This window comes from Maylandia zebra, linkage group LG15 (genome assembly GCF_041146795.1).
Source record: "Maylandia zebra isolate NMK-2024a linkage group LG15, Mzebra_GT3a, whole genome shotgun sequence".
In the NCBI taxonomy this organism is placed as follows: Eukaryota; Metazoa; Chordata; class Actinopteri; order Cichliformes; family Cichlidae; genus Maylandia; species Maylandia zebra.
Window position 1 is genome coordinate 28,962,909 of NC_135181.1, and position 140,799 is coordinate 29,103,707.

Genomic DNA, 140,799 nt, shown 5'->3' on the forward strand with positions numbered 1-140,799 from the left:
GACCTGCCCTCTAACAACAGTGCTGTTACATTGTGACAAGTCACAGCAAATTTAAATACAACAGACATTAACAAAGTGCTACACTACAAGTAAATCTACCAGCAAACAGTGCTAAACAGAGCAGATAATTAGAGAATAAAAAATAATATAACAAGAAAAGATACAACCTGTTGAAATAAAGTAATAAAAGAGGCCTATTGGGGAAAAATGACACTGTCAGAACCTGAAAATGTTGGGACTTACATACTGTTAGTGAGGGAGATGATCTTTTCTGAAGAGGGAAGAGGTTTGGAGCTGAAAATGAGAATACCCGGTACAGGCAGTGTCAGGAATCTGCATTACTAAAAAATGCTGATCACCAGCAAATGTATGCAAGACTGGTTGAAAGTGGTCTCCAGCTGCTGCTTGTGAAGTTGACTTTGTGATTTCGTTGCCCTTGTTAAAGCATCTGACACAATATTGACGATGAGCCACAGCAGAGTGAGTGATTGAGTTCTTTTATTCTGTTACAGCTTGAGTCCTCGAAGAGTGTCAGAGACCGTGACTCTGTGAATATTATTACTATTCTTAATTTCTGTCAAACACTTTCTCTTGTGTATGGTATCAGAGATGAGTGTAATTAAATGTGTGCACTGTGCAGTCATCTTTATTTAAAAAAACAACAACAAAAAAACACCCCTTTATTGCCAGCACTATTGAGACAGCTGAAAACTGTACTGGGTTGTTTAACATTATGTCAACACCGAGTTTCAGCTAAATTAAACAGGAAATGCTACATGTCTTTGTGGCACCTTGCAAACCAATGCACACATACTATAGGGAGACACTATCACAATATTTCACTTTGGTACTTCATTCTGTTCACATAATCTACTAAGTCTCCCAGAATTATACTCAGATCAGACGCGTTTGGGTCTACCAGTGCTACTTTTTGCACTTATTGCTAAGTTATGGCACTGGAAGGTCTGCTATCGTTCAAACGGCCCAAAAATTATGGGCCTGACATTCATAACAGCGTATGTTGTGTAGGTTAGATGTGGTCCCAAATGTCACAAGACATCTGAAATCACAAAGTTAACAGGAGGAGGTGGTGGTTGGGGTGTCAACATTCCATTAACCATTCCTCTCGCGGGAATGAAACATCGCGAAGTTTCCTGCTATGTAGTGTTTTGGTAGCAGCAAGGATCAGGCAATCGGAGTAGCAGCGAGCCGTGGAGGCAAGTCCAAGAAAGGTGGAGACTCCTGGGTAACGTCCTGCACTCAACTCTAGAAGCACTACCGAGAGACACAACCAGGGAGGCTGCTGCCGCTGCTGAAGCGAAGACGAATGGATATACCCCTCATCTGGCTTCTTTTTCATCAGTAACTCGACTAGAAAACTCTTGGCGGTTGGCCGTGCTCATCTACCTGGTTAGTAGTTAGCTAGCAGCGAGGCTGCTGGACGACAGAATCCCAGCATTTGATCGCGAGGCGCCGAGAAGGACAGGAATGGGTGAGTTTCCATGATGTGGCGCTTGTGTGTGTCTGTTTGTGTTCATACGTTAACGGCTTTTTATTTCCCCACCCAGCCCGCAATCGTAACCCAGACTGAGCTTCAAATTAAGGGTCTTAAGTCACGCTGTCAGCGTCCCCCCTTTTTTATACCAGCAGGGAGTTAAAGTTAGCCAGCCTTGGAAGCTAGCCTAGCCAGCTAGCTGACTGCCTGGCTGGATAACGCCACCTCCATCCCACCAACGGATTTGGCTGTGGTTGTAGCTAATGTTACCAGGAGCTTCGAGTGAGCTCAAGTCCACACGGCCTCCGCGAAAACACTCACTGTGCTGAAAATAGCGTAGCAGCTCGGAATTCCCATTTTATTCCCACCCGGCAGAGGTAATTATCCAAACTGAGGATAGAAGTACGCAGACTGGAAACTTGTGACGTGAACCTGGCGTCTTTGGCTCTGAAAGGGTATTAATAACTTCCTTTTCTGACGTTTGCTCTAAGCCTGATGTGATTTGGAAGTTTTCCGTGGCATACTCTCCTTGACTTCCCACACCCTAATGCATGCCATCCTCCAGTTTCCTCTGCTTCGTCTTGCGTGATCGTACACCAGGGTCTTTTTTTTTAAGGTGGACTCAATATGATAGAAAAAATGAAGTGGATTCTTCCAGACTTAAACAACTGTGTAACTGCAGCTTTTGATGTTGCACACATCTCTGTCAAGGAGAGTGTGGTGCTGCTGTTGTGACCGTCATGCTGCTTTTGCTGTCAGCATGCAAAGCAAACCTCTGATGTGTGTGTGTGTGTATGTGTATGTGTATGTGTACAGTGCAGACCTCCCCTGTTGTATCATCAGACTGCAGCTCTCTGTAGGCTGTGGTTAGTGTAGCGGTGTGCACTTGTTATCTCTGCGTGAAATTTTACTTATTTACTGTATGCTGTAAAACCGGTTTTAAGCTCAGGCTTTTGCAGCTTTGGGTGTCTGGGACTTTTTGGGATTTTCAAGTGACAGAGATGCTTAAAAAGACCCACAGCCACAGGGCTTTTAACTAGCTTAGAGTTACTGTGTCTGACTTTGCTATGCCTTTGATCAGGTAGCTCATTCATAGCTGCGTTTGAACATGTCCCAGCTATGTGAGTGAGCCCCCTCACTCACACTGTTTGCTTTCCCTTCTCTTAGTTTAGGCTACAAGCAGTCAGCCTCAAGGTGACAGATCTCCTGGTCTTTAACTTTTAGCTTTTTTATGACAAGAAAGAAAGGAAGATGGGTTGCCTGAGATGACAAAGAAAAAGCAGTCCCCAGATATCAGCATAGAACTTTTCATTACACACATAACTGGAGCAGCAGGATGTGAATACCACAGCAGAGCCTAAATCAGTCTGGACATGGGCCAAACTGTTTGATTTAATATTAAACCCAATCTCTGCTGGCCTCAGCCAGTATTTAACAGTCTGTCGTCAGTGTTGACCTCCCACCCTGGCGTTGGTGGCGTTGGGAACGATCATTTCTCTAGAGCCGTGTCTAGATATGTTGCTGTTTTTGTCAGCCTTTGAAAACATCTAAAGACAGATGTAAATGCTGTCACCTGTCAGCTGATATCTGTCACAAGTAAGGGATTAAGGTAGACTGGATCATTCATGGCCATATGGAGAGCATTGACTATCAGTGCTCTTTAACAACCAGCTTCTAATCCAGTGTTGGGGGTTTCTGATAGAACAAGCTCTCCTACATTGTGTTTAAATAGTCCTTTTTCAGTATGTGTCACTTTAACATCAGTAGTTAGCATTGATGTAAGTAGGGCTGGGTATCGTCACTGATTTCTAGAATCGATTCAATTCCGATTCACAAGGTCCCGAATCGATTCGATCCACGATTCGATTTAATTCGATTCGATTCGATTTAAATCTGGGAAATTTTGACAGTCAGAGATATAATTCAGATCAGGACATTTACATATTTTTGTATCTATAAAAAGGAAGCTGACACTCTCAAGACTTTATCCAAGGTGTGAGCATCACAGCAGATGCCTTTGTGTCAAAGTAGCTGAAGATAAAACACAGAAAAACATGTAGGTGATTTTCCTGGCCTGGGATTTTATAAAAATATTCTGCAGTACATCAAAAACGAAAGAAAACCATTAATTAATGAACATTACCTCTGACGTTACAGCGGTTTTATTAGAGACATGGCTAAGCATTTTGCATTTTGAATAATTTTAAAAAGTTTCAATTTGTTCAGTATTGAACAGCAGAAATGAGGTTTTCTTTTCGGAAGAATGTAAAAGGGGAAAAAACAGCGGCCGACAGCGCTGTAAGCAACAGTAGACTTGTGTAACAAGCAAGCGAATAATGAAGAAAGCGAAACTGTTCGAGAGAGAGAGGGGGGGGAGAGGGGGAGAGGGGGAGGGAGAGAGGGAGAGAGAGAGAGCTGCGCATCGCAATGGAAGCAAAACAGTAAAAGAGTGAATTCATGACGATGTTTATGTGAAGCGTTTGGATCTTCTTTTGCTGCTGATTCGGTCAATATTGTTTGGAGAGAGATCAAACTAACAGCTTTAGAATCAGCGCATAAAGGGCGTGAACACAAAGCGCGGACCCGGATCAGCGAGCTGTCGGCTTTCAGCCCCGACTGTGAGAAAGGCGACATCTAACTGATTCTGATCCGCGGGTCGCGCTGTGTGTTTGAGTCTATGTGCAGAATCCCTGTACCTGCTCTCATTTACTGTTTGGTGGTTCTTGAAATTTTGTGAGATGTCACCAGAGATTCTGGCATTTCGGACAAAATAAATTTATATTAAAAAATCGATTCAGGATTTTAATGAATCGATTTTACGTTATCCAAGCCAGAATCGATTTTAATCGATGAATCGATTATAAAAACCCACCCCTAGATGTAAGCCATCTCAGACTGCCGGGACCTGTTTGACACGCATACCTGCTGTTTGCTTATAAAGCTACTGGTTAAGTCCCTAGTAGAGCAGGACCTGTTTAAATATTAGCTTAAAATAGGGGTCCCACTGAAGGCGAGTTTGACTAGTTGACTGAAACTTAAACTCCATTTGTGTTTAATGTGTGTTAAGGCGTCAGTAAAACAACCTGTTAAGCTGTTAAATGGGGAGAGAATCCAGGCAGTGAGTGTCTTTTCTCCTAGCAGCACACTGCTCTTTGTATCAGCCACCTCTCAGATCAGGGGGGAAGGAATGCAGTTATGAGTTTCCTCCTTACTGATCGTGTGTGAGTGACTGAGTGAAGCACGCAGCCTGCCTGGCAGTCGGCTCGCTTGCGTGGCCTTGTGTACCCCCCAACACCCTTCGCTCCTTCCTTCCTTTCCCCCCTTTTCTCTCTCCCCTGTAACATCCTCCTCTCTGTCATCAGCTTATATAAGATCCCAAAGTCTTCACCTGCGCCGTGCAAGGCGAGTCAAACCAGTATAGCTCGTCTATTGATTGTGAGCTCACAGACAGGACATATGGTGGGAATTTGCTGCTCTTTGCATTTACGAATTTGATAGCTATGAGTGTAGTTGGGATATGTATATTTAGATTGAATAATATTTTTTCCCCAGCTGAGTTGAATCAGAATGCGCAATGACTAACCAGAGTTGCAGCAGAGGTGGACAGACACTTCACCTGGTCTGGGTTCTTTCCTCTTTTTTTTTTTTTTTTTTTTTTTTTTTTTTTTTTTTAAATTGTTCTCTTGGCACAAAGACAATAATCATTCTGACACATGCACATGTGAAAACTATTCAGTCTGTTTTGGCTTCTCTAAAATATACAGGTAACAGTTATCACCTATGTTAAGTTTGGAGGGTTAAGGGATGATTTTCCTTATGTATGTTTTAAAACCTTGTAATGAATGCTTGAAAAAGTATAATGAAGTCGTGTGGTTTAATTTCAGTTAATTAATTTAGTTCAACTTCAAAAATTTTTTTTATCCTGCAAGTCAGTACTTTTACTTGGTAAGCAAAAGGTCACTGGTTCTATTCCAGCCGGAGATGGAAATCCCCTTTGGGGTTGCGTAAGGAAGAACATCCGCCATAAAAACTCTGTCAAACAAAACATGCAGACAATACCTGCTGTGGCCAGTAGCTGCTCCTTCTTCTATAACTGGGAAGAGGTAAAGCAAAATGGACAGCTTCCTGATTGAATAGAAAACAAATATCCTATCTGTGTTAGCTCATGCCATCTGCAGTGTGTCATGGTACAGTTAAATGCAGTTTATCCTACAGCGCTAGACTGGATTTATGGAAGTATTATTGTCATGTGGAGCTTGCAGCAGATCTTCAGAGTAGAATTGTTACTGTTGCCATAGACTTGAGTTGGAATTCATTTGACTGTCTTGATTATGATATTTTCGGGCATTTGCTGATCTGTTCGTCCAATGAACACCACTTTGTTTACCTAATAAAATATTGGTGATGGTAATACAGCCAATCACAAGTCTTCAAACATAGGGAAGATGGTTAAATATAGGCCTAAATGACAGTTGGATGTATCAGTGTCTGGTTCTATAGGCAACCACTTTACAACCAGTAGTAATTGCTTCAGTCATTTTCCTGTGTTGAAGAACTTGAGCTCTGAACCCACCTACTGTGCTTTGCTGCATTTCATTGATATTGCACGGCTCCTGGTTGCTAAATCTGCATTGGTCTGTTCCTGTGTGAACACTCCTTGATAACTTCAGAACACTTCACTGGGGTATCTGGACGTTTAAAGAGCAACACTGGACTAGCTTACAGGACTACTAGTTACTCAGAGCTGACTTGCTGGGACTAAATACTTTAAATGATCAGGCCAGTAACAAAGCAGCCATTCAGTTAGTCCATCAAGAAGTGTTGCTCTTGTCTCTTGATATGAGAAGATTTAAATAGAAGATAGAAACTTAGACATTTTAAAAATTTCTTGTTAACTGCAGTAAAATTCAAGGCCTTTAGATCATCATTGGATTCAGTTTTAAGGTGTCAATATTAGGGCTGCACGATTAATCGTTAGAAAATCGCGATCTCGATTCATACTTATGTGTGATCTCATTTCCAAATGACAACGATTTAAAAAAAAAAAAAAAAAAAAGAAAGGGAAAAAAAGACGACGATTGTACCGCATTTTGATCCGGGACGTAATCTGCAAGAAAACAAGCGCTCACTCTTCCTGCTCAACAAATGACAAGGGCGGAGCCTTATACCACGTGATACAGAAGCTGTGCCGTGTGATGCTAAAATTAGCAGGGAAAAAACAACGGAGAACACGTCAGGGATGACGAGAAAGTGACAGGAGAAAATCCGTCCCGGTCAACCACCCAAACATCAATAACGGGAACCTTATACAGCGCTTCCCTATACCCGTCGAACTCCCGCAGGCACAAAGACATTACGGAGGCTATCACTTATCACCTGACCAAAGATATGGCTCCTATCAACACTGTGCAAAACGAGGGATTTAGGAAAATGATCAACACCCTAGACAAACGCTACACAGTGCCGTCCCACAACTATTTTTCTATTGTTGCACTACCTGCTCTATACACGCAGCGTCGAGCAACGGTGGAGACGGAATTTCAAGCAGTACAACATTTGGCAATGACAAAATGTGAGACATTTGTTGTTTTTATGTTTATTTATTGTTTTTATGTTCAGTTTCAACTGTTACGAAGTTGATGTGCAGTTAATAAGCGCAATAAATATTTATACTGGAAAAGAAAATCGTGAGAGAATCGGGATCTCAATTCTAAGCAAAAAAATCGTGATTCCCATTTTATGCAAAATCGTGCAGCCCTAGTCAATATCCATTAATGCCATTATGGTTGTCCTAAATTTGATCCTCTACATGGGACTGGAACTGAGCTTGGCATCTAGTGGCTATTGGCTCTGTAAACCCTGACCCACTTCAACACTTTGCTGTGCAGATGTACAATTTTTGCATTCCAGTATAACCTCTGAATACACATGACACACAAACAAGAAGCAGCTGTTTGAGTTAATATTCAGATTTTAAAAGAATACATGTTTGTTAATGCAAGTCTAGTTTTAGTGTCCAGCTGGATCAGTTGTTGTAGCAAATGACCCAAATACAGCGGAGCTACATTTGAATGAAGTGGAGTCGTTTCACGTATTAGTGAATATTTAAAGACCCAGATCAGAGCTGAATGCAGTGAATTATAAAGGGGACCTGCTGAGTCAGCGTTTCTTTTATATCGCAGTCCCAAACTCTGCCGTGTGCGTGTTTCCAAAGTGGATCAAGTCCTCAAACATAAGCCGTCTCCCTCTCTCACTAATGTCACAGCAGCAGCAAATATGTCAAGAATCCTTAAGTACCGCTCCACCACGCCTAGGTGTCATCACACTGTTACCGTCACTGTTACTGTTTTGTTTTTTTTTTGTTTTTTTTAAATTTCTTTCCTAACATTATTTTTGCTAGTTTTTTCACACCCACATCAGAGACGGCTGACTTTGCTTTCCCTGTGTGGCCGTGCTCAGTAGTCAGTAGGGCAGCAGCATGGATGTGTGCATTGTATCCACTCAGAGATGTGGTTGCATCTCCATAGAAATGCCGTCTGTTGGCTGTGAGAGTGAGGCTCCGTGGGTCTGTTGTACAGCCAAGCAGCGTTAAGTGGTTTGTAAATGTTAATGTTTCCAGGCATTCCGTATCATGATCCATATCTATCAGAGACAAGAAAAGGCCTGAGGGAAAGGGGTTTATCACACATGTCCGTAAGCGCGGTGAGTCAGCAGCAGCTGGACCTGCTGTTTTGTCTTGGATTTACACCTGGCTTACCAAGTGCAGTCTGGCTCATTCAGACACATCCTGCTGCATTTACACACTTTGTTTTCACCCACCCAGATAACATACAGAATGCTGAGAGGTGGTGTGACAGTGTGCAGTTGCCCATATCAGTACACACATACAGTTTCCCACACGTAGACTATGCTCGTTGGTTGTCTGTTTTGGAGATGAAATGGATTTGTTTCTTATGGATTTTGATGTGCAGAATCCAAATACGACACTGGTATTGTGGTCACTTTGCAGGGCGTTTGGGATGGACACCCAATTAATGGAAACAGGTTAGGGTTATGGAAATGGTGGTTAAGAGGAGATGAACACTGTTATGAGCTGTGGCACCAAACAGGAGGTGCTCTCTGTCATCAGCTGGAGCTCCTCTGTTTTGACTATTCCTACCATTTAATTGCTGTGCTTCTGGGAGCTCTTGTCTCTCCGTTCCAGTTGTGCATTTAGAGCAAGACAGTAGAAGCACTCCTGCAGCAGGGATGTGGCTGCCGCTGGCCACATTATTGATGTATTCTAAAAACTTGAGGTGCTTTTACCCCCACCACTAGAGCAGGGCGATATGGCCAAAAATATTTATCACGATATATATTTGAAAATTTGCGATAACGATATAACTGACGATATAATTGATGCGAGACAAAATACAACTCCACAACATTACTAGCGCAAAAAGGCAACCTTCCATTTATTTTCACTTAAACAAGAAGCTGGTTTTTATGTACATTAAAGCTTTATAAAAATTTAACAGTGCAAATGCAAATTCCTTGCTGAAAGTTTAACCAAAAGGCATTTCCAGTAGAAATGGGCTGACATATCCTGAGCATAACCATGTATAATATCCACTGAAGTTAAAAAGAGGTGCTTTGCAACATTAAACTGCAGTGTGCAGTACGTATTTTTCGGACCATAAAGTGCACGGGATTATAAGGCACATTAAGCGAAACAAAGCAGTCAGATAAATCAAACTTTATTAAACGAATTCTTCTTGCTTCCTCCACTTCTGTACCATTGATTCATTAATGCTGTATTCTATCACAGCTGCTCTATTCCCATGTTGTTGCAGTATATTAATGACTAACCTCGTATTGTGGATGGATTATCTCAGTTGTTCTCCTGACTGAAGTTTGGTCCGTTTACAGCATCCTGCCATGCGATTGCATTTGTCTCTAACCATGAAGAACCTTCACGTTAACTTTTATCGAGTGGAAAAGTGTTAGTGTTCGTCCTCCAGCTTCACTGTTTATGTTATGCTAACATAGCTGTGTCGCTACCGATCAGGTAGCACATCATTATATACCAGCTAGCCCAACTTCAGTAACCCTATAAACGTCACTGCTGTTTAGTTTCCTGTCTTCATTTATGTTGGAAGTGATAGCAGAGCTGTACGTTTGATTTTTTTTCAGAAATCTCTATATCATGCTTAGGTAACTAGCGAAACTAGCGAGCTAACTTCCGCTAGCTTCCTGCTAACTTCTAACTCCGTTAAATGTAATACATTTTGTTTTCATGGATGCCTGGAAGTTAAACTTCATAGTTACACCTGGTAAAGCAGCAATGCTGATCGTTTTAATAAAGATGAAAGAATTTAGACAGTTTTTAACTCTCAGTGATGCTGCAGTGTTCATTTGACCTGAAGAATACGGAGTTTAGGACCCAGATTACTCCCAGATTTAAGAGCATCTTAGTCCGACAAATACGACAATAACGACGGCCGCTTGCATGTTCTGCAAAAAAAATGTGCTTTGCCGTGTATCTGACGGACAAACACCAAACCAGTTCCACATCACTGAAGTTGCACCATTTTTACAAACCAATTCTGGTTCATCTGTTTCACTCAACAATCGGCCATGTGCGTATGAAAACAAAGGCACTGCGCATGCGAGTTTTACTCATATTCTATCGCGATATTTCATTTTCCTATTGTTGCCTAACAGTATTACCGTGAACAGTATAATATGGCCCAGCCCTACCCACCACCACCACCATCGATACTGTGTTCACATTAGTTTGGTAAATGATTCAAACTAAGGTCCAGTTAATTTCACATCATTGATGCAGTAGGATAGCTGTGCACCAGTAACGGAGCCAATCTATTGTAGTCTGGTGTCACCTGGCCATGAAGGACTAGCAGACCTGCTGACCTACATCTACACAGCAATACAAAGATGGCGAGGCACCTGTAGGCCCGTCAGCTTCCTGCTTCGGTGCTGAAAGTTGTTTGTCAACGCCTAGCAAACAGTGAGTGTATGTTCAGATGTGCTGTATGGCAGAGCCCAGTTATGAGGTGTTATGAATATAAACTGTAAAGCAGTGTAGCTGTTTCTGGGGCAGAGGCCAGGACTAGAGAACTTGAGGATATGCCTTGTCTGTAGGGCTGCCATGATTAGTTGACTAGTCACGATTACGTCGACTATTAAAATCGTCGACGACCAATTTAATAGTTGATGCGCCGTTTGAAGCTTTGTAAGATCCTGAAAGACGCAGGAATAAGTAGTAGGATTTAAGAGTATAATAACGGACTGAAACAGAAGATGGCAGCACTGCATGTCCAGGGATGCCATCTGCCGTTAAACCCTGAAGAAGAAGAAGCAGTGTCCGGTTTCATAGCTGTGACCAGATTTAGCAGCCACATCCTTCGGAGGCTGCATTTGTAGGCGAATTACGTTACAGTGACACGGCGAAGCCTGTCCAAATTCAAAGACTCCCCCAAATGCGGCCGAAAAATGCGTCCTTCATTTCCCCAGATTTGAAGGATGGGTCGGGTGTATCCGTTGTGGCCCAACCTGTCTCAGAGTTCATAGCGCGGCCCAGCCAATTCCAGTTTTCAACAATGGCGGCAGCTACTTAGTTTTAATATTACTCTTATTTCTCTTTCTGGGTCACAAAATAAACTTGTAACATATTTTCAGGCGAGAATGTAGCTGTGTAAACCTCAAATATCTGCTCGGTTTAGCAAGACATCACATATTTGCAAAAGTGCTCCGACGTTTTCGGAGAACCACCAGCTCGATAGCTAGAGGGTTCAAGGCCCACTAGAGCTGGCGAGAACAGCGAACTCCCGGGGCACATCATTTTCAAACCCCCCGCGGTCTTTCACTACTCAGGTTAAACATGATATATAAGTCACTCAGATAATTTAAAAATGTCAAAGGAGCTTGCAAAGAAAAGCGTCTGGACTTCTTTAAGTTGCTTGAAGACGTTTCACCTCTCATCCGAGAAGCTTCTTCAGTTCTAAGGTCAAATGGTGGAGAGTCCCAGATATAAACCTAGTGGGAGTGACCCCCCACGGAGGGACAAAAGGACCCCCTGATGATCCTCTAATCGCCTGAGCCAAGGTGGGGAAACTGGGCGTGGGTCCCAATCAGCCAGAGTTTCGGGTGTGTTCATTGTGAAACCTGGCCCCACCTTATCATGCGAATTCCTGAGGTCAGATGGCCCAGGATGTGAGTGGGCGTTAAGGCGTCTGGGAAGGGATCTCAAAACTGGATTATAGATGGCAGAGAGTTGGTGTCGTAAACCCCCGCCTCTGTTCAAAGATGGTCGCTCACAGTGGACATAGATGGCTTCTTTCACTCCTCTTTCAAACCATCTGTCCTCTCTGTCCAAAATGTGAACATTGGCATCCTCGAAAGAGTGTCCTTTATCCTTAAGATGCAGATGGACTGCTGAGTCTGGCTCAGGCGATTAGAGGATCATCAGGGGGTCCTTTTGTCCCCCCGTGGGGGGTCACTCCCATTTAGGGTGTCCGGTGCCATGATGGCACCGGTTCTGACATAAACGGTAGTAACCAGACCGAAAAGCAGCGCACATTTCGGTGCTTTATTTCGGTGCTTTTTTTTCCTGAGCTGTGATACACTTTAGATTCTAGCCAATCATTTTACGTTTCCGAGGATAGTAGGCGGGGCCAGGTACGTACGTTCTGTTAGAGCAGAGCTACAGATTAAAAATGTCCAAGGCAAAGCGGTCAAAAGTCTGGCTGTACTTCACAGCAAAGTATGCAAACTCAGCAGCCTGCAACAAGTGCTTTAAGCTGATACTGTGATACTGTCAAAGGAGGTAACACCTTAAATCCGACGAAACACCTGGCGACGCATAGCGTTTTTTTTAAAAGCCCAGAAATGCGCCGTATTTGATAGCTTGCTGCGAGACCTCACACCGAGCACATCTACTGCGGGTGGGTTGCCTGTTATGCAACATCCCCCAAAAACACGAAGAGGAGAGTCCTGGCCCCTAGCCCTGCCAGTGTAGCAGAAATGATGACGGATGATGGTGGCAGCAGCAGCCGTTCTTCTCTGCGTGAATAGCTAATTTACGTTGAGTAGGCTAACCACGTTATTACATTAATGCATGTAAGGTGAACTAGCAAACTTCATCATAGCTACATGCGGCTGTCCTCTTGTTTGATGGCAGATACTCCCTTCACCCTGGCTAAAAAGGCTAAAATGACCAAAGAAAAAGTGGAAAACAGTTAAACATGAGAGGTTTAGGACAAAGTTTGTGTTTTTTCCATTGTTTAAGCACTGCTTCCAGCCAAGAGTGATACCATATATGCCCCATAGCTGCAGAAAAGGCTAACATTGTTATATTTTTACAAAAAACAGCTGAACATGAGAGGTTTTTGGACCAATTTTGTGTTCTCCATTCTTTAAGCACCGGTTTGAGCACCGTTTGAGCACCGGCACCGTTTCAAAAGTACCGATTTGGCACCGGTATCGGATAAAACCTAAACGATACCCATCCCTACTCCCATTAGGTTTATATCTGGGACTCTCCACCATTTGACCTTAGAACTGAAGAAGCTTCTCGGATGAGAGGTGAAACGTCTTCAAGCAACTTAAAGAAGTCCAGACGCTTTTCTTTGCAAGCTCCTTTGACTACGATGACCTGGATGACTGAGAACCTTCACAGACATAATTTAAAAATGTTATTGTTTGGCTTTTTTCAATGTTTTATTTGTTCCTCAGTAAATTGGTTTGGCTGAGATTAAAGTTACAGTTTTTACACAGCTGAATAAATGTCAAACAGAGAACTGATTAAACAGAAGTGTGAAATGGTAGAGAATTTACTCCAGTATCCTGTTGTTATATTTTACATTTGCATTTACAATCTGCAAATTTCATTAAAAGTTTAATAAACTATCATCTTGTCTTTATTTTTAGTTAGCACATACCTTAAACACTTCAAGCTGTAAGCTAATGATAGTTATATAAGAGCAGGCGCACGCTGGTGCGCTTTACGTCCAATGGATGCATGATCCGATTAGTCGACTAATCGCAAAAATAATCGGTGACTAGTCGACTATCAAAATATCGTTTGTGGCAGCCGTACTTGTCTGAAAGTTGCTGCTTGATCTGAGCTTGTCCAGCTTAGGCTATTAGGAGACTTTTCTTCACTTTCAGTTTTCAGGAAACTCTAACTTTCACCCTCAACGTTACTTCATAGGTTGCAGCTGTTTCAGCCTCAGTCTTGCTGCCCCGTGGCGTGACTCTAGTGACTAGGCAGGAAGTTTGCTGATGCCACGCACACACAGTACCTGTACGCCGTCTTTTAATGCGCCCATGCTTAACATATTTGGAAAGGCATTTCCTCCAAGGAACAAACCAAGAGGACTTTGTCCACTGCTACACCAACAACTAAACAAAAACGCATTCTAAAACAAAGAACCCCCCCCCCCCCCCCCTCCCCCAGTCCCACACAGATCAACACAACCATCAAACATATTACAGGAATATATAGGGCTGTGCGATATGACCAAAATCTCATATCCCGATATTAAGACATCTATCGTCCGATAACGATATAAATCACAATGATGCAACATTTTCTGTAAATTCTGTGAATCTCAGGCAGTTCGACTTCTGTGAAGTGTTTCCAGCTGGGCGTCATAGACCTAGAGTCGAGTGTTTTAACTGATGCATGAAACTATACATTTTTAGACATAGGTTGTGACGGCTGCCGTTTTCTTTGTGAGTATTTATTATCATTATTATTATTATGTTTTAAGAAAAACATGACATCTTTAAGCCACCGGGAAATAGTAGGATATTTAACAGACTTCCAATGCAACAATATTAGACGTCTCGCTAATAGGGATGTGAAGGCTATAATATCCTTTTGTGTGGAATCAAGTGTAAGTGAGCGATCAGGAATCCCGACTACAGCAATCAGAGGACAAGGATGAAGAGTTACCCCAAGAACAGTTGACATAATAGCAAAATACCCTGTCCAGAAACCTTCTAGCTCAGGACACAGAAAAAAACATGTGGCTAAGGTGACAAGGAGAGCCATGGCATTTATCACATTTATTTTCCACTTCTGGATACAATTCAGAAAGTCTAGACTTAGAGAAATGCACCCTGTGTATGACCTTAAATTGAATAAGTCCAAGATGAGCACAGGAGGTGGAAGATCGTACCCTCGCTATAGCCTGTTCCCAAGACTCCTCATGTATTCGAATTCCTAGTTCTCCTTCCCATGTACACTTAAGCTTAACATTAGAGTCCTTACTAAAAGACAAGATAGCATCATAGAGTTTCGAAATGGTTCCTCTGTGATGAGGAATAAATGATAACGTCGTTTCTCACTGCTGTTCTGGAGGTAAAGAGGGGAAATTTGGGAAACACTTGGCAACAAAATTTCGAATTTGAAAATGGCGAAACAAATGGGTAATAGGGAGATTGTAACGAGAAGACAAATTGGGAAAACTATTGAAAACACCATCCACATATAAATGTTTGAACTGTTTTATACCCTTGTCACACCACACGTCTAAACTGAAACCAGATTTTGAGTGTGTTAAGAACCACCTAATTATCCAGAATACTTAAAACAGCAAGGATGGAGCGTACAGGGTCAGTCATATATAATAACAAGTCATCCGCATACAATGATACTTTATGTGCAATTTCATTACGGATGATTCCCCTGAATACAGAAGGAGGTCTCAATGTAATAGACAGAGGCTCGATGGCAATGGCAAAGAGTAAAGCTGACAGAGGGCAACCTTGACGACAACCACGACCCAGCGCAAAATAATCAGAGTAAACATCATTAGTTTGAACACTGGCTTTAGGGGACGAATAAAGAAGCCGAATCCAGGAAATAAATTTATCGCCAAAACCAAATTTCTCTAAAACTGCAAACAAGTACTCCCACTCCACCCTATCGAAAGCCTTTTCAGCATCTAAAGAAATCACAAGTTCAGGAAATTCAGATAGATGCTTTGAGTAAATAGCATTAAAGAGTGTACGGGTATTAAAAAACAATTGTCGTCTCTTTATAAAGCCATTCTGCTCTTCAGATATAATTCGAGGAAGCACATCCTCTAGGTGAGATGCAATTACTTTAGCCAATACCTTTGCATCGGCATTAAGCAGAGATAATGGCCTGTAGGAACCACAGGAGGTTGGGTCCTTGTCATTTTTGAGAAGGAGCGCTATGGTGGCTTGTGTGAAAGTAGGTGGTAATGAACCCGTTTCCAAGGATTCATTAAACACAGACAAAAGCAATGGTGCAAATTTACCAATAAATGTTTTATAAAATTCAATTGGAAACCCATCTGGGCCTGGAGCTTTATTAGGCTGCATAGATGTAATAGCTTTTAATACTTCTTCAACAGATAATGGGGAGTCCAATTGCCCGGCAATATTAGTACCAATAACAGGGTTTGAAAGATTATGAAAAAATTCATTCATTTTAGCTTTATCCGTGGGAAATTCGGACTTGCACAACAAAGAGTAAAATGTTTTAAAGGTAGAATTAATTTCCAAGGGATCTGTAGTGATATTGTCATAAGAGATTTTAATACTGGGTATCACACGTGAGGAGGCATGACGTCGTAACTGATGTGCCAACAAGCGACTAGCCTTGTCACCGTATTCATAATATGAACCACGACTGCGTAGTAATAAGTGCTCAGCCTCTTTGGTTGACATAAGATCAAATTCTGCTTGCAAATCAAGCCGCTGCTTCAGTAATTCTGGAGAAGGGTTCAGTGTATAACTTTGATCAAGGTTACTAATTGCAGCTATAAGTTCTTTAAGCCTGGCATTAATCTTTTTATTAGCACGAACAGAGTAAGAAATAATTTGACCTCTCAGGTAGCATTTAAGAGTCTCCCATAGCAGAGAATATCAAACAGAATCATTTTGATTTAAGGACAAGAACTCCTCAATAGAGCTTGAAATAAATTCACAACATTCTTTATCCGCCAGAAGGAGGGAGTTAAATCTCCAAAGTGGAGGACTACGTTTATAGGTAGAAAGTTGAATATCCAATAGCAGAGGTGAATGATCAGATATTATAATACCAGAATAGTCGGAAGAATTAACACACGAATTAAGAGTTCTGTCGATGAAAAAATAATCAATCCTGGAATAAGACTGGTGGACCTGGGAGAAAAACGAAAATTTTTTGATTGAAGGGTTGCGAAATCTCCATGGATCAACAAGATCATTCTGTTTCATAAAATCTGAGAATGTTTTAGACATAGATGATGGAGTCAAATTACCAGGAAGAGATCGATCCAAGATTGGATCAAAAACACAATTCAGATCACCACCAAGGATAAGCAAATGAGTATTCAGAAAGGGGATGTTACTCAACAAACTATTAGCGAATTCAGCACCATCAAAATTCGGGGCATAAACATTTACCAACAAAACCTTTTTCTGCATTAGGGTATCAGCAACAATGATAAATCTACCATTCCTATCAGCGATAACATTGGTCGAAGAGAATTGAACTTTCTTATTAATGAGAATGACCACTCCTCTAGCTTTCGAATTAAAATTTGAATGAAAGACCTGACCTACCCAAGGGCAATATGACCTATAATGATCCTTAATGTGAAGATGAGTCTCCTGTAAAAATGCTGTCAGAATTTAGACGTTTCAAGATCTCTTAATGGGGTTACCCATACATATTCCAACTAATGAATCTAAGAGGCATGCCTGACCCAGCAATGCTGGGGTCTATATTGCCATTAACCATTCATAAAAAGGAAGAAGAAAAGAACCAAACCAAAATGCCAGTGGCCATGAAGAGCTGAAATGGGACAGCCTCCCTCCCCAACCCTAAACACAAATACACCCCAAGTCTCCACAGAGCAGAACAAAGGAGACAGCAGTGTACCCCAAAGTAGCAAAAATGATTCACCAATGTGACTGGACTAATTGGAGTCCGAATAAAAATAAAAGCGAGAGAGGGGAAAAAAAAAAAAACAACCTCTCGCCAACTTCTCTACAGTATAACAGTGTGCGCGTAACATTAAACATGTTTTTTTTTTTTGTTTATTTTTTTAAAAAAGGGAAAAAAGAAAAAGACACCCCCCCCCCCCCCCCCCCCCCCACCCAAACAAACAAAAAAAAATCTCACAGTACAAAATATGATTTCCTCAGATGGAGAACTTTACAACACATCAAAAGTGCATAAAATTAAAAAAAAAAATTAATTAATTAAAAAAAAAAAACAACCAAAAAAAGGTGACAGAAACAAAAAACAACCCAGTCCTGTGCAAATCAATGCAGCAAGCTTGGAGAAGATTGTGCTGGACTGGTCCGAAGTTCAAGAGTATATTATATGATTCAGTTTCATTATATAACAATGAAAATAAAAGGAACCAGCACACCAACAGTACAATAACTAGCACAACGGCCTAAGAAAACAATGCACAGATGGCGTTAAACCTAACGAGAGTGTGAACCCTTATTAGCATTACAGCATCAAACTGAGGGGCTATCGAGGCTCACCCAGAGATCAAAGTTTTGACATAATCACTGGCCTCCTCTGCTGAAACAAAGTCCTTCTCGACACCCTTGTATGTGATGCGGAGTTGCGCTAGATGAAGCAGGCCATACCGAACACCTTCAATGCCACGGAGTTGCTGCCTGACAGTGTTGAATGCAGCACAAGCCCGTGCCACCCTGGCGGTATAGTCGGGGCAGACTGAGATGGTCCGGTCTCTAACTTTAATCTGTCGGCGTTCTCTAGCACGTTGTAAAATGTCAACACAGTCAGTGTGGTAATGAAACCTGCATACAATGGCTCGTGGACGGTCGCCAGGCTTCGGTGCGGGTTGGAGGGTCCTTTGCGAACGATCCAAAAGCGGCTCCTTCCCCAGATCAAATGCTTCTTTTAGCAAGGAGGCTACGGCAGCAGTGGTGCACGTGTCAGGGCCCTCCGGTACTCCCACTATCCTAACATTGTTGCGCCGCGACCTGGACTCCAAGTCTTCACACTTATTTTCCAGCTTGGCTACATGAGCTGTGAGGCCCTTGATAGTGTTTTTCATCTCAGCTATATCATCAGAGTAGACAGTAAGTGCGTGCTCCATCTCCTTGACCGTACCTTTTAGCTCGGACACGGTAGAGTCATTGGCAGCTTTATCGATCGCGTCTTCACCGCCTGCAGGTCGAACTTAATGGTAGACAAAGCATCACCCAGAGTGTCCTGAAGTTCCTTTTTAAAGATGTCGGCGATATCTTTCCTCAGCGAAGCCAACAGCTTGACCTTGAGAGCCTCAATATCAGGATTAGCTTGGCACGAGGGTCCATGGTAGTCCATGGTAATATTATGTTGAAGCACAGTACACAGTACGACGGCTCACTCGAGGTATTCAACATACCTCGAGTGAGCCGAGGTATGTTGAATACCTCAACATGGTCGCGGTTTGCAAACTAGGCCTCAGTTGTGTTTGAATCCGGTTGTTCAGTCTGACGTCACTAGCCGTGTCTGGGTCTAAACTCCGCTGCAGGTCCATATATCAAACGATCACTATGGCATTACTGAGAGTTGAAAAACTGTCTTTAGTCTTTCATCTTTAATAAAATGATCAGCGTTCTGCTCTACCAGGTGTAACAACTGAGTTTAACATCCAGGCATCCATGAAAATGGAATTTATGACATTTAACAGAGTTAGAAGTTAGCAGGAAGTTAGCTCGCTAGCTTCCATGTAAATACAATATAGCATGTCCTGACTGCGGGGTTTTGGAAACAAATTAAAACGTACAGCTCTGTTATCACTTCCAGCATAAATGAAGACAGAAAACTAAACAGCAGTGACGTTTGTAGGGTTACTGAAGTTGGGCTAGCTGGTATATAATGATGTGCTACGTGACCGCTAGCGACACAGCTATGTTAGCATAATATAAACAAGCTAACTTTTTTTCCACTCGATAAAAGTTACCGTGAGTGTTCTCGGTGGTCAGGAACAAATGTAATCGCATGGCAGGATGCTGTAAAAGGACCAAACTTCAGCCAGGAGAACAACTGAGATAATCCATCCATAATACGAGGTTAGTCATTCATATACTGCTGCATGGGCTGGGCTGTAGCTACATCCTAAGGTTTTAAAAACTGAGCTTAAATAAATGATTAGCGGTAATAAAAGCCGAGGGAGGTCAACGGTGATCACTGACTGTTTTAGGAGCTTTTTGAGATCAAATAGAAGAAAATACATAACATTAAACATGTTAACAACACAAAAGCCATATTAAACGCAGACTACTTTAGACCCGGAAGTAGGATTCGTCGCGTCATCACTGAACAACCGGATAGAAGTAGTTTTAACATTTTTTGCTGCCATTTTACGCAGGCCCGAGTAAAACTTCTCAACAAAACAATCAACAAACCAAAACAGGACTGGAAATATAGCCGAAAAGCGCGAATGAATAACAATTTAATCGAAATCGGCGGCAGCTCCCAGACTCGCGTCCTACTCCATCAAAGCTCTTCCGGAAGTCCATGGTAATATTATGTTGAAGCACAGTACATATTACTGCTCGAGGCTCTTGACTACGGTAGCCGTAATGCTCCGACAATCGTGGCTATCTGACGGACAAAAACCATACAAGTTCCACATCACTGAAGTTGCACCATTTTTACAAACCAATTCTGGTTCATCTGTTTCATTCGACGATCTGCTTTTGTCCTTCTCATTCTCTGTTGCCGCCATGCTTTTTCCGCCATGTGCCTAATAAAAACAAAGGCACTGCGCATGAGCGTTTTACCCATATTCTATCGCGATGTTTCATTTTTTTATCATTGCCTAACACTGTATTACTGTGAACGGTATAATATGGCCCAACCCTAGACGGTATATTTTAGAAATAGCTGTAATCTTGACTGCAGCGATAGTCCTCCACTATCCTATACTATAGCATTTATATAGATGATATCATTGCCATTTATATGTTGAATACTGCCCTACTTCTCCATCACACCATGTGCATTAGCTCTGAATTCACAGGCTTTAGCTCTAGTTTGTGATGACAGTCATCATTCTGCTGTGTAGTATGATCAACACCTGCTGCAGGGGGTGATCAGAACAAGAGCTAGTATCAGCTGTAGTCAGAGGTGGTGAAGATGGAGGCAGTCTGATTGTAGGATGGCGTCTTCGCTGTACGAGCAGTTGAATGATGGTGGACTGTGAGAAATGGGCTTTGTATTGAAATTTATTGTATTTATTTTATCTGTATTGAAATACAAGGTGGGCAGGGCTGCAGCTAGTTGGACATTAATGGATTAAATGGAATGGATTAAACCTTAGAAATAAAAGCAAGCAAACTGTAGACTAGTAAAACAGTCACACATGGACATTCTTAGACAGTTGGAGTAAATTCCTGTATATACTGACTTCAAATGCTGTTTGTGTGTGACTGTTTTGTTGTGTTACAGTTGTCTGACGACAAAAGGAGTCGGTCTTCTGCGCAGGAAAAACCCTTTAAATTGGGACTCCTGCTGATATTTCCATACTGAGAGGATTCTCAGTGTTTTAGCAGTGCACAGGAATAGCTTGGAAGTGAGTGGTCATTGGTCATCACAGGCTAAATTTATGTTGTACGTGTTTGGTCATCTGACAGAAAAACTTGTATTCTGGGCTTAACTCACAACCTGATAGCCCTGTGTTTTGTTGATCTCACCCTACAGTAACACACATTTTAAAAGAAGATGCAAAATAAAACAGTTTCTTGGTTGCCTTCTCTCCACTGAAGACTATGAAAGCAATAATTATCTTAAGCTGACTTCCGTTGGCATATAAGTGGTGTTCAGAAGAGATTTGAGTCAGACTGATTGAGGAGCTGTGCTGCTCTAAGCCAGGGTCTATTTGTGTGATCTCTGAGGGGCTGTTTTAAAGTCCCTTTGCTCCACATCCAGTCTTGTGCCCTGTGTATTGAATTAACTGAGGGTAGGTTTCTGCCTATCGGAGCTCTCCATTGTTTGTTTACTACCGGAGTTCGTATCTCTTCCTGTGGTTACACAGACAGATATTCCTAAATTATGGTCTGGGGCCTCGGCTAAGCTGTTTATTTTTCTGTTGCTCGGCTTGTGCTTCTTTTATGCATTTAATGTGTTTAGACTGTCGTTTACAGTGTAAATGCAGACTAGATTTCTTATAGGCTTTTGTAAAATTACAAATGTTGATAAAAGCCAACACTGTGTGGTTTATTGTCTAGTTCCATGAAGAGGAAGGAATGTAATTAGCTAACATGTGTGGAAGGATATCAGTTGAATAGCCAACAGTAAACTGCATAAAGTCACAGTTGTGCCAGGGCTCTAGACTAACTTTTTGCCATGGTTGCACTGGTGCACCTAACGTTTTTTTTCTTAGGCACACCAGCACAAAAGTTAGGTGCACCCAAATTTTTCAGCCGCATCGCTTAACACCACAGTTTTATATGTTCACTTTTTTCGTTGTTTTTTTGGGGAGTAATTGCTGACCATACAGACAATATTGATTTGTAAATGATTAACAACACTAAGTTCTTTATTTGGAACCAGAGATGGGCTGTAATCTGATTACTTTTTTCAAGTAACAAGTAAAGTAAGGGATTACTATTGCAAAAACTGTAATTAGATTACCGTTACTTTCCCGTAGGAACGCTGCGTTACTGCGTTACTAAAACCGTGATTTTTTTTTTTTTTTTTTTTTTGCGAGAATGTCTCACGACAGTGACGTAAGCAAGTGCGACGTTTGTGACAACAGCTGTGTGCAGATCAACAATGGATAATATATCGAGTGCGGGAGAGAGTATGAGCATGCAGCGTTTAAAGCGTGGAAGTACTGACCTTCCTTTAAGTTTGATTCCATAAAACGTGACAAAAACATTAGCATCCATTGTGCGTGGGAAGAAAACTTCTTTTTACAGCGAACCCCCCCCCCCCCTAAACTTCCAAGCAAGCACCGAGTGCGCAACGACGTAATGGGAAATTCACGCGGTCAGTTCTTCAACTGACCGCGGCATACCTGCACCAGGGTAAACCTCCGCCTACCCTACTCCTGCTTTACAGGTGAAAATAGAGCAAAAGGACCGCTGAGTCTTTGATTTTATTTATTTTCTGCTGTGTTTTACTTGCATCTATTTGAAAGAGTGAGTGTAAACACACACACAAAAAAAATTATGTGCTGGAATATGCAGAAAATAGGTTTAAATATTAAACAAATTTCTTCCAGTCAGAGAATGTTGCATATAATTAAATTTTTGCTTGATGCATAAAGTTAAAAGATTAAAACTAATAAAACAAGTTTTAAAAAGGGACCTTTCCATTTGATTATGATGGATTATGTAGAAAAAGTAGAATTGGGCTGAAAGATCTATCGCTTTATCACCTATTCAGGTTGTAAATCGTGTTTTTAAAAAGTAACTAAGTAATTAATTACTTTTGAAAATAAGTAATCAGTAAAGTAACGGGATTACTTTTTTGGGGAATTAATCAGTAATTAGTTACTGATTACTTTTTCAAGTAACTTGACCAAAACTGTTTGGAACACAGTTCTACAAGAAAGATAAGATCGGGCCTTAACATAAAAGTTATCAATCGTTCTTTTCATCTTTTCTCATTACACACAGCTACATCCACTTCTGCAGTTTTGCACAGTAAAATTTTTAAATAGCTTTAATGCACATAAGTATTTTGTCTCGCGCCAATTATATCGTCAGTTATATTGTTATCGCACATTTTCAAATATATGTCGTGATAAATATTTTTGGCCATATTGCCCTGCCCTAGTAGTTACCATTAACTTAGCTTGCAACACGCTGACAGAAACTCTATTCAGTGTAACTGCAATTACACTGAGTCATTATTGTATTTATAAGTAAACAGATTATTCAGTAAAGGTGGTATTTACTTTTAGCTATAGTGAGATGGATGAATATTTTCAAAAAGAATGATCGGTGCCATATTGTTGCTTTTACGGGCAGTCTAAGGCTTTAGATTGTATTTTCTATTATAGCAGGATATGAAGCAGTAATTTTTCTGGTGTAGATTCTGGTTAGAGTAAACCAGTGCAGGCAGAGACAGTGCAGCTGGAGTATGGCAACCACAGTGAGAGATCCTACGTGTAACAGCTGAGTGACTTGAAAGCAATTTGGCCAATGAGCTGGCTAGAGGAAAGAACCCACAGAACATCTGAAATATCAAATTAAAAGGACAGGGATGGTCCCCTAGTAAGTCGTGGATGACGTCGTCGTCCTGAGTAGATTAAAAGATGCTAAAGTTAAAGATGCACATCAGTGTTTCCTGCTCAAGTAAGTTCTATGTGTGGAAAACGCTGATGTGACTCTGGTGTGAGGGTTGATGTTAATCACTCTGACATTTCGGAATGTGGCTCAAAAACTGTGCTGCCATGTAATACAGTGAGAGGTCAGCAGGCAATTGGGGCACTCTAAATGTACAGTAGAAGAATTGTAATGTCAGAAACTTATGATAACAATCCACATGGTTAATGCTGGTAGACACACTTTTGTTAGCCAGCCAATAGGAATGCAGCATGAAGTGATGTGGAAAAAGCAAAACAGACCCACAAGGGGTGCATGGTAGTAAACTATTTGGGTTTTAACAAAGCAGAAAATGCAGTGAGGTAACTGCAGCAGAAATTAGTTTGGGTGGTGTGGCCTACAGCTGTTCTTGTGACTAAATAAGATGTAGCATGGAGAGATACTGCAGTCTCATGAAACAAATCTCATCAGCCTTTCTAGTGTCATTCTAGCAGTGTCAGCAGAGCAGGCCTAACAGGAAATAAACTTCTTCTAACTGGGGATAGTGAACATAAATCTACCAGTATGGTCCCTGCTGTTTTTAGTCAAATCAGTAGGAGGCTGATGTGAATCTGGTATTTGTCTGACCATTTTCCATAACAGTAAATGGACAACCGAATCATATATGTTGGTGATCAGCCTTAAAAATTCCTGGTTAGGTTTCTGTGGTGCAATGTAAGTGTTTCCATCAGTGAGGCTGTCCAGCAGGCGTTTAAGGAGATCGTACCTACCTCATTGGTCCTCCTTTTCTCCTTGGTGTTTGATGCTGAGGGGAAAAGCTGCTGTGAGATCATTGGTCAGGAAACTCTACTTATTCTGCATGTTTTTGTTTCTGCTTGGTGCGAACTCAGCCATGTCAGCGGAGCCTTTCCGCTATGAGTCATGAGTTAAAAGGCCACCCTGTGTGGCTGGAATACCTCACAACCTGTCACTCCTCCTAAGACTGTTTATTGTCGGAAGCAGTTCAACCTGCTGTGCTGGATTCAGTCAGGCAGCCTCTCAGTATCTGTTTTTCTGACCTCCTTTTACTTATTGTGCATTTTCGTGTCAGTTTGTTGCTAAATACTGCAATTGGAGGGACCAGTCATAGCATGTACTTAAAAGATAAAAAAAATGTCTGTAACCACTGTGATATCCATCATTGGTTTCTGCAAGGAAACTTGGTATGTTAGTATTAGTGTTTTGGTTGCTGCCATATTGGCATTTTGGGGCCAGAGGTGACTGTATCTTGACAAAAGTTAAATTAGTGACAAGCTATGTCCAAAACTAATACAAAAGTATTGCATACAAACTGTAGAAGTGCTATACACAGACCCACATATCTGCTATTAAGGGCAGTGTAACCTCTTGTACAGTCTGTGCTGCACAGCAAGCCATAGTGTCTGCCATTAAGAGGTCTACTTCAGAGGCTGAAACTAACAGCAGCGTCAGAGTGGCCACACGTCTACCTTTAAACCTTACTGTACACTCATATTTTAATAGAACTTCATTAAAATTCAGTTGCTAGCCCTGGACCTGTTTTTGCCCCCTGGTTGGGTCACTGGCTGTGGTTTTTGTGTACCTGCGTCACTGACGATGTCCTCCTGTGTTCTGATGGACTTGGAGTGGCCCTTCAGCTTGTAGCAGATATCCAGAGGACTAATGTCTCCATCTAACTACTTTCATCACCATCTTTAGCAGATGATTGTGAAGTTGGAGTTAATCAAAGAAACTGAGCTAATTATTTTACTCAGATATTAAATGTTATATAGCCAATAAAATATTTGCGGAGGAGAAACATTAACTGTAACGGTTATGTATGACGTTTTGAACTGACTAGACTGTATATAAAAGATGGGCAAATCTGCATTCTTTCTGTGTGGTAAGAAAGGAGGAGATCCCCCCTGGTTATATAAAGAAGCCTGGTTACATATGAGTGATGGCCTTTGGCTGAGTTATAAATGGCAGGGATAGCTCAGTAGGTAGAGTGGTGGCCCCATGATTGGAAGGTCGGGGGTTCGATTCCCCTGAACAGCTACCCTGAGGTACCCCTGAGCAAGGTACTGTCCTTTCACACTGCTCCCCGGGCGCCCAATGGCTGCCCAATGCTTCACTGAGTGAATGGGTTAAAGGCAGAGAGGAATTTCCCCACGGGGATCAATAAAGTACACTTTCTTTCTTTCTTCTTCTTTCAATCCTGGGTAAATGTTCCTGATGAGTTCATGGGCTCAGTTGCTAGTTTCTGTTCTTAGTGGAAACATTGTGGTGTTTATTTAGTAAAACACAATCCTGTGAGAGTCAATAAGGGGGATGAAGCATTGTATGCTATAGTGGACATACAAGTTACTAAACTATGAGTGTAAAGTATGTCAGATCCACCCCATGAGTGTTGCATCTGCTCTGCTCAAGGCTTCACAACAAGACCTCACTAACCAAAGGGTGACAATGATTGTCTATTTAATCATCTGCCACAACTAGAATATACATCTGTGAAAAACTCTGTTAGCTTAGCTGTGCACAGATGTTGGAAGCTCAGTTGTCAGCACCATATTTTCCATATTTTTATTCCATATTATACAAAGTAATTGCTTTGTAAGGCAAGTTGTTAAAGGTCTTGGTTTTGACTATGAAAGAGCACTCTTTTCACTCAGTCAGTATAATCAAACATGTATTCATGTGTCAGCATGAGTGTGGTTTTTTTTAATTTATTTTTTAAATTTTTTTTATTTCAGTAAATACGCTTCAGTATACGGTAGAAGTCTGTACAGTCTGTGGCTATTGTTTTTTTTTTTCCTTTGTCTTTTTTGTGGTGTGTGGAGCATATTTCATATATTTCAGTTTGGTCTCAGACTAAACTTTTTAATGTGTAGTATTTTTCTGTTGAAAAATCTTGCTTATCCTGCAATTACAGATGTAGATAGAAACATTGAAGTTGCATAAATCATTTAGTTTGCCAATTACACTGATTGTTGGTAGGACCAGACATTCATAGAATCACATTCTTTCTGAATTATTATGGAAGCCCATTTGTGCCAGTGTGGGTGTTTTGCTTTGTTTTTTCTTTTTTTGTTTGTTTGTTTGTCGCCCCCCCCGCCCCCCCCCAATTGATGTAAAATCATGAACTTTGGACTCTTTTTTTTTTTTTTTTTTCCCTTTTCAAGTGAGAACATTTAGCTAATAATTGTGACTTTTACCATTTTATTTAAACGTTTAAAGAAAAAAAAAACAAGACTAGACTGTTAGCCATCGTTATTTTCGCCACATTTCTCAAAATAAGAATTTTAACTTTTGAGATTAAACGTTTTAGTGTGTGTGTGTGTGTGTGTGTGTGTGTGTGTGTGTGTGTGTTTTATGGGATAGTAGTGATATTTTCCTTTAAATCCTTTAAATGTATCAGTTAAATATTTCACTCAAGGGTGTTTAAGAGATTTATGTGTAATAAACAATTTTACAAAAGTATCGAATTTTCAATTTTTCATTAAATTTGGACTTCATCTTGGCTCATCCATTCCCCCCCTGCCTTTCCCCCCTCTTTATCATTTCATCATCCTTGTCTGGAGTAGAGGTTGTGGTGGAGTATGATTATGACGCGCTCCATGATGACGAGCTGACCCTGCGACCTGGCGACATCATCAAAAATGTGCGCTACGTAGAGGAGGATGGTTGGATGGAGGGGGACCTCAATGGGAAAAGGGGCCTCTTTCCCGACAACTTTGTCAAGGTGAGAGATAGATTAGTGTTCATCTATCAACTGGCTTATATCAAATTGCAGCTTGTTTGTTGGAGTAGAGCTAACCGTGTTGTCTATCACACTGTTAGTGATAATCCTATTGAAACTGGGAGCATTATCAGAGTATAGCAGTCTGCTACACAGAAGAATTTTTGTGCTTTATATTTGTGTGGATGCTTTAAGCATCCACACTATTGAGTTCCTCTTGGGACTTCCGTACACTTTTTGGCACTTAACTACTTCCACAATTTTCAGTCGATTTTCACCGTTCAAATTTTAAACTATTCTGCTATTTCTGCTAATGTGTGCTATGTCTTTTGGTATTTTTCACTATTATACTTTTTAAAATATTAAGCTTAATTTGTCCCATTGAAATGAATGGGAAACTTCTGCAATTCTGCTAAAATTTGCTTGTTTTCGAAACTTAACTACTTCCTCATATTTTCACGTAGAACAAGCATTCAAACTTTAAAATGTTCTCAAATTATTGGGCTATTCAGGTATAAATCAGCTTTTTCAAATCTTTTACCGTTTTACTTTTATGCCTCTTAAAGTTTTCAGTTGCAAAATTGTGATTTTTCACAAAATACATGCGTTGTTATGGTTGCTATGCACTTGGCTTCCAGTGTGCCACTGAAGGTTTTGCAGTCTTCTCTTCATGTCCGAACAACTTCTTGCTACTTGCTCAATTTTCACTCAACTTCCACAAATTATACATCAAAACGTAGGTATTTTTGCTGGCTTTCCGAAAATGTCACTATCATTGTTGTGGGATTTATAGAATTTTGGCAAATCTCCTCAGACCAACACAAAGTCGCAAAACTCTCCATAGAAAGTCAATGGAGAGCTTGTTCAAAATCACCGCTTGATTTCTGTAATGAGAGGCATATTCCAATCGTCATATCTCCTTAACGAAGCAAAGTTAAGACATAAGGCTTGTCCCAGTATATCTTCAGACACTCCTGACGCTCACAATTCAAGAATTTTTTTCTCACCTATTGCCGTTCTGAAATGAGTTAGACTTGTTTGAGAGTAGGAAATTTGTCCTTCGCTCAGATTTCTTCAGATTTCAAACTCTGGAAATGAACCACTTTTTTCTCTCGTCATATCTTTTTAATGGATTTCCACAGAGACCTGAAAATTTCCATGATTGTTCACCAAAGCCTGCTGTCTCTTACGGTGAAAGAATGATATCGATACTCCAAATAGATTTAGAGTTAGAAAGCGTTGTTTGAGGGCAAGTCAAGGCAGTTTTTGCTTTGCTCTACTCAGTTATGGTGCATTAGAAGTCAAATATCTTTAATAATTCATATTTTAATGATAAATTGTCAACACTTTAAGATTCCCCCATCTCTTCTGAACAAAACGGTGTAAGAATGACCGTTCTAGCCCCTACGGTTAGGAAATTATGGTCATTTGTTTGAGGGGAGTCGTCATTACGAGAAATAGACTGCAAAAATCCTGTGTCTCTTTGTGCTGCGTGCACCTGTTTTGGCGGGAAAAAGTGCACAGGCTCTCTGATTGGTGGATTCAAATTGAGCAGCTCCCAGGCTGCTTGACTGAGCATGAAACTTGCTTCTCTCTCCCTGTGTGTGTGTGTGTGTGTGTGTGTGTGTGTGTGTGTGTGTGTGTGACAGAGAGAGAGAGAAAGCCTTTTTATGGGATGATCTCATTGTAAGATTCAAATTCAATATATTTAGACTGGTTGACTGAATTGGATCTTGTGTGTGTGTGTGAGAGAGAGAGAGAGAGAGAGAGACCCTCTTTAGGGCAGCATCTCATTGTTGGAAAAAATATAATATATTCAGACTGGTTGACTGGCATAGACCCTCTGTGTGTGTCTCTCTGTCTGTGCATTTGTGTATACATATTTGATTTTGTGTGTATCTGTTGGCTGTTCCTTCTTGTTTTTTAAATTTATTTTTATTTCTTTATTTTTTTTTCACAGGTGAATAACAATTAGTTTTGAGGGAACTTAACCATGTTCCGTTTTTTTTTTCAGCTTGTCATCTTACATTTTCCAGTATTTTCACTTAAGTTATTACTATTCTGTTCAATCATAGTATTTGTTCTAAATCATTGTTATTATGCTATATTGTAGTATTTCTGCTAAATCATACTATTTCTACTATACTATATTTTTCTTTCTAAATATAGCATTTCTGCTATATAATTGTATTTCTGCTATGTTATAATATTTGTGCTAAACCAGAGTATTTGTGCTGAAACATGGTATTTCTGCCAAATTATAGTATTTCTGTCAAATTATAGTATTTGTGCTGAAACATAGTATTGATTTAAAATTACAATATTCATAGTTCAACACAGTGTCTCTGGTAAATCACAGTATTTCTGCTCTGTTGTACTATTTTTCTAAATCATAGTGTTTCTGTAATGCTTAAGTATTTTTGGCTAAATACATTCTTTCTGTTATCTTATATTATTTCTCCTAAATTCTTGTATTTTTGAGAAGTTATCATGTTTCTGGTAAGTTACAATATTTCTGCTAAGTTCTGGTATGCTATTGTATTTCTGCCAAGTATTATGTTTCCTCTAAGATATTGCAGTTCTGCTAAGTTATTCCATTTTAGCAAAGTTCCTTTGCTTCTGCAAAGTTTTTACAATTTCTGCAACTTTTCAGCCTTTTCAGCTAGTTTTTGCATACAGCTTCAGCTTTAAAGCATCCACACTGCATTTTCGCAGGAAATGCTAATTTTTCTAGTTAATATTACTTTGATGAATGATGTAAACATTTTAGAATAGAAAGGATAGAACTAAAGATCAGAAAGTGTTTACAGAATTCCTTTTGCGAAGTTAGATTTGTGTTTTGGAAAAGCAGAACCTTTTTATTGGAATAAAGGTTTAAAGGGGTAACTTGACCTGGTATCATTTTGATGGATTATTTTAGAGACATGAGCAATGTTCCCTCTAATTTTTCATGTGTCTGAGCGAACACACAAACTCCCTGAGCGGTCCCTTGGACCACTGTGAGCAACAGCAGACATGTGCACTGTGGTCACGCCAGCATTGAATCCATCCAAGTTACGTGGTTTATTAAAATAATCAAATTACAGCATTTATGATAGACTACTTTTAATTAACTGCTTTAGCCCACTTACAATGAAAATTAAAAAAAAATCTTGTTCATGACCTGTGTAGTATGTTAACTAGTGGTGCAACGGATCAAAAATCTCTCGGTTCAGATCGGATCACGGTTTTAAGTCACGGATCGGATACATTTTTGGATCAGCGAAAAAAGACAAAAATTTAACATTTACTTATTTACTTATTGAAGTATTTTTTGCCTGTTAAAAACATTCAACTCAAGACTCATTCCACGCACTTATAAAAAAAAATAAATTATGATACAATATAGGGCAGTACAGGTCTTTGTATCTACCACTCAATTCAATTCAATTTTATTTATAAAGCGCCAAATCACAACAACAGTCGCCTCTAGGCACTTTATATTGTAAGGTAGACCCTATAATAATACATACCGCTCATTATATCGCACTCTGCTGTGATATAATGAGTTGTCACGGTCACGTAGCTTTCCGTTGCCCTGGAGGTCCACCCATTTGTAGTAGTTGGGGCAACAGTAGATGCCTGGGACAGTTCAGCCACGACTTAAATCTTTTCTAGCTCATACATGCTTGGATCTTGCCACTAAAGTGGACGCGAACACAAACGCATGGCATAAGCACGTTCATCATAGCTTAAGCCCCTTGTTTTGCACAACGGAATACAGCCTTCCATCTGCAGCTAAACACCCCAATAGCTTTTGTAATAGCTTTAGCCCGGTCGGATTGGGCAGCAAAGGGCTGCTTAAATACCGCAAACGCCTCTGCTCCTCCACTTAGACCGCTAGCGCTGGCCATAACTATCGCTTGACAGACCCACCACACGCACCATACACATACTTTTTTTTCTTCTTTTTCGAATCTTCGGATCACGTGCGTACCGAACCGTGGAGTGGGATCGGTTCGGATTACGGATCAACCGTGATCCATTGCACCACTAATGTTAACACTATTGGAAGTTTAAAAAAAACAAAAAAAACAAAAAAAAAAACACTTCAACTCCAATTTTGAAAACACAACTTTCTTTCTTTTTTTTTCTTTTTTATAAAGCCCTGACTTGTATTATGAGTATGAGTCTGTGGTCTGGGAGAGCGTCATGTAACTCTGTAATAACCAATGTTGGGCAATTAATTATATAGTTACTTCTTCAACAAAGTAACTGAGTTATGCAAATTACGAAGTTTTTTTGCAGCTGTTTATCTAAAAATGCAGCCAAGGCGGTTTTTTAAATAAACTTTTAAAACTATTTACAGAACAATCAGGTGTTCTGCATCAAATTTGATGCCACACAAATTATTTGTGCCACTTCAAAAATAATTTCTGTCCACTATGAGATAAAGGAGAACAACCTGATACCTGCAGGCCTGACAACAGGAGATGTATCACTCCTGTAACACCTGTAATATTCAGTAGTCGCCTCATTGTTCTGACACACACAACAAAACTATTGACCACACTACACACTAACAACACAAGATTTGCGCTAAACGTCGTAAATCGCTCACATCTCAAAACACCGCCGTCACTCCTAAAACTCCCCCCCTTTCCTAAACAACTAAATGCCATGTTGGCATATCATTTTTTGATTGGGCGACATGATACATTTTTCGACCAATAGGAAAGGGTGGGGGTTTTTTGGTTTTGTTTTTGCTCACAGGCGGCGAGTGCTTTCAAGCGCTTTCAAGCGCTTTCCTTATAAAACGCTGTTTTTACTGTTTCTTCCCGCAAATATAAACAACGATAGTATTCAGGAAGCAAACCAAACATTGCATATATTTTTATCATAACTCTGGTTTTACGTAGCCTATCAACACAATTTAAAAACTGGTATAAAGTCCACACTTTTTCCGTCAGTTGTTCCGTCTGTCCTGCTCACATATCTAATGGTTGTACACATTGTCATTAACGTGGCTTCACTTCACATCAGCCACACTGCTTTGCTAGCTAAAACACTGGTGTCGGCACATAAGGACGCTGTCATAGCTTGTCAACGACGTTGATTAGCTGCATATATACGAATGTGAATCGCATTATTGCCTGGACTATGGGATAAGTTGGCATCGTTGTTATCCCATACGGGAGCAGCCAGTCACTTACTGACTAACACTGCAAAACAGAATTGTTTAAGTTTTAATTTCAATTCAGGTTAAAAAAAATTTTTTTCTTTTTTTTTTGTGCGCAATGCAGATTTTCTGTGCGCAGAGACCGTGCCAGCAGTGTGCAATTGCGCACGTGCACAGCTTAGAGGGAACATTGGATGTGAGGTATCTTGTATTTAAAAGCACCTCTGTCCTCTCGTGTTACTTCTCTGTCTCTTATGTTAAGCACTTTGGTATACCGCTGGTTTTTAAATGTGCTCTATAAAAAAGTTTGTTGTTGTTGTACCTTATGTGTCTGGCCTTAGCCTCTAAGGAACAGATACCACTGAGCTGAAAGCATTGGTATCGACACTGCAATACTAATTTAAAGATTTGTAACCCTTACAAAGGTTCCTTTTTAGATGAAAAGATAAAAATAAGACTGAGTAGTACTTCAGTCTGTCACCAAACAATCTGATATAGAAACAAATGCAGAGGAGCAGTATCGGGATTGGGGTGTTGACTTTTTTTTTCCTTTTCTGGAGTGAAACTGGTTATTAAACTGTCGTCTGCAGAGCTGTGTCCGGTCTATGATGACCTTTCTTTGAGAGATAATTTTGTGCTGCTTTAACAGTGAAATGTAGGAACTGCCAATTGCAAAGTCATTCTTAAAGCGTAAACACTACTTCAAATCTAAAGCACACACTGATAACACAGTATAACCTGTATATAAAAGATACAATGTAACCAGTTTTTTCAGCCTCAACCATTTTCCAAACCGTTTCTGTAACACAACAATACTTGTCTGTTAATTAGTGGTGTTTATCAGATAGTTGTAATACTGCAATATAAAATAGTATGTAGCCATAATATTTCTAAGATATTGCCAATGGGTCGAACACAGTTAAGTTGTCTAGTGAACAGCTAACTGTTATCTGGGCCTCCACTAGCAATCCTGTAACTCTAAACGGCTCTCCCTTGCCTTTAAGCCTTTTGACAGGATCAAAATTATCTTAAGGTAAATAATAAATTACAAAATGTACCCATCATACAACTGCTAATGGGGCCAGGGACTCTCCATGGAGGCTAAAACTTGGCTATAAAGATGCTTCGTAATGCAGTAAAACTAGACATTTTAATATAGAAATAAAGCAAAAGTGCTACATAGATAGCTTAAACAAATTGCCACATAATGATCTTACATTTTTTTTGACTTGGGTTTTCACAGTGTAGTGTCTGGAAAGTTCCACTAATGTTAATTTATTACATTAATGTCGCATGATAATAGTAAAGCTCACTGAGTATTTCTCCAGTGGTCGGGTAAATCATTCCCACAGTTTGAATGAGCCAATGAATTTACAGCCACCAATAAACAAGTGCTGCTTAGTGCATTTGATAGCACAGCAACTTTCTGGCATTTTGGCAAAGATAAACTCAGAGGCGTTTAAAGAATGGTTGGAGAGCCAAGAGTATTGTTTTCTGCCCACCCACTATGTATTGGGATAACTTGCTTTTTGAGCCAATTTTTGGCACACTTTACATTGCTGAATCAAATTAGGGTGATCAGCCCGGATACAGTTGGTTTCCAATAGAGAATTTCCTATTGTGGCTTGTCATTATGAATGAGCTTGGACTGTGAACGATGAAAGTGGCCTCTGATTTAGCGAGGGCTTAAATTGGTTGATTAATGCTAGTGGTCAACCTTTTGCTGTTGGATTTGGGTGATGCTGCTACTAGTAGTAAATGGCCTGTATTTGTATAGCACTTTACTTAGTCCCTATGGACCCCAAAGCGCTTTACACTACATTCAGTCATTCACACATTCACACACAGCTAATTCACAGCTGTGGATTAGCCGTCAGTCAGCTCTGTGGTTTTAATGTAGCTCACTCACCTTTTATTACTTATTCGTGCTGTCTGCATCTGACTGCTTCTCCTTCTGCACAGCTAATGCACTGAAAATGAGTCCCTGAACTGCTGCCCTCTTCTCTCCTCTCCCCACCATCACACAATCCTATGTAGTGTAGAGCTGGGCGATATGAGATTTTTTTCATATCACGATATGTTTTTTTCATTTCAGGCGATAACAATATATACCACGATATAAGCCAAATAACTATATTTGTAAGATTTAAATGTGCCATTGCTCACAAGTAAAATGTGAAATAATCAGCAGCTTGTTTTTATTTAAATATTTATTTCCCATAATAAGTTCAACAGGGTAGATGTACTTAAGGAACATGAGACTTTTTCAGATAAATAAAGGCAAATATTGCAAACTACACAAAAGGCAGCCGCTAAAGCGTTTAAGTTTCAAAATAGAACAAACGAAACAGACTAAACTGTCAATTCCACTTAGAAACAAAATATTAATTCTAAAAATAAATCTTAGTTTGTTTTACAGAAGAACAGACAAAACTGACTTTTGTCAATATCAAATAAACTGAGAACTAAAAGCAAATTCTCAATCTCTCCTTGCTGTATAGCTTAGCTTTTCAAACTGTTTTAACAGTTACTTCAGTCTGACAAAAGCCGAATGACGAATTAGCGCTTCCAGTCAGAGACTGAGGCTACGTACACGGGTATTTTTGAAAACGGAGATTTTTTGTTTTCGTTTTAAAAAATAATCCCGTCCACACATAAAGGCAGAAATGAAGGAAAACGCTGCTATGAACATGCCAAAGCAGCAGGTGGAGCTGGATTCCTAACCGTGCAGAAATGTTGGCCAATCAGAAGTCTAGAAGCCTCGGTGGGAAAAAGCAAACAAAGCTGGGGCATAGAAGCAGAACAGAGTCGTATGTGTGGAGGGACAGTAACTGTGTGTATATGTAAGCATTTAAACACTGCAGAGAGTAGAATTAACAGTAACAGTATTGTAGAAATTCATTTCACCGAAACAATAACGTGGCGCACAGTGTGACGCATGCACCAGTTTATTGTATTTCCAGACTTGCTTTCGGCACAATTTACAGTGCACGCTACTCTGTTTTTTGTCAGACATGAAATAGCCGAAATACCTTCACACTACGGAACTTCTTTGGCTCTTCCGTTCGACAATCTCTCCGGCATTGGAACCATCATCTGTTTTCTCTTCGGTCACGCTCGGTTGATTTTTCTAGTCGGCACACTCATTTCCTCCATTACGCGCTGGCTCCATTACCCGCTGGCTGCTTCCCAAACAAACACACGTGCGGCTTGGCACTTGTGCTGTACGTAACAAGTCACGCGACGTGACGCTGCGGCTGTGATTGTTTCGGCTCTGCGCTACTTAATTTGGATTGGCTGACCTTTTTTAATTTTTTAATTTTATTTTTTTAAGAGGACAAGAGCAGCGAGGTCTATCGCGATACATATCGTTATCGTTCTATCGCCCAGCTCTAATGTAGTGATAGGTAATCTGCTAATCAGCCTGGTCTAGTCACTGTGCTCAGGTATTTAATCCTCTATGGAGCCTGCTGGCTGTTGAACTTTGCTCCTTATGACATAACAGTGGTATGACTTATTGCATTTCTTCTTCCTCCTCCCTTTAATTGGAGTCATACTTGTGTGATCGGAGGGATGTGAAACTGAGGCATGGTAAGGAAGTTGGCTAAATGAAAGACTCTCACAATAATGGGAATGCTTTAAGGAATTTTGTAATTGATCATTTTTTGTGTATGGGAAGTGAAGGGTTTGGAAGCTTCTCTCTTCCAGTTATTCACTTTCTCCTGGTTTTACTGGTTTAAATGTTTCAGGCTCTGAAAGTGTTTGTGTTTTTGTAAATGGAATACAACTGTATGGTCTCAGACTTTTAGGTTACATTGTACTAGCTAGCTGATACCTATCTGTTGGCAGCTTCTCGCAGTATTAACTTTTTTGAAACTCATTGTCTTCATTGGGAAGGACTTATTGACAGTCAATTATGGTCACAAGTGTCTGTAACATTTACTGATAGCAATGGTTTCATTTTGGATAAATGCGTTAAGACTGTCTGATAATGAGCTGAAAGTCATTTAAATTCAGCTCATAGATTAAAAACACTGTTTTCCTGACACAAAAACGATTACTTACAACAAATAGACTCATTGATTCCTTTTTTTTCTTTTTAAAATGTTACCATAATCTATGAATTTCACAATCAGGAAATTCTTTTCTAGTTAAAATCAATCTATGCATTATTTTTGTTTTTAAATCAATTGTATAAGGAAATGTAAAATATTTGTTGACAGTCTACAGCTGAGAATTAAAGTTCAAAATTCTATGTACACTCATCACAGGCATGAATGCCATGGAAATTTTGGGCTTTCAATGACCTTCGCAGTGGGTTCACAGCTTAGAATTTATTTATTGCAGAGGGTCAAATATATACTTAAATCCCAGTAATATTTGGTTTAATGTCCCTTTGCAAGTTGCAACTTGATCAGATGCCATCGACAAGCTTTTGACACAATGCTGGTTGGATATTTGACTACACGTTTTGGGAAAAATTAACGCAGTTCATTTAAATTGGTTGGTTTGGTGGCATAGGAATATTCAATAGGATTGAGGTTGGGGCTTTTGGACAGCCATTTCAAAGGCATTTTCTAACAACTGCAAGATTATCCGTTGGACACAACTGGACATAAGTAAATGTTTGTTTGGGTCTTCTTGTTGACTTTGGAAAACTGTCATCCTCAGATGAGAGGAAATTGGTTTGCATATTGAGTAAGCTTTTCATAGCCATGGGCTGAGGGTTGCCATCCAGGAAGGAAGACTCTACTCCAAAATCAACAATTTGCAATTTCCCACATAGACAGACAAATGCCTTCTCGAGAAATGTTTTATATTCAGACAGGACAAAGATTGAGCTATTTGGAAACAATGATAGGAGGGTTTCAGACCTAAGAACACTGTACTTACTGTCAAGCATGGAGGTGGTAGGATTATGCTCTCGGACTGTTTTGCTTTGCACAGAGTGGATGGAATAATGGAGGACTACCTTCCAATTCTTCAACTTTGCTTGAAATTAACAGAGGGGTGGTTGAAACTTGTACATAACTGGGACATTCCAACACATCAATGATTCCAAACGCATGTCAAAACTGGTTTCTGGAATCATCTTCCCAAGGCCCCGACCTCAACCTTTTTCAACATTTGCGTCCTATACTTACAAATTGGGGTCCAGGCCTCCAATTTAATTGAGTGCAGCCAAGGAGAGTGCTCAGATATCCAGCCAGAATTGTGTCAGAAACTTGATGCTTAGCAAAAGCCTTTGGTCAAACTAAATATTTGTGTGGATGTATGCATATTACCAAATCTATGTATAATGTTGAATGGACTGTACTTTTATAGCACTTTTCTACTCTCTACTCGATTTCTGCTACATGCTTCATTCACCCATTCACACATTTATACCAGCACTTCCTTTTAAGCCCGGATGTGTCCTTGAATTGACACATGCACTCACACAATGATTGATTGGGACAACCTAGGGTTTAGTATTTTGAAGTATACTTGGCCATGCAAGACTATGGGAGCCGGAGATCAAACCATCGACCTTCTGATTTGATTGTCTACCTCCTGAGCCACAGCCACCCAATAATTGTGACCCTTTGTGGATTAGAAAAAATCCTAAATAAATTCAAACTTGTGCACTCAGTGCAGGATCTGTAAGAGTTGTTGAGTAGACGAAAGTGCACAGAGACGGCTGCTTGGATGGCTGATTTTGCTGGAGGAAGATGTTTGTTCATACAGTGAATGTAAAAAAAAAAAAAAAAACCCCTCAAATTAATACTCTGGCTGTGTGAGGTCAAATATTTTAAGTTCTCAGCAGAGGTCAGAGGAGAGGTGTTGTTGAAGCGGCGTACATCGTGTTCATTTCTTCCATTTGTCATATCTCAGCTTGCTGGAGCTGAAACTTTTTTAAAAATGTATATATATTTTGAGGCAGACACACAGCTGGGCTTCCTCTTCTGCAGAATAGTAAAGTGAGTGTCTGTGCACCAGGAAGCATGTGGTGAACTGTTCACTCTTTAACCAGCACAGCTTTAAAGTCCTGTGGGGTGGCGGTCTCCAGATCAGTCCCACCAAGGACAGTCCAAACTCCTCCGAACAGTTAAGTTGCTTTCATTTATGTTAAATGTGGGAAGTTGGTGCATTGAAGCTTTGATGAACTTTAAAAGTGTGATCACACTTAAGCTTCTGTTGCGGGGGTTTTTCTGTGAAAGACTCATTGGTTCAAATTTAAGCACCAAGAGAGAAGAGGAAAAACAGAATTGTTTTCATCAACCGCAGCGCAGAGTCAAATTTTGCAATAATTTAGTCCTCTGTTTGTATTTGCTGCACAATCAACTGGCCTGACATACTTCATGCACAGACTCGATTATATAGAGAAGCTGTGACTGGTGCCCTGCTTTTTAATGCTTTAAAGTTTTAACTTTACTAAGTGTTTGGGAATTGAGCTGCTTTTGGATCCGCTACCTCCTCTCTGCGTTTCTATGCTGGCTTCAGTTTTAAGGCCCAGATGCTGTCATTTGAAATAATGCCACCTGTACACACACTAAGAGGTGGATCAGAGATTCAGTATGCTTTAGTAAAACAAAAGTCTTTGTTGGTGCATTTGTTGTTGGTGTAGTAGTAGTTGTTTGGTGATGATCTGCAGTTGTTGTTAAAACGTTCTGACTCGTTACCAGTTTACACCTCAGTACTTCTTGCGATAAATGGTACAATACATTGAAAACTCTAAGCAATGTTACTCAGCATGCTGGCTAGTGTCCCTTCATCTGTGCACTCGTGACAGTATTTAGTGAAGGTGTGACCGGGACTTCGTGCTGTTGTCAGGGAATTTCCCAGGCAGGCAGAATGTGGCAGCTGTTTTATAGCCCGACTGTGTGGCGTGGTTGGGATCATTAGCAATTGCTACATTCAGCTGTAAGTAGTACAGTCTTACTTTGCAGGCTGATACTGGTTTCCATACTTATGGTTTCACGTTGAACATTTTAGATTACGTTTCAGTTCCCCTTATGTTGTGTGAAACTGACACACTGTTTTTTGTTTGTTTTTTTTCTTCTTTTATTTCCACCTAATGGAACCTAATGTCTTATTGTCCCTTTCGGTGACACTGGAACTGTCTCAGCCGCTTTCATCCTGCGTGGCTCACATCCATGGGTTCTGTATGTTGAGAGTTTTTCAGAACACATTCAGAAGCTGTTTAAATGGCCAAACTGTGATATTTTTTTTTTTTTTTTTTTTTTTTTTTGCTGCAGTAAGAAGGAGAAGAAAAGAAATTAAGAGAATTCCATTGAGTTCAGATTTTAAACTTCTATTTTAGTAAATAAAATCTTGGCCATGAGTACATTTCCATTTGATTCTCTCTCTCTCTCTCTCTCTCTCTCTTTCTCTCTCTCTCTCTCTCTCTCTCTCTTTCTCTCTCTCTCTCTCTCTCTCTCTCTCAAAATCGTTTGAAGCTTTGTAAAATCACATAAGATGCAGGAATAAGTAGTAGGATTTAAGAGTGTAATAATGGACTGAAACAGAAGATGGCAGCATATATTACTGCATAATATTTATGCATACAAATAACCAAACATCAAGGCAAGCTGTGTAGCCACACAATGCACAATTGCATCAAACTGACATTGAGGTATGTCAATTTGTAGTGTTGCTCCATGGTGCAGCCACGACACCGTAGCAAAGTTTACACACTATGTCTACTTAATCCACGTCTGACTCTGAAAACCCATAATGTTTCCACACCACTGAAGTCGTTTTATCTCTCTTTTCAACCAACGGCATTCTTTCTTTAGCAGCCATTATCCTATTCTCTCTAAATAACTTCTACTTAGCTTTCCGAGCTTCCCTCGAGTCCTCTTTATTGTTGTGATGTGAGTTCGAAACGCAGAGAGGCGCGCTTGATTTGCCACACGGAGCAGCGCGAGAGTAAAGCACGAGGGAGGTGCTAATAATCGGCTCAGTCATTTTTAATGATCGTTGAAAGCCGAGATCGTAATTTAGATTAAAATTTGATTAATTGAGCAGCCCTACTTCCTTCATATTTTTTTTTCCTGATGGCTGCTCCTTGTAAAGTTGTAAACTGATTTGAATAGAACATGGGTGGCACATCTGTGAGGAGATCATATTAGCAATGCCTGCTTCCAATAGCAGGAAAAAAAACTGTGTGAAACTATGTGTTTGACCTGAGGTCTTGTCTCACAGGATTTACTTGTTCATATGCGGACCTCATTATTTGAAACTTTGGCCATCTACAACAACAATGTCTACCAACGTAACAACATTTATGTAACAGGAAATGAAGAAAAGCTCAAGAAGTTCCGTTTAATAAACAGTGGATTGTTGTAAAATTCATAAGCAGACACCTACAAAATGGCTTCAGTTTGTTGATCTCTAAGTAGTGAAGTACTAGATTATTGCTTAAACTTGGTGTGAAGAAATGCTTCCCACTTACTACCAGCTGCCTGGTGTGTGATTGTTACTCATTTATGTATATATGTATGTATGTATGTGTTTGTATATGTATTCATAGGAACTGAAAAAGGACCCTAAAGAGGGCAGTCAAACAGCAGATGAGCCAAAGGAAGAGCAGCCTCAGAAGAGAGAGAAGGTGGGGAACGTGGCCGGCCTGGTCCAGAGAATAAGCACTCTTGGCATCCCGACCGGTGCCTTCCAGCCACCAGTGCCCGCAGCTTCAAAGAGTAAGGAGCCCGAGTTTGGTGTTTGAATGTTTGGAGGGAATGAGACTTTAAAGTGCTTGGTGTCCAGGACGTGGACTTCTGGTAAAACTTGTTCATGTAGCATCTGGCAGGTTAAGAGAAGTTGATGCTTCCTTTTATTATTTCAGCTGTACGTTCCACATCTTCACCGTGTCTCGTTTCGCTCAGAGGTCTTTAACTGAATACAGATCTTTGTCTTCTGCATGTATCTATCTATTCTTCTGAGTGGAGAGCTCAAAGTGTCCATGTTACAGTAGAGCTGGGCGATATGAGATTTTTTCATATCACGATATGTTTTTTTCATTTCAGGCGATAACGATATCTATCACGATATAAGCCAAATAACTATATTTGTAAGATTTAAATGTGCCGTTGCTCACAAGTAAAATGTGAAATAATCAGCAGCTTGTTTTTATTTAAATATTTATTTCCCATAATAAGTTCAACAGGGTAGATGTACTTAAGGAACATGAGACTTTTTCAGATAAATAAAGGCAAATATTGCAAACTACACAAAAGGCAGCCGCTAAAGCGTTTAAGTTTCAAAATAGAACAAATGAAACAGACTACTAAATTGTCAATTCCACTTAGAAACAAAGTATTAATTCTAAAAATAAATCTTAGTTTGTTTTGCAGAAGAACAGACAAAACTGACTAACTTTTGTCAGTATCAAATAAACTGAGAACTAAAAGGAAATTCTCAATCTCTCCTTGTTGTATAGCTTAGTTTTTCAAACAGTTTTAACTGTTACTTTAGTCTGACAAAAGCCGAATGACGAATTAGCGCTTCCAGTCAGAGACTGAGGCTACGTCCACACGTACACGGGTATTTTTGAAAACGGAGATTTTCCGTTTTTGTTTTAAAAAATAATCCCGTCCACACATAAAGGCAGAAATGAAGGAAAACGCTGCTATGAACATGCCAAAGCAGCAGGTGGCGCTAGGTTCCTAACCGTGCAGAAATGTTGGCCAATCAGAAGTCTAGAAGCCTCGGTGGGAAAAAGTAAACAAAGCTGGGGCATAGAAGCAGAACAGAGTCGTATGTGTGGACGGACAGTAACTGTGTGTATATGTAAGCATTTAAACACTGCAGAGAGTAGAATTAACAGTAACAGTATTGTAGAAATTCATTTCACCGAAACAATAACGTGGCGCACAGTGTGACGCATGCACCAGTTTATTGTATTTCCAGACTTGCTTTCGGCACAATTTACAGTGCACGCTACTCTGTTTTTTGTCAGACATGAAATAGCCGAAATACCTTCACACTACGGAACTTCTTTGGCTCTTCCATTCGACAATCTCTCCGGCATTGGAACCATCATCTGTTTTCTCTTCGGTCACGCTCGGTTGATTTTTCTAGTCGGCACACTCATTTCCTCCATTACGCGCTGGCTCCATTACCCGCTGGCTGCTTCCCAAACAAACACACGTGCGGCTTGGCACTTGTGCTGTACGTAACAAGTCAGGCGACGTGACGCTGATGGTTCGGCTCTGCGCTACTTAATTTGGATCGGCTGACCTTTTTTTTAAGAGGACAAGAGCGGCGAGGTCTATCGCGATAGCTTAATTTCTCTATCGAGTAAAAGTCATATCGCGATACATATCGTTATCGTTCTATCGCCCAGCTCTATGTTACAGGCAGGTAAAGGCAGCCTCAGAGCACTAAGAAGAGACTGCGTCGATGCATCCACCTGTTTAGGTCATTCTTTCAAAAAGGCCCTGAGACACTGATATTGAAAACCTTGAAGTAGTTTAAGTAAAGCTGAAATGCTTGTGCCAGCTGACCCATCAAGGTTTCATTTACTGAGTGGTGAATTAAAATGAATTAGAAACAAGCGTAGAGCTCAATCTATTTCCACTTTTTTGTTCTTATTCCGATTTTGATTTATTATAAATTGAAAAACTGTAATAGAAAATAAATCTGTATTCTTTGGGTTCTTTTTGTGACAGAGGGTTGTTTATGTTGTTGGAGTTTATATTGTGCTGCTTGTAGTCCTTGTCCTGCTCTGCAACCACAGTGAACTCAGTGTAACGACATATGAGCCAGAGGGAGATGGCATGCATGGCCTAACTGAATTCATGATATTATTCAGTGTCCAACCACATCGAGCTACACAGAGCAGGCAGGGAGAGCACGAGGTCAGAAAGTAATGTGGTAGAGAATAGGATAGACCCACCTTCTGATTGAGTTGACTAGCTGAGTGTGCCATATCCTTTGGGTTCTCAGTTCTCAGTATGATCCTCCCCTTGTCACGCCTGGAGAAGATGGAGAAGGCTCCAGCTTTAAAAAATAAAACCCAGTGTGTGAGGTCACAGTTGCTACATTGTCTTTGATATACAGTCTTTGGGCTTTATAGTTTTGATACTTTTTGTGATGCCAAGAACACAAATTCATATGAGCTTGACTGATTTCTTTATCCATGGTTGGTTGTTATTAGCCAATATTGGCTGTTTGCTGAGCCGCATTTATAACATATAAATGATGTCACAAACACAGAAGACAGTTGGGCAAGAGTGTAAACAAGTAAATAAAAGCAGAACAAACAAATACAACCGTTATGAGGATAGTCTCATATAAAATATTGGCCAATGTACTGGACTATTTGAATCAATGATTACTTGGTATCTTAAAAGACAGTTAAATGTGTAATCATAAACGGTAATTTAAACTCTAAAATGTTGCATACTGTCAGTAAGTTGGTTAAACCATTCGTTTATTAAATAAAGGCTAATGCTACTAGCAGCACCTTTCTATTAGAAGTGATATTTTCTAGGAAAAAAATGAGAATTCTAAGGTTGATTAAAAACATTTCACTAAATGACCTATGTGAATATCCATATTCTTTGAATATTCTGCACAGCTCTGCTTGATCAATAGGGCGGGGCTACTTCATGCTGTATGATCACCTTGTAGAAGAGTTTCTTATGAGCGAGCTTTTCATTAAAGGCCATCCCACTGGCTGGATCCATGCCTTTGTTGCTTTCCTGCATCGCTTACTTTTACGTTGCAGACATGCAGGTTTACAAACAGCAAACGCAGGTCTGCTTTTTTTCTTCTTCTTCTCAGAGCCTAAGAAGAGACAGTGCAAGGTGCTATTTGAGTATCAACCGCAGAACGAAGACGAGCTGGAGCTGAAAGTTGGAAACATCGTAGAGATCACTGAAGAGGTACTGTGAAAAACCAGGCCCCATTGTCAAAGGAGCTTGCAAAGAAAAGCGTCTGGACTTCTTTAAGTTACTTGAAGACGTTTCACCTCTCATCCGAGAAGCTTCTTCAGTTCTAAGGTCAAATGATGGAGAGTCCCAGATATAAACCTAGTGGGAGTATCCCCCCACAGAGGGACAAAAGGACCCCCTGATGATCCTCTAATCGCCTGAGCCAAGGTGTGAAACTGGGTGTGGGTCCCAATCAGCCAGAGTTTCGGGTGAGTTCATTGTGAAACCTGGCCCCACCTTATCATGCGAATTCCTGGGATCAGATGGCCCAGGATGTGAGTGGGCGTTAAGGCGTCTGGGAAGGGATCTCAAAACTGGATTATAGATGGCAGAGAGTTGGTGTCGTAAACCACCGCCTCTGTTCAAAGATGGTTGCTCACAGTGGACATAGATGGCTTGAAGCCATCTATGTCCAATGAGAGGTGAAACGTCTTCAAGTAACTTAAAGAAGTCCAGACGCTTTTCTTTGCAAGCTCCTTTGACTACGAGGACCTGGATGACTGAGAACCTTCACAGACACCAGGCCCCATTGAAGATATTTTTTAGTCTAACTGCTTCCTTGTGTATAGGTGTAGTGTTACATGAATGTTATGGTTTTGCAGTGCAGACACGTTTTGGCAAGTGAGAGATGTCAGTGGTTGTGCTGTGGGAAAAGTTTTTCACTTTTCCTTTGGACCTTTCTTGTTGCCCTCATGGCATCAGAATGTTCTGACTGAACCTCTCAATCTCTCTACACAATCAGGACTGATTGCTTTATTTGACATGTGCACAGGTAGAAGAGGGCTGGTGGAGCGGCACCTTGAACGGTAAATCAGGCATTTTTCCCTCCAACTTTGTCAAAGAGCTGGAGCCCATGGGAGACATCGGAGAGTCCAATGACACCAGCAGAGCAGATGACACTGGTAAAAATTTTAAAAAAGGGTGCAGCTGAATTTAAAAACATTTGGATTTGAATTTACTAACTTTGTGTAATTTGTCTTTAGTCAGTGTGCTAATCATTTAATAAACCATAAATACCACTTATACAATAGTGTTTATGGAGAAATACCTCAGAGCTGTGGAGGTAGGAGTGTGATATGATTTTAACCACAATAAAATGATCAGAGAAAGTTGGAAGCAACAGGAGATCACTCGGTTTTCACTGTTTTGCACACTGCTACACAGCAAAACACACCGAAGTGTAATGATCCCAGCAGTGAATGAAGGGGCCGTAAAGAAACCAACCAAACAGCTGGCCATCAGCAAACATTCATCAGACACAGTGAACACTGCTAGTTATTTTCTAAATCTAGAGCTTGTTAGTTAAGCTGTGTTGTTTCTGTATTTAAAGGTCATTACTCCATTGTTAGTAGAATTAAGTGCAGTTAATGAAGCCGTTCAGTTTAGAATGCAGTCCGTCTGAAACAAGCCTCAACAAGCCAGTAGGCTAAGTTGTTTAGTCTACAGCTGCATGTTTTTAAGCCTTCTGCCCGGTTCTTCTATGACTGAGAGATACAGAAGCTCTTTAAAAAAAAGTCAATTTAGGATCCACAGATTGATGGCAGTCAGTAGTAAACAAGTATTTCATATGAGAGCGTATTGGAGGAAAGTTCTATCAGTCAGAGTGTGTGTGTGTGTGTGTGTGTGTGTGTGTGTACTGTAGGACAATGAGAGCAGAGTCAACACGTTTTTTATGAAACTATAAAAGCCAGATATGTTGTGTAGCTAAACCACAGCTAGCTGGGTGACTACCTTTTATGTTGATTGTCACTGTGAAAGGTAAATCTTTGCATTACTGACAGAGCTGCTTAGCTCAACTATCAACACCATTTCATATTGTACAGAATTTAGTAACATGGATCATGTTAGCTGCTGAAGTAATTTGGCAAGCTGATAAACTAGCATTTCTACCGGGATATGACTTTGCTAGTGATAACGTTAGCAATGAAGCCGAACAAATGACTATCCAGCTAGCTATGACTGATCTACACTGCATGCAATTGTTAGATTTGTGACCAGAGAACAGAGAAGAGGTCAGGACCAGTTTTAATCTGAACACTTCCTAAATGAATCATGCTCAGCTGAGACTGATTTTAATCTTCCCTGGCTTTGGATTAGACCATTGATGGATATTTTTGTTTTTATGGTACCGCTTGTCATAGGTGCTTAATTCACTATGAAAGTTGAATGAAAACAGCATTTCCTTGACTTTGTAACTAAGAATTTCACTTTAAAAGTATTATTATTGTGATGGTCAAGCAGAAGCCCCACTATGATTTGAGATGGAATACCCTGTTTAAGAAGTAAATCACAGTTGCAGCACTGACTGTCGGCTGAAAACAGACTCTTCTGGTGTCTTATAAAGTACTACAGTAATAGTAAAATGAACCCCTGTTAACTCAAACTCTGTCTCAATCAGATGGAAATGGAGCGGAAAGCATTGGCACACCCACCTCACCATTGCCCACTCCGGGGAACGGAGGCATTGCCCAGCCCAAGAAGATCAAAGGAGTCGGCTTCGGAGATATTTTCAAAGATGCTTCTTACAAAAAACGGCACTCAGTGCAAACCCCTGACAAAGAGGAGAAGAACGAAAACGTAAGTGCGATTTACACCACAGTAATGGCAGACATCAGGCAAAAGCTCCTTGCCATAAATCGAGCTGCCACACGTTTCTCCCCCCCATTTTTCCTGCAGTTATAGAAATCACGATATTGTGGATTTCCTTGTATCAAGCATCACAGAATGAGTGTTTGATTAATACCATGCATTACTGAGGGCAGTGTGTCATAATATTATTGTGACATGACAGGATTGTATCTAAGTGGTTTAGTTTTGTATCCTTATGTTATTTGACTTCGTTCTGGTAACCATATCGTAACAACATCAAATCCTTATATTACTGCGATAATATCACATCTTGATATTGTGACAGTATTGTACTGTAATAGTATCATGTCTTATTGTGATAGTATCATGTTGTCACAATATTCTATCCTAAAAGTATCACATTGCGAAAATATTGTGTCATATCTTGACAACATCAGGCCATGATAGGATTATATTAGGACAGTATTATTACATGATCTTAGTGTGCTGTATGTTTCTGTTGGTTGACACCCCATGTGTGATTCAAGTCATATCTGTAATGATTATTTTTATGTTAGCTTGTCAGCTCTTCTGTTCAGTCTGACACTCATGAGGCTCATATATTACTGTGGACACTGAAGGACCATACCTACATTAATGTTTATTTTAATGAACACACTTGTTGCTATCATCACAGTAAGTCCAAGCCGGAACTTTCACCTTCACCTGTCAAGTATAATTTTCTCAAATATGGAAAGAGTAAATCCCAGCCTGCTCCTGATAAACAACTCGATGCATAAGCTCAGTGAATAATTAGTATAGCGTTTATTGTTTTTCTGAAACTTTGCCTCTCTCTCTCTCTTCTTCACAACAGCTTTCACACTCTGTCTTTATCACTAGCTCAGCTTCCCCCACTCTCCTCCACTCCTTACATACCACCACATTTCACATGTTCTCCCACAGTCTTCTTCACAGCTTCAGGTATCTTCATGTGACCCTCATCATCCCTCAAACACTACTGTCTGACTTTGACTTATTGCACCTTTTAGGGACCCCCCCCCCCCCCCCCCCCCCCCCCGACCCGACCCGACCCGACTCAAATAAACCCCCAAAACCTTAAAAACTGATTCATACCTATTCCTTTTAGCACCTCATTGTTGCTGGCATTCAAACATTTCTCAGGATTCTTTATCCTCATGCTCTGTTTTTCTTGCCTGTGACTGAAGCACTTGTCATTCTTCTTTCCTGCTGCGTCCTATGATCCGTAACTATTAATCTCATAATTAGCAACACAGTCCATCCGATGTCCTTTAAAAAAAAAAAAGAAAAAAAAAGAAAGAAAGCTGTTTGGATTATTCCACTCATTTCAGTTCAGACACACTGTTCAACAGACAACGCGCCTCCAAACACTGTCCACTCATGTCTGATAAATCATTCCCATCTGTATGGTTTGCTTCATTTTAGCCAATCCCATCAATACCCCTTGCTGCAAAGCCCGCCCCTCCCAACACGACAGATTCACAGAAAGCAGATGGAGACAGCAAAGCCAAAGGTAACACACTACAAACATACTTCAGGTGCATTAGTGTAATTTCTGTCACCAGTCTATAGATCTGTATGAGAGTGATGTTTGTCTTTTTGTTTATCTTTTTGTGAGATTTATTGATTTTAAATACTGAAAACCTTGGTTCAAAACAGTCTACAGAGTGGAATTGCAAGCCTTAAAATGTACTGTAAAATCTGAAGTGTGATCTACATGCATCCCTTTTCTGCTAAGGGGTATTGATTATGGAGGAGTATGGAGCAGCACTGACCAATTAGCTGCCACCATGCAAAAAAGAGTCACCTGTGCGTGTTTATATTAATGAACCTAAATGAAGCATTAGTGCATTACTGGTGATGTTGTTAAAGCGTTCAGCATATCGGTGAGCTACTGATATTTTGGTGGATCTGATGCAGCTTTGCATTTGTTGACAAGATGTAGTTGGAACTATTTCCCACATGCAGTAACCCTCTGTAGATTATTTCAGAAAATTAACAAGCAGCAAACCTGCAACAAATCTGGTAGAGGTGAGTTTTTCTCGGTGGCAGTGGGTTCTTAACTTTCTACAAAAAGGACTATGTGAAATGAATCTAAGTGTACATCATTAAGCCCAGAGTAAACCTGGCCACGTGCAGTACCTGATAGATGTATTAGTCTGCCCCCCAGTGTAGTATTTAGGCCACAGCTGTCCCACATTAACAGTATTGGTAAGAAATCCCTTTTATGCTTCTGTCATGGTCAATCCACCAGTATGCACAGGTGCTTTCATCTGAATTTTTTTAATGCTAAAATATAATAATAAGTATTAGTATTATTATTATCCATGAATTTACAGAGTAAATAATGAAGCACATGATTATTTTTTGATTCAGATGCCAAATTAGCTATTTGCTTGCATTCTTGGACAGAAAGTATAGCCTTTTTGTTTGAATATTCTGTTTGATTAAATGTACTGAAGCTTTAAGTACTAGACACAGAAGGATCAGATCAGTTGTCGGTTCATATAACAATAAGACAATGACCCAAGCAGGCTTCAAAGCTGTGCAGAGACCCAGAAGAAGGAATCTGGAGTGCTGGAACTGATGGGCCAACCAGGTCAAAGTCCGGACTATTAAACAAATCTGGAATTTAGTGGATTCAAAGATAATCAGACAGCTAACCTATGGGATCTAATAAAAGAAACTGTCAAAGTGCATAAAAACAATGCCAGAATACCAGATGTTATCAAGGCCAGAGGAGGTTGCATGAAAATATTTCTATGGTCACACTGTGTGAATAAGGACCATGTTAATTGCCCAAAAATGTCAAAATAGTGTCTATAGTTTTAAACACGTTTTTGGCATTTTTCTAAAATATTTGTGTGTCTAATAAACGTGTTAAATGGTAAATAGTCATGTTGTTTTACAACACTCAAAGCACATTCTATAACATTCATAAGCACTTTTTCTACATGTCAGTGCTTTCTGTCCAATGTTCACACATTTACACTTGGTAGTTTAAGAATATAATCCACCCACTGTTATCATCTTCAATGCCCTGTACCAACATAGAGCAGAGCAGCTATCTGAATACTACTCCAACAGAGGTCGATGATTTTGTTAATAATTTTACCTCCTCACTACGTACGACTAACTCCTAAGCTGAAGAGGAAATGGCGTATCACAAATTTAGAGGATCATCATTTAGCCTGGAGAAATAGTTTGTTGCTTTATAAGAAAGCCCTCCGCAAAGCCAGAACATCTTACTATTTGTCACTGATTGAAGAAAATAAGAACAACCCCAGGTTTCTCTTCAGCACTGTAGCCAGGCTGACAAAAAGTCAGAGCTCTTTTGAGCCAACCATCCCTTTAACGTTAACTAGTAATGACTTCATGAACTTCTTCACAAATAAAATTTTTATCATTAGAGAAAAAAAATTACCAATAATCATCCCACAGATGTAATATTATCTACAGCTACTCTTAGTACCATTGATGTTAAGTTAGACACTTTTTCTCCAATTGATCTTTCTGAGTTAACTTCAATAATTACTTCCTCCAAACCATCGTGTCTTTTAGACCCCATTCCTACAAAACTGCTCAAAGAAGTCCTGCCATTAATTAATTCTTCGATCTTAAATATGATCAACCTATCTCTAATAATCGGCTATGTACCACAGGCCTTCAAGCTAGCTGTAGTTAAACCTTTACTCAAAAAGCCATCTCTAGACCCAGCAGTCTTAGCTAATTATAGGCCAATCTCCAACCTTCCTTTCATATCAAAAATCCTTGAAAGAGTAGTTGTCAAACAGCTAACTGATCATCTGGCTTATTTGAAGAGTTTCAGTCAGGTTTCAGAGTTCATCACAGCACAGAAACAGCTTTAGTGAAGGTTACAAATGATCTTCTTATGGCCTCTGACAGTGGACTCGTCTAGCAGGACAAGCACAGAGATCTTAGTGCAGCATTCGATACTGTCGACCATAATATCCTATTAGAGAGATTAGAACATGCTGTAGGTATTACAGGTACTGTGCTGCAGTGGTTTGTATCATATCTATCTAATAGACTCCAATTTGTGCATGTAAATGGAGAGTCCTCTTCACACACTGAGGTTAATTATGGAGTTCCACAGGGTTCAGTGCTAGGACCAATTCTGTTTACACTATACAGTGGGGCAAAAAAGTATTTAGTCAGCCACCGATTGTGCAAGTTCCCCCACCTAAAATGATGACAGAGGTCAGTAATTTGCACCAGAGGTACACTTCAATTGTGAGAGACAAAATGTGAACAAAAATCCATGAATCCACATGGTAGGATTTGTAAAGAATTTATTCGTAAATCAGGGTGGAAAATAAGTATTTGGTCAATAACAAAAATACAACTCAATACTTTGTAACATAACCTTTGTTGGCAATAACAGAGGTCAAACGTTTACTATAGGTCTTTACCAGGTTTGCACACACAGTAGCTGGTATTTTGGCCCATTCCTCCATGCAGATCTTCTCGAGAGCAGTGATGTTTTGGGGCTGTCGCCGAGCAACACGGACTTTCAACTCCCGCCACAGATTTTCTATGGGGTTGAGGTCTGGAGACTGGCTAGGCCACTCCAGGACTTTCAAATGCTTCTTACGGAGCCACTCCTTTGTTGCCCGGGCGGTGTGTTTTGGATCATTGTCATGTTGGAAGACCCAGCCTCGTTTCATCTTCAAAGTTCTCACTGATGGAAGGAGGTTTTGGCTCAAAATCTCACGATACATGGCCCCATTCATTCTGTCCTTAACAAGGATCAGTCGTTCTGTCCCCTTGGCAGAAAAACAGCCCCATAGCATGATGTTTCCACCCCCATGCTTCACAGTAGGTATGGTGTTCTTGGGATGCAACTCAGTATTCTTCTTCCTCCAAACACGACGAGTTGAGTTTATACCAAAAAGTTCTACTTTGGTTTCATCTGACCACATGACATTCTCCCAATCCTCTGCTGTATCATCCATGTGCTCTCTGGCAAACTTCAGACGGGCCTGGACATGCACTGGCTTCAGCAGCGGAACACGTCTGGCACTGCGGGATTTGATTCCCTGCCGTTGTAGTGTGTTACTGATGGTGACCTTTGTTACTTTGGTCCCAGCTCTCTGCAGGTCATTCACCAGGTCCCCCCGTGTGGTTCTGGGATCTTTGCTCACCGTTCTCATGATCATTTTGACCCCACGGGATGAGATCTTGCTTGGAGCCCCAGATCGAGGGAGATTATCAGTGGTCTTGTATGTCTTCCATTTTCTGATGATTGCTCCCACAGTTGATTTTTTCACACCAAGCTGCTTGCCTATTGTAGATTCACTCTTCCCAGTCTGGTGCAGGTCTACAATACTTTTCCTGGTGTCCTTCGAAAGCTCTTTGGTCTTGGCCATGGCGGAGTTTGGAGTCTGACTGTTTGAGGCTGTGGACAGGTGTCTTTTATACAGATGATGAGTTCAAACAGGTGCCATTCATACAGGTAACGAGTGGGGGACAGAAAAGCTTCTTACAGAAGACGTTACAGGTCTGTGAGAGCCAGAGATTTTCCTTGTTTGAGGTGACCAAATACTTATTTTCCACCCTAATTTACGAATAAATTCTTTACAAATCCTACCATATGAATTCATGGATTTTTTTTCACATTCTGTCTCTCACAGTTGAAGTGTACCTCTGGTGCAAATTACTGACCTCTGTCATCATTTTAAGTGGGGGAACTTGCACAATCGGTGGCTGACTAAATACTTTTTTGCCCCACTGTACATGCTTCCCCTAGGCAGCATCATTAGAAGACATAAAGCATAAATTTTCACTGCTATGCAGATGACACCCAGCTCTATCTGTCCATGAAGCCAGATAAAACACAACAATTAGTTAAACTGCAGGAATGTCTTAAAAACATAAAGACCTGGATGGCCGCTAACTTTCTGCTTCTTAATTCAGATAAAACTGAGGTTATTGTACTCGGCCTTGAAAATCTTAGAAATATGGTATCTAACCAGATTCTTACTCTGGATGGCATTACCTTGGCCTCCAGTAATACTGTGAGGAACCTTGGAGTCATTTTTGACCAGGATATGTCCTTCAACGCACATATTAAACAAATATGTAAGACTGCGTTCTTCCATTTGCGCAACATCTCTAAAGTTAGAAATATCCTGTCTCAGAGTGACGCTGAAAAACTAGTTCATGCATTTATTACTTCCAGGCTGGACTACTGTAATTCATTATTATCAGGATGTCCAAAAAACTCGCTGAAAAGTCTTCAGCTAATCCAAAATGCTGCAGCAAGAGTCCTGACAGGGACTAGAAAGAGAGCATATTTCTCCTGTTTTGGCTTCCCTTCACTGGCTTCCTGTTAAATCCAGAATTGAATTCAAAATCCTGCTCCTCACATACAAGATCTTAAATAATCAGGCCCCGTCATATCGTAATGACCTTGTAGTACCATATCACCCTATTAGAGCACTTCGCTCTCGCACTGCAGGCCTACTTGTTGTTCCTAGAGTATTTAAAAGTAGAATGGGAGGGAGAGCCTTCAGTTTTCAGGCCCCTCTTCTGTAGAACCAGCTTCCAGTTTGGATTCGGGAGACAGGCACTATCTCTACTTTTAAGATTAGGCTTAAAACTTTCCTTTTTGCTAAAGCATATAGTTAGGGCTGGACCAGGTGACCCTGAATCCTCCCTTAGTTATGCTGCAATAGACGTAGGCTGCCGGGGATTCCCATGATGCATTGAGTTTTTCCTTTCCAGTCACCTTTTTCACTCACTATGTGTTAATAGACCTCTTTGCATTGAATCATATCTGTTATTAACCTCTGTCTCTCTTCCACAGCATGTCTTTTATCCTGTCTTCCTTCTCTCACCCCAACCGGTCGCAGCAGATGGCCGCCCCTCCCTGAGCCTGGTTCTGCCGGAGGTTTCTTCCTGTTAAAAGGGAGTTTTTCCTTCCCACTGTCGCCAAAGTGCTTGCTCATAGGGGGTCATATGATTGTTGGGTTTTTCTCTGTATCTATGAAGCACCTTGACGCAACTTTTGTTGTGATTTGGCGCTATATAAATAAAATTGAATTGAATTGAATAGTACTCGGCCTTGTCATACACTGCTTTGAAAGTAACAGTAACAGTATTGCTAGTAGCTGCTTGGCCCATTCAGCATTCTAGTCACTTAGCAATCCTACCAGGTATTCCCCCTGTCATTCAAGTACAAGTTACTGAGTTTCATTGAGGTTCTGTGCTCTCTGCTGTTTTTGTTTTTGTTTTTTCTCTTATTTTGAATGATCTTTAATAGGCTTAAAAGGTGAGCAGGACAGTGACCCTAAATATCTAAGTAAGAGCACTGAATGACATCACCGACAACCTTCGCCGATCGAGGCGATTCAGTTGGAGCCCAAACCCTGTAGAGATCCTCTGGATTGATCTCAGTAGCTGTTTACACTTGATATCCTGAGAATGTGACTGAGCTGAAACAGTTCTTCCAAGAATGGGCTAAACTTCCTTTTCGAGGTTTCTGCTTGCCTGATCTGTAGATCAGGCAAGCAGAAAGCAAATTCCCAGGCAAGCTGCTGGGAATTTGTTTGTGCTACAGAAAATGGTTGACAGCTCATTAAAGCCGAGCATCCTTTTACCGTCGGCACTGGGAATGTTTAACGAGTGTGTCCAATAAATGCAGGAATGATTAGAATCCCATTGTTGAAGAAATAAAGGTAAAAAGAGACTTGCACAAAACCTGAGAAAAGTCCTGCCAAAGGTGATGAATCTCAAATTCAGCTGTTTGTCTTGGCCTGGTCATTCATATACAGCAGACAGGTGCTGGCTTGAGGTCATGGATAAAAGAAGCAGAAATGAGCTTTTTCTGAATTGTGGCTAGGCTCTGCTTTCCTGATGGGCGGCGATCTTGGTCTTTCAGGAGGGGCTTGGAGTGGAGCTGCTACTCCTCCACGTCAAAAAAGAGTGGGATGGGATGGAATGGGATGGGATGGGATGGACGCCTCCAGGCCGAGGTGTTATCCTGCAGGGAGGAGGTCCTAGGACAAACTACAGAGGTTGTAACTGTCAGCTGGCCTGTTAATGTCTGAAAGTTGGAGGAAGCAGGTGGAGAAAGGGAGGTCACTGCTCATCCTTCTGCCCCTGCAGACCTGCCCCAGATATTGTCATAGATTGATTGATGAATGATTAAAAGTCGATTGCCTTTTGGGTGAAGGGTTAGCATATTTGTTGGTCTGAATAAGTGTAAATGAGATTATTGAAAGTTTTTATGTGCTCCTTTTTTACCTTTACGTATTCAACATGTATTCAACATGATGTTTGCTTAGCACCTCACTTTGAATAATATATGAACAAAAATTGACAGTTATTGTTTGCTACTAGCCAATGCATGTTGCTTTTGTTTATAGGTTTATATTTTTTTGTTTTATATGTAACTCACTAGGAGTTAGAAATTGAGTGAGAAATTGATGTAGAACACTGGGCAGGCTCCCCATGCTTCTCACATCACACTATCTGGCTGAGAAACATGAAAACATCCCCGAGGTTGCTCTTTAAATATAGATACTGTTTAATATTTTTCGTCTTTTAGTAAAGAGACAAATGTGGTGACAAGTTGAATAAAGTAGTGTATTGGTGATTTTTATTTGTGTCTTCAATCTATAATAGAAGCCAATGTTTTGGTTTCCACAGCTAAAGAGTACTGTAAGGTGGCGTACGCTTACAAAGCCACAAACGAGGACGAGCTCACCCTGAATGAAGGCGATATTGTACACGTGCTGAGCAAGGTAAGCCTCCAGGTGACTCATGCTGTAAACTTGTGTAATGAAATACCTTTTCGTCAGTGTCACAACCCAACATGTGAAGCAGAAGAACAGGTGAAGAACAAGGGAACTTTAGCAAAAAGGAAATGTGCAATCCTGTTATATGTCTGTGTGCACCAACTCTTCTCACATGATCAGGAGTTGAGCAGCTAAATGTGTATCATCTGATATCATAATGTTGCCTAGCAGCAATTTAGCAACAGGCTAAAATAGCTTGTGCTTAGCACTTAGGCACATATAACACTATATAAAAGCATTATATCACTGTAATTTAGCAATAATAACATTTCATTTCTGCTTGTTGTATGATGATACTGTTATGTTGCCTGGCAAAAAACAAACTGTTCTTTGCTTTTGTTTTCAGCACCTCATACAAGTTATTGCTTCACAGCAACATTATAAAATCATCATGCTGCCTGAAATCACCCATTTTTACCATTTATGCATCTACAACATGAACATTGCTGCTTTCATTTTGCAGCCAACCGCACAAACAATACTGTAGCATGGACTTGTACCAAACCAGTTACACTCTTATAACCTAGCTCTCAGAACTGGATGTAATTATTTATGTGTGGGGAGTTCATAGCAGCCCTATAGCTGCATTGCAAGAGGGAAAAGTGGAAGCAACACGTGGTTTCTTGTAATTCTTGGGAAGCTGCCTCCATCTAGTGGTGAAACGAGAAAAGTGCATTCAAATGAAAACAAGTTTTGACATATTAGTAGAGGGAGTTAAGTTTTGTTTTGTTTTTTAAGCTGGTCTTTTTGTTTTTCCCTGTCCTGTTTTACATATTTTCTTTGACTCCTTTATTGCCAAGACCCCTGATAGCGTAGGGTCAGGGTTCAGGCTATGTAGTTTTCAAAGTAATAAAAAACTTTCTTTCTTTTTTTTTTTTTTTCAAAAAGGAGATTACATTAGTTTTAAATAAAGAAAAAACAACAGCCTTATTGGACATACGTGTGATGTCATGCTAGCCTCCGCTCATTGTTTTCTGTTGCCTCTGTCACAGGACACAGGAGAGCCGGGCTGGTGGCGAGGCGAAGTCGGAGGCAAAGAAGGCGTCTTCCCTGACAACTTCGTTGTCATGATTTCTGAAGCAGAGAAAGAGGTGGGATTGGAAAAAGAACAGAATGAACTCATTATGGTCTACAGTCAACGTTCCCAGTCATTCGTTACTAGATCATCTGTTATAGGTTCTTTAAGTTAACCGAGGGATTCGTGAGACTCAGGAGGGTGTGGCGGGTGGTGTTCATGGTGTAAAATATGAGAGTAAATAGATACAAGGATATGTTCTTTATATTTGCAGTGATGCAAAATTTAGAAACATCCAGAGTGATCCTTAGAGGCTTACTTCCTTCACTTCATGCTGGAGCAGTTAACACTTAGCTATCCCTTAGTAATGCTGCTATTGGCTTAGACTGCTGGGGGACTTCCCATGATGCACTCAGTCCTTTTGCTGAGCTTCCCCATGTGTTTATATACTACTATAAAATCATCTTTCCATTCCCCTCATCCATTAACCAGTCACAGTGGATATACTGTGCGTATAAATTAAAACCAAACGTCAATAAATTAATTCAGTTTTTTAACCTGAACTCAATTTGATTTGGACCAATGAAAAAGAAATTATGCAGTACTATGTTTTAGTCCTGATTTGTTTTCTGTTCACACGGACCAATCAGGAGGAGTAAATATGATGTCATTCAAACTCTCATCTCTTCATCAGCTTATCAGGACACTTAGGAAAATCACATTCTGGTGACTGACAGCACGTTAATGCTGCGCATGAGAATGAGCCCCACAGGGATGTAGCACTGTGGTGGTCTCCGTATCATTTGAGGTAATCTCCATGTGCAACTCTAAAACTGTTTTTAGCTCTTGTGTCCTGAAGTCTTGTTCAGTTCCTTTGCAAAGTCACTATGATGGTTAGATGTATAGATTAAGTCATCTAAACTCCTCTTAAGGAAAACATTGCAGTTTGGTTTCATCCTTTGGATGCTTTCAGTGGACTCCAGGAGACTTTCCAAAGTGAATTGTTTAATCCACACACATTCTTTTTTTTCTTTTTCTTTTTTATAAATTTCCTGGCTTCTAGTTCCTGTTGCTGTGTTTTAATTCTTGCCCTCATCTGCTCAGTTCAGCTTGATGTAGCCTGGGGTAAAACAAAAACTTTGCACTATTTATGCTTCGATTCCTGTACAAACCTACCTTTCAGGCAATCACCACTCCACCTATGCGTAACATCACCACTCTGGCGTTCCACATTGTGTTTCCCACATCTGTCTCTGCATGTCAAAAAATCTCCTGAATGTGCAGTTCAGGATTTGCTCTTTCTACACAGTTTGATCCCCAGCTGTGTAGTAAACTCTGCAGCGTTCTTACATTTTATTTAGTTTTTAGTGTGAAAATCTTTTGGTCTTTCCTACCCATGAAATTAAACGCAGAGGTTTAGATAAGGACTCCCTGCTTCACACTGCTCACTCAATCCCAGTTTTGACATATGGCGTACTGTATCTTACATCTACCAATTAGTTTTATGGAGCTCGAAGTCGGATTAAATTTCCCATGTCTCAAATGCAGCAAGTAACTGTTGGTGTCGTCCAAATGCTTTTTACAGTACAAAGGAGCCTTTTGAGATCAGTGGAGCAGTTTTTAAACAGTCCGTCAGGTTGTGTAAAATAGTGTGAAAGTCTGACTGATTGATCTCATCAGAGAAAGCTGTTGGAGTGACTTTCTAGCAGATTTCTGTTCTTGTTCAGGCTCCCACATCAATAGGGTCCATCAAATCATCACCAAAGCCAGAGGCAGAAGAGGTAAGCATCCAGAGTACCCGAACTATTCACAAGCACTTCTTTTCATCCTTAGCTGCCTGTATGTAAAGGATGGGTGCAGCTATCATAGTTCCTGTGATGGAAAACAGGATTATGTTCCTCCTTTTCTCTTAACTTTCCTCTCACCGTCCCAAACAGTGGCAGCAGGTGACTACTACTGGTCTCTTCTTGTTGAAAGGGTGGTCTTCCTCCCCACTGTTGACAGTCCTTGCTGATGAGAGATTTTTAGATCTGTGTTTCTGTCAAATACTGCAGGGATCAACATTCTGAGATACACTTTCTTGAGGAATTCACATCAAATTTTCTGTTGTTGTGAAAGGATGCTATTTAAGTTACACTACAGGGAGTGCAGAATTATTAGGCAAGTTGTATTTTTGAGGAATAATTTTATTACTGAACAATAACCATGTTCTCAATGAATCCAAAAAACTCATTAATATCAAAGCTGAATGTTTTTGGAAGTAGTTTTTAGTTTGTTTTTAGTTTTAGCTATTTTAGGGGGATATCTGTGTGTGCAGGTGACTATTACTGTGCATAATTATTAGGCAACTTAACAAAAAACAAATATATACCCATTTCAATTATTTATTTTTACCAGTGAAACCAATATAACATCTCCACATTCACAAATATACATTTCTGACATTCAAAAACAAAACAAAAACAAATCAGCGACCAATATAGCCACCTTTCTTTGCAAGGACACTCAAAAGCCTGCCATCCATGGATTCTGTCAGTGTTTTGATCTGTTCACCATCAACATTGCGTGCAGCAGCAACCACAGCCTCCCAGACACTGTTCAGAGAGGTGTACTGTTTTCCCTCCTTGTAAATCTCACATTTGATGATGGACCACAGGTTCTCAATGGGGTTCAGATCAGGTGAACAAGGAGGCCATGTCATTAGTTTTTCTTCTTTTATACCCTTTCTTGCCAGCCATGCTGTGGAGTACTTGGACGAGTGTGATGGAGCATTGTCCTGCATGAAAATCATGTTCATCTTGAAGGATGCAGACTTCTTCCTGTACCACTGCTTGAAGAAGGTGTCTTCTAGAAACTGGCAGTAGGACTGGGAGTTGAGCTTGACTCCATCCTCAACCCGAAAAGGCCCCACAAGCTCATCTTTGATGATACCAGCCCAAACCAGTACTCCACCTCACCTTGCTGGCGTCTGAGTCGGACTGGAGCTCTCTGCCCTTTACCAATCCAGCCACGGGCCCATCCATCTGGCCCATCAAGACTCACTCTCATTTCATCAGTCCATAAAACCTTAGAAAAATCAGTCTTGAGATATTTCTTGGCCCAGTCTTGACGTTTCAGCTTGTGTGTCTTGTTCAGTGGTGGTCGTCTTTCAGCCTTTCTTACCTTGGCCATGAGTATTGCACACCTTGTGCTTTTGGGCACTCCAGTGATGTTGCAGCTCTGAAATATGGCCAAACTGGTGGCAAGTGGCATCTTGCGGCCCTGTTGACTATTTTGAATGAAATGCTTGATTGTTCGATGATCACGCTTCAGAAGCTTTGCAATTTTGAGACTGCTGCATCCCTCTGCAAGATATCTCACTATTTTTGACTTTTCTGAGCCTGTCAAGTCCTTCTTTTGACCCATTTTGCCAAAGGAAAGGACGTTGCCTAATAATTATGCACACCTGATATAGGGTGTTGATGTCATTAGACCACACCCCTTCTCATTACAGAGATGCACATCACCTAATATGCTTAATTGGTAGTAGGCTTTCGAGCCTTTACAGCTTGGAGTAAGACAACATGCATGAAGAGGATGATGTGGACAAAATACTAATTTGCCTAATAATTCTGTACCCCCTGTATGCTTATCATCCATGGCCACATTCAGTGATTACTATAGGAGATCAATCGGTGCAAATTTGATTTGTTTTGAGTCATTTGATTTAATTTTTGCTTTCAGTTTTGGTGTTTTCTCGCTCACAGGTCTGCTGCTCACCTTTATTATTTAATTTTAATTCCTTGTTATTTACGGGTTTCAACTTTTGGCTTTTATTATTCTTTACTGTTTTATTCTTGTATTTTGGTGCTCATTGGTGTTTTGTTGATTTACATTATGCCCTTACATTTTGTGGCCCCACCTTCTGGCTCCTGCTTTGTGGAGCACATTTTAAATTCAAAGTCCCCGCACAACTATTCAAATCTTGAATCGCAGAAACAGAGGAAAGCAGAAGTGAAATAGCAGAACTGCACTGATATATTTAAAACTATTTCTGTTTTACATTTCAAACTGTTGCTGTGTGCTGCTTGTTGCTGCATGATCTGTACCACAAAGCCTGTTTGCTCGGTACAAGTGAAAATGCATATATGCACAGGAAAAAGTCATTGCTATGCGTTGTTGCATTAAAATGACATCTTTACCTTTTTTGTTCACATGAACAACGTTGATCTATAAAAAGATAGACTAGGTTTGTTTGCTTGTTCTTGCAGTCCGGATTTTTTCCCCCACTTAATAGATTATTTTATTGCACTTATGACTCGTGTTTTGTTTTTTGTTTTATTTTTATTTTTTTTAATGACATCAGAAACAGCAGTATGCGACATTACGTGATGGCAGAGCTTCAGTTCATCCTTTGTCATTTTTTTTTTTTTTTTTTTTTTTTAATAAATAGGACAGGGGGAATGAATGAGAGAAAGAGGGGGAGAGAAAGAAAGAAAACCAAAGGGGAGAAGAGACGGTGAGAAGAGGGGGGAAGAGAGAGAGGAAAAAAAAAAAAGAACTCCTGGGTCACCTGTATGGAGAGAAAAAACAAACAAACAAACAAAAAAAAACAAACAGAGGAGACAGCAAACAACAAAGAGCAACATAATAATAGAGAAAACAAAGCACCATCACAATAAACTAGCTAGTCATAGATATCAATATTTACTAAATAATAAACGATATTGTGCAGCACGCAAGATAGACAGCGCACAGTGTGCTTTGAGGCAGCAGCCAAGAAAGCTTTAGTCCGCGTCTGTGAATACCCATGTGTGCATACCTGTGTGGATCAGCATGCTTGCATTCCAAAGGTTTCTCCATGTAATGATCTGCTAGGGAGTGTGGGGGGGCCACAGCCCCGTCCTCCAGGGTGTGAAGCGGGTATGGAGGAGATCAAAACTCTAGACATCCAGAGGCCCCCAGAACACAAGAGACCATGGAAGACCAACAGAGGGGCAGCCGCGCCACTGTTCCAGTAAGAGCTGAGGAGAGTCCCAGATGAGGGCTCGCCCAGCAGCCGCGGAGCAGAAGTCAGGGGGAGTTGCAGTGACGCGCCCGTGAGCTCCGCCGGCCCCCAGCTGTGCCTGAGTGACCGAGCCCCAGGCCGAGAGGCCGGGGGCACCCCACCTCCAAAGGGGCCCGAGCGAGCCCCAGGCCCCGACAAGCGGCCGCCAAGGAGTGAGCCGGTGTGTACCCGGACGCCCACCCCCAGACACAAAGAACCACCAACACACCGACACCTGAGGGAGTCCGCCACCGGCAGGGGAAGTGGTGGTGGGTGGAGATAGGCCTCCAAACCTTGGAGGGCCTGAGGTGTCCCCAGAGAGGTGGCGTCTGATACCCAACCTGACATATAGACACAGACATACAGGCACACACAGACACAAACATCCATTCCCACCCTCATGCTCTCATATGCACTCACTCCACACTCAACCAACGTGGAGACAGACATAAAGAGACGCTGTACACACAATCACACTCCCCAAGCGTACTCTATAAACCGGGTCTAGGTACCCTTGCCCCTGGAGGGGGGAATTGCACCCAGACCCAGGTGGTGTTACCCTTTTCCCTGCGGTGGGGAGAGGCAGACCACCCCGACTCCGCAGCAGCAGGGAGGCCCCACACCCCAGACCGCAGTCGGACGGCCAACTCCTCCTACTAGCCCTCCCGCTCCAGCAGGCCGCAGAGAATGGGGGTGGGAGAAGACTCCAAACCTCCCTCCACCCGCTCATTGTAGTGTTGATGCATATGTGTTCTAAGGTGCAATTAAAACCCAGGAGGGCATGGAGCTACCTGCCAAGGAGCAGCAGGTAAGCGCATAGTCCCTCCTGCTAGCCCTCAATGACTAAGTGTATTTAAAATTGAGAGGTGGGCAACGACGTCAGGGGTGAGGTATACACCCTGATGGTAATTTGGACTCCGTGATTGTGCCCACCCCCAAGATCCTATATGTATGTGTAATGAGAGTGTGAATAATGTGAATGTCTAAGTTGTGGGATAAAATTGAGGCAGAGGCAGCCAGGTGACATACCCCCACTCCAAGGCCCTGCATGTGTGGGTGGTTGTGGAGGAGCGGGAAGAGGGAGGCAGCTGGAGATGGGGAGGGAAGGAAGGGAGGGGCAGGTAACCCCTCCCTGGGGCCAGCTCCCCCGCTGACCCCAGTAGGCACTCCCACCCTTCGCGACCCGCCAGGGAAGGGGGGCCCAGGCCCATCAGACCGGGGCCCAGTGCAGTAGCGCCCTCCGGCTCCACAGAGCCCTGGACAGTCCACCCAACCCCACCACAGAGAAAACTGCACCCACCCCACCATCCACACATCTTCCAGACTACATAAGACGGTAAACGCCCAGGCTGAGATCTTCCTCCACCTCTCCTGTATCTCCCCCTCCTGCAGAGAGTTCCTGAAGAGAAGAAAGCTCCTGCAAGATGTGACCATCCCCCCCACCAGTTGAAGAGCCCCCCAGGCGGCTCGACGCACCGGCGGCACCCTGCTCCAGGGCCGGGCCCCCATGCACCCACCCGCCCACAACCCCGGCAACACACCAACCAGGACCCAAGCCCCCGAGGCCCGGCCCGGGCCCCAGCCCAGAGACGGAGCGCCCCCAGAACCTCATGCCCATCCCGGACCCACCCAGGGGCAGCCAGGTTGCCAGGTCAGTAACCCACGTCCGTCAGCACAGACCCTCCCCTAGCCCCGCTGCACGCAGCCGCGAGGAAACAGTCACCTGAGAGCCAACAGAGCCCCCAACCGGACGTGACCGCTACCCCGGGTTGAGCCCCCCAAGGAAGATGCCTCCGGGGAACCCCCCGACGCCCTAAGCCTGTCCCTACCCCCTCACCAATCACAACAGTGAAGGCGGGACCAAACTATGACCCCCCACCCCCACTAGGTGATGGAGCTGATAAAAGGGGCCCAGAGCAATTGATCTAATGTGGTGGCAGAGGCTGTGTCAAGACTAATGTAATCTAATAGATAATTTCTGTATTGGTTAGAATTAAGATTATTTTTATTTTTCCAGTTCATGAGGACTGTTTTCTTGGCTATGCATAGGGCAGTGAAGATCATATGGGCTATATTCTTTTCTGAAGTGACATTATCTAAGCTGCCCAGTAGACACACTAAGGGGGAAGTTGGAATGTTACATTTCAGACACTTTGATAAGTATTCACATATCTCGCGCCAAAACTTTTGCACTGGTGGACAGAACCAAAGAGCGTGGATGTAATTGTCTGGTGTATTGCCTTGACAGTGTGAGCAGTTGTTGGAAGATGTAAAGCCCATCTTGAACATCCGATGACCTGTATAGTGCACTCTATGAAGTATTTTGTATTGTATTAATTGCAGACTGGGATTTTTAATTAATTTAAAAGTTTTTAAGCAAATCTGAGACCAGAAGTTTTGGTCTAGGTTGACTGATAAATCTGCTTCCCACTTTGCATTAGGAAGGGATATTGATTCATCTAATTTAGAGAGTGTTCTGTATATTTTAGATAATAATTTGGGGGATTTAAGAGTAAGAAAATGTGCCGCACTTAGTGGTGTTTGTAATTCAACTTGACTGAGGTTAAATTTCTTTTTTACTATGGATTTAATTTGTTGATATTCTAAAAACCTTGTCTTGTTGATCCCATATTGTGCAACTAGTCTGTCAAATGGAATAAATTCTGTTCCCTCTAATATATGTTCTAAGTATTTAATTCCTTTACAACTCCATTCTGGGAAATTAATCATATTATTGTTTTGTAATATGTCAGGGTTATTCCAGATAGGTGTACGTTTGCATGGGATTAATGAAGACTCCGTTATTTTTAGAAACTCCCACCATGCTGTTAGAGAAAAGCTGATGTTGATACTTTTAAAGCATTCATGTCTTTTGATGTTTGAGCTAATAAATGGTAGGTCTGAAATCTCTAGATCCTTGCATAGTGCCTGTTCAACATCTAGCCAGGGCTCAACTAAGAAGGTATGTTTTAACCATTCTGAGATGAACTGAAGCCTGTTGGCTAAGAAGTATTGGTGAAAATTAGGCAGATCTAATCCTCCTCTATCCTTGGTTCTTTGTAGCGTTTTTAAGCTAATACGCGGGGGTTTATCTTTCCAAAGGAATTTGGAAATATATGAATCCAGAGATCTGAACCAATCTTGTGATGGTTTGTTAGGGATCATCAAAAATAAGTAATTTATTTTTGGCAAGATCATCATTTTTATAGTGGCGACCCTTCCCATGAGTGATATGGGTAAAGATTTCCATCTAGTCAGATCGCCTTCTACTTTCTTTAGAAGTGGGATGTGGTTTAGTTTAGTTAAGTCTGAAAGCTTAGGAGAGACATTAATACCTAAATATTTAATATTTCCGGATTGCAGTAGGGCAGAGGAAGAATTATGGAAGGAGCAGTTAATGGGGAGAACTGTAGATTTTGGCCAGTTAATTGAATAATCTGAAACTCTTGAAAACCAGTTTATTAAAGTAATTACCTCAGAGAGGTTGGTTTGTGTGTTTTGCAGAAAAAGCAACACATCATCCGCATAGAGACTGATTTTATGTTCTATGTTCTTACATTTTATGCCCTTAATTGTTGTAGCCTGTCTAAATGCTGCTGCTAGAGGTTCGATAAAAATTGCAAAAAGTGAAGGGGAGAGTGGGCATCCCTGTCTGGTGCCCCTCAGGAGACAGAAGCTGGAGGATGTCTGGTCATTTGTTCTGATACGAGCCGTTGGGGAATTGTATAATATTCTTATCCAGTTTATGAAAGAGTTTCCAAAACCAAATTTGTGTAAAGTTGCGAATAAAAATTTCCAATTAACTCTGTCAAATGCTTTTTCTGCATCTAGAGATAATATTATGGTTTCGATGTTTTTATCGTATGAGTAGTCTATTAAATTAAGTAATCTACGAGTGTTTGTTGAGGAGTGCCGACCTTTTATGAAACCAGTTTGGTCAGGATGAATTAAGAGGGGGGTCATTTTCTCTAATCTCTTTGAGAGAGCTTTGCAGATTATTTTAAGGTCTACATTTAAAAGAGAAATTGGACGATAGCTTGAGGGAAATAAAGGGTCTTTGCCTGGTTTTAGCAGGAGACTAATGTTGGCAGAATTCATATTTGGTGGTAGTCTGCCCTTTTCCTCGATTTCCTGCAACATGCTGTGGAATACTGGTGCCAAAATTGTCCAGAATTCTTTGTAGAATTCTGCAGGGAAGCCGTCTGGACCTGGAGCCTTATTATTGGGCATACTTATCAGGGCTTCCTGGAGTTCACTTGGCGTCAGTGGCGAATCCAGTTCCATTGCTTGACTGTCTAGTAATTTTGGAAGAGTTACGTTGTCAAGAAACAGATCAATTTCATTTTTAGATGGGTTTATTTGTGGTGAGTATAAAGTTTCATAGAAATCCCTAAAAATGTTGTTTATTCTTCCAGGATCATATATTGTGTTCCCCGATAAATCTTTAGCAGCACATATAGTTGTTTTTTCTTTATTTATTTTTAGCTGGTTAGCTAGAAATCGACCTGATTTGTTACTGTGTTCAAAATTCTGCAAGCGAAGTCTTTGTATAAGGAATTGTGTTTTTTTATTAATAGTTTCATTTAATTCTAGTTTTGTTTTTCTTAAATACACATAAAGGTGAGTTATAATCATGGATCATGCTGATGATTGAACCATATCTTTAGATATACAGTCATGTGAAACAAGAGTGACCAAGAATTACAGCTCAGACTCTACAGGCCTCTGTTACACCTGATTTATGCTTCAGCAGCAAACCTATGACACACACACCAAGAAATGTAATTACATATCGGGTCAACGCAGCCTGCAACAATTAAAAAGATTCCCTAAATCTAAATCAGGCCTTAATGTGTTAAATATTCATGAATGAGTGAGTGAAGTCATCTGACAATTAAAGCTTTGCTATGCACAGGAACAATAATCCCAAGCACAGCAGCAAATCTATAATGGAAAGGAAAGACTCCAGGTGTTGCAGTGGCCCAAAGTCCAGACCTCAATCTGACTGAAATGCTCAGGGTGAGGTTGTGGGTGTGTGTGTCTTCTTTCTTTTTTTTAACATGACTGTATTATAAATCAGACACACACATAAAAGCCTGTTACGTTCACTGAATCTATAAAAATCTTGGGAAAAGAGCCACTGTGTGACTTTTATCATTGACATGTAACATGCGTGCCCTCAAATCCCTCCATAATCCCTTCTCCGCTTCCATATTTGACTCTTACTTTAGATGTGAATTGCTGGGATGAAATCAGTTTTTATTTAATTTGTGGGAGGTAGAATCGTCTTTAACTGCACATGTTGAAATAACACAACAAGAGAAGTCCTGAACATATTTCAGCCACCCGCTCTCACACTTTAATGTCAACTGGAACAATACAATACATATATACACCTTTGTATATAAGATTTACTGTAATGCTGATGAGTAATTAAAAGTGTTTTCCAGAGATGTTGGTGTGTATTTGCAAAAAAAAAAGAAAGCGGGGAAAAAAAGATATATACCCCATTCATTTTGAGAACTGCTTTTGTGTTTGTCATGTTAGGGTTATATAACATGACTGGACAGTAAATAACTCACTCAATGAATGCTGTAAGCCCATCACTGCTGACCATAATATTTTTATGGAAATAGATTTTATTAATGGGTATTAGGGTACCAGTGCCTAAGCTATTAAATGTCACAAAGCGGCAGTCTAACTAATGCAGCACAAGTCAGCTGGCGAATCTTGTACTGAAATATTGCCCGTACAGGCATTATTGTCATAATTATGCCAAAGTTTATTGTTGGGAACAGTTAGATGAGAGACACAGTATTAATATAAAGAGAAACCTTTTTAAGTCTGTGTCTGTAAACACCAATAACCTTTAGCATTTTGAAAGTAGCAGCCAACACCTACATGTCTGAGCAAGTAAACCTGCTAAGTGCTAAATGCGTCCAGTGTGATACTCCAGTGCCCGGGTTGGTTTCGGGTGACACTCGCTGTACTTTGCCTCTCCTCCCACCCTATTTCACCCCGTTTCATAGCAGATGGAACCTCGTCATTTTTTTTTATTTTATTTTTTTTTAATTAGTGAAATACTTTGTGTACGTCTGTTAATAATGGTTGAAACCAGCATTGTAAGGCCTTTAAAATGTAGGTCTTATATATTGACTTGTGTTGGCGTTAATCATGTTAGACAGTCAGACTCGTGGTTAATCTTCATTGAATTAATATATTGAGTTGTAATCGAAGAGGGCTGTGCTGTAAAATGACAAAATATTTAAACTGCCTGTGTTGCTCTCCTAATATAAGAAGACAATCACAACATTTCACTGCAGGACTGAATCTAGTGCAACAAATTTAATCTTTGTTTAGACCAAACCGAATTTGTACCTTTCTCCTTAACTCCTGCTTTTTTTTTTTTTTGCTTTTTTTTTTTTAAATAAAGTTAATCACTTTGTTGTGTCATCCTCACACTAACATTTATTAACTCTCTACTTTTGTCTTCCTGTCAGAAACCGAAGAAACCGCCTCCACCATCTAAAAGCACGGGTAAGGAGCAGTTTAACCTCTTTGTCTTATTATCTGCTCTCAAGTCAGTGGGAAGTGTGAAAACGGGCTTCTTACTTTAAATGTCTTGCTATTGAGCAGCTCATTTCTTAAGTAGAATTAGTAGGTGTTTACATTTATTCTACACCGCCTCAAAAATATGAAGTGCATTAATATTACTGTTTGGAAAAAATATATAGATTATTGTTAGAATAATCTGTTAATTCTTTGGTTTCAATCCTTCTTTATAGCCAGCGTCTGTGCTGTTTCATTGCTGAAATATCATCAAGGACGCAAAAGAAACAGCTGTGTACTCAGGATATTTCCATCATCATGTCCCATTGAGTGCACCTGTGTACATGCTGGGATCCTGTAACTGTAGCAACTCATAAAAAAAAGAAGTATATATACACATGGTAGAAAGTAGATTAAAATCCAAAAAGGATTGGCTCCTCTGCCATGTACTCTTTGTTTACGTTTAACTGATTGAGGAAACATTCATCAAAGCCCAAAGTGTGTGATCTACTTCTACTTCAAGTAGAAGGCTGTGTGGTGACTGAGTTTGGGTATAGAGACAGCAGTCCCTGGTATCAGCAGCAACATCTACAGTTTGCAAAATGCACATTTGCATAATTTTTTTTACCACAGGGTTTGCATTCATATCCTGCTAGGACTGCGTGTGTGTGTGTGTGTGTGTGTGTGTGTGTGTGTGTGCGCGCGCATGAGTTCCTGTCAGTGTAGAGATTTTTTTTTTCTTAATGTGTAGATGTTAAACATAACCAAACCACACTGGTGTGCACCCACCAATACATACACAGTGTAATAGTCATCTGGCAATTCTGTGCTAATTTCATACCCGCCTGGAAGTGTCTGGTAGAGGATAGTGTATTTGTGTCAGTGCTTTGTTGTGTTTACTTGAGAAAGTGTCTTCCTATCTGTTGTGTGAGTCTCAAGTCAGTCGCGTCAGACAGACGAGGTGACTCTTGTGCGGACCATGTTTCGTTTTTCAGCTCTTAAGCCGGAGATCCCGAGTGCTGACAAGAAGCCTCATCTGGTCAGGCCAGAGGACAGAGGTACGGTTGCACTCCGTCTTTGCTCGCATCCTTCTTTATGTTCCCATTTCTCCACATTGCTCACAGCTTTGCTCCACATATCAAAATACTTTTTTTTTTTTTTGGACATTTCCCTCCAAATTTGGCACTGAACACAGATCTCCATCCGATATTACTTTCCTGTTATGGCCTTTTCACTCGGTGCATAAATCCATCCTACTTCTGCCACATGGCATTTTACTCAGCATACTGTTGGATAAGCAGCCTTCCTCTCTGCTTGGTTTAAATTGAAGAAAACACAAGTTAACAGAGGATTTATGAAGTAAGAAGCTAATGTTACTAGGTATGCCTGAGACAGCACCTCACTGTCACCAGCTCCTTCTAGCTCACTTCACTTTGCTGAAAATGTTGGGTAGACTGGAACACAGTCAATAAAAGCTTTAACCACAGGTTTAACTTTAGTGTTCAAAAGTTTAGAAGACATTGATTCATATTCTGATGGCTTTTATGGAAAATTCTAAAAGACAAAAGTCTGAGTTTGTGTCTACCTGAAGCGCCTCTTGTGGTTCCTTCGTCTGTTTTGTTGTTGCTGTTTTTGTCTCGAGTCTTCACTTTCTTCAAAGCCTTTGTTCTCTGACTTAGTGGGGTCTTCTATATTGTGTCTCCCTTCTACGTTTCGCTTACTTTTTTGTTCATTTGAATGTTTTTCCTTCATCGATGGAAATTAGGTTTCAAAATACACTGGTTCTTTTTGTTTTTGTTTTCCCTTCCAAAAAGTACTGCTTCTAGAAAAGGCTAAAACACTTGCACTATTTGAAGATAAACAGAAAGCACTGATTTGCATTTAATATAAATAAAAACTGCCATACACAAAAAAAACCCAATATGGGTCCAGATTCATTAGGATGTGTATGTAGGTGGAAAACTGTCCCACAGGCTAAAAAAACAACAACAACAAAACAACACTTTCTCGGTTTAATGTCTCTTTTAAATAATATTCAGGTAAGGTTTATAAGATTTTCAAACTTAAATACGTTTATAGTAAAAAATTAGCCAGCTTCACAACTTGTGGGGGAGATGGATGCATTTAATGAGTTTACTTGTGTGGTGGCTGCTGTACACCTGAGGTCAGTTTATTTTTATGGTATAATCACAGCACATGTTGAAGCAAGCTCTAGTGCTGTCAACGCAGTTTCTCTTGCTGAGCCGAATGCAAGGGGTGTGTGTGTGTGTGTGCGTGTGTGTGTGTGTGTGTGTGTGTGTGTGCGTGCGTGTGTGTGTGTGTGTGCGTCCCTGCTAGAAGCTGCCCGTACTGCTGAGTTGGTGTCTGTCTTATGTAATCATTTTAGATGTAATTAATTCGGTGTTCAGGATTAAAGCTTTATGGATAGAAGATAATCTTCATTGTGATTGTGTAGAGATTCCAAAATCTGTAATAAAAACCCCAAAGCAAATGCAGTTGGATCTGGAAATGTCTGGATACACATATTAGCTCATTTGGCCTCAGGCATGTTGGTACATTCTCTAAATAAAGAGTGGAATAGTAGAGGACAATAGTGGTAGATGATCACTGGATCCTTTCCATAATAAAGGGAAAAATAGCCTCTAAGGTCCATAGTACATCATCAGTTCAACATGGTAAGGCTTCTTTGGCTTTGTAGCATGCCTCTCAGGAGGTAGACGTCAAAGACAAGTGATACCAAAAGTTAATAATTAATGAATTGTTATGCAATTCTGTTTATATAGACTTGAAGGGCTTTATCTGCAGTACAAGCGGTAAAATGATGCCGACTGAAGTTTCAGCTTCATGTGTGCTAGAAGTATTTATACGATTTTTATCAGTGTGTGACTGAATAACAGCAACAATGATATAAGGGGGTCAGCAGGATCAGCAGTACCTCCTGCTGTCATTTTTTTCAAACTTCTGCATATTTAAATTTCTTCCTCAAATCTTCACTTCACAAAGTATGTGTCTGCTCACTCTAGGTTACTTTCTATGTCTCAAATCCCCCCCTCCCCACACACACACACACACACACACACACACACACACACACACACACACACACACAAGTTGTAACACTAATCTCTTTTTCCCTCGACATTATTGTCTTTCATCCTAGTGCTTCTTCGTATTTGTTTCTTTTTGTTTTCTTCTCTCCATTTGTGTCCTAGGAGGTCCTTCATGGGAGGTAAAGGAAAAATCTAAGAATCACACAGGGTTATTTATGTTCATAGTAAAGGAACCAGCAGACAAACAGGAAAAGAATGAATCACAGTAGCTGTTGTGGAAGTAAAGCTAATTGGTCTTCCAGAAAACATTGCCGCTTGACAATACAGCTGATACTTTCAATTATGTTGCATTGTCACAGATGATTGCTCACGCAATAAATGCTTTTCCTGGTTAATAGGTAGGTAACATGACACACAATCACATCACTGTTTTCTAATCAGTATGACAACAGATCTGTGGAAAGCAATAACGACAGATCAGGACACATGTCGTGCTATGTGTATTACATTATTTGCCCATCTTTCTATCTGTTATCTATCTGTGTATGTAATCTAGTCTGGTCTATCTTGTGCTTCCCATGTTAGGGTGTTGGGTATGGGCAGAAATCTGTGCCATCAGAAACTGAATTTGAATAAGTTCAATTTGAATTTGAATTGCTCAGATTGAATCTGAATTGTAACTTGAATAAATGCTTTTGAAAACTGAATTTGAATTAGTCTAATTTGAAGTTGAATTTATGGTTTGAAAATGATCATCACTAAATTGAAATTGCATTTTATATTTTGAAAATGAATTCATTTGCTTTGAAACTGCATTTTATCCTTTAAAAATTCAGCTCTCGAATAATTTCAGTTTCACTTCTCACCATTCAGTTTCAGTTCTACAATTCAATTTCAGTTCCAAAATTCAGTTTTTTGGAACTTACATCCGGTTCCGGTTCAAGCGCAGATTAATAGAACTACGTTTTACTAGCGGACCAAAAGTGTTACTGACGGGAATCTACAGCGTCTTGAGCTGAATTAAGACTTCAGAAGTCATTCGTCATGTCGAATGACCAGCGGATAAACTCTCAGGTTGGTAATAAATGTACTACATGTATAAGAACAAGCGTCATGTTAACAAATGATAGCCGTACAGTAGCTGTTATGCTTATTGTAGCTGCTAGCTAAAAACGCTAATTTAGCGTAGTTTGCCCTGAATTCAGCTTTGACAAACAAATATGATCGACTGTTTCTAGTAGAATTCCAAAGTTGTGTTCTTGGACCCTCTCAGAGTACCCCCTCTGTATGCTTGCAGAGACCCCTACAGTAGCGAAACATGCAAAACGGTGCCCAAACCTTTGTATTTTAGCTTTATTTATGTCTTACACAGCATCCCAACTCTTTAGGTAACTTAATAACTTTAGCTAAAGTGAATAGTTAGTCTAATTCATTAGTGCAGCATTACTGGATCACCTCTGTTTGAAATGATATAATGTGATATACAACTATCACTGTGTTTAACTACCATAATAATTCTTAGGGTACTGAGTGCATGCTTAATTGGGTTTTTTTTTTGTTGTTTTTTTTTGTTTTTTTAAAGCATACTGCTCCATTACTATGTTTGACAGGCTGAAGTTGTCGGGTCACCTCCTAAATCGACCATCTTTTACAGGTGTTTTGTGCCAGAAATGGAGTGTCCACTGAAGACTGAAGATACTGAATCTCTACGCCTTGCCTTTGATCCCTCTTGTGCCTTCATCTAGACAAGAGACATTAACTTAACCACTCTCATATGCTCTGTACCTACATCACCTTCCCTGACAGTTGTAGCTTGGCTCATCTTGGTGTTCATCTGAACAATAGACTGGACTGGACTCATAACTCAGACGCCCTCTACAGGAAAGGGCAGAGCAGGCTGTACCTGCTGCGGAGACTCAGGTCGTTTGGAGTGGAGGGCCCACTCCTGAAGAAATTCTATGACTCTGTTGTGGCTTCTGCTATCTTTTATGGCGTGGTCTGCTGGGGCGGCAGCATCTCTGCTGGGGACAGGAAGAGACTGAACAGGGTGATCCGAAGGGCCAGCTCTGTTCTAGGATGCCCTCTGGACCCAGTGGAGGTGGTGAGTGACAGGAGAACGGCGGCTAAGCTGTCATCCCTGATGGACAACATCTCCCACCCCATGCAGCAGACTGTGACAGCACTGAGCAGCTCCTTCAGTGGGAGACTGCGGCACCCACGGTGTGGGACGGAGAGATTTCGCAGGTCTTTCCTCCCCACTGCTGTCAGACTCCATAATAAAGACTTTAACTGATCAAGCACACACATCCATACATATGCAATAATACTAAGTGCAATAATCCTTTCTGTCATCGTTGTATTTTTACTCAGTTGTATATAGTATTTGTATTCTATTTTTATCTTATTGTATATTTATTTTATTTTATTCTACTGTATATAGTATTTTATTTTATTCTATTCTGTACAGTTGTGTACTGTATTTATTCTTATTGTATTCTAATTTTTGCCTCATAACTTTTGCACTGTCCACTTCCTGCTGTGACAAAACAAATTTCCCACGTGTGGGACTAATAAAGGTTATCTTATCTTATCTTATCTTATCTTATCTTATCTTATCTGAGGGTGAAATTATAAGAATGTGTTATTTTGCAAAGTGCTCTCTAGGGTTCCTAAATAAAATATGGCATTGAGGTCATTTTTTTAAAATTAATCCCTTCTTCTGAAATATAAGAACCTCTCCTGGTTTTAATGGCACTTTGGATTTCCTTACTTTCTGTTCCACTTCCAAACCCAAATAGATGCTGGCAAGCTGACACAGTAACATGGAAGAGGGAAAGACGTTGGAAAGGACTACTACAAATAAACCTAATGCCTAACAATGAAAAGTGTAAAATAAGAACAATAATAATAATAATAATAATAATAAGGATAAAAGATGAAGTAACAAGTTGTTAGTTTTTTGTTTATTCCAAATGATCATCCAGATGTCTGTGACATGTGATGACAAACACCATAATGGAAGGCCTTAGTCATCACATGCATGGAAAAGTTGCATGACACTTTGACCGTTGAGGACTGGAGTTTGAGACCCCTGTCATACGGAATATGACAGGTGTGGTTGAACTGCATGAAGACTCTGAAGTTTCTCTTCTCTTCTGGCAGGACAGGAATGTGGCCTTGTCCTGTGAGCCACCGTAAGAATGTACTTAGAGTAGAACTGGACTGTCACCGGCCTCAGGCTCTTCACCCTTTTCAAAGACAAAGCAGTCATTTAGATAAAATATTAGATATTGTTTACCTGTAAATGCACAAAGTAAATTTAGAAATGTTATTATTGTCAAGCGTGAACAAGCACTGATAGTGTAATCTACAGCTTTGGCCAAACGTTTAAAGAATGAGAAGTGTTGTTTGCTTATTTACAAAGTTTGCTGTTTCAGTGATAGTTGTATATCACATTATATCATTTCAAACAGAGGTGATCCAGCAATGCTGCACTAATGAATTAGACTAACTATTCACTTTAGCTAAAGTTATTAAGTTAGCTAAAGAGTTGGGATGCTGTGTAAGACATGGATAAAGCTAAAATACAAAGGTTTGGGAACCGTTTTGCATGTTTCCCTACTGTAGGGGTCTCTGCAAGCATGCAGAGGGGGTACTCTGAGAGGGTCCAAGATGACAACTTTGGAAATCTACTAGAAACAGTCGATCATATTTGTTTGTCAAAGCTGAATTCAGGGCAAACTACGCTAAATTAGCGTTTTTAGCTAGCAGCTACAATAAGCATAACAGTTACTGTACGGCTATCATTTGTTAACATGACGCTTGTTCTTATACATGTAGTACATTTATTACCAACCTGAGAGTTTATCCGCTGGTCATTCGACATGACGAATGACTTCTGAAGTCTTAATTCAGCTCAAGACGCTGTAGATTCCCGTCAGTAACACTTTTGGTCCGCTAGTAAAACATAGTTCTATTAATCTGCGCTTGAACCGGAACCGGATGTAAGTTCCAAAAAACTGAATTTTGGAACTGAAATTGAATTGTAGAACTGAAACTGAATGGTGAGAAGTGAAACTGAAATTATTCGAGAGCTGAATTTTTAAAGGATAAAATGTAGTTTCAAAGCAAATCAATTCATTTTCAAAATATAAAATTCAATTTCAATTTAGTGATGATCATTTTCAAACCATAAATTCAATTTCAAATTAGACTAATTCAAATTCAGTTTTCAAAAGCATTTATTCAAGTTACAATTCAGATTCAATCTGAGCAATTCAAATTCAAATTGAACTTATTCAGATTCACTTTCTGATGGCACATGCCCAACTATGGGCAGAAATGCCCATAGTTGGGCAGTTTAAAGTTTCTGTCATCAGCATGTTAAAGTTCAGCTGAGGGCAAACAGAATCAGCTGATGAACTGCTGTACACCATTTTGTCCTGCTTCCCAGAAGAACGAGGCTTGAATTTCAATCAGTTACTCTCAGTTACAGTGTGTAATTGTAGAATAGGCAGCATAACATGATGGTAAAATAGTTCATTCAGCCAGTAAATGATCTTTTTTCCCCTCTTGTTTTTTTTCTCTGTCCATTTCCTTTCTTTTTGGTTCATATTTCCTGTTTCTAACATCTACCTGACCCCTTCTTTCTCACCAGTTGACAAACCCATACCAGATCTTAAACCTAAACCAGCTGCGCCCTTAGTCCCGCCCAAGAAGCCGGTCCCTCCTCCAGGGAAAGGCCGACCAGGAATGATCCCACCAAAGAGACCTGAGAAGCCTCTTGCTTCCTCACCCAGCTTCAAGTAAGTATCTGTTCATCATTTGACCACCACTGATAAACTCCACTGCAGCTTTGGGTTAAAAAAAAAAGACAATTCGGTTTAATTTACAGTGCTTTATGTCGATACTGAGCAGCATATTGACACCAAATGTAATTTACTAGGATGTAATTGTGTGGATGCCCTCAAAGGCATCCACACTATTGAGTTCCTGTTTCTCTTTATTCTTTATCTTTATTATTCTGCTAGTTGCTTCCGTACGTTTTTTGGACGTTAACTACTCCCTCAGTTTTCAGCCGATTTTCTCAGTTCAAACTTGAAAAAATTCTGCTCTTTCTGCTAATGAGTGCTATGACTTTTGGTGCTCATAACTTCTATACTTTTTGAGATATTGAATTTTTGCAATATTTTTTGCCCATTTCTGCCATATTATCAGTGGCCTCACTGATTTTCCTTGCCGGGTTGACCTGTGTTTTAGCTCAGTGAGATGAGCATCCGTTCTCAGACTGGGAGGCCTGGGTTCAAATCCCGCTTATGGCAAAATTTCTTTCAGTTAACAGTAAAACTTTTTTAACTCTTTTCAACACAAATTTCAGCTTTTTCAACCCTTTTCAGCAGAATTTTCTGTTTTTTCACCACTTTTCAGCACAAATCCAAGCTTTTTCAACTGTTTTCAGCAAAACCCTCTTTTCAGCAGAATTCTGCTCATTCAACGCTTTTCAGCAGAATTCTGCTCATTCAACTGTTTTCAGCAGAAATTCTGCTGATTGAACTCTTTTCAGCAGAATTTTCAGTTTTTTCTGCTGTTTTCAGAAAAAAACTCTTCAGCAGAAATTCTGCTCATTCACCTCTTTTCAGCAGAAATTCTGCTGATTGAATTCTTTTCAGCAGAATTTTCAGTTTTTTCTGCTGTTTTCAGAAAAAAAACTTTTCAGCAGAAATTCTGCTCATTCACCTCTTTTCAGCAGAATTTTCAGAATTTTCACCTCTTTTCTGCCCAAATTCTGCTTATTCACCTCTTCTGAAAAATTTTCAGCCTTTTCACCTCTTATCAGCACAATTCTCAGCAGCTTCCGCTCATTTCAGCAGAATTGTCAGTCTCTCCACCTCTTCTTTGTGAGAATGAGTTTGGCTCAGTGAGATGAGTAGCCGCCTTGAGACCAGAAGGGCCATGTTCGAATCCTGCTCAGGGCAACTTTTTTTCAACTTTTTCAGCTTTTTTCAGCAGAAATCTTCAGCGTTAAGGCATCTACACAGCATTTTCGCAGGAAATGCAAATTTTTCTAGTTGTATCTAGTCTTTTCATAGGTATGTGCTTAACCACAGTTTTAGTTTAGTTACTCTAAGTCCAATGCTTGTTTATTTTTTCTTTTCTTTTCCAAGTTGTGTTGTTTTTTTGAGGGATTTTAACCCTCTGGGTTTGTTCAAAATCAATACCCTTTCAGCTTGTTTCGTGGCCAAAAGTGGCCACCGACAGATTAGGTCTGTAATTTTTATTTTTTGGGGGGGTTTTTTGGGTTTGTTTTCTTTTTTTTGTTTTTTGTTTTTTTTTACCATTTTTTTCTGCATAAAGCTTTTAACTAACTTCAGTTCTTTTCATAAATATAAAATAGTTATTACTTTTTACATTTTTAACCCTTTAAACACCAGTTTGTTTGTCCACTGCACTAGCTGTAAAACAACCTCAAATTTCACAATTTTATATAATTACAGTTCTACTGGAATTTCTTGTATTATTAATAGTGGAGTCTGGGGCATGTAATTGATTCACATCAACATTGATTATAATGCATTGTTATTTTTGTGCAGGGAGAGCCAAAACATAAAAACTTCCTCTCAGCTTGTTCGTGGCCAAAAAATGGCCTATAAAGACACATCTCCTGGATGCACTGGTACGCATCTTCAGTGATGTATCCTAGGGTCATCAGGTGTTTCGGGTCTCACAACATTATACACCCTCGCCCAGGCCCCGACTTGCGTACCAGTAGCTACCAACGGATCAGCCCTCTTGATCCACAGCCACCTTGTGGCTTTCTCTGCCGCTTCACTCACAGCCTGGATGGCCCTCTTCTTGGCTGCCCCCGCCACGCCCAGTCGGCCTAGGACTTTGCAGAGTGATCGTTCTGCAAAGCCCCTACAACCCACTTCTATGGGCTCATAGAAAGTCTTCTAGCCCCTTCCCCTGCACTCCTGCACTAGTTCCTGGTACTTTCCTCGTTTCCTTTCATTGGCCTCCTCAATCCGTTCTTCCCAGGGCACTGTAAGTTCCAGCATGATCAGCTGTTTTGAGGCCTCAGAAATAATTATCATGTCTGGCCGGAGTGATGTTTTTGCAATGTTCTGAGGGAACTTTAGTTGTTTACCCAGGTAAGCCTGTAGCTGCCAATCAGAGGCTGTATTGAGGAGGCCAGTTGTCAAATGTGGGCGCACCTGGGGTTTCTCTCCAGCCTTAATAAAAGAGATTGCCTTCCTTGGAGCCTGAAGATGCTTGCTGGTGCTGATTGCTGAGACAATCTTTTCAGCAACTACTCTGAGCACCTGGTCGTGCCGCCAACGATACCGACCATCGGCCAGGGCCCTTGGGCAGCTGCTAAGGAGGTGTCCTAGGGTCCCTCTTCCAGAGCACAGGGGACAGGCAGGTGTCTCGCTCTTTCCCCACAGATGGAGGTTTGCTGGGCTTGGCAGAGTGTCGTATACTGCCTGCACTAGGAATCGGATCCGGTGGAAGTCTGCCTGCATGAGGTTTGCCCAGGTGACCTTGCGCTGCAAGGTGCTCTCCCACCTTGTCCATGCTCCCTGCCGCTTAAGGCCTACAGCTCTACTTACTCGCTCCTCCTCCACACCTGCTCGGACCTCTTCCTGGAGTAGCTGGTGTCTCTCCTTTCCCTGTGCCCTGCTGACCTGGGCCTTTGGGAAGTACCCCAAGCCTGCTCCCCCTGTTGCTAAGACCCCCATCAGTGTTTTCTGCCTTAGGCGTGACTCCGCCACCTCAACTGCCTTCTCAGCCTTCCACTTTCTTCCTGTCCTTACCTCAATACCTGCTGATGCCACCTTGCAGTCTTTAGAATCTCTGTACTGTAGGGCTTCTCGTGTGCAAGCCACCTTGAACTCTTCTGTGAGACCACTGAAGGGTAACTGCACGCTGTTGCTTGCCCCATACAAGGCAGCGCTGGTGAGACTGCGGGGAAGTCCCAGCCACTTACGAAGAAAGCCACTGATCTTTCTTTCAAGGGATTCCACAGTAGTTATTGGAACTGTATAGACAAGCAAGGGCCACAGGATTCGGGGCAGGATGGAATGCTGGTAGATCCAGGCTTTAAATCTTCCAGGCAGGCCGGACTTATCCACCTTAATGAGCCACGCTCCCAGCTCCTCATTTGCCTTCTGAATAGCAGTAGAGTCTTTCAGGCTGGAGTCAGAGAGTTTCCCCAAGCTCTTAACTGGTTGTTCCGTTATGGATGGAATAATGGTTCCTGAAATTGAGAACCGGAACATGTCCGTCACCTTGCCCTTCTTCACTACCATCGATCTTGATTTAGAAGGTTTAAAACTCATCCTTGCCCATGAGATGAGTCTCTCAAGACCTTGCAAGATCCACCTACACCAGGGAACTGATGATGTCGTAATGGTGAGGTCATCTATATAGGCTCTGATAGGGGGCTGACGAACACCTGACCTTGTCAACGGCCCTCTGCACTCCACCTCCGCACCATGTTCATTGCCAGGGCAAAGAGCGTAACTGAGATGGTACAGCCTGTTATTATAACTTTCCCGAGTCGGTGCCAGTCTGAAGTAACTGTCCTAGAAGGGACCCTAAGCCTGAAATTGGCGTAATAGTTCAGGATCAGGTCCTTGATCTTGCTGGGGACATGGTGGAAGTGTAAAGCATGCTCAACCAGTTTGTGTGGGATCGACCCATACGATCATTGATATAACATTGATTATAATGCATTGTTATTTTTGTGCAGGGAGAGCCAAAACATAAAAACTTCCTCTCAGCTTGTTCGTGGCCAAAAAATGGCCACCCCTTGTTTACATTTACAAAATGCTATAAAATATATATATATTAAAACATTTTTCTACTTTCATTGACTTGATTTTTTTAAATTAGTATCAGTGCTGCTCATCCAGACTAAAATTTCATTCAAATTCAGAATTTTAACCCTTTAAATACCAGTTAAATCACATAATTGTAATGATTTACATAGGGATAAAAGCATAAAGTCCCTTTTTTTTTTTTTTTTTAAATAATACATGCAAATTGATTTATTATCTAACCATGATGGAGGTTAGATACATAGCAATAATTAAAAGTATCAATGAGTTTTATGTATCTTTGTTTTTTTTGTGCAGTGACAGACAAACAAAAAATCTCCCCCTCAGCTTGTTCGTGGCCAGAAAGGGCCACCCCCTGTTTATGTTTACAAAATGCTATAAAATTCTACTTTCATTGACTTGGTTTTTTAAATTCCTACTCATGAAAACCAAAATATAATTCAAAATCAGAAATTATACCCTTTGAATACCAGATTATTAGGGGTGCAACGATATTCGTATCGATATTGAACCGTTCGATACAGTGCTTTCGGTTCGGTACGCATATGTATCGAACAATACAAAATTTTTAATTTATTTTATCTGAGCGTTCGACTACTCCGCCTAGGCTCGACAATGCAGCCTAGGCGGAGTAGTCGAACGCAGATTCACTGAGCGCTCAACACAGACAGCATCGTCAGAAGGAAGAGCGCAGGGCAAGCTAGCGAGACAGAAGTTAAGCTCTCCTTGCAACATGGACCTTCCCCACCCTCATTCAGATCTGGCGTTTAGAATTATTTTGGTTTTCATGTGACGTATGACCCTGAAGGTAAGCGAGTCATGGACTAAAGTAAAACAGTATGTTGGATGTGCCATGCAATGCTCAATTACATGGGTGGGAGCTAGTGTGTTAGCGCAGTTAGCTCGTTAACGTGTTGGCCGTCTAGCCCCATGCACGGGGCAATCGGCGGTAGCTCGTTAACGGAGATTTGCCGTGTTGTGGCGTTAAGGTCATTTCAACGAGATTAACCTGAAAGCACTAGTGGGAACACAACGAATATGACTGCACATTTACGCCGACATCATCCTAGTGCAAAGACAAGTGGAAGCAGAAAAAAAACAAGCAAGCATGCTACTAACTTTAGCCGAGTCATTTAGACAGCTGTTAGCACATGATTCTCCTTATGTGTTTAATATGCTGCTGAGAATATAGCCCAGAAGAAGCGGATAGTATAGCTTTTATTTTGGAAAGAGACATTTCACTGTAATAAACTCTCTTTTCCAAAGATGAGTGATGAGTGATGATCAATCAGATACAGGGCTCACAATATCGCTAGCCCGACGTCCCGGGGCTAGCGATATTTTCAGTCGGGCTACCAAAATCTATCTCTGCCCTGCCCGTCGGGCTATTGTAGGAAGGAAAAATATATGTCAATGCTTTTGCATTCTTTCAGAAATGTAGCTGGGTAATTATGTCATTGGCATCGGTGAGCCATTATCAATATGTGACATATTGAAATCGCGTTTGAATTTGCGCTTGTTTTTTTGCTTTCACTTTGCAATCGCGCGAACTGTGTATAGAGAGCGACAGCACTGATCTGTGAGTGATGATAATTTGTGCACCAATTCCTCTGACATCGTCTTATTAATCGGTAGCTTACTATGCAAACATGACAAGTGAAATCTCCGGCAGCAAGCTTAAACATGTGAGAGGTTGATCGTGCAGAGAATCGCTGAGCTTATGTGAGTGCGTGTGTAAAAGCAGCAGGATATATATTTGACTACGATGACCTTCACAGACAGATATATATTTTAGTTCTGCTGAGCGAAATAAGACAGGTCAGGGTGACAGCCAAAGAAAAGCTTACCACAAAACGGAGAAGTTATGACAAATCAGACTATAAGGCAAAAAGAAAGTGCAGCTTTATGGTTTCATGGACAAAAGAATTTCTGTGGCTGCAATATGACGAGCTAAATAACCAGGGCTGCACATAAGTGGTCCGCAGGTGCGCATTCGCTGTCAAAATAAAAAACACGCACAAGGGTTAGGGTTAAATTTAAAAACTGTACTTTTGAGTTAAAATATATATTTATAATTTTAATAAATGACAAATTAAAAAGGCATGAACATTTTTTTTGTATCGAAAAAATATCGAACCGTGACACCAAAGTATCGAACCGAACCGTGAATTTTGGGTATCGTTGCACCCCTACAGATTATGTATTATTACTACGCTTTTGGGGGAAAATAGCAATAAAGTTAACATTTTTTAGAATATGAAAGATGAAACCTAATTTTTTTTTTAATCATCATTGCAGGCACCAATAACAGTAACAATGATTTATTTTTACTTTATTTTATTTTTTGGGGGGGGTGAATGGCCAAAAAGAAAATCACACATGGTGTGTTAGTGGCCAGAAAGGCCATTTAATGACCAAATAACCACTGAAATGACCACAAAAATGATCAAATTTTATATTACAGTGTGTGTGCTTCTGTGTGCATCCTCATTAGCAGAAAGATTTGCTAACCACAGTAGAGTGGTTTTTGTAGGCACACTTTCTACACCCGGTGCAAAGGGCTGCTGTTCCAATCCTGGAGGTGCGCCACCCACACTGTGGTTCAGACTACTGTATCTTGAGATCAATGGCAGAAGTGGCTGAGAATCAGGGACAAGGGTGTCTTGCAGTTGTTGAGGTCACCAGCATGTGCCCCAGCTCTTCCAGGATCACTCTTCATTTGTAGGTTGTAGAGGACTCCCCCACTTCAGTGAAGTTGTTTCCGGCGGGCGGGACAAAGGCATCGTATCTCAAGACATCCAGGAGATTGGAGAAAAGAGCCAGCAGCCATCAGTTAGTTTGCCTTCAACAACTCCTCTCTAAGTTATCCAAGCTGTATTTGTGCCTATTGTAGTGCAGGATTGTTTCTTGCTTCCAGGCGTCCTCTATTCCCCATCACTGACTGCTGGTTCCCTGTGAGTTGCTGTCAAAAGAAGCACATTCCTCCGTTGTTTTGGCATGTGGGATATCGGCGTGGTGGTTTAGGTGAAGCCAAAGACAGACAACAAAATCTTCCTCTGTTGCAACTGGAGGAGCTGGGGAGGGAGCTCTGGGTTGTTTCCCCTGTGCCAGTTTTCATGTGAGGGGTTCCTCTGCCAAGGTGACCGAAGGAAAGATGTTGTCCTCGGAGCTCCTCCATCAGCTGGAGTCTGATCTCATGCCATTTTTTTTACTTCCTGATACTTCCAGTGTTGTCATCCAACATGCTATGTATTGCTTTATCCTGTTGTTGGCTCACATCTCCACTTCATCTATAATCCTCCAATCCTCACACCTTCACCTCCCGTGCAGGTTTGTAAGGGTGCACAGATCTCCTTTGTTATAAAAATGTCGAAAGTAGATCTCAGACTGCTAATGCAGGGATCTCCATACAGGGTGAGCCCTGGTTTGATACCAGTGGGTACTGGATTGTAGAGCAGTCTCTCTTCAGTAGTGGGACCCACATGGTTTTCCTTTCATGAGGGATCCACTTAGTTGCCTGCTCCTTGGTCTCAGAAAATGCTCCTATGTTGTTTTCCATCAGCTGCTCGGCCTCCACCTCCATGCCCCCCAACCCCAATCCTCCCCCAAAGAAGAGGATTCAGGCACTGGCTAGTACTCTTCATCAGTGGTGACGCAGTCAGCTTCTTTGGAGATTGTCCCCTCATCTTCTGGAGAGGAAGTTTCTTCATCTTGGGCAGGTGTCTTTTCTTCAAGGGCAGAGGACTGCTTGCTGTCCTTGCTCTCTGACCAGATCATATAGACAGTGCTTGAAGCAGTGATGACTTTATTGCCATATTGCCTGAATAAATTATCTGGAAGCTGTTAGGCTTATTTACAGCAGTAGTAGGGTAAAAGTGCTTTTAGCATGTGCTTCAAAGCTAAGTTTGACTGGGAACCTCAAAGCTCAATAGCCTGCATCGACAGAAATTCACTGCAGCCTATGTAATATTTGATGTGTCATTATTTATTTCAGTCTATCTTGCAAATACATGTTTGTGCTGCAATGTCATACACAAACACAAACTATTAGATCCTTAAGATCAAACCTATGTAATAATAATAATAGTAGTAATGGATTGCATTTATATAGCGCTTTTCGAGACCCTCAAAGCGCTTTACAATTCCACTATTCATTCACTCTCACATTCACACACTGGTGGAGGCAAGCTACAGCTGTAGCCACAGAAGCGAGGCTGCCATATCGGCCCCTCTGGTCATCACCAGTAGGCGGTAGGTGAAGTATCTTGCCCAAGGACACAACGACCAAGACTGTCCGAGCCAGGGCTCGACCTGGCAACCTTCTGATTACAAGACGAACTCTTGAGCCACGATCGCCCCTATATCAAAATTGTTTCATTATTTTGGTCCATTGGAGTGTGGTAAGCCGCTACTAGAAACTAGGAATATTACATGAAATTGCTTGTTTGGCCAAAAATGGGTAAATTTGGTAAAGAACATGAAAAACTACAATTTTCATGTGTTGAGTTTAGAATGAAAGCAATTTTACCTAAATCGCATGATATAGTTCTGTCAATAAATAGGAATCAAAAAAAGGTGGTTATAATGGGTTTCAATTGGCCAAAAATGGCCACGATAGAGCCAAGAGGAACAATTTTTTTTTTTTTAAACGTATGTTTATTTGTTTTTGTTTTTTCAACAGTATCAACACCAACATAAAATGAACGTATGGCAGTCATTAAAATAATAATAATAACAACAGTAATAATAATAATAATAATAATAATAGTAATAACGATAATTGAAGTGTTAATCCTAAAAGATTCCAAAGAAATGCATAAATGCATAGTTAAATAAATTAAGACAGAAACCATACAAATAAATATAATTTTAAAAAAAATATCATAATATAGATTGCACAGTATATTCCCAACAGCAAGTCAGACATTATTCATTATCTAGTTGTCTTATTCACTCACCCCCCCCCCCCCCCCCCCCCCCCACATCCCCACTCCTCAGTAGATCCAAAAATATCTTCCAGATGTTGTACAATTCAGAAGCCTTCTTTCTAACAATATAGTTCAGTTTCTCAAGAGCTAAACTCGATGTTAAGTTATTTAACCAGTGGTTAAAAGAGGGGCAACCAACATTCTTCCAGCATAAGGCGATACAGCGTTTGGCCTGTAGCAAACAAAGATCGACCATTTTTCTTTCCTCACACGACAGAGTACAGTCATCTGGATACAAGCCTAAAATGCATAACTTAGGGCAAAGCGGTACAGGAGAAGTTGTGATCTGAGAGATATATTTTAACACAGAGCTCCAAAATTTTTGGATCTCTTCACATTTCCACAGGCAGTGATATAGTGTACCCTGATGCCTATTACACTTATAGCATAGATCAATTATATTAGGATCAAATTTATTTAATTGTACAGGGGATATGTATGTTCGCATTATCCAATTAAATTGTATCATTCTCAAATGAGTGTTAATGGTTTGAGTGTGTGTTTTTGAACATATTTTACCCCATTCAGTATATGAAATATCTTCTTGTAAGTCACTAATCCACTCCCGTCTTTTACTATCAGAGTTATCCTTATGGTTTTCAACTAAAAGGCTATAAAACTGGGACACCAGTCTTTTACCAAAACAGTTTTTTGTAACATGAGTTTCTAGGATGGAGAGTGGGGGTTGGTGCACTGAATTGTTTAAGTGTGCCAGAATAAAACTTCTAAGTTGCAGATACTTAAAAAAGTGTTTCTGCGGTAAATCAAACTTTGCCCTTAATTCACTGAATGACATTAGAGAATATTCCTCATATACGTCCTGTAGTTTCGCAATGCCCTTGTTCAGCCAAGCTTTAAAGCCCATGTCATTCTTAGCCGGGGCAAAGAGTTCATTACCCCAAATTGGGGAGAAACAGGACAACCCAGGAGAGTCATTCAACATTTTTTGTACTTCATGCCAAACAACAACAGTGTTTTTTACAAAGGGATTAGTAGTAATTTTCTTTAAAGTTTTAAAGGGTGCTGAGTATAAATAGCTATTTAACGACAGACCCTTTGAGGACATTCTTTCAGTTGCTAACCAGGGAAGGGAAATATCGTTTGAAAACCAAAACATAGTGGTCCTCAGCTGAGCAGCCCAATAGTACCATTTTAAATTTGGAAACTGTAGTCCTCCCCTATCATATGGTAAATACAAGAGGGAGAGTCTGAGTCTTGGCTTCCTATTGTTCCAGATGAAATTAGAAAGAAGTTTGCTGGTCTTGGAAAAAAAAGAAGGAGGAGGGGCCAGCAGAATTGACTGAAAGATATATAGGAATTTAGGTAATATAGTCATCTTTACTATGTTTATTCTTCCCAGTAAAGAAAGAGGCAATGATATTAATCTAGTGATCTCATCCGACAACCCTTCCACCAAGGGCTCATAATTGGCTGAACTAAGATTGCTTATCGTTGGGGTTACTCTGATGCCTAAATATTTAAATCCCTCTGCGGCATTCACAAATGGGTGGGATACAACTGGTTTCAACCTCTCGTTCATATTTAAAAACATAATGGATGATTTTTCTTCGTTCACTTTGAACCCAGAGAAACTGCTAAATTGATCGAATAGCTTCAGGAGAGATGGTATTGATTCTGCAAGGTGTGATAGAAACACAACAGTATCGTCAGCGTACATTTCAATTTTGTGTAGCATCTCCCCAATTTTAATACCATGGATCAAGGGATGTGATCTAATTGCTATCGCTAAAGGTTCCATGGCTAGTACAAAAAGCACAGGTGAAATCGGAGACCCTTGCCTGGTGCCTCGAGATGGCTCAAAAGGACTAGAGATGAGATTATTGGTAGATACCATTGCAACCGAATCAGCAAGTAAAATTTCAATCCATCGGCAGAAGTGATCACCAAATCCAAAAAGCTTAAGCACCTCAATTAGACAGGGACATTCAACTCGATCGAACGCCTTCTCCGCGTCGAGTGATAGTATTGCAGTATCAGGTGACTCTTCACATTCGTGGATTATATTGAGAACTCTCCTCACGTTGTGGAACCCCTGGCGATTTTGAACGAAACCATTTTGATCTCCGTGTATAATGACTGGAAGAGCCCTCTCCAGCCTCATAGCCAGAGCTTTAGCTATGATTTTGGAGTCAGAATTTAACAGCGATATGGGTCTGTAAGAACCGCTTTCGGCTGGCGCTTTGCTCGGTTTTAGAATGAGAGTGATCAGGGCACTACGAAATGTAGCAGGGAGGCGACCTGTTTCATAGGATTCCAAATAAACATCTAATAATGGGGGAATTAATTTTGCTTTAAATAGCTTGTAAATATCTATCGGAAGCCCATCAGGACCCGAAGCCTTACCACCTCTCATGTTCGTAATTGCATCAGAAACGTCATTGAAATTTATTTCTCTCTCCAATTCATTTTTCATATCCTCAGAAATACAGGGAAAGATCAATCTATCCAAGAAAGCATTTTGGCTTACCAGGTCCAGTGGGCTGTCAGATTTATATAGGGTTTTAAGTTTCTTTATCTGCCAAGCTTAGTAGTCTACCCAGCTTTTCACCCTGATCATAAAACGTCTGTTTCAATCTTATTAAACCATCTTCAGCTTTAAGCATAGACAGCTCCTCGTATTTAAGCTTTAAGGTTAATCTATTCGGGAGTGGGATTTAAATACTGCTGAATAGCATGAGAATCCCCTTTTATTGGGGTTTTGAATTCTCCATGGATCAGAGGTTCAGATCTTTCAAATATTGTTGTATTTTTTTTCTTGTTTGAGAGTGTGAAGTGTCTATCCCTGATGAGCGGTCAAGCTTCGGGTCCAGAGTACAATTTAAGTCACCTGCCAATATTATCCTACCAGGAAGGGTAGCTATCAATAGTAATAAATTCTCAAAAAATAAAGGGTTATCATCATTAGGGCCATAAACATTAACTAAATTGAAATTCTCTTTCAAGAGAGTTCCTTGAACCACCAAAAATCTGCCAGCTTTATCATAAATAGTGTTATTTACTTGGAAAGGCACTGAATTATGAATTAACACCATAACCCCTCTCGCGTGCGAAGGGCAACAGGATGCTAGCACTTTGCCTGGCCATCTCCTACGTACTTTCACCAGATCCTCTCTGAGTAAATGGGTCTCTTGGATAAACGCTATTGATGACTCAAGTTGTTTAAGCCTGGTAATAACCTGTTTTAGTTTAACCACTTTTACCATTCCTCTCACATTCCAAGAAGTAAATTTAAAAGTCTTATATGAAGTCATCTATTCTTATTAATACAACAGATTGTGCAACATAGTATCTTCATTTGGTTGTTGGTAAACCTTTCAGTATCTCTAACTGTTGTGCTGGGAGTAAACCAGTAAAAAGCAACACGTTGTGAAAAATACAAAAACACAAAGAAATAACACAAAATCTGCCATAAATGAACCCCCTTAGCTGTCAACCTGAACCGGACAGCCCCTCGCCCTACCCCGCCCTCCCCCTGACCTTGGGGTGCAGTTAAGTGCACACGCTGATCCAATGTAAACAAGGGAGCAGCTAGACCAAACCGAGCTGACATGGTCAAACAAAACCAAACCACCTGGACAATTGCGTCTCCTGACGAAAATGTATATCCTACATGAACAAGTATGTATACAATGATCATTACAAACTTTCTTGTAGCATAACTCTCATCCCGGAGAGCCGACTGTATGTCGAACAACCAGTACTCCAAGACACAAATGAAAGCCCAATCAACGAGTGGGCGTGGCTAGTTATCTATAAGGGATAAATAAAATGCCCAATACAACTGAGGAGAACGAAGGAACGGTAAACCAAAGTAAATACAAAAAAGAAAAATACTCTCCCCAAAAAATTCAACAGTAAGGATGAGCGATATTGACCATTAAATCCAACAATTTCAAACTACAGCTGTTATGGGCAGATAGTGAAGGATTCGGCAGTCCCCATCAGATATTCTGCTAGTCCTCTGTATTCTGCAAACCTCGGATGAACTTTTCCGCATCTGCTGGGGTCTCAAAGACATGCGTATGTCAACCAGATGACACTCGTAGCTTCGCCGGGTAAATTAATCCGTAACGTACGTTCATCGCCCTGAGCTGCTGTTTCACCCGGTCGAAGCCCCTCCTCCGTCGGTGGAGATCTGTAGAAAGATCCGGGAAGAACATGACCTCTTGACCCCCGCAAATAACTTTCCCTTTGGCCATAGCCGCCCCCAACACCCGAACCTTGTCTTGGAAGTTTAAAAACTTCACGATGAGGACTCTCGGTGAGGGTGGTCGGTTGGGTTGCGTCCAGCCGGGCAACCGGTGAGCTCTTTCGGTGAGAGGTTGTCTCGGGAATGTTGCTGGTCCCAGCGCTTCGGGGAGCCACTTCTCTAGGAACGCCACCGCGTCATTTCCTTCTATTTTCTCCGGCAAATTAACTAGTCGTAGGTTGGAATGACGAGAGCGATTTTCGAGGTCCTCGAGTTTGTTCGTGAGGAGAGCCACTTGTTTAACTAGCGCATCTATCTTGCCTTTCTCTGAGTTAACGGCGTCCTCCACGCTGCTAATGCGCATCTCTGCCCCATCCATGCGCACCGAAAAGTCCTGCACATCTCTTTTAACATCTTGGATCGCTGACAGGACCACATCAAGTTTTGTGGAAAAGTCATTTCTGATTCCGTCGAGTATTTGAATAACATCCATGTTATGGGCCATTCCAGTACCCACGTCCAGGAGACTCCCAGGGCTAGCATCACCTGCAGAGTTAGCTTGACTGCTAGCGTCAGAGATGTCGTCTTCCACACTCAGAGAAGAGTGTGCCTTAGATTTATTTTGTGCTTTCTTAGCCGGCATAATGTCGCGGATATACGATAATAACTCGTTACAAGCAATAGTTATCACTGTTGACGCAGTTAAAGGACAGTTTTCAGGAACTTACTAAAATATCACCAGGAGCTCACAAAAATATGTGTGCCTAGTTCAGCGCCATAACCACGCCCCCCAAGAGGAACAATTTCATGTATAGTGTATACAGTGGCTTGCAAAAGCATTCGGCCCCTACATTTTGTCACATTACCACCACAAACATGAATCAATTTTATTGGAATTCCACGTGAAAGACCAATACAAAGTGGTGTACACTTGAGAAGTGGAACGAAAATCATACATGAGTCCAAACATTTTCTACAAATAAATAACTGCAAAGTGGGGTGTGCGTAATTATTCAGCCCCCTTTGGTCTGAGTGCAGTCAGTTGCCCATAGACATTGCCTGATGAGTGCTAATGACTAAATAGAGTGCACCTGTGTGTAATCTAATGTCAGTACAAATATAGCTGCTCTGTGACGGCCTCAAAGGTTGTCTAAGAGAATATTGGGTGGCTGTGGCTCAGGTGGTAGAGCAGATCAGCTACTGATCGAAAGGTTAGTGGTTCAATTTTAGGCTTCGCCAGTCTGCATGTCAAGTGTCCTTGGGCAAGATACTAACCCCAAATTGCCCTTCGATGCGTTCATCGGAGTGTGAATGTGTGTGAATGTAGATTAGGTTTGCACTTGCGTTTAGAAGTGCTTGCATGAGTGGGTGTGAATGGGTGAATGAGGCATGTTGTATAGAGCGCTTTGAGTACTCCGGGAGAGTAGAGAACCGCTATATAAGAATCAGTCTGTTACCAATCCGTAGTCCGTAACAACACACCAGACAGGTCAGAGATAAAATTATTGAGAAATTTAAAGCAGGTTTAGGCTACAAAAAGATTTCCCAAGCCTTGAACATCCCACGGAGCACTGTTTAAGTCATCATTCAGAAATGGAAGTGTTTCTGTATGGCACAACTGTAAACCTACCAAGACAAGGCCGTCCACCTAAACTCACAGGCCGAACTAGGAGAGCGCTGATCAGAAATGCAGCCAAGAGGCCCATGGTGACTCTGGACGAGCTGCAGAGATTTACAGCTCAGGTGGGGGAATCTGTCCATAGGACAACTATTAGTCATGCACTGCACAAAGTTGGCCTTTATGGAAGAGTGGCAAGAAGAAAGCCATTGTTAACAGAAAACCATAAGAAGTCCCGTTTGCAGTTTTCCACAAGCCATGTGGGGGACACAGCAAACATGTGGAAGAAGGTGCTCTGGTCAGATGAGACCAAAATAAGGTTCACCTTCCAGCAGGACAATGACCCTAAACTTAAAGCCAGGGCAACAATGGAATGGTTTAAAACAAAACATATCCATGTGTTAGAATGGCCCAGTCAAAGTCCAGATCTAAATCCAATCGAGAATCTGTGGCAAGATCTGAAAACTGCTGTTCACAAACGCTGACCATCTAATCTGACTTAGCTGGAGCTGTTTTGCAAAGAAGAATGGGCAAGGATTTCAGTCTCTAGATGTGCAAAGCTGGTAGAGACATACCCTAAAAGACTGGCAGCTGTAATTGCAGCAAAAGGTGGTTCTACAAAGTATTTACTCAGGGGGGCTGAATAATTATACACACCCCACTTTGCAGTCATTTATTTTTAAAAAATGTTTGGAATCATGTATGATTTTTGTTCAACTTCTCACGTGTACACCACTTTGTATTGGTCTTTCACGTGGAATTCCAATAAAATTGATTCATGTCTCTGTCAGTGCGCCCCAGGGTGGCTGTGGCTACAATGTAGCTTGCCATCACCAGAGTGTGAATGTGTGTGTGAATGGGTGGATGACTGGATATGTAAAGCGCTTTGGGGTCCTTAGGGACTAGTAAAGCGCTATATAAATACAGGCCATTTACCATGTTTGTGGCTGTAATGTGACAAAATGTGGAAAAGTTCAAGGGGGCCGAATACTTTTGCAAGTCACTGTATTATTGGCATTATTAAGGAGCTGGTGTTGAAAATTAAAAACTCTGGAAAAAATACACACCTTTGGGAAGTTTCATTCCATTTGCATTAACAGAACAAAAATGGTTGAAAAAACAAAAGTGAAGTGGCCACAAATGGCCAGGATAGAGCTACTACTTTTCATGGCTGTTTTGATATCGCTCTCTCTCTCTTAACTGATCAAATCTCGCTGTGGTAACAGCTTTAAACTCGGTATGACCCAGGTTGATAGAGGGTGCCCAGTCTGGATCGCATTCCAACATTTTGAAGGCTGGTTTTCCTACAAAACACAACAAACATTAGCCCGCAAAGGCACAGTAAACAAATTCAATTCAAATCAATAAAAGACTTATTTGTAACCTACATCAACTATTATTATGTTATGATAAATTACTTAACCACAACAAAAGACTTACCTTTGTGGACATGCTTGGAGCAGACTAACATGTGAGCTGGAGTGTGCTGAAATATTTAGTCTTCGAATAGCTGCAATCCAGACCATCCATCGGCTCTTTGTTACTTCGGAAACATGGCTTGAACAGTTTCTCTTCCACGATGGAATCCAATAAAAACCGATCTGTTTACCCGTCAGCTTCCCGTGGCTGTCATGCGAAAGGCTATTGCATACAACAGCTTCTTGCCATTATTTGTGTTTCTTTTTATCGCTGTGTGACTGTTTTCTTGTGAAAGCCTGCATGCGCTAGTACCACTTGCCACTCGTACCTACAATCCTTTGCGGTTTTGATGTCACATTTTCAATCTGTATAAGACTTTTAGAAATCCGATGGGATGATGAGAACAATTAATTTTGTTATTCGTTTAATATAAAATGTAAAATATCAGCTAAATTGTCGCTGATATTGCTAAAGTGAAGTTTTTCTCTTTTAACCACAGGCACAATGGTGAGGTGCCATCCACACGACCAAAGTCTGACTCCGAGCCATTACCTTTCACCAAACCGGTGTCTGCAGACTCTGTGGAGAAGTCGGGTACAGGTATGTCCATACTACTACATGCATGTCAGATTGCTACGATCATAACCCCTGGTATCAAATTATTTCCACTGTAGCCACATTAAAAAAACATTAAAATGTATCTATAGTTTTTTTTCCTACTTTAATTATTGTCGGTTGCTTATAAGAAGTCAATAAATGACTTCACCAGAAGATTTTTGCTTTGACAGTAAGTCTTTTTTGTGACCGTGGTAAATAACATTTCTGAACACAGATTTTTTTTTTTTTTTTTAAACGTATGTTTATTTGTTTTTTCAACAGTATCAACACCAACATAAAATGAACGTATGGCAGTCATTAAAATAATAGTAATAATAATAACAACACTAATAATAATAATAATAATAATATTAGTAATAGTAATAACGATAATTGAAGTGTTAATCCTAAAAGGTTCCAAATAAATGCATAGTTAAATAAATTAAATTAAACCATACAAATAAATACAATTAAAAATAAATAAATAAATAAATCATAATATAGGTTACATAGTATATTCCCAACAGCAAGTCAGACATTATTCATTATCTAGTTGGCTTATTCACTCCCCCCCCCCCCCCCCCCCCCCCCCCCCACATCCCCACTCCTCAGTAGATCCAAAAATATCTTCCAGATGTTGTACAATTCAGAAGCCTTCTTTCTAACAATATAGTTCAGTTTCTCAAGAGCTAAACTCGGTGTTAAGTTATTTAACCAGTGGTTAAAAGAGGGGCAACCAACATTCTTCCAGCATAAGGCGATACAGCGTTTGGCCTGTAGCAAACAATATCGACCATTTTTCTTTCCTCACAAGACAGAGTACAGTCATCTGGATACAAGCCTAAAATGCATAACTTAGGGCAAAGCGGTACAGGAGAAGTTGTGATCTGAGAGATATATTTTAACACAGAGCTTCAAAATTTTTGGATCTCTTCACATTTCCACAGGCAGTGATATAGTGTACCCTGATGCCTATTACACTTATAGCATAGATCAATTATATTAGGATCAAATTTATTTAATTGTACAGGGGATATGTATGTTCGCATTATCCAATTAAATTGTATCTTTCTCAAACGAGTGTTAATGGTTTGAGTGTGTGTTTTTGAACATATTTTACCCCATTCAGTATATGAAATATCTTCATGTAAGTCACTAATCCACTCCCGTCTTTTACTATCAGAGTTATCCTTATGGTTTTCAACTAAAAGGCTATAAAACTGGGACACCAGTCTTTTACCAAAACAGTTTTTTGTAACATGAGTTTCTAGGATGGAGAGTGGGGGTTGGTGCACTGAATTGTTTAAGTGTGCCAGAATAAAACTTCTAAGTTGCAGATACTTAAAGTGTTTCTGCGGTAAATCAAACTTTGCCCATAATTCACTGAATGACATTAGAGAATATTCCTCATATACGTCCTGTAGTTTCGCAATGCCCTTGTTCAGCCAAGCTTTAAAGCCCATGTCATTCTTAGCCGGGGCAAAGAGTTCATTACCCCAAATTGGGGAGAAACAGGACAACCCAGGAGAGTCATTCAACATTTTTTGTACTTCATGCCAAACAACAACAGTGTTTTTTACAAAGGGATTAGTAGTAATTTTCTTTAAAGTTTTAAAGGGTGCTGAGTATAAATAGCTATTTAACGACAGACCCTTTGAGGACATTCTTTCAGTTGCTAACCAGGGAAGGGAAATATCGTTTGAAAACCAAAACATAGTGGTCCTCAGCTGAGCAGCCCAATAGTACCATTTTAAATTTGGAAACTGTAGTCCTCCCCTATCATATATGGTAAATACAAGAGGGAGAGTCTGAGTCTTGGCTTCCTATTGTTCCAGATGAAATTAGAAAGAAGCTTTCTGATCTTGGAAAAAAAAGGAGGAGGGGCCAGCGGAATTGACTGAAAGATATATAGGAATTTAGGTAATATAGTCATCTTTACTATGTTTATTCTTCCCACTAAAGAAAGAGGCAATGATATTAATCTAGTGATCTCATCCGACAACCCTACCACCAGGGGCTCATAATTGGCTGAACTAAGATTGCTTATCGTTGGTGTTACTCTGATGCCTAAATATTTAAATCCCTCTGCGGCATTCACAAATGGGTGGGATACAACTGGTTTCAACCTCTCGTTCATATTTAAAAACATAATGGATGATTTTTCTTCGTTCACTTTGAACCCAGAGAAACTGCTAAATTGATCAAATAGCTTCAGGAGAGATGGTATTGATTCTGCAAGGTGTGATAGAAACACAACAGTATCGTCAGCGTACATTGCAATTTTGTGTAGCATCTCCCCGATTTTAATACCATGGATCGAGGGATGTGATCTAATTGCTATCGCTAAAGGTTCCATGGCTAGTACAAAAAGCACAGGTGAAATCGGAGACCCTTGCCTGGTGCCTCGAGATAGCTCAAAAGGACTAGAGATGAGATTATTGGTAGATACCATTGCATCCGAATCAGCAAGTAAAATTTCAATCCATCGGCGGAAGTGATCACCAAATCCAAAACGCTTAAGCACCTCAATTAGATAGGGCCATTCAACTCGATCGAACGCCTTCTCCGCGTCGAGTGATAGTATTGCAGTATCAGGTAACTCTTCACATTCGTGGATTATATTGAGAACTCTCCTCACATTGTGGAACCCCTGGCGATTTTGAACGAAACCATTTTGATCTCCGTGTATAATGACTGGAAGAGCCCTCTCCAGCCTCATAGCCAGAGCTTTAGCTATGATTTTGGAGTCAGAATTTAACAGCGATATGGGTCTGTAAGAACCGCTTTCGGCTGGCGCTTTGCTCGGTTTTAGAATGAGAGTGATCAGGGCACTACGAAATGTAGCAGGGAGGCGACCTGTTTCATAGGATTCCAAATAAACATCTAATAATGGGGGAATTAATTTTGCTTTAAATAGCTTGTAAATATCTATCGGAAGCCCATCAGGACCCGAAGCCTTACCACCTCTCATGTTCGTAATTGCATCAGAAACGTCATTGAAATTTATTTCTCTCTCCAATTCATTTTTCACATCCTCAGAAATACAGGGAAAGATCAATCTATCCAAGAAAGCATTTTGGCTTACCAGGTCCAGTGGGCTGTCAGATTTATATAGGGTTTTATAATACGAGACAAAGGTGTTATTAATTTCTGTGGGATCTGTGGATAATTCCCCTTGATCGTTCCTAATTATATTAATGGCTCTGTCAGATTCAAGTTTCTTTATCTGCCAAGCTAGTAGTCTACCCGGCTTTTCACCCTGATCATAAAACGTCTGTTTCAATCTTATTAAACCATCTTCAGCATAGACAGCTCCTCGTATTTAGCTTTAAGGGTCAATAACTCCTGTTTTTTCTGTGTTGAATCATCTATGTTAACTTCTCTCTCTAATTCTCTAATTTTATTGTCTAATTCGTTCATTGTCTGTTTGAATTTGTTAAATTTAGAACTGGTGAAACTTATCATTTGTCCACTAATATATGCCTTAAAAGCTTCCCACCTAACGGCTGCTGTTGTTTGAATTGTATTAATTGAGAAGTAGAGATCAATGTGTTCTCCTACAAATTTCATAAAGTCAGAATCATGTATCCATTTAGGGTGCAAGCGCCACTTGTTTGAGCGGCTATTCACTTGTTCTACCTCATAAAATAGTGATGTTGGGGCATGATCTGACAACACAATGCTGTCATATATACACTTAGTTATATTGGGTAGCAAAGATGAGGAAATTAAAAAATAATCTATTCGGGAGTGGGATTTAAATAATGCTGAATAGCATGAGAATTCCCTTTTATTGGGGTTTTGAATTCTCCATGGATCAGAGGTTCAGATCTTTCAAATATTGTTGTATTTTTTTTCTTGTTTGAGAGTGTGAAGTGTCTATCCCTGATGAGCGGTCAAGCTTCGGGTCCAGAGTACAATTTAAGTCACCTGCCAATATTATCCTACCAGGAAGGGTAGCTATCAATAGTAATAAATTCTCAAAAAATAAAGGGTTATCATCATTAGGGCCATAAACATTAACTAAATTGAAATTCTCTTTCAAGAGAGTTCCTTGAACCACCAAAAATCTGCCAGCTTTATCATAAATAGTGTTATTTACTTGGAAAGGCACTGAATTATGAATTAACACCATAACCCCTCTCGCGTGCGAAGGGCAACAGGATGCTAGCACTTTGCCTGGCCATCTCCTACGTACTTTCACCAGATCCTCTCTGAGTAAATGGGTCTCTTGGATAAACGCTATTGATGACTCAAGTTGTTTAAGCCTGGTAATAACCTGTTTTAGTTTAACCACTTTTACCATTCCTCTCACATTCCAAGAAGTAAATTTAAAAGTCTTATATGAAGTCATCTATTCTTATTAATACAACAGATTGTGCAACATAGTATCTTCATTTGGTTGTTGGTAAACCTTTCAGTATCTCTAACTGTTGTGCTGGGAGTAAACCAGTAAAAAGCAACACGTTGTGAAAAATACAAAAACACAAAGAAATAACACAAAATCTGCCATAAATGAACCCCCTTAGCTGTCAACCTGAACCGGACAGCCCCTCGCCCTACCCCGCCCTCCCCCTGACCTTGGGGTGCAGTTAAGTGCACACGCTGATCCAATGTAAACAAGGGAGCAGCTAGACCAAACCGAGCTGACATGGTCAAACAAAACCAAACCACCTGGACAATTGCGTCTCCTGACGAAAATGTATATCCTACATGAACAAGTATGTATACAATGATCATTACAAACTTTCTTGTAGCATAACTCTCATCCCGGAGAGCCGACTGTATGTCGAACAACCAGTACTCCAAGACACAAATGAAAGCCCAATCAACGAGTGGGCGTGGCTAGTTATCTATAAGGGATAAATAAAATGCCCAATACAACTGAGGAGAACGAAGGAACGGTAAACCAAAGTAAATACAAAAAAGAAAAATACTCTCCCCAAAAAATTCAACAGTAAGGATGAGCGATATTGACCATTAAATCCAACAATTTCAAACTACAGTTGTTATGGGCAGATAGTGAAGGATTCGGCAGTCCCCATCAGATATTCTGCTAGTCCTCTGTATTCTGCAAACCTCGGATGAACTTTTCCGCATCTGCTGGGGTCTCAAAGACATGCGTATGTCCACCAGATGACACTCGTAGCTTCGCCGGGTAAATTAATCCGTAACGTACGTTCATCGCCCTGAGCTGCTGTTTCACCCGGTCGAAGCCCCTCCTCCGTCGGTGGAGATCTGTAGAAAGATCCGGGAAGAACATGACCTCTTGACCCCCGCAGATAACTTTCCCTTTGGCCATAGCCGCCCATATCACCCGAACCTTGTCTTGGAAGTTTAAAAACTTCATGATGAGGACTCTCGGTGAGGGTGGTCGGTTGGGTTGCGTCCGGCCGGGCAACCGGTGAGCTCTTTCGATGAGAGGTTGTCTCGGGAATGTTGCTGGTCCCAGCGCTTCGGGGAGCCACTTCTCTAGGAAAGCCACCGCGTCATGTCCTTCTATTTTCTCCGGCACATTAACTAGTCGTAGTTTGGAACGACGAGAGCGATTTTCGAGGTCCTCGAGTTTGTTCGTGAGGAGAGCCACTTGTTTAACTAGCGCATCTATCTTGCCTTTCTCTGAGTTAACGGCGTCCTCCACGCTGCTAATGCGCATCTCTGCCCCATCCATGCGCACCGAAAAGTCCTGCATATCTCTTTTAACATCTTGGATCGCTGACAGGACCACATCAAGTTTTGTGGAAAAGTCATTTCTGATTCCGTCGAGTATTTGAATAACATCCATGTTATGGGCCATTCCAGTACTCACGTCCAGGAGACTCCCAGGGCTAGCATCACCTGCAGAGTTAGCTTGACTGCTAGCATCAGAGACGTCGTCTTCCTCACTCAGAGAAGAGTGTGCCTTAGATTTATTTTGTGCTTTCTTAGCCGGCATAATGTCGCGGATACACGATAATAACTCGTTACAAGCAATAGTTATCACTGTTGACGCAGTTAAAGGACAGTTTTCAGGAACTTACTAAAATATCGCCAGGAGCTCACAAAAATACGTGTGCCTAGTTCAGCGCCATAACCACGCCCCTCTGAACACAGATTTTAAATTTTTGGTCAGAAAATCACGACTAATTCGTGAAGAGCACCAAAAAAGTGTCACCAAAATACCAACACCATTTATTAAACCAAAGAAAAATAATAATTTAATTTCAGTTCATTTCTGATTTGTTAGTATAGTGCAAAATTGTAACTATAGATGATAATTTTCTCATGTATGGCATGTGTACCTAATTAGCTTAAGCTTGTTAGTCTGTATAAGACTTGAATGCTAGGAGGCCAGTCATAAAGGTTTTCTGTTTTGCTTGCTTTTTCCAGGCTATATATTACCTTTATGAGCTATTTGCCAATATATTGGCCAACCCATAAAAATGTAAAAAAAGAAAAAAGATGAGACTGAAGAAACACCCTTCAGTCACATTCTCTGTGTTGATATTCCATAGTGAATCCGCCAGAGGACGCCTTGCAACAATCAGCTGATCTTAGCAATGTTGGGGAGAGCTTAAACAAGTAATCCACGACTTGCTGTCAGAACAAAATAAGCTTATTTTTAGACTGGGTTGTCCTAGCGTTTTAGTAAGAACTCATAAATACCTGTATATTTCTTGTGTCACATGGGTTAGACATTCACTTGGCAAGGAAAAGGTTGCTGATTCACTTTCAGCCAGAGGCGCAAACGTTCTGTGGAGTAGTAGCAGGAAGGACATCCAGCGTAAAACTGCTAGATCAAACATGCACAGCTACCCACTGTGGTGACCCCCTTGTAGCAAAGCAGCAGCTGAAAGTAGCTTTGATCTAATCAGAGGCTTTTAATCTAAAAACAATTCTTCAGGTCGTTTAGTGACTGCAGCTAAGCAGATCTGGAAACAAAAAAAAAAAAGAACACAACACAAACAATGATCTTACAAGCAGTTTTATCAGTAAAAGCCTGATATCCATTTTTAACTGCACGTGTATGTTAACTTGACATGAGGTTGTTTACATACAACACAATGAACTACAGGCCAGGAAGAATGGAGTTATTGCTGCATTTAAAGTGAACGGTGAAAAACAGTGAGTACTGTGTAACAGCACTTTGCACCTACTCAGCGGTAAACTGCTGGCTTGAATTGCAGCTGAGATTGAACTTTCATGTTTCATGGGTGTGCGTGACAGACTGGCTTCTGGAGACTTGTCGACTTTTAGCACCTCAGCTGTAGCAAACAGTACCCCTGAGTGAAAGCCATTCAGGTCTGCTCTATTAAATCTATTTCAGGAGTCCTTTCTCTGAGACCTTTCAGCTTCCCTCACGGTTCCTCTGTTTTAAGGTCAATATTGTGTCAAGCACCCCACGTGTTTCTCCAGGGGCCAGACAGGAGGATCAAACAGGAGTTACTTCATCATCCAAAAATATGAAAGCTGCCCCTTGTGTCAGTAGATTTAAGTGTTTAAAGAAGAAATTTTTTACTGTTTTTATTAGTGCTGTCAAAATTAATGCGTTAACGCACATTAATTTGCTATCACGGTCAACGCAATTACAATTTTTAACGCAATTAACACATCTGGAGTGTAGACTGACTCTAAATCCCTGAAATGCTTCTGTCAACGCATTTCGGGCTGTTTGTCCAAGTAGAGTTACTTTCTCACATGCGCAAATGGACAGTTGATCTGGTAGTGATGGGTAGCTGAACCAATCAACTCAGTTTGGAAGATGATAAACACACATTGGCCCTCTGATGGGAAATTTGAGTATTCCAAAAATAACAAGACAGAACAGTCGACCGACAAAGTATTATGCACATTGTGCAAGAAGGAATTTTCTTTTCACCGAAGCACTTCCAGCTTAAAATGTCACATTGACGCAAAGCATGCGTTAGTCGGGGATGCTGCTAGGACTTTGGCTAACACGTCACCGAGCTTGCGACAAACCATTCACGGAACATCAGGGACTCAGTGAGTCTACCTCGGAATTATTGACTGACGTAATTGCCAAGTGGACTGCAACAAACTGCAGACCTATTAATATCGTTGAGAACGCGCTTTACATAGCTTTGGTTCCTCGTTTCAAGGACTTGAAGTGCCTCCCCAAGAGTAACAGAGAGAGGGTGGATAAACGTTTACAGAGTTTTTTGTTAACATGAATGTTCAAGATGTTCAGTAAACATGTTAATTGCGTATATTTTCCCTTTTTTCTCGAGTCTGTTTGCTAAAGCAAAATGAATTGTGGTTAATATAGAATAAAAATAAATTATATTTAATCGTGATTAATCAAAATTAATCCACAGTAACCCTGTGATGAATCTGATTAAACATTTTAATTGTTTGACAGCTCTTATATATATTATATAAAAGTGTATACTTACCTATTAGTATATAGGTTTTTTAAAAAGTTGTACGTCACATCAGAAAACCTTTAAAAGATTGAAGAAAACTATTCAAATTATCTGAATATAAGCATACATTATTTGTGTTTATTCTGAATTTACTTCATTATATTGCATAAATGTCAGTTACAAGCTTAAATATAAAGTCCAGGCTATTGATCAAGTATTACGATTAATCGCGATTAATTCCAGAAAATTGTGAGATTAATTAAAATTAAATTTTTTAATCTATTGACAGCACTAGTTTTTATATATTCTTTTTATATTTTAGTTGTTTGTTTACCCTTGTGCCTGTGTTTGGCTGATTTCCTGCTTCTGTGTGTGTATTAATGTTGTTAATGAGGCAGAAAATAAACCAAAAGCCAAACTGTTTGTGAGCAGTTACAGTGCATTCAAAGTGAATCAAAGGAAATTATTGAAAGTGTCAGTTCGCTTGTGGATGTTGGGTTTAATCATAGCTGAAATGTTTTGCTAAAAAATAATTCTATTATTTCTCTCGCCTTTTTCTCTCTCATCTGGCTTCAACAGATCTGATGAGTTTTGATGACTTGTCGTCTACCTCGGAGAAGCTCTCTCACCTCACGACCAACCGACCAAAGATGACTGGAAGGAGGCTGCCCACGCAGTTTGGCGGAGGACAATTGGTGAGGATGTGCTCTAGCGCTAACAATCCCCCGCTCCCTTTAAGTTGACACTGACCTTTTTTCTTTTGATTGTTATTATGAGGAGCTGTCTCTCTTACTATCATCATTCTTACCATCTCATGTTAAAAGTTAGGCTGACGTCTGGTAATATAGTTTCTGCAAGTTGGTCTCTATATTTGTTCCTACGTATTATTTATGTGACAGAAGAAATCTCTTCTTTTCTCTGACAACTTTAGTATACAAGCCTTCACCTGATAGTTAAAGAGATTTCATGAAAACAAAGACAAATGGCTTTAGAACAGCAGTCCTTGTTTTTGCTCAAAGCTGGTGCCTTACAAAGCAAACTGCTGTAGATAGCAGGTGTTTGGCTTTTCCCACATTTGGACCACATTCTTGAATGCAACCAAATACTGTTATCATTAAATTGCCATCAAGGTCTTTATATCAGTTTATTTTGATTTCGGGTGTACATTTGTATCATAGGTTTGGCGTCTTTTCTTTTAAAAATCTAACTTCTTTATACCTGCAGACTCCTTGCAAATCCTACCATGACACTAGAGCTAATAGTGTAGCTGTTAACTGTCATTGACAGATGCAATCGTTTCAGGACTCTGCAGCTTTTCCTGTTTTCCCTGTTTTCCCTGTCACGAGCAGCACATTTTATCCCAACATGATTCCACAGTTTCCATTACAGCCCAACAAGGAAGTGAGTGTGGAGAAAACCTTTAAGATTGATGAAGAAGATGCCAAACCAAAGCTAACAGAAACCAGAAAGGTAATTTAATTTCATGTCTGTTTAGAGGAAACCTTTAGTTTAGTTACAGGTGCCCGCTTAGTGACATAACTGCCTCATGAAATGAAGCAAATAATGAATGGTCTTAGCAGATCTTTGGGTATAAACCTGTGGAAGTGATGGCAGCTGTTGCCAGCGGCGTTGCTGATGGTAGCACAGCAGTGATGGTTTGTGTTGTGTGAATCTGGTAGGAACTAAACAGTATAGCACACTGCCTGCTTATGTTGAAATCAAGTCAGCATGGTACTCCAGTCCACATTGAGGCTTCTAATGTGACATTGTGGACATTGGTCAAAAGTTGTCCGCCATATTGGATGCGATGCAACTGCTGGTTGTTAGGGAAGCAAGTCGTCGCCATCTCATTGGCAGTAGTTTGAGGTTGCTGAGTAAATCAGTTGCAGAGAAGATGCTGCACCAAAAATGAAATGAAAAGGGATTGTCTTTTTCTTTCTTTAGCTGTTTCATTTTTTAAGGCAGACTGTCTCCGTTCTTGGTTTGTGTCACACTTTTCAGTTTCCCTATACCTCAGAGAGCAGGTGGATAATGTTTATGGACAAATCAAAGACGTCTAATCAAACCACAGCTGCAACAAGATTCTAGGGTCCAAAGCAATCATAAGGAGCTTTCTATATATTTTTCCCTAGGAACTGGTGGTGACCACTCTGTAGGCTTTGGTGACTAGCCTTTTATTCACTATGTTGTCACCATGAATGTCACACATCCAAACTAGCAGATAAGCCAACATCACATGGTTAATGCTGACATGCAAAACCATAACACGGCTCTTTCAGCCTGGTACAAAAAGGTGTTTTTCGATGCATCCTATAAACCTTCATACCAAATGGACCTCTCAGTCATGTTTGTGGTATTTGGTTTCTTAGTTCATAGATGCTGCTTCACAATCAAGGTTGCAAACATTAGTTGATAACTTGGAACTCCACTCTGGTCTTGCTCCATTACTGATGCCAGTGTTGAATTAATAATCTGCACCTCTCACTGTGAGTAAGAGAATTGAATGTGTCAGGAATCCTCACAGCTTTGTGTACTTTGTTAGTGTTAGTGAAGTGATAAATGAAAACAGGCCCAGAATAAATACAGTAAAATAAATTTAATGTTTTTCACTTTTCCTGTTTGCACACAGATGTGCAGCTGGCAGTAAAGAGCTGAAGTGAATGATATTCAGTCACAGTGTATTACTATGTGTTATTATTGCTTCTAGCTTCTCAAATAAGGTCTCTGACCGAGCATGAGAGTGAAAGCAATCAAGTGCACAATCAAAAGGAAGTGGAACATCATTGTTGTTGGCCCTTTTCAGTCATGTTGGCTCACTTTGACCACAGTTTGCAGTTAGATAAAAAACTTTGGGGGGAAAAAAACGAGTTGAAGCTGTTTGTGATTGGACCGTGGATCGGCTTGTCGTCACCAATACCCAGTCCAGCTTTTGTGGCTCAGTATCTGACCAATACCCAATGCAAGCCTCACATCAGCACATCTGGAGTACATAGCTACATACAGATTCTTTTAAGTGTAACAGTAAAAACAATGTCTTGATTGTATGGTCAGAATAAACCACCATAGTGGAAGTTGTCACACCCGTGTCAAACAAGCTGTTGCTCAGCCCCTGCTACTCCTATTTCTCACCATCACACATTTACAGTTCACATACTCCGATTATTTCCTGACACATTACCTACAGTCTGTTTGTTCATCTTGAGACTTCCATCTGTTTGGTTCCTTTCAAGTCCTCTGCTTTCAGATTTGTCTAATTAAAAGCTAAAGTTATCCCCAAGTTGGCTTTTTAGGGAAAGTTTGGCATGTCACACAATCCTTTTAGCATTACATCACTTTTTCTGAAAACGCTCACTGAATACAAGTAGCTACAAAAAACAGCACTTTGTTATTTTGCTTTAAGTCAGTGTTGTTTACCTACATGAAGACACGAAGTGCGATGGGGTGATAAAGACTGAATATCCCCCTTCACTGGAAAACACATTGTGTAAATCAGCCCCGTGTTTTTCTTCCTACACTGTAGCATTGGATTTAAATTCCTCATCTGCTCTGCTGTCACAGTGGATTTAATTTGAGAGCCTCACCATTAAATTTGCATCACAGATACTTTTCCCTGAGGGTGCAGGTATTATAATGACAAGATAAAAACATCCAATTAAATTTAGTTTTAGATTGGAGGTCAAAACAGACACACAAAAAAGAATTATTGCAGAAAATTCTTGTCTTACATTTTTCTCCTCTCATGTCTTAATAGCCTTCCACAAACACCTTATTGTCACCGTCATTCCACAAGCCTGACTTTGGAGACTTCGGAGCCTCTCTGGGCAGCAAGGCGAAGGTGGAGCATGAGGAGTCGAGCTCCCAGCTGGAGGAGCTGAGGAGCCAGATGAAGGAGCTGCAGCTCACGGTGGAACTGCTCAAGTCCCAGCAAATGTAAGGACACATGAGCCTGATAAGGTTTGAGGGCAGGACAGGAATGGAAAGCTAAAATTGTTCTTCAAGGTTCTGACCTTATAAAATAATAAAACATTATTATAAATAAAACATACATAAATATATGATTTACATCAAATTATTACGCCACTGCCAAACCCAATACCACTGAAATGGTAATGCGTACTCCTGTATCTCTGAATTAGCAATAGCTACCGTTTCTGTCGAGCTGATTTATCGCCTCAAGCATTTTCCAACCATCATTCTCTTTAAAACCATCCTGGCTTTTTATAATAAGTATTATAATATGTGTCTTTTGGATTCTGACGACATTAACTCAAAGTTCATTTGAGGCACTGAAACTGGTTCTGAGGTGTGTTTAAAGGAAGAAAGTGTTTAGATATTTATGATATTCGCTGCTAAGGTAGCCACATGCTAAGGTTGCACATCTCTGTTCGTTTATTTCCAGGAAAGAGATCACTGAGCTTCGAGGAGAGCTGGATGACGAAAGGCAAAAGCGTGTGTCCCTGCAGGTAGTATAGCTCGCAACTGAAACACAGGCTGAGCTGTCCACATTCATTAGACCCATTAGTTTAGACAAATATTGATGCTTTTTGTGCACACGTGAACAGCATCCAGCTCTGTACACTAGTGACTTTCTACTGACTCAGTAATAGAAGTTCTATGTGATCACAGCTGGGACCGTCTAAATGTAACTTATTACATCCACTAAATAATGAGTGAACACATGAATGCATGCAATAATTAGTCATTGTTCATTAATGTCAAGACCTGCTGACAGCAAAACACCAAAGCACTCCAGTCCGTCCGTCTTCATTAAACTCTTCTCATCTGCTGACATCAGTACCAATTGAATATTTTTGCTCAAAGCACATACTGCCTCAGGGTTGAAAGTGCAAAAACAGCATTGTTTCATTTCGCAGTCTATGCGTTGGCATGTGTTGAGTGTCCTTAGTTTATTACCAGCAGCAGATTATTTCCTCTTCCTTCCTGGTCAACACTCACACATTAATGAAAATCAAAACAATAATAAAAAAATAAAAAAAAACTGGCTGCATTTACGAGTTTTAAAGATTTCATCCCCACAGCATCATGCACACATGAAGCCTTCGGTTTTTTCCCTTTACACATGTAAAGAAATGTAACTGTTTAATAACACATTAAGCCCTTAAGGGACACACTGCACCAGCTATACACATAACGGTTACTGTCTGTCCTGAGTTGTCCCATCAGCTCATAAAAGCATGAGTGTTGTGCAATGTGTTTGCTAACTCTAAGCTCAGATTATTCAGAGTTGTGTTTATGATTCTTCTCAGCTCCAGTTTGAGCTTCAGATAATGAAAGTAAAGGAGTTTGGGATGGATCAGCATTATTTGGGCCTTTTTTTTTCCTGTGCTAATGACAAAAAGCACCTACAATGGACAATGTTTATCGTTAAAACAGGGCGGTTATTCAGCGAACATGTTTAAGTTGCATCGTAGGAACTGTGGGATCCAGGGTTTTGGAGGTGAAAAGAGAACTGTAGTATAACATCTGTGGTGTTTAATCCCACATATTGTGGAATTAAACACCACAGGAATTCTGGGTTTTTCCCCGATCCTGTCAGGAATTCTGCCTTAAACAGACAGGCTCTCTGAGCATGATGTCTGTGAGAGAGACATTAGTAGAGAGGGTTTTTCTGTTAGCTGGTTTCGTTATAAATTTCAGGCTGATGTTTCACCAGGTGAGCAGCTACCTGATGGATCCTTTTTTTTCTTTCTTAAAAATCAAGTTCTGTGCAGAACGTCAAGAATGAATATTTAAATCATTCACTTAAAATTAAAGAAAGAAAACTGATGACCGAGGATACGCCTCTAGGCTAACTACACTCCCTGACTGTTGAGAACACATTCAGCGTCCATGTGCTGCTCATGTTAAACTGAGAGATTGAAGGTTGGTCCACTCTGCCCGGCCGACCTTTCTGTCTTCAACAGGGCACCAATATAAATTGGATCACAGGAGGAGGGGTCCCCCGCAGAGAGCCCCACGCAGGGTCAGACTCGCATACAGAGAAACATAACTGCAGATTAGTTTAAGCCCCCCTGCAGTTAACTTCAGCTTCCACCTCAGCTTCCTCATCCTCGTCAAAGACGTTGGCCGTGCCGCTCAGGTTTTCCTCCGGCTTGTGCTTTCATTGTCATTCAATTCTCCTAATCCCCACCAGTGGAAAAGCCCCACAGCAGGATGCCACTGTACCTCACAGAGGGATAATGACAATAACTGACTCACAAGCTCAATCTACTCTGGCAAATCGAATATGGCTGCAGCGCCTTTTCAGTGTGATATGGGGCAAAACATTATGACCAATCACTTAATTTGAAGTTATTTTGAATACCTGCACTCTGCGTGACCTCTGGAGGTCTCTGGCATCGGCTCATTCGCGGCATGTCCTGCAGAGCATGAGCCATAAAATGGGAGAAATCATTGTGAAAGTTACAAATCTGCTCTAACAGTAAGGAGTGTTCCTGGTAAACGGCTGTGGAATTGAACCAATTTGAAATCAGATGACCCTGCATATAAATCTGTGTTTTATAATTTACACTTTCTTTTGAGGATTTTTTTTTTTACTGCCTCTTTCTCCAACAGTACAAACATTGTGCTACATTTGTAGCCTTGATAACATGTTTTTGGCCTCGTTGGAGAGGTGTGCACAGTGTTGTTCCGTTGTTCCTCTCTCTGCATAGCCAAACAGCTACTTCATTGGACACAGTGTAGCTCCATGCATCCCCACCCTACACACCAACTGTAAGAAGTTTATTTTTTCTTCACAGATGGAGATCGAGAAGCTAAAGCGAACCATCCACTCGACGTGAAACTCCTTGATCTAATCAACGGCAGTCCTCGGGGTCAGCTGCTGGCCTGCCCGTCGATCAACAGGAGAGCAGGAGGGCAGCGATGTATGGATGGTCAAATGGAGGGAGAGAGGGTGGAGAAATCCACCCGCCTCAAGCACAATCCTTGTTCAGTGATCTACAAAAACAAACAAACTCACTCTCCATATTTGTAAGATTTACATTTTGCACATAAGATTTTTTTCAAGCTAGGTGTAAGTTACAGATGTATATGTTCCTCTCGCTCTCTTTTCTTTCTTTTTTTTTTTTTTTTAAACTTTTGCCAATACAAAAAGAAAAAAAACCCGAGGCCTTACTTCAAACTACTGCGCTGGACTCACAACTCTGCTGCTCTGGCTCTTTTCCAATCACTCTGGCGTTCCTTGAACTCCTCAGGGATGCTCCCAGTACTACTGACTTTGTGTAAAGCAGAGGGTGCTCGTTTTCCTTGCCTAATTTCTTTTTGATTTTTATAATGCACAAAAATTTATTTTAAACAGATTTGATTATTTGAGTTTTCATCTTCAGATTAAAATGCGTTTTTCTTTCTTGCACGGCGCCTGTCAGCACAGCACCACCACATGGCTGCAGCGTGTCAGAGCAAGCTCTCGCGTTTCTTTTTTGTTGTCTTTTGATGTTTTCTAGCATTCCTACCCAGAATAACACTACTGTGCCTGTTTCAGAAAAAAACAAACAAAAAAACAATCTATTAAATGTTTGTAATGGGATCTGGAATATTTGCAGCATGATATTGTATATCTATATTTTTAAATCTACTGACACGCTTAGTCAAATATTATATAGAGGGCCTCTTCTATGCTGGCTCTTCTATTTTTGTGAGAAAAACACAAAAAACTTAGCCAGAGTCATAAAATGCAAGAAAGGCACGAGGAAGGAGGGACTACATTCTTCTGAAAAGGCAGCCTCATTACGATCATCTCTGCTACTCGCTTGTCTATTCATAGCTCTCTCCCATCCCTGTCATTTCTACCTCCGCCTTCCTTACTCTCATCCATCTTTGTTTCCTGCTAAATCGTCTGGTGTCTTTTTGCTCAGCCGACTACCCCCTCCCTCTTATGTTTAATCTACAACTCCACATTCCAGACACATGGGTTAAACTAACTGGAAGAACATGATGAAGCGGCGAAATTCACTCACGTCCTTTTTTTTTTCTTCCCCCTTTTAATCGTCTGATGATAAAACACTGCTGAAGAATGAGATTATCCTGGTGGAAACTGGTGCGATATGGGTCAACTAGTGTGTTTTTAGCCATGTTAGCATGGATGATGGGTATAAGTGTCATGCAGCTTGATCCGTAATGTTTCAGCAGACTTAAAGTTACATGCATACATACATCCACCAGATTTGCACTACCATGATTTGAACTAGTAGTTGGTTTGTCATGTTTGTCAGTGTATAGTTACAGCACACTGCGCTGCCACACCCTAGGCTAAATTTTGTGTTTCCACATTTCCACTTCAAATGCCTGCACAACTTGCCACAGCCATGTTTATCATGCACCAATTAGCCATAACATTAAAACCATTTTCCCAATATTGTGTCACTTCTGCCTGTGCCACCAAAGTGACACAGAAGAGCTCAGGAGGAGCTCCAGGAAAGACCTGTGGCATCTGGGAGTTGGCGGTGTTCAACGGGTTTCAGATTGGAGAAGTACTTTGAGCACCTCTCATGTGTTTGGTCTATTACAGTAATGATGCCAGAAATCCAACATTTCTTCATAACATGATGGTCAGTGTCGTTCACTTCACCCAGTAGTGGTTTCAATGCAGTGGCTGATTGCTGTATGAGGCATCAAATGAATCAGTCAATTAACTGACTGATGATTAAATTAAGCTTTATAAAGTGAGCAGGGCTGACCACTAGGAGTCTACAATCTGAAAAATTACACATTAGGGGTTTTAAGATGGAGTTAAATAAAGATTAGAAGTTACTGCTTTTTACTGGACATTGAGCAAACAACTGTCGTTAAATCTCAGGCAGTTTCTATAGCTGGAAGTACTGCTACAGTTAAGAAAGGTAACTGGATTTTTCTCACTTGTCATGATGTTTAGGGGTACAGAAATGTAGAGCATGGTATCACTAACGCAGAAGGCCAAACTCAGTCAGTTCTAACTGGAAGCTGAATATATTTGTTCATAGGAGTATATTTCTGCCATAATTTGGGTCCACTTGTTCCTGCAGGGATCATTATAACAAAACATTTTTGTGGAGTTGGGAGGTGCACCATCCATAGTTTCCATGATTCACTGTATGTTTGAGTACACAAATCATCTGAAACCTTTGCACACAGTGTGAAATGGAAATTAAAAACAAAATGTAGAAGAGCGCAAAAACAGCATCAAATGTTGAAACTGAGAACCTTTTTTAAAAGCACTTTATGTCCATGAGTACTTCTTGTAGTTTTGCCTCTGTACACTATCACAGTGGGTTTTAAATCAAACAATGATTTTTTTTTAACAAGAGTTTTGGATTATTTGGAATTTCTATGAAGTAAAATTTACATATACAGCTACTAGCCATGCCAGCTCCCATAAACTGTGCACTGATCAAAGAAGAAGAGGTAATGCAACCTAGTAACAAACATGGCCCTTTCTCAGCTTATTTATAATTCATTGCTGGTATCAAATTTAAAAGGAGCTTGTAATTTAAAAAAACAAAACAAAAAACAGATTTCTCAGTTTTAACATTTCATGTATTATATTGTTTCAACAGTTTGCAGCTGATTGCAAATTGGCTGGGATAAATATTGGCACCTTCAAAGATGGATGCAATGGTTCTCAGCTGGAAAAGGTGGAGGATGTCCAGCTCCAGTTTGGGAATGAATGTGCCTCTGTAATGTATTCATGAATGGAGATTAATAAGTTAGTTGGGATGAGGAGCTCAATCATTTGAGAGGGTGCACTGCTCCAAGTAGAAAGGAGGCAGTTGAGGTGTTTTGAGCAGTCGGGCTGATGTCTGTCTTCATACTGCTTACGCTCTAGCTCCATTCTGTAGCCCTGACTCTCACAATGTTCAACAGCTTAACTGAGAAACTGAGAGCAGCACAGTACCAAGTGCATCCACCTCTGGCTTCACTGCAAGTTACAGGGATGTTTAAATTCTGACACTCATAAGTTTTGTTTCCAGGTTAGATGTTCCACATTGTGCTACCACAAGGACAAAAACCTGTTACTGTTGTTTGTATCTTTGTCTTAATGTTGTTGTACATATCTCACAAATGTCTTAAAAAAAAACCCATCTCTTTGTACTTTGAAGTCTTTGCCGGGCCTGATTCTGTGTGCAAATGCTCGACTGGAACTGTCCATGATTGTGTTGGAGAAGAATCTAAGCCCCACAGTGGCCACTTTGATGCTTTGTGATCTGACCTGAGTGGTCATGCACTCACACAATACATGGATTTCTGGCTTTGAACAAGTGTGGCTCTTAATGCAGTGTGGCCAGGCAATAGGCTAATGTGGGAAACAAGAGAGGGGACGTTTTAGGTGATGGCTATTTACGGAACATCTGTAATATGACTTTTGCATATTTTACATTCCAGATTTTGACACCAAGAAAATAAGAAATGTGTGCACATTTATAACATATTTTCAAGTGATTTTGTTTACAAGAGCTGTATCCTTGCATGAGCTGAGATTCTTTGCAAAAATGAATAAACATCATCTTTATTTACTGTCACAGATGCTTCCTTTTTCTTTTTTGTCTCTGCTTTTGAAATTGTATTTCACTTAAAGGTTTGCATGGACCCACAACAATCCTGAGACCTTTTCATGCTTGAGTTCTTTAAAACATTCAGGGAAATATTGAGTGGAAAATATTGACCGCTGACTGAGAGAGAGTCAGTGAGTTTTCTGAGGAAATGCAGCTCCCAGTGAACTTATCCTCAGCTGACAGATTCTGTCTATAATAGTACGTCTGCTCGTGAGTATGTGCGTTTAAATATGCAAGTGTGAACCTGGTGGGTTTAAATAATAGGATATTGTAGACACAAGTGTGGAGTTTTAGAGACGCAGGATAAAAATTTACATTTCTAATGTTGCCTCAAGACATAGACATGAACTTGTGCCGGAGTTCAGAGTCTATGTTAGTTTACGGCTGCTGTCCTTTTGCTGTTGCGAAAATCTAGAAATCCAGGTGCACACAAACTGACTGTCTTTAATTTATTAAGGCCAGCTTGATTCAGAAAAGTACCAGAAGCTCAAACATTTCCATTACATTTCTTATTTTTGTTCATCCATCCAATCTGACACCAGTATATCACATTTGTCACACAATCATCAGACCAAAACAACAAAAAGGTTTAATTCAGGCCTAGTTTGGTTTGCATTCTTCACACTTCTCCTATATCAGGGCTTATTTGGCCATATTATCTAAGTGGTGATATCTATCATACAGGAGAACACTGCAGTGGCTTCCTGCACCTTAATGACGGATATACATACAAGTAACTGACAAGGTTGCAGTGGTGAGCAAAGCAACCATTATGGCTGGTATACTGGCACCTTTAGTCCATCGCACCTTACTGCAGTATTGCCCTAGAGGTGTCTAGTGGCTGGAACTTGGAGTATGAGGATCAGCACTCCTTTCTGGGTTAATAGAGCAGGTCACCTCCTAATCAGAAGGTTAGTGGTTCAATCCCAGTCTGCATGCAAAATATCTTTGGCCAAGATAATAGCCCGAAGTTGCTCTCCGATGTATTTATTGGAGTATTAAGGTGTGTGAATATTAGATAGAAAGCACTTAGAGCATAGATGAAAGTGGTTATGTTAATTGGAAAATGAGGCAAGTTATGTAAAGCGCTATATAAGAACCAGTCCATTTAACATTCACCGCTGAAACAACAAGGCTGATGTGATATTTTCCTCCCAAACCTGGTGTTTAGTGGAGCAAAGCGATTTTACTTCATCCACCCTTGCTAATGGAATACATTGACAACAACTTGCATGCACCCACGTTTCCCTTTTTGCACTGTCACCACTGTGTGTGCCATTAGAGACACCTGGAATAGGCCGCTCCATTGTTTGCTTCCTCAGCAGGTTGCTAACCACCAGGCAGTCTCCTGGTTTGAAGTCGTGCAGTGCGTGGTCAGCTGGAGCAGCGTGTGCATCCTTCACTTGAACCTTTTGAAAGTGCCCAAAACAGCCAGACTCAATAAGCATTTACATCAAAGCCTCAGCCAAGTTGTGACAAGAAATTTTATAAAACTCAAACTCAGAATCACTGTTTTATTTTTTTCTCAAAATAAGGTTTTTATATCTATTTTTTAAAAGTAAGGAGTTGGAAATAACCCACCCTTTTGTCAACAAGAAAGGTGATTTTCTGGCCATGCACTGTTAGGTCACATTCAACCATTTTCAAAATGGCATCAGCATGATACGTACCCGCAGTGTATGAATTTATCTTCAAAATAGAAAATCACTATGTGAGCGTAGGCTGTGCACTATTATGTGTACTGTAGGTGTGATACCTTCAACCTCAGCAGTCAGAAGGACCTCTCCTGCAAGGTATTACCCATCACCCAGTTATGTTGTCCTTGTTGGGGTGCTCTCTAGTCCAGCGCCCCCTTTGATTGCATGGACTACAAATGTTTGAATTATATTGTCATATTCTGGAGCTACCTCTCCCTCTGCCTGTGTGATTGCATCTTCCGGTGTTTGGGCATCTTCTTCCTGCAGCAAGAACTTGATACATGGTTGCCAGGTGGAATCTATTTGTTGATTTCATTGTTCAGATTCACAGGGCAGTCGGTGCCACTGATGAATATGCCAGTCAAACATTCATAATGTATTTCTGGTTAGACGTATAATCCATGCAGCGTCACTATGTGGAAGAAAAGCCTCCAACTCATTAGGGCCGTTATGGTTTCCTTGTATATCTGACTGTTAACATCTTGATCATAATTTTTTTATGAACCTCTCATGTAGGATATTTCCCAGTAACTTTTGCCATGCTGGTGCTAAAGTTTTACCCTTAATTTTAGCACCAGGCACCCTATTTTTGCCATGACTCTCAGTGTGGTTCGTTGGAATCCAAAAGCCTTAGAAATGGCTTTGACTGATAGATGTCAGTGACTTTGTTTCTCATCTATTCTTGAATTTCTTTATATTGTAAAGAATATAACAATATAGCGTTTGTTATATTCTTACCAAACAATATAACGCTAGAGCTATTGTTACTTTTTTTTGCCAACTGTTGTTGTCAGAAGTTTTTATACATTTAATGTATATATTGAAAATATATATATTGTGGTAATTTTTTACACTTTTAATGATTTCTCTGAGCATACATATACATATAGTCTCAAACATATACATATATACATACTCCCCCACTAACATTTAGTTAAATGTCCCTAAGCAAATTGCACATCAGCGAGTCGCTTTTGGTAGCTATCATTAAGATTATATTATAATTCTCGCTGCATAGTTGACCTGTTAAATTGGCAGAATTGTTAAAATTTATTTAAACTGGTTTCCTGGTGTAGAGTCAGTTTAGTCCTAAAATTTTCAATTGGGTTGAAGACAGGGGTTTGGGAAGACTATTCTAGAAGCTTAATGTTAGCCTGCTTTATCTATTCCAGAACAAGTTGTGATTAGGAATCACGGTCCTGTTGGGTCTTGTGTATAACTGTACACAACAATTGTGTATAAATTGTGTATAATAATCTAGCTGTTGCTTTGAGATTAAATGGAAGAATCTGAAGATTGTCGTCCTGTTTTATTATTCACCACATTTTGTGCAAAGTACCAGCACCCTGGTAGCAAAACAGCCTAGAGCATGATGCTACCGCATCCGTGCGTGACAGCTGGACAGTGTTGGGAAGGTTACTTTTGAAATGTATTACACTACAGATTAAAAAATACATGCCCCAAAATATATTTTGTAACGCATTCCGTTATGTTACTCAATGAGAGTAACGTATTTTGAATACTTTGGATTACTTAATATATTGTCATGCTTTTTACAACAACCTGAATGTACTATTGCTGTGTGATTTATTTCTATTACTGAAGGCTATTCGCCATAGCAATACCAACTAGATTTTTAAAGCTTAATATAAAATGAGTAACAGTAGGGTGGACATTGAGTAAGGATGCACTTTTTGCAGTTTAGAAAACTATTCTGCGCGTATATAAAACAGGTCAGTGGCTCCGAACTATAGTAAAGGGACTTACTAGCAACTTTGGTAGTGAGAGACAGAGAAAGGTGTTGAAAGGCTGCTCCAATGGAACTTATTGTTTCGGAAGAAAACGTGAACACAGTGTACAGTCGAGTCTTAATAGCTTACTTACAACTGGGCTCGTCAGGCACTCTTTTTGGCTGCAGTGGTTATTATTATATTTACATGCTTCCATCTCCCGCTTCAGGTCGGTCATTTTTTGAAAAATGATTTTTAAGAAATATTTCTTTACGTCATTATGCGGCTGCAAGTAGAGGTGACATGGGCTGTGAGATTGAGAAACAGACAGAGTGTGTGAATGTGTTGATTTAGGAGTGGGGGCTTAGAAAACCCAAGGATATTTGGCATGCAGACTAGAGCAGACTGGGATTGAAACAACAACCTTTCGGTTAGTAGGTGACCCGGTTTACTAGCTGAGCTACAGACACCCCGCTCCATGTTTTGTAACCATTTATAGTAATCTGCCTTAGCTAACATAGCAACAAATGTTATGAATATTCGTGAGTGTAAACAATAAAAGCAGCTTGCAAAAGGAAGGAACTTGAAGTGGGTTGGAGGCAACTGCTTCCCTTTCGTGAGAGAAAACTTGAGCTCTTTGTGATCTCATTCCTGAGTGAGTTTTTGTTTATCCAGCAGTATCAGAGGTGAAACTCTGACATTGTCCAAGCCTGTGACCTGGTGGGGCATCACTGTCAGCAGTTATGCAATCCAATAATTTAAGGACAGTTTTAAACATTTTGCTTATAAACCCTAAGTCATATAAAGTCAGTGAAGTCTTCTATACACTTAACTAAATTGAGTCGCTGATTGTATGACAGTAAAAGTACGTAAAGTCTGGGTCACTTCAGAAATTCAGCTGGGAACTGATGATTTATAAATATTCCAGGATCTCTCTCTGGAAAGATTTAAATACTTACGTACAGCATGTAAATTGTTACATTTGTGACCCCTGGTTACACCAGATGGCTAAAAAGGATGTGCCTGTATTTATGTAAAACCATGACCCAAGCTGAGATCACAGGATACAAATCCATTATGCCTTACTTGATGCATCAGTTGATCCTATTTTAGAACAAAGAACAGTGTTCTACTTGTTTGTACATTCAGTGTCATAAATGAGCAGACAATCACTTGAGGCAGCTCGGCATCTACAAAGAGCTTCTTAGAATAAATGTTCTTTGGACTAGCTTTAATTCTTCAGAGGAAGAAAGGTGGTTGATGATGGTTCGATCACGTGTGATTGTTTCCTTGGCAGGAATTGTTGTCCCTTAAACTCAAAAAGAAATCAATTATATCTTTGATATATAAACAACTTATGGAATTAGATGTCCATTGCATTCAGTGGTTAAAATTAGGTTGGTTTGGGAGCGGGAGTTAGGAGTAATCTTTTCAGATCAACAATGGGAGAAAGCAGTATCCAATGTCCGTTATAGTATGTCCTGTGCTAGGTTACAACTTATCCAGTTCAAGGAGGACTAGAACTGCCTAACTTTCAGCACTACTTCTTAGCCAACAGGCTTCAGTTTATCTCAGGATGGCTAAAACACACCCTCTTAGATGAACCTTGGCTAGATGTAGAACAAGCACTCTGCAATAATCTAGAGATCTCAGACCTACCATTTATCAGCTCAAACATCCAACGACATGAATGCTTTAAAAGCATCAACATCAGCTCTTCTCTGACAGCATGGTGGGAGTTTCTAAAATTGACGGCGTCTTCATTAATCCCATGCAAACGTACACCTATTTGGAACAACCCTGACATATTACAAAACAATAATATGATAAACTTTTCAGATTGGAGTGATAAAGGAATCAAATATTTAGAACATATACTAGAAGGAACAGAATTTATTTCATTTGACGGACTAGTTACACAATATGGGATCAACAAGAAAAGATTTTTAGAATATCAACAAATTAAATCCATAGTAAAAAAGAAATTTAAACCGGGTCAAGTTGAACTACAAACACCACCAAGTGTGGTTCAATTTCTTACTCTTAAACCCCCCAAATTACTATCCAAAATATACAGAATGCTTTCTAAAACAGATGAATCAATATCACTTCCTATTGCAAAATGGGAAGCGGATTTATCAGTTAACTTAGACCTAAACTTCTGGTCTCAGATTTGCTTAAAAACCTTTCATCTAATTAGAAATCCCAGTCTTCAATTAATTCAATACAAAATATTACATAGAGTACACTATACAGGTCATCGGATGTTCAAGATGGGCTTTACGTCTACCAACAACTGCTCACACTGCCAAACCAATTCACCGGACAATTATATCCACGCTCTTTGGTTCTGTCCACCAGTTCAGAAGTTTTGGCGCGAGATATGTGAATACTTATCGAAGTGTCTGAAATGTAACATTCCAACTTCCCCCTTAGTGTGTTTGTTGGGCAGCTTAGATAATGTCACTTCAGAAAAGAATATAGCCCATATGGTTTTCACTGCCCTATGCATAGCCAAGAAAACAGTCCTCATGAACTGGAAAAATAAAAATAATCTTAATTCTAACCAATATAGAAATTATCTATTAGATTACATTAGTCTTGATACAGCCTCTGCCACCACATCAGATCAATTGCTCTGGGCTCCTTTGATCAGCTCCATCACCTAGTGGGGGTGGGGGGTCATAGTTTGGTCCCGCCTTCACTGTTGTGATTGGTGTGGGGGTAGGGACAGGCTTAGGGCGTCGGGGGGTTCCCCGGAGGCATCTTCCTTGGGGGGCTCAACCCGGGGTAGCGGTCATGTCCGGTTGGGGGCTCTGTTGGCTCTCAGGTAACTGTTTCCTCGCGGTTGCGTGCAGCGGGGCTAGGGGAGGGTCTGTGCTGACGGACGTGGGTGACTGCGGTCTGGAGTGTGGAGCCTTCCTGCTGCTGCGGAGTCGGGGTGGTCTGCCTCCCCCCACCACAGGGAAAAGGGAAACACCACCTGGGTCTGGGTGCAGTTCCCCCCTCCAGGGGCGGGGGCACCTAGACCCGGTTTGTAGAGTACGCTTGGGGAGTGTGATCGTGTGTACAACGTCTCTTTATGTCTGTCTCCACGTTGGTTGAGTGTGGAGTAAGTGCATATGAGAGCATGAGGGTGGGAATGGATGTTTGTATCTGTGTGTGCCTGTATGTCTGTGTCTATATGTCAGGTTGGGTGTCAGGCGCCACCTCTCTGGGGACATCTCAGGCCCTCCAAGGTTTGGAGGCCTATCTCCCCCTACCACCACTTCCCCTGCCAGTGGCGGACCCCCTCAGACATCGGTGCGTTGGTGGTTCTTTGTGTCCGGGGATGGGCGTCCAGGTACACACCGGCTCACTCCTTGGCGGCCGCTTATCGGGGCCTGGAGCCTGGGGCTCGCTCGGGCCACTTCGGAGGTGGGGTGCCCCCGGCCTCTCGGCCTGGGGCTCGGTCACTCAGGCGCAGCTGGCTGCCGGCGGAGCTCACGGGCGCGTCACTGCAACTCCCCCTGGCTTCTGCTCCGCAGCTGCTGAGTGAGCCCTCATCCGGGACTCTCCTCAGCTCTTTCTGGGACAGTGGCGCAGCTGCCCCTCTGTTGGTCTTCCTTGGTCTCTTGTGTTCTGGGGGCCTCTGGATGTCTGGAGTTTTGATCTCCTCCACACCTGCTTCATGCCCTGGAGGACGGGGCTGTGGCCCCCCCCACACCCTCTAGCAGATTATTACATGAAGGAACCTTTTAAAAAACAAAAAACAAGCGCGTCCATGCTCACAGGTGTACACACGGGTGATCACACCCACAAACTACACCCTTTTTGCCTCCTACCTCAAAGCACACTGTGTTCTGTTGATCTTATGTGCTGCACAATAATGTTTAATATTTAGTATTTACTGTCATATTCCCATATATCATTGTGATGTTGTTTATTCTATTACTCTTGTTCTCTTCTGCTTGCTTTCTTTTTTCTTTCTCAGCAGGTGATCCAGGTGATTGATATATGCATTTTTTCTCCCCCGTCCCTCTTCTCAGCTGTTTCTCTTTCCCTCTTTCTTTCTCCCCTTCTTTCCCCCAGTCAAGTCTGTCCCGTATTCAGTAAGTGAAAATAAAATAAACAATAAAAGGTGAATCAAATGGACCATTACGGCAAGGCTGGGATGGTCAGTTTGGTAAAGTAAATCCGTTGGGCATCTTTCTTTGCCTTTAGACAACAATTCTGATGGCAAAGAGCCAAACGGGACAGGCCAAAAAAAAAAAAAAAACTTATCCAGTTCAAGGCATTGTACAGGGTTTAATATTCGAAGTCTCGTCTGTCTGAGATTTACCCACAAGTGGTGGATCAGTGTGAGAGATGTCATGCAACCCCATGTGACCTGAGTCACATGTTTTTTCTTTGACCTAGACTCCGTGGCTTCTAGAGTCAGTACGGTACTCAGTTATTCTTTCCAAGGCTCTTGGGACTCAGGTCTGCATGGACCCTTTTTTGGCTATTTTGGGGCTTCCAGTTAATACTGGTCTAACTAACCCTACACACTTCAAAATATTAGCCTTTACATCACTTTTTGGCCAGATGTTGTATCTTGCTCCTTTGGAAATCTTCAAAGCCACCTTCAGTTTCTTTTGGGTTTTGAGATGTGATGTCATTTCTTAAATTGAAAAAGATAGGCCTAGCGACAAAGGCCAAATATGGAGAATTTTATCGAATCTGGGGCCCCTTGTAAACCATTGCAAGTCATTAAACGTTTTACCAGCTGATTGATATTATCACCCCCCCCCCCCCCCCTTTTTTTAATATTTTTTTTGTTTTGTCTTGTTTTGTTTTGGGTTTTTTGTTTTTTAATTTTATTTAAGTGTGTGTGTGTGTGTGTGTGTGTGTGTGTGTGTGTGTGTTTTCCTGATCCTTCTTTTTATTGATTAAACATTCATGATAATATAGATTTAGGTTTAAATGACCTCATTTACATTAAGTTGCACAGGAGGACTGTTATGCAACATTAATAACAACATAGTGCACATTTGCTTTGTAAACCTGGCTTACAGCTACAGAATAAATTGTATGCCATCAGGATTAAAATGCAACTTCCTGAAAAGATGATCCAATCTGCAACCAGAATGATCCATGAGGGATTCCCACCAAGATTTTTTTTTTTTTTTTACCAAGAAGCCACAAAACACATAGCATTTCAGTTCAAAGTGTCTAGACATTTTAGTTATGCTCTGCCACATGTTTCTATTCACTCTTTAGAAATAAACCGTGAAGTGTAAACACCTGTTGATAACATGGACAGAAAGAGATCCATTAGTCAGTATTGGTGAACTGTCATTCTGGATCATGAGCACTACGGGTCCTGGCTGAAGAAAAGCAGTCAATCCATGTAGCACTTTTTAGTGCCTCTGTTGTATTTAAAAGTATGGTCTACAAAGATTAGTGCTTATAAACATTATTAATTGCATACCAGAGACAATGCCATTCGATTATACCATGAAAATAACATTTTAATTGAGAAACTGGGGGTTTGTATTTACTAGAATACATGTATCAGGTAATAATTATGATAATCCATATAATTATGTTGATAGCTACCAGCTGTAGGATGCAAGCCTGATTAGAAGCTGCAGGAGTGAACCAAAACAGTAAATGGTGAAAGCAAGCTTGGAAACATTCCTTTTATATAGGAATACAACCAGTTGGCAACCAGTTGAGCCAAGTCCAGATTGCAGATTGCCTCCCACCAGGCAACATGTGCAACTGGGTTGTGATCAAAAGTGATGTATTTGGTCGCTGAAGGCAACAAATTAAAAAACAGTGGAATCACTGGATAACCAACAATTTTCTATTAGTTGCAAGGAGGTTGGCATCTTATTTTTTACTATGTGACAGTGCCATTAGGTTTGGTTAACTATTAAAACCTTAATGAACATGTCTGAAGTGGTTTATTGGTTGGAAAATTAGCACCAGCTGTATATCTTAATGTAAAATCGATCTGCCTTTAAAAGCAGGGTTAGATTGACCCTAACTTTTACAATGCTGCCTTCTTGACATTAAACAGTGGATGTCTTTAAATGTTCTAAAGTTAAATGAAAATAAAACTGAAGTTGTCATTTTCGGCAATGTTGACAACGCTCTGGGCCCCCTATCCTCCTACTGCAAGACACGTAGGAAACCTCGGTATCTACCTTGATGGTTCCTTTAAATTAAGTAGGCAGGTGAGGGCAGTAGTCCAATCCTGCTTTTTTTAGTTAAGACAGCTAGCTAAGGCAAAGCCATAACTCCCGACTAACGTCTTCAAAAGTGTCATTCACCTTTTCCATACTTGCAGATTGGACTACTGCAATTCATTGTATTTTGGTCTTGTTACGAACTTGCATTTTCATGTGTTTGTTCTGTGCAGGTAATGTATCTGTTTATGTTAATTCAGCTGTGCCAGGGCCCTGCTCCGATTGGTGCGTGGATATACAGCCCCGTCGTGACTGGTTCCAGCTGGAGGACCCGCCCATTAGAAGGAGGCTGGAGTGCCATGGTGGGAGAGGTCCTCGCGTTTCTCCTCATGACCCAGCAGTGTACCTGTGACAGCCGCTGGCTGCAGTGCTGTTTGAAAGTTGTGGAAGTGGAGTGGGTAGGGGTGAGCTGCCGTTTCTTTTGATCACCAGTTTTCTCCTGTTTTGAATTAGTTAAGGAGGTCAGACTCTGTCTTTATTTTTGGACTTTGTTTTGGGAAGGTCGGGGGTGCGGGATTTGTGTAGATTTTATTTTTGTTTATTATTTTGGCCTTGGCTCACCCTGAAGTGTTGACACTCCCGTTTCGTTGTTCCTCTTTTTTCCACTTTATAAATAAATCACATTATTAAGAACAGATTTGTTTCCTGTGGCTGCTTGGGTCTTGGGGGGGGGGGGAGCGAGTGCCTCACTCATGTTATTGCCTGGCCCTAGACGGGTCGTAACAGTCTCGACCAGGCCTCCATTTATTGTCTTCAGATGGTCCAAAATGCAGCTGCTCATCTGCTAGAGAGGATATAACCCCAGTTCTATCTTCTCTACACTGGCTTTCTGTTTCCTACAGGATCCAATACAAACTTTTACTTTTTGTTTTTAAGTCACTCAATGCCCGAGCCCCTTCATACCTGTCTGTGCTCCTATCTGTTTATGCTCCAGGAAAAAACCACGAGGTCCAGCTCAAAATCAATGCTATCCATTCCTCAGACTACACTCATATCTCGTGGTGATAGAGCCTTCTCTGTGGTAGGCCCCAGACTTTGAAATAGTCTTCTCCTAAATATTAGGTCTGCACAAACACTTTTCACTTTTGTTTGGGTTTCCACTGGTGTGGAATTACCAAAAATAGAGAGGGCAGAGCCTAACATATGAAACATGATAAGACCGCCGTGTAATCCCTTTATTTCAACAAAGTAACTGTATTCTGAATACCACCTTTTTAAACGGTAACTGTAACGGAATACAGTTACTCATATTTTGTATTTTAAATACGTTATGCTGGTACATGTATTCCGTTACTCCCCAACACTGTTTGACCTTGACCTTTTTTTTTTTGTTGCCTGTCCCGTTTGGCTCTTTTGCCATCAGAATTATTGTCTAAAGGCAAAGAAAGATGCCCAACGGATTTACTTTACCAAATTGACCATCCCAGCCTTGCCGTAATGGTCCATTTGATTCACCTTTTATTGTTTATTTTATTTTCACTTGCTGAATACGGGACAGACTTGACTGGGGGAAAGAAGGGGAGAAAGAAAGAGGGAAAGAGAAACAGCTGAGAAGAGGGACGGGGGAGAAGGGCAAAAAAAAAAAACCCAACAGAATGAGCAGAAAAAAAAAGAAAAAAAAAGCATATATCAATCACCTGGATCACCTGCTGAGAAAGAAAAAAGAAAACAAGCAGAAGAGAACAAGAGTAATAGAATAAACAACATCACAATGATATATGGGAATATGACAGTAAATACTAAATATTAAACATTATTGTGCAGCACATAAGATCAACAGAACACAGTGTGCTTTGAGGTAGGAGGCAAAAAGGGTGTAGTTTGTGGGTGTGATCACCCGTGTGTACACCTGTGAGCATGGACGCGCTTGTTTTTTTTAAAAGGTTCCTTCATGTAATGATCTGCTAGAGGGTGTGGGGGGGGCCACAGCCCCGTCCTCCAGGGCATGAAGCAGGTATGGAGGAGATCAAGACTTCAGACATCCAGATTTCATGATTTTTATGAACAGAATTTTTAGACATAACCAAGTGGCAGAAGGCATCCACCTGGGTGGTGTCAGAATCTCATCTCTGCTTTTTGGAGATGATGTGGTTCTGTTGGCTTCATCAGGTGATGGCCTCCAGCTTGCACTGGAACAGTTTGCAGCCAAGTTTGGAGTGGTGGAAATGACACTCAGCACCTCCAAATCTGAGACCATGGTCCTCAAACAGGAAAAAGGTGGAATGCCCACTCCGGGTGAGGGACAAGTTTCTGCTCCAAGATGAGAAGTTTAGCTTTGGATAGTGACCGAAAGAAAAAGATCACAGACACAAGTGGCAGAAAAGAGCTTCCTTTGAAGGGTGGAAGCTTAGAGCTATCTCTAAGGAGTTCGGCCATCTGGGAGGGGCTCAGAGTAGAGCTGGTGCTCCTCCACATCAAAAGGAGCCAGTTGAGGTGGTTTGGGCATCCAATAAGGATGCCTCCTGGGTACCTTCTAGGTGAGGCATGTCCCACCGGGACGAGGCTGACCCAGGACACGCTGGTGAGATTATATCTCTTGGTTGCTTTCACTGCAACCCAGGCCCAAATAAGCAGAAGAAGATGGATGGATAATTGGATAGCTTGCAGCTAGTCTGCCCTGTTTGAGAAGATCTCACCTACAGATAGGTGCAGTGCATAACACGCAGGGTGTTATGCATGTCTCTTTAATGGTACTGGGAAAGTTAATGTGAGTACAAGAAAATAATTATTATAATATGATGTGTTAAATTTGTTTAGATCGCAGGAATAAGGAAGGATTGGTCTGTGTTTTAGTTTGGCTTAGCAGTAGCCTGAGAGTGTGTGTAATTGTTCAGAGAGAAAGGAATTTATGGACACTGGGGGTCTGGTGTCATAAAAGGAGTCAGGAAGCTACAGTTGGGGGTTGCTGATGCTGATGCTTATACCTTTAATAAAAGTTCATAATTGCCATAACTTAGAAGTAGGTTTGCAGGAGACTCTCCACATGCTTATCTGTAAATGTAAAACTACAAGAGGCCAATGGCCCAGTGAATGCAGAGTGGGGGTCTCAGTGTTTGTAATATGTTAACTCTGTTTTCTATGTTGTGTAGAGGAATTTGGTTTAGCTTGGGTGAGGAGATTACTTTTATGACCCCCAGGAAGTCACGTATACAGCGACACACACAGGGCTTTAACTGTTACGACACACCCACACCTACATGCACACGCACTCACGTAGACTCACTTCTATAAAGCTGGCTGTAACTAACAAAGAGGTGGAAGATCTGCAGAGGGACACCGGCCTGGCACATCTCCCCTTCTAGAAGATGCATGCTTAAATGAAGATGAATAAAGATGAATAAAGGTTTTGTGAAATAACTACTTTTGAGTTCCGGTGCCGTCTCTGGATGCCCGAGGAATAAAAGAACTGGGGTGAAACTGATTTCGCAACATTAACCAAACATGAAACTATAAAAAAAGAAAACCTGTCTTGAAACATGCTTTTGGTAAATGCATTGGTTCTTATATAGCACATTTCTACTCGAGTACTCAAACCACTCTATACAACGTGCCTCATTCAACTAAACACTTCACCCCCCCCATAGCTAAGTACTTCCTATCCAACATTTATATTCTGACCAACAGTTCAATATGTTGCCCAAGGATGCTTTGGAATACAGACTGAAGTAGCCAGGGATCAAACCACCAACCTTCCGATTAGTAGATGACCCATGACCTGTTCTACCTCCTGAGCTACAACCACCCAGGGGTGGGTTTAAGAGACTCCAAATCAATTTTAATATGAATAATGCGATATTCATTCATTAAATACCGTAATCATTTTTTAAATATAAATGTATTTTGCCAGAATCTTAACTTAAAGCTTACAAAACTATTTCAAGAACAGCCAAACAGCTAAAACAGCAAATGATTGAAGAGCAGTTTGATGATTGCAAAGAGCAGGTTTTCACAAGAAGATTTGGTTTCATCACTCCCCGACCAAAATTCACTGAACCAGCACCAAAAGAATATCAAAACTACGCTTCATGTTTGAAAAAACATTGTCATCAATTCCCTCATACCTTTGCTGTTTTGCTTCCACTACAATAAAATCACACTTCCTGCACAGCTCTCTCTCAATGTACTTCAATACCACTTTACCATCTCTATTTTCTGCATTATTCGCTTGCACCAGTCCACTGTTGTGTACAGTGTTGTTGGCTGCCAGGTTTTTTTTCTCTAAAAATGACCTTCGACAGCAAATGCTAATACTGAAGAAATTTCAGCTTTTGCAAATTACAAAACACTTGGCTGTGTCAAAGGAGCTTGCAAAGAAAAGCGTCTGGACTTCTTTAAGTTGCTTGAAGATGTTTCACCTCTCATCCGAGAAGCTTCTTCAGTTCTAAGGTCAACAATGTGGTGTATGCTGTACAGTGCAGCGAGGAATGCTCAGACCTCTACATTGGAGAGACCAAACAGCCACTTCACAAGCGCATGGCACAACACAGAAGAGCCACCTCCACAGGACAAGACTCAGCAGTCCATCTGCATCTTAAGGATAAAGGACACTCTTTCGAGGATGCCAATGTTCACATTTTGGACAGAGAGGACAGATGGTTTGAAAGAGGAGTGAAAGAAGCCATCTATGTCCACTGTGAGCGACCATCTTTGAACAGAGGCGGGGGTTTACGACACCAACTCTCTGCCATCTATAATCCAGTTTTGAGATCCCTTCCCAGACGCCTTAACGCCCACTCACATCCTGGGCCATCTGACCTCAGGAATTCGCATGATAAAGTGGGGCCAGGTTTCACAATGAACACACCCGAAACTCTGGCTGATTTGGACCCACGCCCAGTTTCACACCTTGGCTCAGGCGACTAGAGGATCATCAGGGGGTCCTTTTGTCCCTCTGTGGGGGGTTACTCCCACTAGGTTTATATCTGGGACTCTCCACCATTTGACCTTAGAACTGAAGAAGCTTCTCGGATGAGAGGTGAAACGTCTTCAAGCAACTTAAAGAAGTCCAGACGCTTTTCTTTGCAAGCTCCTTTGACTACGATGACCTGGATGACTGAGAACCTTCACAGACACTTGGCTGTGTCTCCAATAAAACCTGCTTCACTTCAGCAGCATCAGGTAATGTTCATATGCTGAGTGATGTTTATGATCTACTGCAGAATAAGGGAATAAGGGGGTTATATGCAATAAAAGACCAGGGCAGGAAAATCTCCTTCATATTTTTCTGTTTTATCATCAGTTACTTTGACACAAAGGCATCTGCTGTGATGCTTTCCCATGTAATGAAGTTTCAGAAGAGTCAGCTTTGTTTTTATACATAGATATAAAAATATGGATATGCACTGACAAATAATTATAATTATAATATTTCTGGCTGTCTGAGTCAAAGTTGAATTGAATCAGTTGTAGTAATTAATGACGATACCCAGCCCTACAACCATCCCATTTGATTTTTGTCGATTGCTGAAGTTTATTTTATGTTATTAGTTTCCAAGGATAAAACAAATACATTCTGGATAAGTTTGCAAAAGGTATTTCTTAAACATGATGATCAGTTGGGTTAAGATCTTTGCAGCACCTTCAGAGACCCTCACTGGGTGCTTTTAGGCACATATTTAAAGTCAATGTATTGTTGGAAGAGAGATGACCTGTGACAGAGGAAGAGTATGACACACACAACACAGAGCTGATGCAACTCATCTTTCATTTTATTTAGTCTGTCTAAAGGATACACTAAAATTGTCTAAAGGATTACACTAAAATTATTTGCTTTGCCAATGTGCGTTTTAGTAAACTCCATGATCCTGAGTCTTCTTTAATGCAGCTCACTTTAAATAAAAAAAACCTAGGTTTTACATGACTACTTGAGTGGTGGGTAGGCTCAAACTCTTCTGAAGTTTCCTTTTTAAACCCCCCTAACCACAGTCACATCTGGGGCCAGTTTTTTTATTGTGGCCAACTTGGAGATGATGATGTTTGACACATGTTGTCTTCCCTTCATTGATGGACATTTCTTTTGCAGTCGTTCTCTTGTCCATGATTACTATGATGGACTTGAGGATATGAAACAATGCTATTCAAATGGAATGGATGCCTGATGGCTCTTTGCACAACATTACAAATAGTCAGGAACACTATAGTCAAATTGATGTAATTTCATATTTGGCAGCATCACTGTTCTGGGACCTCCGAAGAGCAGGAGCAGAATCCAACACAGAACAAACCAGGCATCAGTGACAAGAGATGTGACATTAAATCTACCCAGAATTAAAAGAGAAGTTGGGGTCGAGGAAAATCACAAAGCAGCTTGTATAATGCACAACTGCCATGGCAGACTAATGCAGTTTAATGCTCTGAGGTAAATGGTAAATGGACTGGTTCTTATATAGCGCTTTTCTACTCAGGTCTCTGCAAGTCACTCCCAAAGCATAATGAGTGCACATTTGGGTGTACTAGGTCTGTGCTCAGTGATCAGTTGGCAGCTCAGCTCCTCTTTACCAAAGGATCCAAGGCTGCATGCTGTAATGCAACAATGAAACAATTACAAAAATGATCATCAACCTATAACCTAGCGTCACCCTTATGCTTAAATATGGTGTTTGTTATGGAGAAACTATGGTTAGCACAGAAGTCCAACAACATTACTCTTTTGCAGACTGGGCAGGCTGCTCCTCCCAGTTACACCCCTTGAGGTCACAGTCATTGCCCATGTGAGTGTCGATGTCCCCCAAAAGAACAACTGAGCTCCTGGTCGTCTCTGTCAAACACCATGCCGAGTGATTCCAAGAAAGCTTAGTACCCTGAACTATCACTCAGCACATAAGCATAAACAAAGTTGTCACTGCTTCTCAAACTGAAGCACTAACTCCAAATACAAACATCAACTAGAGAGTTACAGATTGCTCTATAGTGGAAAACTATGCAATATCAACAATCATACTATTTAAAAATTTCATGTATCAGCTGTTATAAATTCCAATACTGAACTATGAGCAAATAGCTAATATGAACTCTAATTACAATAATAACTTATAATAACATAATTGTTATGAGTTATTAGTGAGCAAGTTGTAATGAATTTGGGGACTCTAGTAACTGTGTCTTGAGCAGGAAACCCTTAGATTCAATTTCATTAATGTTTTTTTTCCCCTTTAAAACTCTTTTAATCTGGCCCCTCACCCAGAACCAATTTAGCCTAGGCTACTCTACTAGGGGGAAACTGCTCATGACAGCATGGCTCCAGTGATCACAGAGGCACACACACTCACTCGATATGGTTAATGGAGAGGAACCTGAAAATAATGAATTCCAAGAATCCAGCTCAGAATAATAATAAAAATAATAGAGATATTGCACAGACAGTGTTGGGGAGTAACGGAATGCATGTACCGGCGTTACGTAGTTAAAATACAAAGTATAAGTAACTGTATTCCATTACAGTTACTGTTTAAAAAGGTCATATTCAGAATACAGTTAATATGTTGAAATAAATGGATTACACTGTGGTCTTTTCTTGTTTCATATGTATGGTTATGCCCTATCTACTTTTGGCAGTTCCACGCCGGTGGCCAATAGCCTTTTCTCAGTGTCATTTAAATTAATGCCTAAATGCCTAAATATTAAATATTTAGGTATTAATGTTTCTCCTAAGCTTTCAGACTTAACTAAATTAAACCACATCCCACTTCTAAAGAAAGTAGAAGGCGATCTGACTAGATGGAAATCTTTACCCATATCACTCATGGGAAGGTTCGCCACTATAAAAATGATGATCTTGCCAAAAATAAATTACTTATTTTTGATGATCCCTAACAAACCATAACAAGAATGGTTCAGATCTCTGGATTCATATATTTCCAAATTCCTTTGGAAAGATAAACCCCCGCGTATCAGCTTAAAAACGCTACAAAGAACCAAGGATAGAGGAGGATTAGATCTGCCTAATTTTCACCAATACTTCTTAGCCAACAGGCTTCAGTTCATCTCAGAATGGTCAAAACATACCTTCTTAGATGAGCCCTGGCTAGATGTTGAACAGGCACTATGCAAGGATCTAGAGATTTCAGACCTACCATTTATTAGCTCAAACATCAAAAGACATGAATGCTTTAAAAGTATCAACATCAGCTTCTCTCTGACAGCATGGTGGGAGTTTCTAAAAATAACGGAGTCTTCATTAATCCCATGCAAACGTACACCTATCTGGAATAACCCTGACATATTACAAAACAATAATATGATTAATTTCCCAGAATGGAGTTGTAAAGGAATTAAATACTTAGAACATATATTAGAGGGAACAGAATTTATTCCATTTGACAGACTAGTTGCACAATATGGGATCAACAAGAAAAGATTTTTAGAATATCAACAAATTAAATCCATAGTAAAAAAGAAATTTAACCTCAGTCAAGTTGAATTACAAACACCACCAAGTGCGGCACATTTCTTTACTCTTAAATCCCCCAAATTATTATCTAAAATATACAGAACACTTTCTAAATTAGATGAATCAATATCCCTTCCTATTGCAAAGTGGGAAGCAGATTTATCAGTCAGTTTAGACCAAAACTTCTGGTCTCAGGTATGCTTAAAAACCTTTAAATTGATTAAAAATCCCAGTCTGCAATTAATACAATACAAAATATTACATAGAGTGCACTATACAGGTTATCGGATGTTCAAGATGGGCTTTACATTTTCCAACAACTGCTCACACTGTCAAGGCAATACACCAGACAATTACATTCACGCTCTTTGGTTCTGTCCACCAGTGCAGAAGTTTTGGCGCGAGATATGTGAAGACTTATCAAAGTGTCTGAAATGTAACATTCCAACTTCCCCCTTAGTGTGTTTGTTGGGCAGCTTAGATAATGTCACTTCAGAAAAGAATATAGCCCATATGGTTTTCACTGCCCTATGCATAGCCAAGAAAACTGTCCTCATGAACTGGAAAAATAAAAACAAACTTAATTCTAACCAATATAGAAATTATCTATTAGATTACATTAGTCTTGATACAGCCTCTGCCACCACATCAGATCAATTGCTCTTGGCTCCTTTGATCAGCTCCATCACCTAGTGGGGGGTCATAGTTTGGTCCCGCCTTCACTGTTGTGATTGGTGTGGGGGTAGGGACAGGCTTAGGGCGTCGGGGGGTTCCCCGGAGGCATCTTCCTTGGGGGGCTCAACCCGGGGTAGCGGTCATGTCCGGTTGGGGGCTCTTTTGGCTCTCGGGTGACTGTTTCCTCGTGGCTGCGTGCAGCGGGGTTAGGGGAGGGTCTGTGCTGACGGACGTGGGTTACTGACCTGGTAGCCTGTCTGCCCCTGGGTGGGTCCGGGATGGGCGTGAGGTTCTGGGGGCGCTCCGTCTCTGGGCTGGGGCCCTGGCCGGGCCTCGGGGCCTTGGGTCCTGGTTGGTGTGTTGCCGGGGTTGTGGGCGGGTGGGTGCATGGGGGCCCATCCCTGGTGCAGGGTGCCGCCGGTGCATCGAGCCACCTGGGGGGCTCTTCAACTGGTGGGGGAGATTGTCACACCTTACAGGAGCTTTCCTCTCCTCAGGAACTCCCTGCAGGAGGGGGAGATACAGGAGAGGTGGAGGAAGATCTCAGCCTGGGCGTCTATTGTGTCACGGATTGCCGGGGCAAGCCGTGTGGAGTAGTAGAAAGGACCCAAAAGGTGGCAGCTCTGGTGCAGGTGAATATTTATTTACAAGGGTGGGTACAAACAGCAATGGTGGGAAAACATGAAACCGGAAACCTAAACTGGGTAAACTAACAACACAAACCAGAAATGAAGATGCAGGGAGGTCCGGGGAAATACATACGGAGAGACGCAGGGAGACCGAGGGGAAACAACACAGACAAACCAGCAACTACCATGACAGAAGACACAACTTAAATACACTCAGAGAACACAGGGAGATTACACACAGGTGGGGAACACAGCTGGGAGTGATTACGTGACGAGAGTAGGGAGACAAACTGAAAACACTCACATAAGACGCAGACCTTCACAATAAAACAGGAAACACATACACGCAATGACATAACACACCAACTTAACACAGACTGGGGGACACAGAACATAGGAACATGAACCATGAAACAGAAGAGTATAAACACCCAAGGTAACCAAAACTACAGAATACTAATAAACTAAACATAAACACGGAGTCGCAGACTCCGGATCATGACATATTGTCTCATGTAGTCTGGAAGATGAGTGGATGGTGGGGTGGGTGCAGTTTTCTCTGTGGTGGGGTTGGGTGGACTGTCCTGGGCTCTGTGGGGCCGGGGGGCGCCGCTGTGCTGGCCCCCGGTCTGGATGGGCCTGGGCCCCCTTTCCCTGGCGGGTCGCGGAGTATGGGAGTGCCTACTGGGGTCAGCGGGGGAGCTGGCCCCAGGGAGGGGTCACCTGCCCCTCCCTTCCTTCCCTCCCCATCTCCAGCTGCCTCCCTCTTCCTGCTCCACCACAACCACCCACACATGCAGGGCCTTGGAGTAGGGGTATGTCACCAGGGTGCAGAGGAGGCTATCCCCCCCTCTGTCCCCTTCTGGCTGCCTCTGCCTCAATTTTATCCCACAACTTAGACATTCACATTACTCACACTCTCATTACACATACATATAGGATCTTGGGGGTGGGCACGATACACGGAGTCCAAATTACCGTCAGGGTGTACACCTCACCCCTGGCGTCGTTGCCCACCTCTCAATACACGTAGACATTGAGGGCTAGCAGGAGGGACTATGCGCTTACCTGCTGCTCTCTGGCAGGTAGCTCCATGCCCTCCTGGGTTTTAAATGCACCTTAGAACACACATGCATCAACACTACAATGAGCGGGTGGAGGGAGGTTTGGAGTCTTCTCTCACCCCCTTTCTCTGCGGCCTGCTGGAGCAGGGGGGGCTAGGAGGAGTTGGCCGTCCGACTGCGGTCTGGAGTGTGGGGCCTCCCTGCTGCTGCGGAGTCGGGGCGGTCTGCCTCTCCCCACCGCAGGGAAAAGGGTAACACCACCTGGGTCTGGGTGCAGTTTCCCCCTCCAGGGGCAAGGGTACCTAGACCCGGTTCGTAGAGTATGCTTGGGGAGTGTGATCGTGTGTACAGCGTCTCTTTATGTCTGTCTCCACGTTGGTTGAGTGTGGAGTAAGTGCATATGAGAGCATGAGGGTGTGAATGGATGTTTGTGTCTGTGTGTGCCTGTATGTCTGTGTCTATATGTCAGGTTGGCTATCAGACGCCACCTCTCTGGGGACATCCAAGGTTTGGAGGCCTATCTCCACCCACCACCACTTCCCCTGCCAGTGGCGGACTCCCTCAGGTGTCGGTGCGTTGGTGGTTCTTTGTGTCTGGGGGTGGGCATCCGGGTACACACCGGCTCACTCCTTGGCCGCCGCTTATTGGGGCCTGGAGCCTGGGGCTCGCTCGGGCCACTTCGGAGGTGGGGTGCCCCCGGCCTCTCGGCCTGGGGCTCGGTCACTCAGGCACAGCTGGCTGCCGGCGGAGCTCACGGGCGCGTCACTGCAACTCCCCCTGGCTTCTGCTCCGCAGCTGCTGAGTGAGCCCTCATCTGGGACTCTCCTCAGCTCTTACTGGGACAGTGGCGCGGCTGCCCCTCTGTTGGTCTTCCTTGGTCTCTTGTGTTCTGGGGGCCTCTGGATGTCTGGAGTTTTGATCTCCTCCATACCTGCTTCATACCCTGGAGGACGGGGCTGTGGCTCCCCACACTCCCTAGCAGATCGTTACATGGAGAAACCTTTGGAATGCAAACATGCTGATCCACACAGGTATGCACACAGGTGTACACACGGGTATTCACAGACGCGGACTACAGCTTTCTTGGCTGCTGCCTCAAAGCACATTGTGCGCTGTCTATCTTGCGTGCTGCACAATATCGTTTATTATTTAGTATCTACTGATATCTACTGCTAGCTAGTTTATTGTGATGGTGCTGTTTTTTTTTATTATGTTGCTCTTTGTTGCTTGCTTTCTCTTCTGTTTTTTTTTTTCCATACAGGTGACCCAGGTGTTTTGTTTTTTTGTTTGTTTGTTTTTTTCTTTCTTCCCCCCCTTCTCACCGTCTCTTCTCCCCTTTGGTTTTCTTTCTCTCCTTCTCTTTCTTTCATTCTTTCTCCCTGTCCTATCCCCCAGTCATGTCTGTCCCATTTGTAGCAACTGAAAATAAAATAAATTCATAATTATAATAAAGGTCAATCAAATGGACCAATATGGCAAGGCCATGATGATCCACTTGGTAAAATAAATCCGCTTGGCATCTTTCTTGGCCTTAAGACAACAATTCTGATGGCTAAAGATCCAAACGGGACACCAAAAAAAATAAAATAAAATAAAATAAAATATTTGAGTATATTTATACATTTGAGCCTGTATGTATACCATGTGTGGACTATAGAAAATCCCAAATAAATGTAAAATTGTACCGTCAAAAAAATAAAAATAAAAAATAAAAAAAATTAATGCCTAAATGGACAAATGTAAAATATTGCGTGGAGCATTGTTTATACATTAAGAAGATAATATAATATAACTATATTTCATATTTCAGCGTCTTTTAACCTCCTAACACCCACCAAGTCAATTGGGGTAAGGTTGCTATCCACTTTTGTAATTTAAGGGCAATAGTTGGGAAATCTTATAACAGAGAAAGTCAACTTGTAAAAGCTAATATCCTCCTTTTATTTTAAATATGGCAAATTTACAGGAAAAATTATGTAAGTAAGGCACTACTGCTCAAAAAGCAGTGTCCATAAGAACAAAGAAGTGTCCAAAAGTTGATTCTGTTGATTCTGGACGTAGCTTTTTCAGTGGGAGAAACGTTTCGTCACTCATCCAAGTGACTTCTTCAGTCTCAGCTGACTGCAGTTTTCCCCAATCTTATAAACAGTTGAGACACATTTTTTCTAAACACTGGGTCTCTGTGGCTTTTAAACCCCAAAACACGCTGCGGCAAAAATTGGTCCACCCCAAGGATCGGGTCCCCTGACACAAACTGAGTAACATAGTGTATGCTGTTAAATGCCAGGAGGATTGCCAGGACTTATACATCGGGGAAACCAAACACCCTTTAGTGAAGGGGATGGCACAACACAGAAGAGCTACCTCGTCAGGCCAGGACTCTGCAGTCTATTCACACCTACAGGCCAGTGGACACTCTTTCAATGATGAGGATGTACACATCCTGGACAGGGAGGAACGCTGGTTTGAGCGCGGTGTCGAGGAGGCCATTTACGTGAAAAGGGAAATAATAATAATAATGGATTGGATTTATATAGCGCTTTTCAAGGCACCCAAAGCGCTTTACAATGCCACTATTCATTCACTCTCACATTCACACACTGGTAGAGGCAAGCTATGGTTGTAGCTACAGCTGCCCTGGGGCAGACTGACAGAAGCAAGGCTGCCATATCGCACCATCGGCCCCTCTGGCCAACACCAGTAGGCGGAAGGGTAAAGTGTCTTGCCCAAGGACACAACGACCAGGACAGAGAGCCTGGGGATCGAACCGGCGACCTTCCGGTTACAGATACGCTTCCCAACCCCCTGAGCCACAGTTGCCGAAAAGGCCACCTCTGAATAGAGGAGGGCACCTAAGGGTACATCTTTCGCCATCTTACAATGCTGTGATTGGAGCCATTCCCCAACTCTCTGTGAATGGTACTAATGGCCATTTATCAGTGGTCGTGATTAGTGGTTGTTGATCAATGGTCATGAGAAATTACATAATTATGATGAAGGAACTGACCTTCCAGCCCGTTGTTCCTTCACTGGGCTGGTTTCCGTCATTATGCAATGTACTGTTTATAAGACTGGGGAAACCTGCAGTCAGCTGAGACTGAAGAAGTCACTTGGATGAGTGACGAAATGTTTCTTCCACTGAAAAGGCTACATCCAGATGAACAGAATCAACTTTTGGAAATTTACTTAACTGGATGATTGAGCATGCATCAAGGCGAACAAAGAACTGGTTAAAAACAGTAGGGGTTGGCATTTGGTTAAAAGTTGGAGTTCAACGTGTTTGTAATTATCCTCATTTGTGTGCAGGGAGGGCAAATGGTTTCCTTTCTCACTCTCTCAAGGGCTGCAGCTCCTGCACACTTGTAGTTCGATAAACTGTCAAGACAAACACAGAGACTCACAATACACAGGAAATACTACTCCTCTTCAAAATAACATTTTAGTGCCTCTTGAGAAGTGACTGCAATCAATGGTTTTCCTTATTTTTACTATCATAGAACAGTAGTGAAGGTGTCAGACTATTAACATGTGTGAAATTACATCAAAAAATGAACAAAAACAAAACAAAAATTTAAATTTGAGGAGCAGCTTATTTCATCAAGTAGCAATTAAAGACCCTGGTGAACTGTTTAGAGCGGGGGTCGGCAACCCTGGGCACAGTGCAACAGCTGGCACATGAAGAGTTAACTGATGGCATGACCATAGCTGGACTGGGCATCGGGCATACAGGGCATGTACCCAATGGCCGATGGTGATTTTTCGTTTTTATGGGCTGATGATTTTTTCTTTTCTTTTTAGTAACAGTATAAACAATGAAAGCTGGTGGATTGGCCAGGTGCTGGCAGATGTGTAAAAATAACTCTGGCGGTGGCTATGGCGGAGTTTCCACAGAGTGGATGAGGGAAAGGGGAGGCAGGAGGAGGAGAGACCTGAGGCGGCCGTGGGTCCGAGTATCAAGTGAACTGAACTTCAGGTGAGAAGTTATGACCTGCAGTCTATCTGGGTCAGATATAAACCAAGTTTAGGTGGAGTTTATTTTCGTTGTGCTGACTTTTTACAGTCAGTTACAATAACTCATACCGCCTACTAGCTAGCATGACAAAGTTTCTGCTGGGTGGGTGATATGATGTTACTGATAGTGAACTTTATTTTATTCATAAGGTTAGTTAGTAGAGAACCTTAGTTCTCTTAGTGAGGAGAACCTTAGTTAGTCATAAGCTCTCCTCAAGGGTGCGTCCTATCGCCCTTATTATTCACTCTCTATACAAATATGTGTCAGGGCAGACATGAAAACAGGGTCATTATTAAATATGCAGATGACTCTGTTATTGTCAGCTTACTGAAAGAGGGTGAAATTAACCACGGTCCAGTCATTGATGACTTTGTTCAGTGGTGTGAGGAGTCTTATCTCCAGCTGAACATATCTAAAACAAAAGATATGGTTGTTGATTTTAGGAAACAACAAAATGGGCACGGAGTCACTTTAATTAAAGGTCAGAAAATAGAGCAAGTACAATCATATAAATATCTTGGGACCATAATAAATGAAAAACTGAACTTTGATCAAAATTGCAAATCAGTTTGTAAAAAGGGTCACCAGCACCTTTATTGCCTTAGGAAACTTGTTCATTTCCACATTGACCAAAAATTTTTAACTTTGTTTTATCGTTCTTTTATTGAGTCTGTTTTATCCTTTTGTTTGGTGGCATGGTTTGGTCAGACCTCTGTCACAGATAAAAACTCTCTAAATCAGATAGTGAGATGGTCCAGTCGTCTGATAGGTGAGCCACAGTCTTGTTTAGCCTCCCTGTACTCTAAGCAGGTACAGAGGATGGCTTTATCAATCCTTAAAAATGGTTCCCATCCTCTAAGGGGTAAATTTCAGCTTCTTCCCTCAGGACGGAGGTTTCTATTTCCGAGATGCAGGACAAAGCGTTATAAAAATAGCTTTGTCCCCGTTGCTGTCACTGAATTAAATAAGAACTGTTTTTGATTCGAAATATTAAAATCACTATATATGTGCCACAGTGAGCTTTATATATTTACTAGGTATGTGTGTTTTTAAAGGGATGGCAAATGCTGTCATTTTTCTGTAAAGCAAATTTACCTTGCCCTTGGGTATAAATAAAGTTACCTTGACCTTGACCTTGAGAGTTGCCGACCGTCCCGTAAAAAACAGAATCATCAGAGAAAATATTACACATTTTGTATTGAGCTGAAAAGGAACAGTTTGTCCCATACTTCAGCTACAATGAAAAAGACACAAAGCTGGAGTTATTCTGCATCTTTAACCTGCAGCTGCTTCTTCTTCTCTCATTCTCTCCCTCTCCTGTTTTTACTTCAATTATGAAACTGATCAATGATAAGCTAATCAACTTTTCTGTCGCAAGTCCCATCTCTCTTGTTTATCTCCCACAAGAAGAAACCAGCGGATGTCGTGCTAAACAACAGCAGCACGTTTAAGCTTGATCAGCTGTTGTTAGAATTTATTTAATATTAATTTCTAGTATCAGCTGATGTTTGCTGGAGCCACAGCTGTAGAAGCTGCTGGTCATGATATTGGTTTGGTTATCTGGTGAGAGGGAAACATGAAGATGAAACCAGGAGATGTCCTTACTGAATCATCAGAGCTGAACAGGTGATGGAGAAACAGGTTTACTTTTTAGGTGACATGAATGAGTTGAAGGGAAGTTATGAACTATTTCTGAGAGACAAATAACACCAGGATCCTTTCCTAAGTAGCTGACAGTTGGTAACTGTCAGATCTTCAATTCAATTCAATTCAATTCAATTCAATTCAATTCAATTCAATTCAATTTTATTTATATAGCGCCAAATCACAACAAAAGTCGCCTCAAGGTGCTTCATAGATACAGAGAAAAACCCAACAATCATATGACCCCCTATGAGCAAGCACTTTGGCGACAGTGGGAAGGAAAAACTCCCTTTTAACAAGAAGAAACCTCCGGCAGAAGCAGGCTCAGGGAGGGGCGGCCATCTGCTGCGACCGGTTGGGGTGAGAGAAGGAAGACAGGATGAAAGACATGCTGTGGAAGAGAGACAGAGGTTAATAACAGATATGATTCAATGCACAGAGGTCTGTTAATACATAGTGAGTGAGAAAGGTGACTGGAAAGGAAAAACTCAATGCATCATGGGAATCCCCCGGCAGCCTATGTCTATTGCAGCATAACTAAGGGAGGATTCAGGGTCACCTGGTCCAGCCCTAACTATATGCTTTAGCAAAAAGGAAAGTTTTAAGCCTAATCTTAAAAGTAGAGATAGTGTCTGTCTCCAAACTGGAAGCTGGTTCCACAGAAGAGGGGCCTGAAAACTGAAGGCTCTCCCTCCCATACTACTTTTAAATACTCTAGGAACAACAAGTAGGCCTGCAGAGCGAGAGCGAAGTGCTCTAATAGGGTGATATGGTACTACAAGGTCATTAAGATAAGATGGGACCTGATTATTTAAGACCTTGTATGTGAGGAGCATGATTTTGAATTCAATTCTGGATTTAACAGGAAGACAATGAAGGGAAGCCAAAACAGGAGAAATATGCTCTCTCTGTCTAGTCCCTGTCAGTACTCTTGCTGCAGCATTTTGGATTAGCTGAAGGCTTTTCAGTGAGTTTTTTGGACATCCTGATAATAATGAATTACAGTAGTCCAGCCTGGAAGTAATAAATGCATGAACTAGTTTTTCAGCGTCACTCTGAGACAGGATATTTCTAATTTTAGAGATGTTGCGCAAATGGAAGAACGCAGTCTTACATATTTGTTTAATATGTGCGTTGAAGGACATATCCTGGTCAAAAATTACTCCAAGGTTCCTCACAGCGTTACTGGAGGCCAAGGTAATGCCATCCAGAGTAAGAATCTGGTTAGATACCATATTTCTAAGATTTTCAGGGCCGAGTACAATAACCTCAGTTTTATCTGAATTAAGAAGCAGAAAGTTAGCGGCCATCCAGGTCTTTATGTCTTTAAGACATCCCTGCAGTTTAACTAATTGGTGTGTGTTATCTGGCTTCATGGACAGATAGAGCTGGGTGTCATCTGCATAGCAGTGAAAATGTATGCTATGTCTTCTAATGATGCTGCCTAAGGGAAGCATGTATAATGTAAGCAGAATTGGTCCTAGCACTGAACCCTGTGGAACACCATAATTGACCTTAGTGTGTGAAGAGGACTCTCCATTTACATGCACAAATTGGAGTCTATTAGATAGATATGATACAAACCACTGCAGTGCAGTACCTGTAATACCTACAGCATGTTCTAATCGCTCTAATAGGATATTATGGTCGACAGTATCAAACACTGCACTGAGGTCTAGCAGGACAAGCACAGAGATGAGTCCACTGTCAGAGGCCATAAGAAGATCATTTGTAACCTTCACTAAAGCTGTTTCTGTGCTGTGATGAACTCTGCAACCTGACTGAAACTCTTCAAATAAACCATTCCTCTGCAGATGATCAGTTAGCTGTTTGACAACTACTCTTTCAAGGATTTTTGATATGAAAGGAAGGTTGGAGATTGGCCTATAATTAGCTAAGACTGCTGGGTCTAGAGATGGCTTTTTGAGTAAAGGTTTAACTACAGCCAGCTTGAAGGCCTGTGGTACATAGCCGATTATTAGAGATAGGTTGATCATATTTAAGATCGAAGAATTAATTAATGGCAGGACTTCTTTGAGCAGTTTTGTAGGAATGGGGTCTAAAAGACACGTTGATGGTTTTGGAGGAAGTAATTATTGAAGTTAACTCAGAAATTTCAATTGGAGAAAAAGAGTCTAACTTAACATCACAATGAACAATGAAAGACGCCTTAACGCCCACTCACATCCTGGGCCAGCTGACCTCAGGAATTCGCATGATAAGGTGGGGCCAGGTTTCACAATGAACTCACCCGAAACTCTGGCTGATTGGGACCCACGCCCAGTTTCACACCTTGGCTCAGGCGATTAGAGGATCATCAGGGGGTCCTTTTGTCCCTCTGTGGGGGGTCACTCCCACTAGGTTTATATCTGGGACTCTCCACCATTTGACCTTAGAACTGAAGAAGCTTCTCGGATGAGAGGTGAAACGTCTTCAAGCAACTTAAAGAAGTCCAGACGCTTTTCTTTGCAAGCTCCTTTGACTTTTCTTTCTTATTCTCATTTAAAATGTCTA

At 41.0% G+C, this 140,799-nt stretch overlaps 1 protein-coding gene across 3 annotated transcripts; it reads left to right on the plus strand.

The window, feature by feature from the left end:
• Positions 1-1,135: 1,135 nt before the first annotated feature.
• Positions 1,136-112,197, plus strand: cd2ap (CD2-associated protein). 3 transcript variants are annotated; one of them, XM_004574083.5, is made up of 19 exons: positions 1,136-1,492; positions 27,346-27,503; positions 41,174-41,342; positions 44,431-44,531; positions 45,352-45,481; positions 46,978-47,156; positions 48,612-48,699; positions 55,860-55,954; positions 57,001-57,099; positions 58,751-58,804; positions 68,550-68,586; positions 69,594-69,656; positions 76,306-76,453; positions 93,220-93,320; positions 102,260-102,375; positions 103,058-103,150; positions 105,432-105,610; positions 106,080-106,143; positions 108,442-112,197. In XM_004574083.5, exons 1-19 carry the CDS (start codon positions 1,489-1,491, stop codon positions 108,481-108,483), a joined length of 1,920 nt encoding a protein of 639 aa, XP_004574140.1. In that variant the 5' UTR covers positions 1,136-1,488; the 3' UTR covers positions 108,484-112,197. The 3 variants fall into 3 exon arrangements, with proteins under 3 accessions (XP_004574140.1, XP_004574141.1, XP_004574142.1); XM_004574084.5 differs by having other exon boundaries at positions 103,070-103,150; XM_004574085.5 differs by lacking the exon at positions 58,751-58,804 and having other exon boundaries at positions 1,138-1,492.
• The last annotated feature ends 28,602 nt before the right edge of the window (positions 112,198-140,799 follow it).

Excerpts from the sequence above, each read along its gene's own strand:
- cd2ap (XM_004574083.5), top strand. Across the intron at positions 103,151-105,431 it reads AGCTAACAGAAACCAGAAAG|CCTTCCACAAACACCTTATT; the intron begins GTAATTTAATTT and ends ATGTCTTAATAG. Across the intron at positions 105,611-106,079 it reads CTGCTCAAGTCCCAGCAAAT|GAAAGAGATCACTGAGCTTC; the intron begins GTAAGGACACAT and ends GTTTATTTCCAG.